A 144,179-nucleotide genomic window follows, 5' to 3' on the forward strand; every position below is an offset into this window, starting at 1 on the left:
TTTATTAAGCGTATCCAAGATATTTATTGACTAAAACAAGTCATTTACTCTACGTGATTCAGTTGTAGAAGAAAAAAGACTTTTTTTTTTTTTTTTTTTTTTTTTTTTTTTTTTAATCTCATCAATAAATATGCAAACACCCGCTTTTGATTTGAATCAATCGTACCAAAGTAATGAGGATGAATACCAATTGAATGAGGATAAAGAAAAAAAATTCAAAATCAAATTTTGACAAATGGGAGAACGCAGAAGACTATTTGGATTGCGGGTGAAGACCGGGTGATGGGTCAAAGGTTTTTTATACACTCCTGCCAATGAGCCAAACATTTGCCATGCCACACCTGAAAATAATGAAACCTCTGAAGCTAGTTTAACGTTAAGATTTAACGGAGCATATGAATTTCGACTTGGCATACTATCTGATTTTTAGTAAAAGATTAAGTGAAGTATATGAATGAAGTACACTTTAGTACCATCTAGTTACGCGACTTCTTCAAGGATTCAAGTGATCATGCACAACTATTGTTTACTATTCCCAGATGGAGAATCACAGTCTTTAATTGCTGCATTATATTTTTATAATGGAGTTCTTGTAGCTCTGCTTGTTCTGATGAATCTTCTGTTGGAGTTATGCAGATTAGAGCTATTCAACATCTCTAGGATTATGTTCTTGCTGATTTCAATTCGTCTTCAGCATTGTAGAAGAAAGCAACAATGTGATACAGTGTTTGCCTGCTTTGATAGGCAACCGAAAGTGTGCTCTTATGAGTTTTAGACTAGTTGTGCTAACATGCAACTTTTCCAAGTGTTTAAGTTTTGTGCCAGCATTCCAGTAGGCACCAAAGTTCATCATGTTTTTGATGGGGGAAAGTTTGGTCAATAATTTCATGTCTCTTGGAGCTGATGAACCTGAAGAGATAAATGGAAATCATAAGGAAAGTGCAATCGCATCATCATGTTCCCAGCAGTCCAATATAAGTAGCTTATTAGCAGACATTAGGGATGATAATGTCAACACGACAAAAAGGCTAAATCAAGGATTCATGCAGTATGGATGTTCACATTACCGACGAAGGTGCCAAATTAGAGCATCGTGCTGCAATGAGATTTTTGACTGTCGTCATTGTCATAATGAGGCAAAGAACAATATAAATGTTGAAGGGAAGCTTAGACATGACCTTCCACGCCATGAAATTCAACTGGTCATTTGTTCACTTTGTGGCACTAAACAAGAGCAGGTCGGGCAAGTTTGCGTCAACGGCGGTGTTTGTATGGGTAAATACTTCTGCAAAACTTGCAAATTCTATGATGACGATACATCAAGAAGTCAGTACCACTGTAACGGTTGTAGGATTTGCAAAATTGGAGGGCGTGAGAATTTTTCCATTGTTACAAGTGTGGTTGTTGTTACTCGGTGCATCTAAAGAATAACCATCCTTGTGTGGAAGGGGCAATGCATCATGATTGCCCAGTTTGTTTTGAGTATCTATTCGAGTCGAGAAATGATATAACTGTCATGCCATATGGACATACCATTCACATGAATTGCTTGAAGGAGATGCGGCAACACTTGCAGTATGCCTACCCCCTTTGCTCCAAATCTGTCTGTGATATGTCCAAGGTGTGGGAGAAGCTTGACATGGAAATTGCCGCGACACCAATGCCTGAATCATATCACGATAAAAAGGTTTGGATTTTGTGCAACGACTGTGGAGCAACCTCAGAAGTTCAGTTTCATGTGGTGGCTCAGAAATGCCTGAGTTGCAATTCCTATAATACTCGTCAAACTAGAGGCTTTTAATTCAAGATGACTGATTTCTCAATTGCTTTCTTTATCTTTCATTTTGTTCCCTTCTGGAGTTTGCCCTCCTTTTGAAGTAGGAGAGGAGACGACAGCTATTTGACAAAAAAAAAAAAAAACTGAGACAACAGTTTTGAATCCTTGTTTACCTTATATTATAAAACATGTTGTCGGTGGAGGGTTACAATATAAAACATGTGTCGTAATTTTCTTTTTCTTTTTTTAAAATTTTTTTTTGCTCTTATGGAAAATACCCCAAAAATATATGGGAGATATTATTGGATTTAGGCAATTATTATGGCAAATATTTATGTTAGTTATGGGGTATGGGAGTGTTTTGTTGGGTATGTCCAAGATCACCCAAGAAAAATACTTGGATGAATTTAAGAGACCAGGTTATAGAGGCTTGAGTCTGGCATAAACAAGGCTTGAATAGTTGGATCATGTGGTTTATAAAAAAACATGGTGCGGTAGGAACTGGGTTGGGTCCTATCCTACCATAGTATGAGTGTATGACCATAGTTGCCACCTTTGCTCCCATTTTGGTCATGTTTACTACCATTGTTATTGAAATTTGAACATACCAATAGGCGTTGTAAGTTGTAACCATGGGTTGTGAATCCCATCACACATCGAAGTAGTGAACTCTCTTCTCATTTTATTTTTATTATTATTATTTTCCAATGAAAATATAAATGAGTATTGAACCACTATTACATGCGATTTATAATGCCTCAATTACATAATAAAACATTCACCTCACTGACAATCATTAATTTGCCTTCATCACATATACACAAATTACCTTAAAATATATATTAGTCGGATTATATGATGATCATTTAGCTCTTAATTTCTTCAAGGATTACAAGCTTACAACCCAAGGACAAAGCCCAACAATAGTTCAGAGAATGGGCCATATGACAATATTGCACTTTAATTTGGTTTCTAGTTTAGTTCGACAAACAATTTCGGCTCCCGAACAAAATAGTTTGCATGCAAAGAGGGTATTGCCTTTTATTATTTTTTAACCTTTAAATTTGGCCTTTAAGAAAGTCCCATCCAAAAAGATCATTGGGCGACAATATTTGAACTTATGGATATACGCTTCAAAACTGATAAACATATACGAAACTTATGGAGTCCCTCATCAATTTCAAGCACAACATGACTACCGGGATTCGAAACCTTTAAAATATCTTCAAAACAACGTAGCTGATAATATGAAAGACCATCCTCGCTATAAATATCTTTCAAAGCCAACTCCCTACCAATATAAACATAATAGTATGATATATCAAGGTGATACTCTCTATGAATCAAACACATAATTTCTCTCGACTTCAAAGAAGAATTATCACGAATCATCTTGATGAAGCGAAGTGGAATGACAGAAAGTAAACACACTAGAGTTTGCATATGAAAATTGGGTTTACTCTGGAAATTTTCTAATTCTATTATGTATAGGAGAAGAAGGTTATTATTGGAATTAAATAAAATAAAAATATAAAAATTTGTCCTGGAACCATAATTGTTTACACTGACCCAGTTGATTATTTGTCCTAGAACCGTGACTATATCCGGTACTGTAGCCATAATTAATTTCCAATTTAAGTTATTGGGCCTAAATTTATGACAATAGTTTCGCAATAAGTTCACGACTGAACTGAATTTCGGCTCAAGGACAAAACCAGAAGCAATAATCTTCATTAATAATTTCGGTTTTATGACAAATCGAGCTGACGTCATCATATGTAAATTTGTATTTACATATGACAATGTAAATTTACACAATTTTCTTAACCTATGTAAATTTAAATTTTCATATGAAAATGTAATGTAAATATTATTTTACATATGTACATTTGTATTCCACATATGACAATATACATTTATATGTGGAAATTTAAATTTACACAATATTTTTCGCAATTGAAGAAGTCTATAAAATTATATTTACATAGTTGTTTTGTATAAATTTATACTTCCATATGTAAATTTAAATTTACATTACTGATGTCACCCTGTGTTTTTGTCCTAAATCCATAATTAAAATTCAAGGTGAAATTTTTTTGGAAAATTGGGCTCACAAGTCTCAATCCAATTACTTGTAATTTATTTCCAGTCATGGATTGGGTGAGTCCAGTTAAGTATGTCCAACTTTCGGACCTCCCCTGGAAAAAGAAGAAAAAAGTTTCATTAGGCCGGGCTGGAAAGGGGAAACTATATTTCTGGGCTTTCGGCCCAGTCCATTTGATCCGAAAACTATATAAGCCGAACACTTTTGAATTCCGTGAAGTTTGAGTTGTTTTTAATCACCAAAAAAAACCCTAACCCTAGAAGTGCAAATATAATGAGTATGGAACCAAAGCCTTCTTCTTCTTCCAATGGTAATAAAAGTTGATAAATAGGACTGTCTTATAATTCTCTCACTTTTATTTTCTAATGGTTTGTTGTTGTTATAGGTTCACTGGATGACAACAAGTTTAGGGGACGTGAAATATCTTCCCGTCAAAAACTTATATATTTGGCAACTTGCTTTATTGGACTTACTGTGGAAGTCCAAATAAAAAGTGGATCTATATTCTCTGGAATATTTCATGCATTAAATGCCGATGATGCCGGTATGCGTTTACTTTCATAATAATGTTTTTCGTTATAGAATATGGTTTTATATCTGATTATTATTATTATTATTTTATATCTGAATTAGGTGTTGTCCTGAAAATGGTACGGTTTATAAAGTGTGGTACAGTCGAAGTAAAGAACCTTGCATCTGATTCTGTAAAGAGGCGTTTTATAAAGACTATGATTATTCCTTCTGAAGATATTGTACAAGTTATAGCAAAGGTTCTACTTCTTTTACTTCTTTATCTTTTGTCTGGATTTGCATTTGTACTACTAGGGCATCCATAACACTTACTCAATATACTTTTACTTGATGGGGGATTTGGTATCTCTGTATATCATTCATTCTGTTTTTAATTGTCCCAGGATGTTGCTACTAGTGGACATGTGCTGTTAAATGATGTCCAACATGAGGAATGTCAGGATATTACGAGTGACTCTGAAGTATCACAATCTAGCATGGTTGATGTGGAGAAGGAGCTGGATTCTGAGTGGACCATAATATGACACAATGAGGTAATGAGTCGATGCTTTGGAATTCTATCAACAGAAAAATACTAACTGAAAACCAATTGGGAAACTAGGCCTAAAGAAAACTGGGCCTAATATATACTGACATCTGGGCTGTCGTGGTCTGAAACATTAAGCACAAGTTTACTTGGATTTAATGTACAAACACTATGGTTTGTTAGGAGTGTGTTGGAGAAAGTGGAGCCTAATAATTTGGAATTGTAGGCCAATTCTTGTCAAATTAAACAGTTTGAATTGTGACCAATTTTATTTTTATTATTATTTTTATGAAAGCTTTGAATTGTGGGAATATTTTGCTTGGAAAACTCTCATCACCTGCCTTCCTCTTGGGCGTATAGAACATTGGTTAATTGCTTCGTATTCCTAGTTATATTAAGAAGCTTGTTTATGTTGGTTTGAGAAGCTCATCCTCATCTATAAATAGGTCTTGTAACGTCTATTAGAGGGGGGGCATTTAGATAGAAGAGCCTAGGGTTAGGGTATTGAAAACGGAAAAGAGGATTGAGGGTTGTAAACTGTAGAAGGAGAGAAGATGTCCATCCTAGGAGGGAGTATGAAGAGATTGCATCCTGTAGAGGTGATCACCATTGTCTTCTATGGAGCAAGGACTGAGATCTTCTGCCATTAAGTTTCAACAGATCGTATCTCTGTTTTCCTTGGTTATTCTACTGGAATAGAAGGAATCCCATCTTGATATTTGTTTTGGTTGGATTTATGTTGCATATTTTGATCTTTTATATTCTACTGGGATTTGGGGACTTTGGGACTTCAGCTGCTGGCTGAGGGCTCACTGAATTGCTATAATTGGTTCCGATTATATCATTGAATATCTCTTACCTATATTAGAAACAAAATGAAATAAAATTGATACGACTGCTGCAACTGTGTTTTGGATCAGCTATGCTTAAGACTTTGCTCAAAAGCTTGATCGCTCAATGATATTTTGTAAGAGATTATTTCTTAAGTATTCCGCAGATTCACAGTCCATTAAGAAAAATCAGTTTCGTTTTTCACATGTCCACACACAATAATATAGTAGTAGAAGAGAAAATATCCTGTCAAGGTATTGTCTATGCTTGTTATAGGCTCCTACGCTACCATCTTTCTTACTGTAGCTGAATTCTTGGCCTTCGCTTCAACTTAGTGTCAAGAATACTACGGTGCTACACCAAAGCTCCAAGTTACAAAAGCCAGTTTTCTACTTGCTTAACGTTTTTTTTTTTGGATTTTGGAGTTCAGCAACTTAGCAGTAGGGATACCGAGGTGCTACTAGAAAGTCCCAAGTCACATAAGCGAGGTTCTTTTTTGCTTTTACGTGATACAGTGATAGGCTGGATTATAGAGTGCTCTTAGTTCCTTCAATGTCATTTAGAGTATCTTACTTGTCAATGTAGTATTACTAGCTAGCTAGCTAGTAGCACATACTTTCTATCAAAGAGAGGCAACAAAGAAAAATAGATAACAAAACAATATATAAATGAAATGTAGTAGTGCTCCAGTTTTGCGCTACTAAACAATATGGCTCAAGAATGTTTTCGAATATCTACCTAAGTTCTCTAGGAAGTTGGTTGTTCTATAAAGTACCTCTTCAGCACACAAAATGGTCCTGCCTGCATTTACATGCGTGTGATCCACGAGCTTCACGTGATCGTGTGATGTTCAAGCACTTATGGTGTTAGATGCCAATTTCCCCTTGTCTGACCTACTAGGGGTCGAAACTGACTCTACAGCAGCTGCAAAAGCATTTCAAGGGGACAAGGTCCATTGGAAGGCAAGAGCAGCATGGAGCTCACTCAAGTCTAAGGCAGAGTGGATAAATGTAACTGCAGCTTGGAGAGAGACAAATATTGGGGCAGATAAATGCGCCAGACATGGGGCTAATATGATTAGGGGTGATAGTGTGTGGTGGGAAACAAGACCACGATTCATGGTGAACTTGGAAAATCAACACACCACCTATTTTCGATTCATTAACTGATGTAATTGGCTTGAAAGCGCACTAGCTGCGGTCAGGCATAGGCACGTTTGTTTGTAACATTTTCACTTTATATTTTTAATAGAATCAATTACCTTTAAGCAAAAAAAAAGACCTACTAGGGGCTACATTCTGCCAGAAGGCTTTTGACTACATTGTTTGGGTTTTCCCTGTAATACCATTTACAAGATTTAAAATGTGAATATAATTTTCCCTGCTGCTCTATGATTGGGCTCATATTCACTTACGAGTTATGACCATAGTTGCACATGCTCATGCATATATGTGCTCATCAATGATATGTGCTGCTCTGGTTATTCAATCTGAAATACGCAAAATGGTCTGCCACATGGTGAATAGGATATGCAAAAATATGGAACTGATAGTACTCATAGTAGGACCTTAGTTTATATCTCAAACTCGGGTACTGTGTTATCTCATTCATTTGAAATATTGCTCATCACTTGTGCAAACACATGTTTTTGGGTTGATTTTTTATGCATGCATTGACAATATTTTCCTGGGGGAGTATGTAGTCTTGACTCTTGAGTTATGACTTATGACAAGTAAGCTGTCTGACCGAGCAAATCCTAAACTCAATTATCATTTTTATTGTATTTGCAGGGTAATCTCACACTCTGTCAGCGAGCCGGCTGAGAAACAAGTGTATCATGATGCGCTAATTGGTAATAATAGGCTACTAGTATTTTGAAAGAAGAGTGATAAGTTATTGGCCTCGATCTTCTAAATCTCAACTTTAACTTATACTATGTTTTTCTTTATACATCATTCTTTGTTTACAAGAAGAACATACATGTTTGAGTTTCTTTGCGTAAATGTGTTTCTGAGCTGAATCTAGTTAGTTTATGTACTTTTGTTTCAGACAAATAGGAAGAACTATCCACCAGTTGTAAACATATCTAAGCATTATATCAAAGGAATCTGCTTTTGTAAAACGAAGTGTCCACGTGTTCATGCAACATGTATTTGGAATTTTTTTTCTAAATTAGGGGAACAAAAAAAATCACCATTTGAGCAATTCTTGTTGATTTATCTATGCAAAATATAGGAGGCTAGGTTCTATTGGCGGGCTCAGTGTTGCCTCTCTTTCTTTTCCAGACCCTTAACTTGTTTTAATTGTCAAGCCATCATCTTCAGACGTGTTCTGTCTGTATTGTGTGCAATATGGCACCATGCTACCAAAGGGTGTGGAAGATTGTATAATCTGTTATGAACTTGCTCATTTGTTCTGGATTTCCCCATGTCAGGATAGGATTTAGATCGGTTATTTCCTATGGCATTCGGTTCTTGTGTTGACATTGTTGTGTAATTGTTTAGCTATGATGATGATCAAATGTGTCATTAGTCTTTTGTTAATACTCACATGATGTGTTATATAAGAGCGTTCAGCAAAATTCTGTTAGTATCTCAACAATAACATACTACATTGCGTGTCATGGTCAATACATTCATTCTATGCGATGCTTGTGCGATACTGCAGTGTGGCCGTGTAGGAATCATAGTAATATGTGAGAAAGAATTAGAAAATAAATTTTCAGTTCTGGTATAGTGAATCAACTGTTATTGTAAAGCAGCTTTTAGGCGAATTGTTTGATGTTTCTTTGACGACTTTCTGAAACTACTTTGTCCACTTCAACAACCAGGAAAAAGAAAAAATGAACAGAGATAAATGATACCATTGTAGTAGGCAAAAATATTAACATGTAAAATTATGTTCCCTATCTGGATTGGACTTTACAAGTGTCAGACGAACAAACATTGTATCCGAACACTTCCCTCTTTCAGGTTCTAGTCTGCACTCATTCACATGACTGAGCAGAAAGATTAAAAAGTGAATCCTCTTTCCCCGTACTGTATTGGCAAACTGCGTTTGGGACTTTGGGCTAATTTCAAGCCCACATTAAAAGCAATTTTTATTATTCTTCTCAGTAGCCTATAAAGTCCATTTCTTCCAACCTAAGCAGAGGGCCGGGATTATAGTCTATAGGTTTTGTCTTGTTTTTTTGACTCCATAGTGAACAAAAAAGCATTCGGAAACTTTTGAATGATCTAGACTTCATAACTGACCATAGAAGGGAGAAACGTTGGCATTCCCATTAATATAAAATATGGAACAGCGAATCCAAAGATGAACAAGAAGGCAAGTGGGCTTCATGTGCAGGTTTAGAGGTATTAAAACATAACACTCAGTGAAGGAAAAGCAAAGGACATTTTGAAATCAGTAAAGAATAAGGAAAGCCACAAGCAGATAGAGACACGTATTGCTTTCAACATACTCTACTCTAATATCTAGAATGTATCTTTGGTCTAGAATCTATTGTTTGTTAACTCTCTTCAAATCGAACTTAGCTGTTTCATTGATCTCTTAAACTACTATTAAAATCCATTAGCATAAGTATATTTTTTTATGGCGGAGTAAATTAAGGCGTAATTCAAGGGTTTTGTGGAAAGTTTATATTACAATATGAAGTTATAAACCCTGTGAACCAAGGGAATTGAACCAATGCCTGTGTTAGTAATAGTGTACAAGGAGGGAAACAAGGAGCAACACTGTGTGGCTTATACAAGACAAACATAACAGCACCATCCCCTTCTAATGAGTAATGATAAATGAGTTTGACTGGCATTACTGCCCATGTCACCAAAACATCACTGCTCTCGATCTTTTCCCTGAAAATCCAATGAAACCATGCCATGGCCCTCCTCTTTTAGACCACTTAGGCACTAGCACAAAGTTAAAATCCATCTCGTCGCCCTCTAGGAGTCTAGGTCCTAGATAACAGAAGTCATCGAGTATGTGAAGAATGAAGATATGTAATGTAGCAATTGGATGTGCAAGAAACTTTTTATTGCCAAGGAGCTGTATGAAATGCATGGTTATTTGTTTTGAAAATAAAAATCAAGTGAAATTTGAGCGCTGTATTAGAGAAAGTGTTGGATGTGAATAAAGAAAACAATAAAGAGACAAGGACACAATTAATAGGTAATAACCAAGGCGTGGATTAGGAAAGATTTTGCCCCTTCCAATGTGTGAAAAGCAAAGAATGATGCGTCTTCCTCTCTAGGATTCAATGGTTAACAAAGAAAGCCCGACTTTGCACTAGAACAGACTACCCTCTAGAACAGCAATATAACTCTCTCTGACGGCTAAAGGAAGAAGAGAAGAAGAATAAGATAAGCAATTGTTTCTATTTCTCTGAGATGTGTTTCTTATGAAACTATATCTGCTAACGACGCACAACCCCTGTATTTATAGAGGTAGGTCGGTCACAGCAGTCCACAATCCAACTCGCACAAGGACATGGTCAGTCAAGAGACCAACTCATACTAGGACACTAAAACCGATCTCACAGCAAAATAAAAACAAGTTTAGGCTATTGGTTAGCCACTACCCACTAGAGCCCAACCCGACTTGGCTCGGTGCGGGCGCGCGCGCGCGTGTGTGTGTGGCTTTGGATGAGTCCTCCCTCCTAACACAGAAGCATTTGTACCCTAAGGGCATGCCCTTATGGTAGAGGAATTTCTCATATACCTCACTTGCTAGTGGTGGTTAACCAATGTGGAACTATCCACAATGCACTAAAGTGGAGAGAACACACTTTGTTCATCTCCTCCACTTTGCACACACATACTAGTATTTTGAAATATTTATAGAGATTCCAACAATCCCCCACTATTTCAAAATACTAATAGTCCCCCACTATTTTGGAATAGAATATTACAAAAGAAATGGGTTAACGAAATGCCAGAGAGAATCGAAAAAACAATAATGCATAAGATATTGGTGTTTTACGGGCTTGAACCAGTCATAGGGTAACATGTCTTATAATACGTGAAAGTGGTGGATTAAAAAATCTTTGAACCAACATTCCCTTGTAGTAAAATAGATCACATGCACCCACACTGCTCTTTCATTATATGCCTGTTCTGCGGTGTTGCGCTTTTTGGCCCCTGCGCTGCTTGTGTTCCATGAATGCTCTAGAGTACTTGCCTGAATACTCATAAGAACCGACCTAGTTCTGCATTCACATAGGTGGATATCCATCAAGTGTACATTGCAGTTAAAATACACTATCTCATAAAAATAATGGACTATGGATTCCAATAAGAGTAAAAGAACTCATCCTTTCTCATTGCAATTCAAGTTATACAAAGTATACAAAAAATGTTATCTAGTCATAGGGTGGGATGTCTCAAAGAAAGACAATAGCATACCAGAGCGACGAGGCGACTTGTTTTTCCCTTTGAACCTATTTCATGGGATCTCCAATCACATAGGTGGGGTTGTCGTCAGTGTCGCCCTCTATCTAAAGCAAAAGTCCCATCCCCTTCGACGTTTCAACCACTTGTCTTATGTTAAGCGGTTTTGTTAGAGGATCGGCCAAATTTAACTCTGACTCACATAATCTAGAGCCACAACTCCAGATTCCAGCAGCTGCTTTATAGACTGTAGTCTCAAACAAATATGTCTGCTTTTCCCATTGTACAATTTGCTCTTTGCCTTTGCTATTGCGGCCTGACAATCACAATGCATAGGTACAGCTGGAGGCGGTTTGGTACCAATAGGAAGATCTGCCAAGAGGTTTCTAAGCCACTCAGCCTCAACACTTGCTTTATCTAAAGCAATAAGCTCGGACTCTATGGTTGAACGAGCTATCAAGGTCTGCTTAGAAGATTTCCAAGCGACTGCACCTCCACCAAGGGTGAAAATCTAACCACTAGTGGACTTGATATCATGAGAATCAGATATCCAGTTTGCATCACAATAACCCTCTATCACAGGTGGAGCTTGTCTAAACCGTATGCCGTAATTCATTGTTCCTCTCAAGTACTTGGCTAGTCTCTCTAACGCACTCTAATGTTCCTGGCTAGGACAATGAGTGTATCTGCTTAACCTGCTAACTGCATAAGCAATGTCAGGTCTAGTGCAATTCATCAAGTACATGAGACTACCAATAATTTTGACATATCTAGACTGAAGGACACCATGTTGAGCATTTTTCTGAAGTTCATTATTTGCCTCATAAGGTGTCGACACAGGCTTACTATCATAAAAGTTAAACTTCTTCAAAAACTTCTCAACATAATGCTCTTGTGAAAACGTATAGCCATCACTATTTCTGATGATTTTGATTCCAAGAATCACATCAGCTTCTCCCAAATCCTTCATTTCAAATTGGGAGGATAAGAACACCTTGGTGTTTCTCACAACATCAAGGCTAGGACTCATGATTAACATGTCATCCACATATAGACAGATAATCACATATGTATTCACATCAAAAAATTTAAAGTAAATACATTTATCAGCATCATTTATGTGATATCCATTAGACATCATGACACTGTCAAACTTTTCATGCCATTGTTTTGGCGCTTGTTTCAACCCATATAAAGACTTAACTAACTTGCATACCTTATGCTCATTCCCTGGTACTATCGTATTCCCTCGGTGATCATATATATTTCTTCATCAAGATCACCATTCAAAAATGCAGTTTTACATCTATTTGATGAATAAATAAATTATGAATAGCAACTAGAGCCATTAGAACTCTTATAGAAGAAATCCTAGATTCTGGGAGCATAAGTATCAAAATAGTCAATGCCTTTTTTCTGGGAGAATCCCTTGACTACAAGTCTAGCCTTGTATTTCTCAATGGAACCATCTAGTTTAGTTTCTTTTTAAAGATCCACTTGTAACGTATAGGTTTCGCTCCAGGAGGTAGATCAACTATCTCCCATGTGTGATTAGCTATAATCAAATCTAATTCTGAGTTTATAGCATCCTTCCAGAAAGGTGCATCTCGAGAACTGATTGCCTCATTTATCGTCCACGGGTTCATCATCAAGAAGAAACGTGTAAAAATCATCACCAAAATTGGTGGATTTTCTGTCTCTTTTACTCTTCCGAATTTCTTGTTCAGAAATTTCAGGATCTGTTGATTGATGTTCACTAGGAGCAACCAACCTCTCAATGCCAATTTGCAAAGGAAACAAATTCTCAAAGAAATCAACATTTTTACTCTCTATAATAGTGTTAGCATCGACAAGGTTATTATCGATTTTACTACTAAAAATCTATATGCAAAGACTATTATGAGCATAACCAATGAACATACAATCAACAGGTTCTAGGTCCCAATTTTTCTCTTTTTAGGTTCGTTTACTAGAACCTTTGCAAGACACCCCACATTTTGAAGTATTTCGGGTTAAGTACATGACCTTTCCATAATTCATATGGTGTCTTATTCCCTGTTTTCTTGTTGGGTATCCTATTCTCGTATATGGCAAGCGGATAGGATTGCTTCCCCCCACAAGTTCAGGGAAACTCCAGAACTTACAAGCATAGCATTCATCATCTCTTTTAATGTTCTGTTTTTCCGTTCGGCTACTCCATTTGACTCAGGAGAGTATGGTGGAGTAGTCTCATGAATAATGCTATTCTTGTCGCAAAAGTCCTGGAAGGGGTTAGACTCATATTCTCCACCCCTATCAGACCGAAGTCTTTTAATCTTACAATTAAGCTGGTTTTCAACTTCAGCTTTATACTTGAGAAACATCTCACCTGCCTCATGCTTGTTTCTAAGTAAATATATCATGGTGTACCTAGAGAAGTCATCTATGAATGTAATATAATAAAACTTTCCCTTTCTAGACATAGTACTTCTGAATTCACCCAAATCCATATGAATAAGAGTTAGCAATCCAGTTTTATCTCTAGAAATAGTTCTGCAAGGTTTCTTTGTGGCTTTAGTCTCAGCACATATCTCACATTTATCATTAGAAAAATCAGAAATATCAGACAATAAACCACATGCTTTCATTCTTTTCATATACTGAACATTCACATGTCCTAGTCTACCATGCCATATATTAAAAGAGTCAAGCAAGTAAGCAGAAGCAGATTCATTCTTATTAATAATAATGTTGTCAAGTACTATACATTCAACATGAAAAGACCACTGCTATTACAATAATCTTTCCCAAGAAAACCCTCATTCTTCGTCAGAACGAACTTGTCACTCTCAAAAGTCACCTTGACGCCAGTTTTTCCCAGTAAGGACACAGAAATCAGATTCTGACGAATCTCAGGAACATGAAGAACATTACTAAGTGAAAGGATTTTTCCTGAAGTTAACTTCAGAAGAATCTTGCATGTTCTCTCAACATGAGCAGACTTTGAGTCACCCATATAGACTTTTTCATCTTTCACTAGTATGTAGTTTGAGAAGGCTTTAACATCACCACAGACGTGGCGGGTGGCACCAGAATCTAGTACCCAGTTCTTCTTCCCAGTGGCCATGAACACTTGTGACACCACAGCAACAATAATATCATCTCCCTCAACTTTATTAGCATTGGGAGGATCATCAGTCTTTCTTGTGCCTGCACTAAAAAGCCTTATGTCTAGGTTTACCACAAGCATAACAATTTCCATTGCCAGTACTACTCCTTTTAAAAGAAGTGCATTTGACCTTAAAATTTTTATTTTTGTTGTACTTCTGCTTTTTAGAGGTTTTGTTAGATTTGTTGGGATTACCTTCAATGATATTGGCTTTAGAATGGAATTCCTTAGACAACACATCATCCCGAGTCTTGTTCTTTTCCTCTATGTGAATGTGAATGATCACATCCTCAAGAGTCATCTGCTTGCGCTTATGCTTCATACTATTTTTATATTGTTTCCAAGACTCGGGGAGTTTCTCAATCAAACATCCAGCAACAAAGGTTTCGGGTAAAATAATACCCTCAGTTTTCAAATCATTAATCAGCACATGATAATCATGGATTTGAGACGTTACATCTCTATCCTCTCTCATCTGGAACTTTAGAAAAGTCCTAATAGCATATTTCTGAGTACCAACATCCTCTATTATGTATTTTTTGTTCAAACTCTCTCATATATCATGTGCATTCTTATTTGAACAATAAATATCAAAAATTTCATTGGACAAGGTACTCAAAATAGCATGATGACATACCTTATTCCTATTCAGCCAAGCAATTTGATTTTTTTCGAAATCATTAGAACCCTCCACAGGTGCTGTATCAGTGAGATACTTTGCATAGTTGAGTACATCTAAGGCTGTGAACACCCTTTCTCTCCATCACTTGAAGTGTGAACCGTTGAAATATTCAATCTTTGACACATTGAGTAAGTTGCGAGCATTCAATAGAGGTGCATCATCTCTCATAGTCGAAGTAACTTCCATGACTCCAGAATTGGTTTCTTTGATCGGTGTGGTGTCTGCTGGTGTAGACATCTTGTTCTTTTCTTAAGATTGTTGGATGTGAATAAATAAAACAATAAAGAGACAAGGACAAAATTAATAGGTAATAACCAAGACGCAGATTTAGGCTGTCCTTAAGGAAAGATTTCGTCCCTTCTAATGGTGCAGAAAGGCAGCAGTGGTGTCTTCCTCACAGGATTCAATGGTTAACAGCAGTTTGACTTTGCACTAGAACAGACTACCCTCGAGAACAACAATATAACTCTCTTTGGCGGCTAAAGGAAGAAGAGAAGAAGAATAGGGTAAGTAATGGTTTCTGTTTCTCTGAGATGTGTTTCTTATGAAACTATATCTGCTAACGACACACAACCCTTGTATTTATAGAGGTAGGTCGGTCACAGCAGTCCACAATCCAACTCGCACAAGGACATGGTCGGTCAAGAGACCAACTCATATTAGGACACTGAAACCGATCTCACAGCAAAATAAAAACAAGTTTAGGCTAATGGTTAGCCACTACCCACTAGACAGTAAGCCCAAGCCTGACGCGACTCGGTGTGGGCGGGCGGGTGGCTTTGGGTGAGTCCTCCCTCCTAACACAAAAGCATTTGTACCCTAAGGGCACGCCCTTATAGTAGAGAAATTCCTCATATACCTCACTTGTTAGTGGTGGTTAACCAATGTGAGACTATCCACAATGCACTAAAGTGGAGAGAACACACTTTGTTCATCTCCTCCACTTTACACACACTAGTATTTCAAAATACTCATAGAAATTCCAGCAGAAAGTGGCACCATCTGTGCAACCAGAGAGAGTTAAATGTGTCGCACACTCGCACTCATGTTTAAGAATTAACATCAACCAAGGCTGTGGACTTCATGTACTACCAATCACAAGTTATATTCCTATCATCCTATGCGGCATGTTCATGTCTCAGGTTCTAACAAAATGGCCACAATAAGGTAGTCCTGATGTTATATTATTATATTAGCAGGAAGATTTGCTCACATAGTGTGGAGTAAAATACTTTGAATTGGCTTGGAAATGATATGATAGTCTCATACGTACTGCTTAAAGCTCTTACACCTAGTATAAAAAAGTTTGCTAGATCTGCAGATTACGTGTAAAGGGGATATGCTAATCTACATCAAATACTTAACCAAGTTGGACTTGTACAGCCTCATGGAATGGCCGAAGATAGGAAACGAGCTAGTGATTGAGATGTAGTGGTTAACCAATAACAATGTAGAACACTCTTAATTAAACCGGCCTATTGAAGTTTATGGTTAGGATAAGTAGACGTACTAATACTTTGCTAGCTTTTCTTTTTATTTTGGTAACCATTGGACTATTGGAGATTAATAATCCTAAAATGCAGATCCTGGTGAAGGCATGTGATGGGCATATATATCCATCTACGCCGGCCTCAAAGTTCTACTTTCAGCAGACTGCAGAAGATGAGACTATGAGAAGACAACAGACAGAAGATGAGACTATGAGAGGACTACATACAGTACATCATAATCAACATAATTCGATCGTACTTGCTCAGAAAGTTGTCTCACTTGATAAATTATATGCATTTGCCGAAATTAGAACTATCAATTAGAAAATAAAACACCTATCTTATAATGAATTCAAGTAGGCTTATCTATGAGTCAAGACCAACATCACATTGCCATATATGGTTGCTAGCTATTCAAAGCTATATCACATATATAGTCTGATTTTTTAAGATAAGATGGTGAAACTACCTATCAAAATATCAAGCCGTGAGACCCAATGAGGGCACCTGTGTCCACATTTCATGAACTCATTACACATTCACATTATAGGGCAGGATTTAAGATGTAAAAAAAAACATTAATTGTAACTAATCAATTTGATTTAATTTCATGGTAGGGTTATTTTTTGAAAGTATTATAAAAGCATCTTACAAGATATGGAGCTATATGATCTAATTAATATTCTGATTAGTTGTAAAGGGAATACCAAAACTAACTCAATCAAACTACAGTGCTCTTTAATTAATTAAATTTAGAATTTAGTATTCAAATCCATGTTGTTGAATATCTCATGAAAAAGGCTGGAAGATGGGAAACAAGTGATTAAGATGTTTGGGATCAACACAACTAACACCCTTATTATTATTATAACCTTAAATATATCTTCCTGATTAAGGAAAACAGAGATTAAACAAATTTTACGGCATGTGAAGGTCATACTCCAGCCACCATAAGCTAGCCATGCATGCTTCAACTCTCTTCCTTTAATAGCTCTCAGTGTACTAATTTGAACAAGATAAAAAAGACTAAGAACATATGAACAACTTTTAAGAATCTCCTTGTTTATCTCTCCTTGTCATCCTTATCCTTACTTAGCCTTCTCATTAAGGTAAGATAAATACTAGATTGCAGTTAATAAAGTAGAAGAAATCATACTTAATTGAGAAGTGTTTTGCAATAGCAAATTTACTTCCTTCGAGTGAACTTACCCTTTTAAGAATACATAGAAAGGGGTGACATGTGGAAGAACAAGGACAGTGGTCCCTCTCAAAACTTGAGGTTGTGACAAGTGTAATATGCTTTTGGCTGTATTTCCACATATCCATGTGCTTTTCTCCTGATGTGGAAGTGGAGGTTGTCCTTTTCGACTTTTCCAATCTTCTTTTCAAAGTTCTCTTCATCACTCCAATCTCTTTCAGCTGCCCCTGCTCTCAGCTCATATTGGCTCCCTCAGTCCTTTAGTCTTTGTGATGCAGTGGGTGCAAAGTGCAATTGATGCATGTTTCCATTATGTTCCCTTTTATTTTTCTTTGAAAATCAAGTACATGTTTTGGGCCTTTTGGCTCACATCTCCAAACAACGAAACAGTACACTACTCTTCTGCCAAGTACTAACTACTAAGTATTTTTTTGGTAACTAAGTACTGACTACTAAGTTGGTCGAGTGACAAGCCATTCATCCAATTTTGGTTCATACTATACTGGCGTGCAATAATACACACCTAGGCAAAACCGATTAATGCTTAGTGTACAGCTGTGGAAATCCATCACCTCATAATTTAATTTCTTAATCGATAGTTATGTACTACTGAATATTTCTCTCGTCGTTTCCTTCCCAATATTCCATGTTATGTACTTATGTGGTTCAAAACATGCATGGTTCGTGTGGGGGCATCAAGTAGAAGTTAATATGGGGATAGATACATGCCACTTTGCCAACTGCTGAACTTGTTCGTAACTAGCTGATATATAGTACAATTTTGTAGTTTTCCAACTGGTCTATCATGCATTCATGCATGTCTCACTTCGGAGTTTGGATAATAAACCATGGAGGTGATTGATGGTAACAACTGTGCTGCAAGTGATTGATGAGACATCAAAGTGCTCCTACCTTCGTACATCCTCTGTTAAGCCGCATATATAGTCTTCAAAGCCTAGTTCGGCATTTCAGCTAAGTGGCTCAGAAAAGTTTGATTAACAAAAGTTAAGCACACAAAAAGAGATGGAGTAACTTAAACACTCACTCTATTGGACAACAAAGTTTACATGTCCCAATCCAGAGAGACTCCGTACATAGATTCCTTTGGGATCTCAACCTATAAAAATGCATGGTTTTTCCCACGCCTATGGCCTAGTCTTTTTGTTTAATAATTTATTGGGAAGAGAGACTTTGAGTCATAGACTAAATTAACTCTCCTGAAATCTTGTGATTATGCATTACCAACCACCCCATCCGTCTTCTTAATTTGGTTCTTAAACAATTTTTTTTTTCTTACACTTAAACCTCGTGTATTCCTTACTTATCCTTGCTTAATACCTTAAGATATACCAAATTCTAGAGTATTTGTATCTGCGCTATCATATCTGGGCTTATCCTTGCGTAATACCTTTAGACAAACCAAATTCTAGAGTACGCAGGTTATACCTGCACTATCACATCTGGCCCTCCATCAGGCAAAGGGTGAGAGTGTATTGCATGGCAGAGACTTTAATTAAGGGTGGATTGTACCAGCGCACCACCCATCAGAGGGTGTACTCTAGAACTAGATATTTCATCAAGAGTACTCTTTCATCTATATCTGATTTAATTAGTGACCATATCACCCCCATGACACTACCTACAATAGAAGATTATTCTAGTTTGACTTCCAACAAAGGAGGGCTTCAGAATTTAGTGCATGCACAAATTTTTAGCCTCATAACACCAAATAAACACTGTTATCACTGGGTATTATTGTATTTAATTTGGGCAGCTTGGGCCTTGGGATCATGGATTCATGGAACTTAACTGAAGATTTCAGTAATTAAATATTTTATATGGCTGATATATTTGAACATACAACATTTCCGGGCTACCTGCTGAAATTGGTTTACAAATGGAAAAGTTTTGACTTCTTATTTCTAGACAACATTTTGCATGTGTTAGGAATTTTTTAAACAAGCTGAATTCTTTTTAAGGGATCTATATCTGAAGATCATATTACCATATTCACAAGGAAATAGTTGAATACATATTATACTACGAGTCAACTTTGCTGAAGAAACTTGGAGGTTAGCTGTTTTTTATAGAGTGGGATTAATTAGCTAGTTCGGTTCCCTGTTGTAGATCGTAAATGTCAAATGTGAAATAGTATCACATATCTTTGACATGTGAACCATATACAACTAATACAACGAAGTTTGGTTTTTAAATTTCTTGATTTGGCGTACTTACTTTGTTTTTCAACCCAGGGACAGCAGCCTCTAATATCAGTTTGATTGAATTTTATTACTTGTTGAGAAAGCATTGAAATTTTGTACACACAATTAATTTAAGGGAAGTCCCACAAATTAATGGCCGGGGCCGTCTGGAAGCTATATTAATCACGCAATGGATAAAAAAGAGGGTATTGAGAGGTACTACATTATCCAAACACCCAAGATTATGGGGATCATTCTCTAAATATAGGAAGTAGAAGGCCCTCTGGGTCATGACCCTTGAGCCAATTACACGAAAATCAAGGGTGATTTTGTAACTCAATCCATTATAAATACATCCATTGCTCCCCCACTCCTTCTAGTAGAGAGAGAGAGAGAGAGAGGCTTAGCTCATTCAACAAAGAAAAACATGAATAATATATTAGATGATCCTCAACTATTGTTGTGGTACCAAGAGCAACAATTGGTGCAAAAAACAGGTATGTGTTAAGCAACATTTGGCAATTAAGTTCACTAGTAAGACTCGTTTTCTGTACTGTAATGATTGTTTTCTGTACTTACGAGTACAAGTGTGTGTGTGAACTTGACATGATGATACTTGTGTTTGTGTAGGAGAGACAACAAGGACACGTCGAAGGAGAAAGAAGAGTACAGGATCAGGTGAAGCTGGTGGAGTAAAGAAGAGAAAATTGAGTGAAGAACAGGCGAACTTGTTGGAGATTCACTTCAGCAATGAGCATAAGTTGGAGTCAGAGAGGAAAGACAAGCTTGCTTTAGAGTTGGGTCTTGATCCACAACAAGTAGCAGTTTGGTTTCAGAATAGAAGGGCAAGGTGGAAGAACAAGAAGCTTGAGGAAGAATACTCCAAGCTTAAAACCGCTCATGAAGGTGCCATTGTCGAAAAATGTCGTCTTGAGACTGAGGTTAATCTTCTTGCTTCATTTTTCCTATCATACTAAATTTTCTAACTTATAACTTCAGGAAAATTAACATTTATATTTTGACTTCTTCAGTGCTTACTATTCCTAGCTACCCTGTTTGATCGTGGTGCTCGTTCTGTTCTGTTCTATTAGGGGATGAGGGGTGACATTCCATAAGACCAACCAAAACTTGCGTTTGTTTGAGTGAAACCACCTTGATTCTGATCCCCGTATCAATTTGAATTATACCACCTTTCTGGTTGGCAAGCAAAGTGTCGGCGAACTGTTTCATTTGAGAGTGTTTGACTTTTGTTTTGCAAGGTGTTCATATTTCATAGAAGTAATGAACTGGCTAAATATAATGAAAGCCTTGCAACTGATAAATAGTTGGCACAAGAGCCAAGCAGTTCTCCTGAAAGCCTAAAAGATCTAACATAACTCGCTCATTAGATAGATTTTATAGTTCCTTACAAAGAAGTCCTCCAATCATCTCTATGTTGGACGAATTAAAAATAGCATCATTGAGGATTTCAAATCAAGTATCGGGTAACCAGGTGCATGAATATTTTGGTCAGTCAACTTTTTTTTTTTCGTAACTAGTACTCTAGTACAACTTGATGTATAAAATACCAGCATTATCAAGGACTTGCGAAAAAAACATAAAAATTAGTTAAGTGGATAAACCTTTTATAATCAGGCTTTGGAGCTCACGTGATAACTGGTATTTTTCAATTTGATTTCAGGTTTTGAAGCTCAAAGAACAACTGTCTGAAGCTGAGATGAAAATACAAAATCTTTCAGAGCATGGCGACGGACTGAGTAGTCCGAATTCCTCATTTTCAATTGGTACAGATCCACATTTTAATGATGGAATCGTTGTTGAAGGCATTGGAAATTTCTGTGTGCCTGAATATAATTACATGCATGGCATGGACTGGGTAAACTTATACGGTTTGTCAATTTGATCGTATGAATGACTTATGTAAAGATCAGAAAAATGTAAATTACCACCCTGTAGTCAGTAATTAGCACTAACTAGAGTGTTTACTAACTGAATATTATGCCTCTTTCATCCATGGTTAGAATGCCATCTTTTCATATTATATGCTTATATTTCTTCCTTAAACGGTGTAATATTTTGGTGACTAGATCTCTAATAGCCTAATAGGATAACAAAGCATCCCTTGCAAATCACATTACAAATTCCACACAAAATGAATGAATTACTATATCAATGACAGCTATAAATTGGAGATAAAACGAACGAAATACTACATCAAATGACAATTGACAACAAAGGAAAGTGTATCAAGCCTTCATACAGATTGCCCAACTAACATCAGGCTAAAGTAATTTGCAAAACAACTCTAAGTAGTAAATAGTAAGTACGAAATATGATAGCTCTTCACACTTTAGAACTTTACCTGAGTAGCAGGGGACACTATCAGGATTCAGGAGCCATTGTGCGGAACAGAAAAGGACTAAAGCAAGAAAGAATCCTAATGGTTGCTGCAAGGCAGCGATTCTGCCATTAATTTTTTAAAAAATCATTAGCCAGTTTTCTCTCCTTCAACAGGTTTTTATAAGATTTGTGTCAGGCATTCAAAGCCCAATGTAACATGCGTGTCATAAGCAGGTCCTGGACCTTTCAATAAGTTTCTTTGACGGCATAAGATCACAGGGGACTCAGAAAAGATGGAGTTTCTATTCTGGAATATATACATGCCCCAAGCGCAGACCATTCACAGCCATAACATTAGTTTGGAGGCATTCAAAGTCAATAAGTTTAATGAAGTTAGTCACCTAAACTCGTGCAGGAACACATGGATATAAGCATGGTTCTACTCATGCGATCTATTAAAAGCGCTTGTGGGATGAAAAGAACTGGGCATTTTCCAGTGTTAGGATAAACAAATATTAGATCCATTGAATAACTCATTTATACTCTATGTACAGTAATATGTACATATATTATTCCCCACAATAACAAATATGATAAATACATTCCCCACAACAACATAACATACCATCTCTGTTGAGAAGGAAGTTGACCACGCATCATTCTCAAAATGAGCCAAGTGAATTGAAGTGTGTCCATGCATCCTGTTGAGAAAATTAGAACGGCTCAGTCAAGTTCTACCACATAAACACACATAATGAATGCTTCGAACCAAAAGTAATGGGCATAACCAAATTATCAACATATATATGCTCACACGAGGCATCAGGATCCAGCATCCAGGGATGTATAATTCACGTATTTTAGTTAATTAATCAATTCAACCAAATACTAGAAACCATTTTTCAATTGTCAGTATAGAGTGTACTCTCTACTTGATCATAGTTATGTGTCTTAAAGAATGTCATAGATGATGATTATGACATAATTTTAGCTCCATTTACATATATGTTTCTTTTAATCTATACACAATGAGATACTGTCTCCAGATGCGGCTTGTGAAGGTTCTGAAAGCTACTTGATCAATATTCCTTGCCATATATGGACTATCTAAGAAACTTAGGCTCGATTTTTCTCCAACTGAGGTCTAATTTTTTTTTTCAACTTTAAGATGCCAGTTTTGGTGCAACTAGACCAGCTTACATGACAAAGTAGACAAGGTGTAAGATAATTAATAACCCTGAGTACTTCGACTGCAAAAAATGTGAGTTGAATAACTAATATTATATTAAGACTAATAATAGGAGTGCACCACGTACAATACTTATTTAAGAAAGTCATCCATGAATATAGGTATCAATTGCTGGCAGTTAAAATTGGTTAATTGGAATTCATCTATTCATTGCTCAACTTTCTATTGCCTACAGCTCCATGTTTCCCAACCGGAAGCTAACAACGATGAATGAGAAAAAGGTTTCTGCTGTAATAAGCATTTAATTTCATCCTTGGTGGTTCTCATGCAATATAGTCCACCACAATCAATTATCAAGCCCAAGATCAAAGGGTCAAGACACATCCGAGTGATACATATTTTCTGTCTGGGCTCTTGTTGATTAAACAATAAATATCTAAGTTGATGGTAAACTTAGAGGAAGTTACCTATGATGGTTTCTCATAATACTTTGGGCATGTAGAACTCACGCTCAGCTTACCTGCAAAATGTCAAAAACTTTTTCTGCAATGTACTTTTGATGTGGCGCAGCACCTTTCTGCTGCAGTTTATCCGGGTGCAGACACAATAAAGCTTTTTGATATGCTCTCCTCACTGAATTTCCCTCAATTATCTCAACGAGTGGAACCGGTTTCCATCCACTTTCAGGCCAAAGAACCTGTGTATATAACAACAATGCAAAACTTCTAAGATAAAATGTGTTTTTCTACTATAAGAGATTCACTCGTGCCACTGCCTGTCTTAAAGTGCAGCACGCCACATATTAATCATAGGAATCTAAAGTGAACTTGGAATCTTGATCTAAACCTTATACTTAAGAAATACATATTTATAAGTTGTGGGTTTACTCCAAATCAGAACTAACTTGACATGTCACTTTAACTTTCAAAAATGTTAATCAAGTCTCTAGTTTAGTCCATAGTCAAAGGCCTCCTGTATTTTGCATAAATATAGTAGTTAACATTTTTTTTTGTAGTGCTTCTAGTACCTAATGGTATTATACAGTGAAACAATTACAGTTCGGATTTGGAAACCCACATATAGCAGTATAGCACTAACACATTTAATGTTTTAATTCTGTATAGCACTAACACATTTCATGTCTTAAGACTTATTTCGGATGATCTCACTTTTATAAAGACTTTCTTTTTTCATATTACATTTTGTTTTGCCTAATTTTTGAGTGAGGCATCAAACCTAACACGGTTAATTTTGATCACAAAAACAGTTGACTTAAAATATCAAAGTTTAGTATCAAACATAAATTGGTAAGTTCATTCCTAGAGCTTTACTCACATATTGTAGAGTTGATAACAATGAACGGATATTTCCTTCCTTCCCATTTGACCACTTCCTAATCTTCGCATCTGAAGCCTGCATTGAATGAATTAACAGTCTATCAAATTGGCAGGAAGTAGAAGCATCACGATGTAGAAAACATTCCACAGCCTGTAATACTTGGAGTTCTTCCTGATTTTGAGCAGCTTGTGGCACTTTGTTCTGGTCCTGAGATAATTCTTTGACCTGTTTACAAATGAATATAATTAGCCCTGTAGACTATGAACTTAATCTCAACAATTTTGAATAGAACCACCTTTGACACTCAAAATCTCAAGAACTGCCATATGACAGAAAAATGTACATTATTTAGTATTTTTTTTTATTGGTAAGCCTGTTTTAAATGAGATCAGTAACTCTTTGATGCTGGCGCGGTTCGAGCCCCAAACCTCTGGTATCATTACCCAAAGGTTTTACCGCCTTTACTAGTCAGCACCTGCTAAATACTGTATACTAAATAATACAGTATTTAGTATTGAGAATATATTAGAAACAGATGTCTCGTCTATGACAATTCCAGTACACACAGAAAAAAAATTATATGCTATACTAATTTCATTTCACATTTTAGTAACACACAAAACAATCATTTAAATCTCATATGAAGAAAAGAAAAGTTCCATACCGTGCAATTAAGATCTTCATAATGAGATTCCTTTAAGTTAACCTCAAAGTTTTCAACATCTGTGTTTGAAAAAAAAAGAAAACAATATGAATAAATTATAAGAAGTAAATCTCTGAAAATCACTACTATCATAAGAATGCGTTTAGATAGAAGAGTGTGTGTGTGTGTGTGTGTGTGTCACCACCACTACCCAAAAACTTAAATCTATCTACAATCATACCCAAGGAGGGGTATGATGGAAAGGCACCTAACCCTGTGATGGGTGACGGTTGTGTCATGGTGTGGTCCCACTTCGTTTAGGTGGCTGTCCAAAGATCCTGGTTATGAGTAATTAACTAATTATCTTTCAAATTCTAGTGTCGAGGCCTTTTCAAGCACAATTGGATGTGGGGTTTGTATGAATCTAGTATTGAAAAACAGTAATAATAAAGCAGGTAAAACTTATCACTGAGGATTGTGCTCGGCACAATTTCCTTAAGACGAAAAACGCCGCCGGTATGGTTGCTGCCAGCCTCAAGCGTCCGTCTCCCAGGATACAACAATGGACGAGCGTGTCACCAGCCAATGACCTGCTCAGTAGAAACTCTCAGGATACTCCAGACTAGGTTTTTGATTTGAAGAACTAAAACAGTAAGCTGCGTTTCGCTCTCTTGATAAACAAGAGAGTGTTTTGTTTTATAGATCTGCCACTTTCGCCCTGGCGAGAGTCACGCCCGATTTTTAATGTGAGAGCAAAAAGCGTGTTGATTTCGAATCGAAGGAAAGATTTTGAAACGGTTACGCTTTTATTTTTGGAAAGAAAGAAGACCAAAAGATTCTGCAAAAACAAGCCCGATCGCACTCCACGCTGAAGCCCATTGGGTGGATTTGCACCCCCCTCTTGGCGGCGTGTGTGGGGCCGCGCAGACTAAGGTTTTTTCTGGAGCTCCCACCTCCCCGAGCCCCCAAACCAAGGGGCGCGCTTTGTGTGCGCGAGCAGCACCTCCTTATATATCTACACTATCCCTCCATAAGGACACAACCAATATAAACTTAAGAGTCTTAAGTTTAGTAACCAATGTGGGACTAAAGCCCCCACATTAGAGTGTAGTAGATACAAAAAGGTCATGGGTTCAAACCCATGAGGACACAAATTCATTCACATTTCCAACAATCCCCACATGAATGGAATTATTAAGAAACGAAGAAAAAAAAAAACAAAACAAGAATGTCGGAGTATGAAGAAGTTATGAATGGGTGAAGGTGTCATAACGACTTGAACCTTCGCGGTGGTGTTTGTCTGTCGGGATTACTAGTTGACCCGGTGACCTTAGTCTTGAACTGCTCAACATATATGTAAGCCTAGTCAACGGGTAACACACATAACTTCAAAAAATCATCATAGAGTTCCCTCCAGGCTCATTATAGCCATGAGCTTCCTGGTTTCATGAGTGCTCTAGAGAACAAGCCTATAAGTTCTCATAGGAAGCGGCTTTTTACTTCCTCACTCATATAGGTGCCTCTATCGGAGTGCATGTATCATTACACCCCAATCGAAAAACCGGCTATAGAAAGCATTAAGAGTATTCACTCATCCTTTAAAAGATACAAATGGGGTACTACTACATCATAGGGATGGGTACGAGTTTTCACTCTAGGTGTAGTACCCCACAAATCACGCCAGATAACTTGTTTCCCCATTGAACCTTGATCCCGGGATCTCCATTCACGAAGGTTGGGTGTGGAGTTATCGGTGATTTAATTAAATAGGCAATTAGTCTTTAATAGACTTTAGCCCCATCCCCTCGATGTACTAAAACAAAGCTCTCTAGCCGTGCCTTTAGTTAAAGGATCGCCTAAATTTTCTTTTGACCTCACAAAGTCAATAGCTATGATCCCATCTCTTAACAACTGTCGCACAGTGTTATGTCTTCGACGAATATGTCGAGATTTCCCATTATAGGAAGTATTTTTGGCCCTCAAGATAGCAACTTGGCTATCACAGTGAATAGAGACAGGTGGAGCAGGTTTTAGGCCAAAGCGGGATATCCATCAAAAATTCCCGATCCACTCTGCTTCCTCACTAGCTTTGTCTAAAGCTATAAACTCAGATTCCATAGTGGAGCGGCAATGCAAGTTTGCTTAGATGATTTCCAAGACACCTGCACCCCCGCCATAGTGAACACATAACCACTAGTGGATTTAGATTCCGAGAATCGACAATCCAATTGGCATCACTGTATTCCCCTCAAGCAATTTGGATATCCGCCATAATGAACACCATAATTTGAAGTGTATTTCAAATATCTCAATACTCGATAAGAGCATCCCAATGCTCATTCTTTGGGATTTATGGTGTATCTACTAAGTTTGCTTACCGCGTAAGCTATGTCGGGTCTAGTGCAGTTCATAAGATACATGAGACTACCTATAACCCTAGAAAACTCTAAAAGGAGATACACCTAATCCAAAGTATTTTTTGTCAAATGTATACTAGGATCATATGGTGTTCGGCGGTACACAAATCAAATTGATTAAATCTTTTAAGCATTTTTCTCTACATAATGAGATTGAGACAAAGTAATTCCATCGTAATTATACACAATCTTAATGCCAAGAATGACATCAAAGAATACCCAAATCTTTCATGTCAAAATGCTTACTCAAAAAGATTTAGTCTTATTGGACGGTCTCTAAACTGGTTCCAATGATCAACATGTCATCCACATATAAAAGCAGGATAATTACACCAGATTGTTCCTCAAATTTGCAATAAATGCATTTATCCGCCTCATTAATATTAAAACCATTAGAGAGATTAGCACACTATCAAATTTCTCATGCCATTTGTTTAGGAGCTTGTTTGAGACCATAAAGAGATTTCTTTAGCCTACAAACTTTTCTCTCAAGGCCTTCTAATACAAACCCTTCCGGGTGATCCATATATATCTCCTCTTGTAATTCCCCATTTAGAAATGCCGTTTTTAACGTCCATTTGGTGAATTATTTAGATTACGAAGTAGAAGCAAAGGCTATTAACATTTCGATAGATGTAATCCTCGTCCACAGAGAGTAGGTATCAAAGAAATCAAACCCTTCTCTCTGTTTTATAGCCTTTTGCTACTAATCTCGCTTTATATTTATCAATGGATCCATCCGCCTTTAAGTTTCTTTCTAAATAACCATTTATTTCCAATAGTTTTACTACCGGGGGGGCAACTCAACCAGCTCCCAAGTGTTATTGGTTATAATGGACTCATATTCACTTAGAATGGCCTCTCTCCAAAAATCGCGCGATCGAGGAAGATGACATGGCCTCTCGAATAGGGTCGAGGATCCTCCTCTACTAAGAAAGTAAGGAAATCAGTCCAAAAGAGGTGTTAGTCCTAGGTCTCTCTTGCTCCTCCTCCGAAGTTCAATTTCATCTTCGCCAGAAGAATCTTCTCGAACTCTAGGAGCAAGTCTAGAAGAACTTCGAGTCCCTCCGGATCTCTCAATAAATGGGAATTTATCCTCAAAAAGACAAAGATCCCTAGACTCAATAATGGTATTATCATCAACAAATTTATTTTTAGATTTGAAAACTAAAACCTATAGGCACCGCTATTCGTGCATACCCAATAAAAAGACACAATCTACGTTTTAGGGCCAAGTTTAGTCCTCTTGGGTGTTGGTATAGATACCTTCGCCAAACACCCCCACACTTTAAAGAATCTATAAGTCGGTGTCCTATTTTTCCACATCTCATATGGAGTTTTATCGTGTCTTTAAAAGGTATCTTATTGAGAATATAATGGGCCGTTAGCAAAGCCTCCCCATAGGTTCATAGAAGCCCAGAGCTATTGATCGATTGAATTGATCATATCTTTGAGAGTCCTATTTTTTCTCTCTCTGCTATCCCATTGATCGGGGAGCATAAGTGGGCGATGGTCTCATGTACAATACCATTATTTTCACAATATTTATTGAAAGGACGAGAATATTCACCTCCTCTATCAGACCTAACTATTTTTATTTTCTTGTCTAACTGGTTCTCAACTTCAGTTTTAAAGGAAATAAATTTAGCTAAGCTATCATCCTTACTCTTAAGAAGATAAACATGACAGAAACGTGAAGCATCATCAATGAAAGTAACAAAATATTTATTACCTCCTCTAGTCATGTAACCTTTAAGATCACATAAGTCAGTGTGAATCAATGCCAACAACTCAGTGTTTCTTTCTACCTTTTTGAAAGGTTTCCTAGCATATTTAGATTCTACACATACTTCACATTTCTTGTTTTCAGAAATAGTATTCTTGGATATGTTCCCTAGATGCATCAGTTTTTTAATTGAACCATTATTAACGTGTCCAAGTCTACTATGCCACAGATCAAATGACTCAACCATATAAGAAGAAGTAGATGCTTTATTAAATTCAAAATCAGTTACATTGAGCTTAAACAAGCCTTCATCTAAATAACCTTTACCCACAAAGGCTCCCCTTAGTCGAACAAATTTGTCCGACTCAAAGACAAGTTTGAACCCTTCTTACTTAAAAGGGAACCGAACCAGATTTTTCCTAATATCGGGAACATAAAGAACATCCTTCAAATTAAGAACATTTCGAAGTGAACTTCAAATTAATGTCCCTTTTCCTTCAACTCTGAAGCGGATGAGTTACCCATGAACGGACTTTCTCCTTCTCCCGGAGGAGTGAAGGACGAAATGCACTTTTAGTGCCACAGATGTGTTTGTTTGGTAGTTGTCTGTCTACCCACCAAATCATGTTACTCACCAAGTTAACCTCAAGAACCACGCAGAGAAAAGTTACCATCCCGAACTACATTTGCTTGTGCCTTGTCTTTCTTCCCATCATTCGGACCTTTTTGAATTTACTGGTCGGGGCTATATGACCTCGAGATCCGCACACATAGCAATGAATTTCGATTGTAAGGTTTCTTTTTAAAGTGAGGTTGGGACTGCATTTTATTCTTGTTCGCGATATGGTTTTTTTTACGGGAATTTAGTTGATTTAGACTTAGAAGAACTAGCGGCGTTACCTTCAACCGGGTTAGCTTTAGCCTTCATTTCAAGTCTCCACATTGATTTCAGCCTTCCTGTTATCCTCCTCGATCCGAAGGTTGACGATCGATCTTCTAGGGTCATCTCTTTCTTCTTATGTTTGAGACTGTTTTTGTACTCCTTCCACGAGGAAGGGAGTTTCTCAATGATGGACGAATGACACGAAACCTTTGCAGATTTTATAACCTTCCTGCAAAAATCTCATGAATAATTATTTGCGGCTCCTCCACTCGAGAAACAATGATTTCCCATCTTCCATCTTGAATTCGAACTTTTCCTACAAGAAACTTCTTAGAACCCGTGATCTTGTTAGCATACTTCTTATCAAGTAAACTCCACAATTCAAGAAGCGTGATTACACAAAGATAAACATCATACAAATCAAGGGAAAGACAATCAAGTATATAATTTCTACATAAATAGTCTTTCTTTTCCCATCCATCCACACCACCGTAATCGACCGGGTTCATCTTCATTTTCATTGTAAATGGGTTTCTCAATCGAAATCCATTCAACCAATTTCGAGTAGTCGATAAAATCTCATTTTTTCATCGCGGCTTTTAAAATTTCTGCCATCAAAATTTCGGGCTTGACGGACTTACCACTAGGTTTTTCCATCTTAGCAAGATTATTAACAACAACGAGCACAATACTAGATAATAACGGATCGTTATTAGACAATCGAATTTTTCGCCTTAAGATTGTATGAATCTAGTATTGAAAAAACAATAATAATAAAGCGGTAAAACTTATCATCGAGGATTGTGGTTTCGGCACAATTTCCTTAAAGATTTAAAAACGCCCGGTATGGTTGCCGCCGACCTCAGCGTCCGTCTCCCGGGATACAACAATGGACGAAGCGTGTCACCCGACCAATGACCGCCAAGAGAAACTCTCGGTGATACTCGGACTAGGTTTTGATTTGAAGAACTAAAACATAAAAGGCTGCGTTCGCTTCTCTCTTGATAAACAAGAGAGTGTTTTGTTTTATAGATCCGCTTCGCCCCTCAGGCGAGAGTCACGCCCGATTTTAATGTGAGAGCAAAAACGTGTTATTTCGAATCGAAGGAAAGATTTTGAAACGGTTCACGGTTTTATTTTTGGAAAGAAAGAAGACCAAAAGATTCTCGCAAAAACAAGCCCAAGATTCGCACTCCACGCGAAGCCCATTGGGTGGATTTGCACCCGCGCGGCGTGTGTGGGCACACGCCAAGACTAAGGTTTTCGGAGCTCCCACCTCCCGAGAGCCCCCAAACCAAGGGCGCCTTTGTGTGCAGCGAAAGCACCTCCTTATATCTCTACACTATCCCTCCATAAGGACACAACCAATATAAACTTAAGAGTCTTAAGTTTAGTAACCAATGTGGGACTAAAGCCCCCCACATTAGAGTGTAGTAGATACAAAAGGTCATGGGTTCAAACCCATGAGGACACAAATTCATTCACATTTCCAACAGGGTTTGTGAGAACTCCACAGTTAAGCGTGCTCAGCGTGCTCAGGCGAGAGTAGTTTTCAGGATGGGTGACCTCCTGGGAAGTCCTGTCTAGACAAAACCCCACATTGAAGGGAGTAGTTTTCAGGATAGGTGACCTCCTGGGAAGTCCCGTCTGGACAAAACCCCACATTGAAGGAGGTTTGTAATGGAAGAATAGGGACAATATCAATGGGGTAGGATGGGGGGATCGTTGCATAATTAAGCCGCACTCTCTTTTTCCTCTCATTTCTTTCTAAACTTTCTTCTTTAGCAATAAAATAATTTTACTTAACTTAATTGTAGGTTCAACAATTTTATTTCTATTTTATTTTAGGAAGTTTGAATATGCAGGATTTTATAAGTACCTAGTGTGTATAAGTACATTGGGTCCGTCACAGATTGGAACCTATTAGATTCAGAAACAATCCGTTAACATTTGGATAATCGGTTATGATTTACAGGAACTAGACCCTACCTGAAAATTGGAAAATATGACACAACACCACTTTTTCTAGATCGGAATGGATTGGTATCTAGGTTATATTTTTTACTCTCGAGAAGATAAAAGAAAAGATACTCAAGAATGAAAAAAAAAAACTCAATTCTCTTTGGTTCTTGTTTTGTCAAGATTTATTTTTATTTTTATTTTTATTTTTTTGAAATGGTTATGGGGTTAAGGCAGACCCTCACCTGTACGTGTTTATTGAACGTTGAACCTTACAAAGCCTCCCTAAGAGTTAGATCATTAGGGAAGCACACAAAGCCTTACAAAATCAACAAGCAACAAGCTTGACATAGATGAGATTACTCACTAGCTACACATATCACAATGGGTCCTCGATCAAGAATGAAGTGATAGCAATGCTATCTCATTCTCTTACTTTTTGGCCATTAATCGCTTCACTATCTTTAGATGATCCTTTCTAAGATGAGTCTGCGCTTTCTCATAGTCACAGAAGAAACCCTCGCAAGCACAACACACATAAGTGAGTCCTAGAGTGTCATCCCAAAACTCTTTGGTGTAGACCTCAAGATTCCTCATCCTTCTGTTTTTAACTATTGACTTTACCTTTTTCATCATTGCAAGAGTGGGCTCTACTTCTCCCGAAGAACACTCTTGTATTCTTTTGCTTCTTTTTGGATTCACAACACTCTATTCGCTTTGATCCTTAGACTGGGTTGTATACCCTGATGTACTCTTAGGAACATGATCTACAAATAATTCGCGTTCGGGTTCAAGGAGGTCATCTTCTAATTCTCCTTCACTCGCATTAGCTAACTCCAAAATGTTCATCTCTTGAGTCCCAACTGCCAAGACATTTATAAGGTCTTTCTCATATGATACTGCCCTACCAGTTGAGCCTCCTCTGTTAGAAGCACCCATACTAACAGTTAGGCCACCTCTAGATGATGTTCCACCTTTAGTAGCAGAGCCACCTCTAAAACTTCCTCTTGTAGAAGTGCCACCTCTTACATTACTGTGATGTTGATGTTGACAGTTGATTTGTGTAGGTGTGCTTAATTCCTCCTACACATCCGGACATTGGCTGTTGTGGTTAGTTTTGTTAGTCACTATTACATGTACCTCGCTGATCACTTTGGGAGCTTATTTGCTGATTTCTTTGATACTGAAAGGGTGCCTATGGCAAAGGAATGTCATATTGACTGCCTCAGTTTCATTTGATACTGATTAGGCAGGTGGTCCCAGTGATTGACACGAGTAATATATATACTTTTGTTGTAGACAATCTCGTGACGTGGCTAGTAAGAAACGAAGTCTTTTAGCTCGCTTGACTGCAGAGGCAGAATACTGGGATCTGGAGCACACCACATTCCAAATGTTATAGGTACAAGCTCTACTTCATTAGAGGTATCGTGTCTTCTTCTCCCTTGCAGATGTTGTGACAATCAAGGCAGATTATTATAGCTAGTAATCGTGTGTTTCATGAGGTATGAAACAAAATGAGTTTGAATGTCACCTGATCAAGGATCTTATGATGCATGAGAAGATTGTCACTCCCTTTGTCAAGTCTATAGACCAGCTTGAAGACATCTTCACAAAGCTATTGTCGTGAGCTTTTATACTACCTTAAGGAAAAGTGTGTCAGTTCGTACTTTTAGTGATTGGGTGCTTGGTATCTATTACTTATGCGGGTGGTGGTTGGTCGACTATTGGTGTACATTGTGTATTCAAGTCGTCCAAACCTATTTCCGCACACAAATATATAACATATGAGAGAGAGAAGGGTGGGAACCACTACTCATTCTCGTCTTCTCTGTTTTCTCTCTTCGCTTTATCTTCTTAATTCGTAATTTGAAGTTCCATTGATAAAGCAATGCACTTAGAGAAAGAGTCATAAAAGCAAAGTTTTTCAAAGAATACCAATAATATCAAGATAAATGGAAGTGAACATGAGGGATGGCATGCAGGAAAAATTCGTACTTAAAAGTCCTTAAGATTGAGTGGACATATTTTTTGACTTGAAAAGAATTATTAAAGACTAACCAGAACATGATGGTGGGTTGCCATTTCTTCCAAGGGAAAAGTTTATAACATCATCTACTGTTTTGATTACAGGTTGACGCTTGGCAGATCTTTTCAAACTTTGATCAACCTGAAACATAGCTTTTCATATTTTGGTATGGCAGACTAAGTTGCTTGAATCAGAACACACGAGTAGAAATGCTCAAAATGATTTTAAGTAACTTACCCTGAAAGGAGCATCTGTAACTGTTCTGTTCTTCTGATCGTCCTTGGCTGCACAAACGCTTGCTTGATCCTCTACTCTAGCGGCACCAATATCTGTGATGCTACAGTCCTGGTCATGAGTTTCTACCTTGTCCAAGGGTTTCGAAGGAGCTTCCTGGTTGATAATTTTCTCAAATTCTTTGACCTTTCCTTTGAATTCTTTGCTTCCAAGTTTTTCTACCGAGTTGACTGGCGAGTGTTGCGAGATAGAGGTAGTTGCTTTGGCAAGATTGGAAATGTTTTGCTTTCCAGTCTCTTTCTCTACCTTCTTCCCAACTTCATCGCCAGCTGATGTTTGAGTGCTATTGACAATGCCTTTTCTCGTTCTTGCCTTATCAGCAGCCTTTCCATTTGCTACATGCAAGAGAAATCATGAAAGCTTAAGAATTACCTTGCTCTATGGTGATACAAACAAAACTGACCTTGTTGTACAAGACTTACCATGTCTTTTGGAATCGTCTTTTAACAGGCAGTATAAAGGTTCTTCTGGTTTTGCTGAAATTTTCTCAGCAGAAGACATCCTTGTTTCAGTGCCAGAATCATGATTAGTTTCCTTTAACAGACAATAAAGAGGTTCTCCGCATTCCGATACTTGACTTCTAGAATTGGGCACCACTTTCTCTGTACCCCCAACTGAACCGTGGTCTGCACCAGATGTACCGGAAACAGGTTTGATGTCCTTTATCAGGCAATATAGAGGTTCTTCGTCTTTGGTGGCCTCTTTTTTTAAAACAGGTATCTTTTCCTCTGATCCCCCAAATGAACCTATGTCAGCACCAGATACACAAGAAGCATGTTTAATATCCTTTAGTAAGCTATATAGAGGTTCTTCGGGTTCGGGTTCTTCTTTCTTTGAAATGGGCATTCTTTTCTCCGAGTCCCCCCAACCAGGTCTAGTATCATTTAATAGGCAATACAGAGGTTCTTCCAGTTTGGATTCCTCTTTCTTCGAAGCAGGCATCCTTTTTTTTGCGCCCCCAAGTGAACCTTTCTCAACACCAGATGCACCAGAACCAGATTTGATTTCTTTCCCTGAAATTTGTGGCAAGAGATTTCCTTGAACCTTTTTAAAAATATTTTGAAGATTAGTACGAGATCTCGTCTCTGGTTTTACAGGTATTACTTCTTCACCAATTTCAGATGAATCTCTCAAATCAGTCTTGGCATTAAGAACTAAATTATCATCGTGATTTTCTTGGATCCCTTGTAAAGACTCATTCTCTGCCAACATATTATCATTGCCTGAGAGAAGCTCCACGCTAACAGAAACCGATGCGGCATATTCAAAAACTCTGTTGCCGGTTTTACTATTCTCTGTTGGGCTCAACTTATTTACTTCTCGAAGAGGCTGTAATACATTTGCAGGTACTCCTTTACTTGCCCACTTGTAAATAGAAAAGTGGAACTGGTTGCTATTGTAGGTGACTTGTGGACTATTTGAATCCACTTTACACTGGTCCTCACTTTGAGATTTAGAGGCTTGTGCAGACTCCTCACTGCTGAGAGAAAATCCTTTGGATAACGAACTTTGTCTATAAGAAGACAGTGAATCATTTTTCAATGACTCTTGTCCTTGAAAGACCTGTGCTGAAAACCTAGACGTAGGTGAGCCTGGGGGAGCAGTCTCCTTGCTCTTGCGTAAACTACGACTCTGAGCAAGAAAAGCTGGAGAATCCATCTCTCTGGGCATTTTGACTGGAAGACTGAAAAAAGTGAAAGCAGGCGCAATTCACGTAAAATGTCAACGATTAGCATAACTGAAGTTTGACAAATACAGAAGAATGCTGCCATAATCACAGAGGATAACAAAATATCAAAAGAAAGACATTGGAAATTCAAATGGTTTATATTCTAGAAGGCAACCAATGCAATTGAGATGTCAGCCTGAGAAATACCATAAACAAAGTTGCAGTAATGACAAAAAACAATCACTTGTGTATAACTGTGTTGAAAAATAACAAGTAAGTTTGATTGCTAATATATGCAGCATTTCCTCTATTCAATAAAAACAAACTGCAAAATAATTTTCCCATCAATCAAAGACACCAATTGAATTTGCATTTGAAAATGTTTCATATATGCTACTACATTCCTAAGCAAAACTTAAATGTCCAGCAAACCTTCAATCGAAAAACAAGTACAACTGGCACCATGGTCAGTTTGACATTTTGACATACAATCAAATTACACTAAACAGGAAACAGGGAAGAGTTTTAAAACACCTGAGCATAGGAGGTAATAAAGAAGCACGAAACGATTCAGAATGCAACGAGCGTGATCTAGAAGGGCTAGAAATTCTAGAACCCGGTGTGGAAGAAAAAGGATCCTTGCTACTCGAAGACTCATCACCTCTAAAAATATCATCAAAGAAATCATCACTAGGATATTTCCTTCTACTCAAATTCTCCTCACCAAAAACTGGCTTCTCATTCAAACCAGACCAAGGATCACGAAACGAATACATGGCAGTTTCTTCTTCATTTGAATCAGTATATTCTCCAGGACTACTACTGCTACGACGACGACGACGCAAATCTTGTATCGAAGAACGCCTCGGCGGTCCACCAAAGACGTCGTGGAAGTCAACTTCTTCTGAGTTTGAGTTTCTTGATGATGAAGTTTTAAGTGAGTTTAATGATGTTCTTCTTCTTGGTATGTATCCTAGTAATACATTCTCTCTACTCGAAAAACTCTCCATGTGTTGTTCAAGTTATTACTTTTCTACGTATGTATATGGAAAAAAATGTATTAGGTAATATAATAAGGGAGATTATTGTGGAGAGGAAAGTTTTGAGGGGGAAGAAAACAAGAATGGTATGGTTGAGTGGAGTTGGAGCCACAAGTTTAGGAGAAGAATGTTTTGGATTTGTTTGGATAAGGCGGGCTAGTTTGGAGGAGACATTCCTCGTTTGAGACTCAATCAATTATCTATCTATTGGCGCCTAATTTATTCAAGTTTTAATTATTGAGAAATCCAGCTCACTTCACAGTTCACACTCCACACACAAAACTACCAAAAGTCACGACTACATTTGGGAAATCTAATACACTTGAATGACCACCACAAATTTTTCTTTTTGGTCTTTTTTATTATTTAGCTAGATGTCTAGATGGAGAATTTGAGGATTGTGACTGGTCGAGAAAAAAGTACTGAATTTCAGTGGAGTTTAGAATGACAAATAAAATACAAATTGTACACCAAAATTTGTATATTTGGATGCAACACACCAGTGGGATATGCGGTCATTTTTCTTACAGTACGCGTATCTTATCATTTACCCAAAATATATATATATATATATATATATATATATATATATATATATATGTACTGCCGACTTCCATCATCCAATACCAAATTGTGCATTTATGAAGTAAAATTTGGATCGGGATTGTGACAGATGGACGACTTTCTTGCTAGCTAGGCGTAGGCGTAGGGGTGGAACTCATGCCGAGTTGCTTAGGCTCGGCTGGGGCTTGTTTTTATTTAGTGAAGCTCGAGTGCTCGACTCGATAAAGATCAGCTTAAATACAATTCACAGTGGAAAATAGCTAAACTGCTCACTTATCGCTCAGCCCAGGTTTGTTCACTTGTTCACGGTAGGGCTGTCAACGAGCCGGACCTAGGTGTGTCCAGGTCTGGTTCGATAACAATTTTGTTAAGTCTAAGCCCAGCGCTGCCTAAGTCCTTTCGGACTCAAAACTGATTGTGCTTGGCCCAAGTCCGAAATATAACAATTGATTTCTCAAAAATTATTTGTTAGTAATGGGAATTGAACCTAAAGCATCTCTAGGTGGTAGTATAATTTGTCAAATTATTCAAATTTGAAGAAAAACTTTAAATTTTTTGGGAATTTCATCTCTAGGTGGCTTCAAATTCGGTCGCATTACCTGCTTTATTCGCATTCTTGTTCGCAAATTTGGCAATTTGGATACGGAGCGACATTGGTAATGTCACATGCCATTGCAAATGTCGCCCAATTTTTTTTTTACTTTGACTAACACCACGCGCTAGTGGTATTGTCGCGCGGCACTACTAATGTCACGCGTCATTGCCAATGTCGCGTGCTCCAATGAGAAAAAAACGCTCGGAATTCTACATCTATATATTTACACTCATCTCCTTTTTCATTTTACATATACTCAACTCAAACATTCTTATTAAACAACTCAACCATTTCACACACAACACTCTCAATGTCACAACCAAAATAATACACGGACCCAAGTTGGACAAATGAATAAAATATTACTATTACTAGAGTGTGGATTGAGATTAGAGAAGATCCTATAGTAGGGAATGATCAATTGTGACAAGTTTATTGGGAACGAATTATGACTATGATGAATGAAATTCAAGATTTTGACCGCAACCATAAGTGGAAGGGAGTCTCACAACGTTGGGCGATTCTTTTACTGTTCTTCAACAAATATCATGATATATTAAGAAAGCTTGAAGAACAACCTCCAAGTGGGTAGGGATGTGAAGACATTGTAAGATTCGTTTATACTTTGTTTAATTTATACTTTATTTATATACTACTTGATATTATTATTATTATATTTTTTTTTAATAAACGTAGCTTATAGAGTACAGACGCAGCAGCAACTTATGTGGCTATTACTGGAAAATCATGGATATGACAATATTGTTATAATCTAGTAAAAAATACGCCAAAGTGGCAGAGAACTCAGTTACGCAACGAAACGCTTACTCCAAGACCAAAAAAGAAAGCAAGATCCGGAGATCTTGAAGGCTTCGATTATTCACCCTCAACCCCCAACCCCTTCAATGCCTCACTCTAACCCTTCACCTTCATTGTACTCAAAATACGATCCTAATAGTACCGAAGATTTTTTGGAGAGGTCGGTTAGTAGGAAGCAGAACAAAGAAATTGTGAAGAACAAGAAAATTGTTTCTACTGTCAAGGGTAATGTTGCATCCACTGCTAAAAATATAGATAAATTTCTTAAATCTTTTAAGGAAAGTCGAAGAAATAGATAAGAGATTCTAAATGGGCAATTTCAAACTATGATAAAATTGAAGCAAGATAAGACACAAAAAAAATTATTTTTAAAGCAAGAAAAACTCCGTGTTAGAGAGGAGGAAAATGAGACTAGGTTGTTGGCAATGTTAATCGACAAAGTCAATTCTCGTTTGCGAAGGGCTTTAGAGTTAAAACAAAAAACAATTGTAGCTAAATATGAAAAAATTCTGGATCAAGTACTACAAATGAAGCTTCCGATGATGAAGGAGTCAATGATGAAAAAAATGATGACTGACTTGATAACTAGAGTAACTCTAGTAGCATGTAATAAGGGTGATATATAATAGTTGTATTTTATTTATTTATTTTTATTTTATGTTTTTGCAATCATGTATTAGTTGTCGTTCTATTAATAAAAATTACAATTTATTTGCTAAATCAAATTGATAAAAATAAGTAAATTATAACTTATCAAAATGATCAAACGAACAATTCTAAATCACACAACATAATAATAGTCATCATACAGCAAACTTAATATTATAAATCATAAAGTTCTCACTTCCTACATACGCCTCCTCTGCCGTGAACTCCTCCTCGACTGTCCTTCTGCTAAACTCTCCGTCTGTCCATGTGATGAACTTACCCTTGTGCGATGAATCTAAGCCTATAACTCATCAATCTGGCGTTGTAAATCGTCGTAATCCACATGAGTCTGGGAAAGAAGTCTTTCTCTCTCAACACTGTAGGCGAATACCGAGGAGCGCAAACCATCATTTACACGAAGACATGTTTTATATCTTATGCATAGCTCATCCTGAAATAATTATTCATTAATAATTTATGACATTTTCACAATAAACGTAAATAATCAACTGTTAGGCTTTAACTGTACGACGCGAGTGTCATCAATAAAAGAAATGGGATGATAAATCGTCTGGCCACTCGGATCATTCAAACTGAAAATCCAAAGCGATTCTGACTAAGGGGGATCTGACATTGGAACAAATGTGTGTACAGGTCCATGCTGAAAACATCGGCTGTGATAGCTGGCCAATCTGAAATTCACGTCCGACACCCATTCTGTGGCGTTGGATATCTAGATCACCCATGGGATTGCGCTAAACCAGTGCACTATTACCACTATTTTCATATTCGTCACCGTCACCACTCCATCTTGTTTGGTTATTATAGATGTATTCGTTGTCGGAATCCATTTTGTTTGTTAAAACTAGAGAAACTAGGTTGAAAAAAAATGTGTGAAATGACAAAAGTTCGAATGTCGTGCGGCATTTAAACAGACATAGCACGCGACATTAGTATTGGCGCACGCCAATACAAATGACACACGATAGTGGTACTGGAGCGCGACATTACTAATGACGTGCGTGGTGGGGTTTGCGGTCGATATTTGCGATCACTTAGAGTTGGTTGAAATTTGCGATCAAATTTTCCAAAATTTTTATTTAAATTTGAAGAGTATACTACCACCACCTAGAGATGCTCCAAGTGTCTCATCAATGGCAACCACAACCTTATCCAACAAAACACAAATTTTTTTTGTTCTAACTATGTTAAACTTAAACTAATATTGATTAGGTTTAAAAACAAATAAAAACTACAACTATAAGTATCCAAATGTCGGGCTGGACTACTAACGGAGTGGACATAAGCATGTCCAGAACTGGTCCATTAAGACTACTAGTCCTGGGCACATGGTTCCCACGTCGCCTCTTTCTCTCTCATCTTTTAGAACCACGTGTCTCTCTCTTTCATACAAAGAAACACCTCTCTCTCTCTCTCATACTTTTTTTTTATGGTGGGCCAACATAACATAAGCAAAAAAAAAAAAAACTCGGCTAAAAAAAATAAAACATGTGCCACGAAATTAAAAAGAGGCAGAATTGCAGAACCAATTGCCAGTTTATTTGGCTAAGTTGCCCACGCTGTTTATAAGTAGTAGAGATATTGGGCCTAATTTGAAGTCTAAATCCCTATGTTATCAGTTTGGATCCAATTGGGCTTCGGGCCTAGCCCGGCCCATTGACAACTCTAGTTCAAGATCAAGGCTTTATTGCATAGACAGCAATTCAAGAAACTTGAGCATCTCCAATTTGGTAATTCCACCCCAGACTAATTAACAAAAGGGTCTTGGTGCGGACCAGTTGTGGGCTGTTTGTACAATTGTACCACAAGACGGGACGTGTCAAGTAAACACTCTCTAGGGCACGGCGCGAAAGGCACAAGTTTGGTTTATTATTATTATTTTTGAACTGCCTTCCTGCAAACTCATCGTCTCAACTCTCTTCACTGTATAAGGTTACTACTTGTTTTCAATGTCCATTTTTTATTTTTTTATTTTTTAATAATTAATTCTAGCCGTAGAGGGTTTTTTCAAGAATGAATGTGGGACGCCTAATTGATGTGACCGTTGTAAAATTTCAGGTTAATCTTTGCTAAAGGATCAAGAAGATTCACTAGACCATAATATCATGGTACGTTTTATTTATTTTTATTTCTTTCTCTAGAAATAATTTTCGGTTAATTAGCATGTTTTATTTTCAGTCAGGCCGGAAGGAAACAGTTCTCGATTTGGCCAAATTTGTTGACAAGGGTGTACAAGTCAAGCTTACTGGTGGAAGACAAGGTCAGTTGTGGCCTCTTCTTGCACGTCCTCAATTTCTTGGTTTCATATTTCTTCAATTTTAACTGAATACCTTTCAGAAGAAACTTCAAATGTGTGACTTAAGGGGCCTTCACTTAATGTCTCATTGCTTATGTTGCTTAGTTTTTAACTTATAGGAAACTAGGAAGGTCATTTTTGTGGACAAGCCTTTAGACACACGGATTGTTTCTACTCTCTAGTATGGGTTGTTTGTTCTTTGTTTACTAGAGGGTTTGGTGGATAGTGCTTATGTGGGCTGTTCTGACGTTGTGTACTTGTACCCTGTATATTTGTTGATCTCCCAAATCCATCCTGGGTGAGTTTACCTCTCAGTGGATGATGGATCACTTAAGAGATTTCTTCATGGTAGTGCGCTTGGCAGTTTGTCCTACATCGGCAGCAGACATTGAGTCTGCATAGTTTTGCTTTGGTCTCCAGAGTGTAGCGTGGAACACACCAGGGGCTCAGAAGAGTTTTAAATTTGTAGGTTTGGGAGGAGGGGCTGGCTAGTTTTGAGTCTAAAGGAAGTTTGTCTAACAAATTTCTGGGTTGTCCTAGTTGTTCAACGTGTGTGTGTGTGTTTGTTGGGGGAGGGAGGGAGGGGGAGTTCGTTGACACCAGTTGTTTTTCTCTGTTGGAGTAGGCTGAGTGAGTCCTGGTTGAGAATTTGGTTAGGAGTGTGGGGACAGTCCATCAACTTTTTATCTAATTTTTATCTGCATTTTTTAACGAATTAACGTGGATATGGAAGTAGCTTTTTATCATTGTCTTACCTCCCGCTTTGGTAATTTGTCTCTTGCATTTATTCTGGATATACAATTAGTGCCATTATTTCAGCGTCCTGGTTGGTGATGAGCTATAGGATTTTAATACGGTTGATATAGAATTTTTGAATCCAAAACTAGGTGCATAATTGTTGACTTGAGTAATCTTCTGCTAATAGTCACAGGGACGCTGAAAGGATATGATCAGTTACTGAACCTTGTGCTCGATGAAGCAATAGAATTTCTCAGAGGTATTAAATAATTCCCTTGAAACGAGCATAACTGTGATTATTCTCTCTTATTTCCTTTTCATCCTTTTAGTCCGTTGCTGGTTTGGTGGTTGTTGCAATTGAGATGTAGTCTATCAGGTGAATATGTATCTGCTGAGCCACAATCCATGGTCCCAATGTCAATGAAATAGATACTGTCTTGTGTAGGAAATTAAGTTTCTTTTAGCAAATCACGTGTGCTTAGTACTGCTTACATCCTACAGTAATGGTTGGACGGAAGTGACCTTTTAGCTTTTTGCGATGTGTCGTCTGTGACATTCTCTGTCTGGAAATATACCTAAAATTCATATATCATTCTCTATTTGGAATTACAGGTTAGACAATCACTTTCTTATCTGAACTACAGCCGAGAGTTTATCCTAGGTGTTGTTCTCTTGTGCTAAATTAGATTGATGTTCCAATTGTACTAGCCTAATTAAGGAGTATTGCGTCACTTTTGCATCTGGTGGAAAACTTTGCCATCTCTTACCAATAATCCCACGGATTGCTGGTGGCACAAGAATTGTTTAATCGAGTGGGATAAGGTGTTGTTTAAAAGACCCGAACTTGTTAGACATGTACTATGCAACTTAATAAGAAGATATTTTATATTTTATTTTTCTTTCCCAATAACAATTAAGAGTTGAAGCCTATTTGCTGATACGACCTACTTTTTACGAATCCTTGTGGTAGATAACAAATAATAGTCCATTTGTTAGCTATATCATTGAATAGTAACAAATAATTATTTTTGGAATCTTCTTTGCCTATATCGTTTGTTCATCTCCAGAACAAAATTTGAGATTTTCAACAATGGTGGGGCCTAAAGTGAAAGAATCAAAGAACCACTCTCAAACACTTTAAGAATTTCTATTTACAATGTAAATATCAAGTGTAGTGAATCTATATGCTGATGTTCATCTGAACTTTTCCATTTAGTCATTGTGTGGTATGGAACTTTCAGATCATACTAGATGTACTAATTTTGTTAGTTGTCATTATATCATACTTGATTGTGATAGCTTCAGGTCATCGTAATTAATCTTGTTGTTTGCTTTTGTGCTGCAGATCCAGATGATCCACTAAAGAATACTGACCAGACCCGGCGTCTTGGCCTAATAGTATGTCTCTCTATACATGTTTATTGGATTTTGAAACATTGAACAAATGAAATTTGTTATTATTTTATTTTAAAGTTATGTAATGTTGCATGGACATGCTATATTGTATTATATAATCTGTGTCGGATACGTATCTACATGTCCGTGTCGGACACACCACAGACACATTATTGTATGTGAGATACCTCAATTTTTTATATTTCGCCGTGTCAGACACTTCGTATCCGTGTCGGATATGGGGGATACGGACACGTATCCGTGTCAATGTAACTTAATTGTAAAGTGATTTGTTGAAAAATTTCGACGACAACCTTAAGTGATTATATGGTTATGAGCTATGGCTGGTCACATCCAAATTTGCATTGCTAGTTATTTTATGTTTATAGTCCACCTTAATTTTGGTATGTTCATTATGTCAACATTCCAAACCCCATAAGCAGTCATTTATGTCAAATTGTAGGTTTTAGTTGCCATTGATGAGACACTCTTGTTGTTTCTCACAATGTTGAGATGCCCCTATTGTCCATATCCATATAGACAATCAACTTGCATGACCTGTAATTAGGGCTGGTCATCAGGCTCGATGCTCGTTAGCAACTCGGTGCTCGACTCGTTTTGGGCTCGGCTCGAGCTCGCTCATTTTAAAATATGAGTCAAATATGAGCACGTTTTACAGCTCGAGCTCGAAATCAAGTAGCTCGCGAGCTACTCGAAACTACTCGTATTTTAGATTATTTTGTTAAAACACAGGATAATTGTTATAATAGTGTGTTGAATTTTAATAGCTTATCACATATTGATTGCAACAATAATGTGTTCACCTTATAATACTTGTTAGATAGAGGTTCATTGTTATTTTAGTGAATTGTAATCACACTCTCGTATATCGTGAGATTGTCTCTGTATATTATTTTGATATTTAGTAAGTATTATATATCTATTTTTGCTCACTTATATCTAGAATATGTTCGAATTTCAAACTTATGAACAAAACAAATCAAATAAATATTGAAAACTTGTGATGGAGTTCGAACATATAGCTCTAAACTGTCAAGATCCAGACTCGAGAGCTACTCGGATACTTGATGAGCCAACTCGAGCTCGGCTCGAAAGAATTTGAGCTCGACTCGAACTCGCTAAAGCTCGACTCGACTCGCTCGATGACCAGCCCTACCTGTAATCGTGTGCTTAGCTTTTTAAGTTTTAACCCGATCACAGAAAGATCGACAAATGTGACTAATAGTTATGTTTATGCACCTAGTGGTTAGAGTCCAGAGGTGGGGTTTTCTAGTGAGTTCCCTCACCCGCCGAGTGTTTGAGTTCACCTTGAAGTCCCCCAATTAAATGGCATATGTAGTAGATGATTTGGGCATCCGTTTGGACAGTTTCTTCTTTTCTCTTATAAAGGTCGAAAAACAATAAATGCTTCTCTCTCCACTGTTTCTACAAAGGCGTAAAGAGTCCTGCTATGTGAACTCTTTTACTGTTTCCAAAATGGTTACAAAGGTATCTACTGATGCACATTAGTAATATCCGTTTCCCCGACTTCTTCCTGTACTTACTCTTTAGGTATGCCCATTTTAACTTGTACACTTGTACTCTGCAAACGGTTGAAGGCTCCCTTAATCTATGGGAGTTGAGGGAAGCATTTTTTTTTCCTTTTAATTTTTAGCAGTCTCATTGGTAGTATTGAATTTGTGTAAAGATCAAGCTAGAAAATCCCGATTGTGGAACCAAAGTAATGATCTGGGTCGAAAATCCAAACACATGATTAGGGCTGCAATTGAATATCCGGTAATGACTTTGATACATTTACACATTACTAAATTTGAAGTCCGAATCCAATAGTGTATAATCAATACCCAAAAGAGATAAGTGTATCCCCCTACACTGCAAATAGTTTCTTAACGTGGGAAATTGTTGTAAATAAAAGATGCAAGTAATATGAAGCTCCCAGCATTGTGAACATTTGGCCAGAAATATGAGATTCTAGAGTGAACGATTTGAATTCATCTGCTTCTTCAAGTGATTTATTTGGTATAGTTCATAGTTTAAAACAATTGAGTTCTTGCAGTTAATTGTATGACTTTGTAAGAATGGGAGTACATGTATAATTTTATGCTGATATAGATACCGGGTATCTCTACTGATAATTATAAAACAATTTTTTTTTTATTGATATCAGCTACATGGGGTTACTTCTGTAATTTTGACGTTATACTTATTTGCAGGTTTGTAGGGGGACTGCGGTGATGCTTGTATCCCCAACTGATGGTACTGATGAGATTGCCAACCCCTTTATCCAGCCAGATGGGGCTTAATCTTTTGCCTCTGTAGCTACTTGAATTTAACTGTTTTAAGGTGTATCCTTGGTGTGTTCTTACGCCCTTATCTACTAGTCAATCGACTGTCTTTTAAAGTTTGCCTGATAAAACTTTCAAAATTGGTTCATTACGAGTTTAAACTAACTCTTTTGGAAACTAAGTGATATTTGTGTTACTATGAAATAGTATTATGGTTGTAATAAGCCACCATAAGGTTTTTTCGTGGGGAAAGCAGATTCTACTAGACCCCAATGGAAGGTGGACATGATGATCCAAAGTGCCCATATGCATGGAGAGAGAGAGAGGAGACTGTGTAAACTGTAAAGCATTGCTTGCTTTGCCCCAGATGCATGGCTACGCTGTAGTAAAACCAATAATTTGTTTCAACTTTCAACATAACGCTCATCTACATTAAACACACTGAATGATTGATGACTGATCCATTCAGAAAGTAAAGCGTCTCAGTAGTGCGTTCATTTCACATCTCAGTAGCAGAAGTATATTCAAAAGTATGAAAACCAGCTTTTGGAAGAATTATATTCTTAGATAGTTAGATGGCAATACGGTATGTACAGTGCACGAAAAGTTCTTCAGAGTTCAGACGAAAAAGAAAAACATGCCTGTTTCCTCATATAATTTATGGATTAGATTATTAAACTATCCAACAATGGTCGTCAAAGGTCCCACTGTTTTCCTACTCACCCAATAATAGTGACACAGTTGGTGAGTAACTACTAGTTGAAAATAATGAAACGTGGAATGCCTAATCAGAAGGCACTCACACATATCTAAACCGTCGACTAGTAGATAACCGAAAAACAAATCAGGACCGTCAAAAAAAAAAGAAAAGATCTGGGGTTATCAAAATTTGGTTTTTAGTCCGACATGGACATCCACATCACTACTCTTTTCAGCCTCTCTGTAACTCCATGAAAACAGGTCAGTCAGTCAGTCTCTAAATTATTTTTTCCAAATTTAAATTGATGAGTAACGGTCTTTTATTTTTCTCTTTCCTTTTCTTTGTTGGTTGGAAAAAATAAAAAATTGGACTAATTTTCTTGTTTCGAGTGAAATTGGATTGATCTTTGTACTAATTCTTGCCAAATGTTGAAACTTGATGTCCATGGCATTTATTTCCGTTGCTAAGCATAATTGGAATCACCTGAAACACCTGAAATTTGTAAACTTTAACAAAATTAGTTGTACAAAATGAAGAAAGTGGGACCATATTTTAGTAAAATGAATTGAATCACCTATGTTATGCTTACTATACAGGAAAGATTATGCATTTGGAATCAATATAAGTAAATTTTGTGAGTTTTTTCTGCTCATCTCAATGGGGTCTGGTGAAGAGACTACACCTGCTGCAAAGCCTTCTGGACCAACTGCTTCATCTCAGGTCCGCCACTGTGCCTCAAAAATGTAAATAATAAATAAAAATGGTGTCTAATACCGTGATCGTTTTTATTCCCAGGAAACACCAACGACGTCTGCGTATCCTGATTGGCCAGGCCCGATGCAGGTTGAAATATTAATGCTTTGTAGTTTATTAGTTTAGAGTCATATGGTTATGTTTCTGTGCATTCTTTTTAGTGTCTAGCTGAATGTAATAGTGTCTCATCTGTTAGCTCCTTGAATAGGCATACTATGGTGCTGGAGCTACTCAACCTCCTTTCTTTGCTCCAACTGTCGCTAGTCCAACTCCGTATCCGTATATGTGGGGTGGCCAGGTAATTTTATCAATGTTAATGTGTTAGGCGAATGAAAATTCTATAACAACATGTTTTTCAATTTTAGAAAATGTTCTTAATTGTTTTACCTTTGTTTTTCGTTTCTTTTCTTCTCTTCCAGCATTTGGTATCACCGTATGGAACCCCGATCCCGTATCCTGCTCTATATCCTCATGCAGGTCTTTATCCTCATCCTAACATGGCTACGGTAATTTCTACATCTTTTCTTATGGTCTGATGTTGTGCTTGTGGAGTGTATTTTATGGAACATATTTAGATAGATTACTGGATGCTCTGTACTACTTCGAGTAGTGGAGAGAAGACCTCTCTGTGCCCATTGGTATTCTTTCATATGACAGCTAGGTGCCTGGTGGTTGCACCCATTATAGGAAGTGTCATCTATTACCACTGTGCAATCACCATTTTGACTTGTGGAATATTCTGTCAAAAGGCGTTAAGAAATCATGACCGTATCTGCATACATTGATACTTTCCTTGACCATTTTCTTTACAGGCTCAGGGTGCGCCAGTAACTACTGGAAAGACGGAGGGAAAAGAGACTCCAGCGAAGAAAGTCAAGAGCTCGGAGAACATTGGTTTGGTTGGCAAGTCAAAAGAAAGTGGAAAGGCAGCTTCAGGTTCTGGAAATGATGGTGGCTCACAGAGGTGGTTATACAATTTGTCTGATATACTCTTCTGGTTCTCTTATTATATATTCAGTTATCATTATTAATTTGTTGCTATATTTTTATTCTAATGTCCTGCAAACAGTGGTGAAAGTGGAAGTGAAGGCTCATCAGATGCCAGTGATGAGAATATTAGTCGTAAAGTATGTACTTCCATGCTTTTTTCCTTCCCATCTTTCTGTTCCTTATTCCCTGTGTTAAACAACTCAATGAATGACTGTAGAAATTGGCCTTGTTAACTGATTATGCCACTTTCTAGGTTGTGTCGTTTATACTAGGCAGCTTTTAGCCTTTTACCAATTAATACAAGTTTGGCGTGTGGCCTTTTTCTAAGTGGAATATTTTTCACTTGTTCGGCTTATCAAGTTTTGAACTTGATCATTCAAAGACCTCTATTGCTATTATCCCTCTCTTGGGTGAGAATCTAAAAATAGTAGTCGTGCTTTTTCTCAGGATATATTGGCGAATAAGAACAGAAGCTTTGACAAGATGCTTGAAGATGGTACTGTTGTCATTTATGAAGCACATAATTTCAAAAAATTATTAAATAATAATTAGTAACTTTAATACTAACCACTCTCTTCAGGAGCAAATGCACATAACCCCGCTCACCACAGTTCTTTAAATGGAAAGGGAGAACCTTCTGCAAATCTTCCAATTCCTCTGCCAGGGAATCCAGCTGGAGATATGGCTGCGACCAATTTGAATATAGGGATGGACCTCTGGAGTGCATCTCATGTTGGCGCCATGCCTTCAAGGGTGAGACCAAATGCATCTGGTGTCTTGCCAGCAGCTGGACATGAGGGCATGGTGCCTGATCACCTATTCGGTCAAGTATGCATTCATATTTTAATATATTTCTTTCTGAATCATGTTGTCACTTTCTTCTACAGCTATAAAATTTTAGAATTACAGACCTTAACTCCTTTAGGATATATTGGAATATCACGTGACTACGTAGCATACTGATAAACTTTAATTGGGAGCAACAAACACTTCCACTTTGTGGATCAAGTCATTATCCATCCTCACCGTTACCAGATGTCATACTCTTTCGTTGTTCCTTTACCCTTCAAACTATTTACTTGGATTACCCCCCACAGTTAAGCCGGAGCTTAAAATTGATGTGGGGCGTACATTTTAACTTACTAAAATGTTCACCTGATATATGTGCATCTTCTGTTACTTCTTGGAAAACATGATGCATGCCTGCAGAGATAAATGAACAGCAGAAGTAGTTATTTTGAATATGTAAATACATACATGGAAATAAAATATAGTATTAAAGACCCGAAAAATTTGCTGCATCAAAACTCGCATTGCACGTTATAGAAGATCTGAGTGGTACATACATACACTGATACTCATTATCTATATTATGAAGGCAAACATTCTAATGGAAGTTCTGTAAATGGTGTGCTCCTACAATTGTATTTCCACTTACCTGAGTTTATATGTTAAACAGGATGAACGTGAAATGAAAAGACAAAGGAGGAAACTTTCTAATAGGGAGTCAGCTCGAAGATCAAGATTACGCAAGCAGGTAGACATATGTTCTAAGCAATCTTGCACTGTACAATATCTTGCCTGGTCTTTGCTTCTTTTCATCGATTGTGCTTGCCTCCATAACATTCGTTTGAAAACTGACACAGTGACACCAACTTAGTAATAACGCTGGTCTCTGTTTGTACCTTGACGTCTGTTATATGAGATCCAATTGAATATGTAGGTTTCTAGTGTAGGGCTTGAGTTATAGAAACTTTATGAGTTAACCAAAAAATAACAACTAAATGAGTATTTAAGTTGTAAAAAAAGCGTCATAAAAAGTAAAAATAAATTGTAGTTACACATGTCCGCTGAAAATTATGTAATGTCTTGCTCTTTATTTTGCTTTCCCTTTGTTGTATTTGAGAGGCATATCTCATCCTATTCGACTTTATGATTATATATATACACATCACATTTTACTGATAATAACAAAAAAAAAAAAAAAAGTGAAATTTGGGTTGAAAGGCTATAGGCTCTATACCAGATATTTAAGTACTAGGTCCTGAATTATTGACTTGAATTTTACTAAACTGCACCATCTCCAATTTAGCATCCCTTCCCCTTCTTCAGCATTACTCACAGCTTGACGATGATCTTCACATCTAGCCAGTTGTAACTTTGGGGATTTTGTTATGAGCTATATGCTTAAACATAGGCATAGTGAAAGTTACATTGTTCTGGAATTGTAGAATACGTATATGAATTTGTATAGTAAACTTTAGTTGTGCCCATTATGAGCATTTTTGTGGTTCTTAGAATTCATTCTACCATGGGCAGCAACAAATTTCTGAAAGTTCTTTCTTCTCTAGAACTCGTATTTTGTTTTATTAATTTATTTTCCCCATTTCTTATTTGGTGTTAGAATAGAATTCACGGTGTAAAATTGGATAACAATTTTTCCCCCTTTTCACCAAAAAAGATCTTAAGGATCATTCCACAGTCTGCTGTCGTGTGGGGTATATGGTTGGAGACTTGGAGAGAAATAGAAGACACTTCGAGTATCATTCATTAACCATGGAGTAGGTCATCATTAGTCTGTCGTGTGGGGCATATGGTTGGAGACTTGGAGAGAAATAGAAGACACTTCGAGTATTGTTCATTAACCATGGAGTAGGTCATCATTAGTAGGGGTGTGCATGGGTCGGTTTTGGGTTGAAACCGTCATCCAACTGACCCTATCGGTTTAAGTGTTAGAGACTTAGAGGAACTGAACCGAACCACCTATCTATACTTGACTGATCCAAGAACCGAACCGACCTATTTCTATCAAACCATAGACCAATCCAAACCAATAATTGTGCGGTTAACCGACCTTAACTGAATCAAACCGTCAAAATCACTTCAGAAATGGGAACCCAACTATGTTGTTACTTTGTCTATGAATTTCAAAAATCCTACCAAGGAAGAGTTGTGTAGACAAACCTGACAAAACACTACCAAGGACAATAAGTCAATTCAAATGAAAATTAAGAAGTGGAGAATGGAAGAAAAAGACATAAAATGGAAGGGTAGAGGTTGAGAATAGCATAGATATAGATACCTTTGTAAATGGTGGAGGACTAGTGGGTGCGAAATGGAGGATTGGGGGGCGGCGGCTGTGTTGCCCTAGAAATTATAATTTAAGTGAAAACTGTTGAAAGAGATAAAAAGGAATAAGCTAGGTTAGGTCAATTAGTCAAACATGAAAAGTCAATTTTATATTATATATAACACATAATTGCGGTTCTGGTAAGTTATTTGTGGTTTACAACTTTACAAACTGACAACCAAACCAACCTAGTCGGTTCTTCAAATTTTCCAACCGATCCAAACCATCACATAACGGTTAACCGACCCATATCACTTGGTTCGGTTTGGGTCTGGTGGTTTTTTGCACAACCCTAATCATTACGATCAAAGAGTTGGTGTTCGCCTGGTGAAGATTACGAAGAGTGAATCCTCCTTTTGGGGGTTTTTTGTTTTAGAGGGAATCTTCATTGGGGAGTGATTTTGATGGCGCTTGAGATGTTAGTCACTCCTATTTTATTGGTCTCTTTCTGTTTTGACTTCCCTTGTACTGGAGGATATGTCATCCTAAAACTTCTATTTGATTGGATTAATGAAGTCATTTCTAAATATATGGGTCGAACAAATAAAAAAATGTGGAAGAAGATATTCATGTATTGTCGTGGTCCTCTTTCTATAAAAGTTCATATCTCATGCTCCTCTGTTTGTAAATTAAATTCATTTACCATGTTCCATGTTTTGTTTCCAGGCCGAGTGTGAAGAGCTGCAAGTGAAGGTGGAGAATTTGAGCAATGAGAATCAAAATCTCCGAAAAGAACTTGAGAAGCTTGCTGAGGAACGCCAGAAGCTCACTAACGACAATGCTTCCTTATTGGTATATTGTGACATCCTTTTCTATTTCCATTATTCGTCTCTGAATATTCACAAGTCTAAACTTCTTTTATCATGTTTACTACCACTTACCTTCCACGTTGTAAGTAGCCTTGTCAAGACCATTAATCCAATAACTTTCCTTGTCCAAATAGTTTTGGTATTGAACAAATTACCATCCAAGGTCTGGGGTTTTGCTGGTGCCAACTAGCAAAATTGGTAAAATTTTTGGGTGATGATACCAGAGGTCTGGGGTTCGAACCTTGCCAGCATCAAAGAGTTACTGATCTCATTTAAAACAGGCTTACCAATAATAAAAAAAAAAAATTACCATCCAAGATGTTTCGTTGACATATTTGTCCATCGATTCAGCAGATACTAGGTATAGGATTCAAAATTTTATGAGTACGACTTAGAAACATATATATTCACAGAAGTTGTCACAGTTGCACCACCTTGTGCTCAGTCGCTCTATTGCCCATCTCCAAAGTTGCATTTTGTGATAATAGCACTTAGATGATCCAAACATGTCCAATTTTTGGAGTTGTGCAAAACTGTAAATGATTTGTGTCTGATCGAATGTGCCATGAGCCACTAAAGATGTGCCTAATAGAAAACACTTTTCCAACAGCCTTTATCTCAGTAGACATCCATGTATTGTCGCAAAATAAATGATTTTGGTAATTCGAAACCAGGCCAGTTGGTCAAATTTCAGTGAAGAGATTTGATAAGATTTGAGAGATTTGAGAGAATATTTACCTCTTTCATATCTTATTAGGGTTTACACAATTGTTTATATAGAATTTACAGTCCTTACTATACACGTGAACATAAAATATAAACCAATAAGAAAGGATCTGTACAGGCGATGAATATGGTGACTCGAGTAAGAAGGGGTGTGCCCCCCTTATTTGTGCTGGATGAGAGGGCATGCGCTCTCTTACATCTAATACTCCCTCTTAAGTTGGAAAGTGAATGTCAAGAACTCCCAACTTGCGAATTAATCTCAGAAAGTTGTCTTTGCCGAGAGGTTTAGTGAAGGTGTTAGCAGAGGATGGAACGAACTTCGGAGATAATAACTTGGCTTGTATTTTTTGGCGTAAGAAATGACAGTCCAATTCAATGTGCTTCGTTCGTTCATGAAAAATTGGATTCTGAGAGATATGGTGGGCGGTTTGATTGTCACAGAACATGGTTATCGGAGAGGAGTGAGAGAAGCTTAAGTCATGCATAAGATACTTTAACCGTTGAAGTTCACATGCAAGGGTGGCCATGGAGCGATATTCTGCTTCAGCGGAAGAACGTGACACTGTGCTTTGTTTTTTTGTTTTCCAGGAGATAGGACTAGAACCAAGAAAAGTACAATAACCAATAGTAGAATGGCGAGTGATAGGACAACCAACCCAATTAGTCACAGAAGCCAGGGATGTGCAAAAAACTAGTAGCAGATAATAGAATCCCTTTGTTGATCGAACCTTTAAGGTAGTGGAGGATACGATGAGCAACATCTAGATGTGGAGTCCGTGGGGACTGCAGGAAACGACGGAGATAATGAACAGAGTAGGTTATATCTGGTTGTGTAACCGTGAGATATAGAAGACGCCCAATCAGGCGACGGTAGATTGTAGGATCTTGGAGTAATGTGCCATCGTCGGTATTGAGATTGATGTTCTATTCCATAGGGAACTCAGAAATGCGACCACCAGTAGTACCACAATCAGACGGAATGTCTAAGATACACTTGTGCTGTGTAAGGAGTAATCCTTCTTTGGAGCGAGTCACTTCAATACCCAAGAAATATTTAAGACGTCCCAAGTCCTTGATATAAAAATTTGTTTCTAAAAATTGCTTCAAGTTCTGAATGACAGATGGATTGTTGCCTGTGATTATTAGAATGTTATCCACATAAACAAGAACAAATGTAGAATAAAAACCACGAATATTAGTGATCAGAAAATAATCAGACTTAGACTGAATGAATCCGGCGTCGATGAGAGCGGTAGATAGTTTGACAAACCATTGCCGAGTAGCCTGCTTGAGTCCATATATAAGGACTTATTGAGGCGATGTACCTTGTGCTCCTCCTGTTTGGCAAAGCCAGGAGGTAAAGTCATGTAGACGGTTTCATCCAAATCACCTTGGAGAAAAGCATTGTGGACATCCAATTGATGAAGGGACCAGTTCCGGATAGCAGCAATGGAAAGAAGTAATCGGAGAGTGACTAATTTTGCAACAGGAGCAAAAGTGTCATGATAATCTGGGCTTGCAATCTGATGGTAACCCTTAGTAACAAGACGAGTTTTGTAACGCTCAATAGAGCCATCTGAATGATATTTGATATTGAAAACCCATTTACAACCAATATGCTTATGATGAGATGATAAAGGAACAAGAGTTCATGTGTTATTTTTTTCCAAAGCTGAAATTTCAGCAGCCATAGCAGCTCGTCATTCTAGAATTTTGACAGCTTGAGAAAAAGATGTAGGAACAACTGAAGAAGACACTTTAGATAAAAAAAATTTATGACAAGGAGAAAAATTAGTGTCATAATCATATAAAGCTATAGGATATGGGGTGGAAGACCTTGTTACCTTAGAGTCCGATTGGATGAGATTAACCGAACAAGGGACTATGGGTGCCTTGGTGAGAGTAGAACAGTAATAATCTTTGATGAGAAGTGATGGAGGGTTTCACACTATGAGATCGAGGTGAGGTAGGGGGATCCAAAGTTGCATGTGGTGTTGGAGGAGGGTCTGTGGTTGGTGGAGTTGATTATGCAAGAAGATCGTCTGGAGGGAAGGGGTGTGCGCTCTCTATTTGCTCTGGAGTAGGGGGTGTGTGCCCTCTGACTGCAGGAGCTACAGGCGGAGAAGATTGAATTTCAAAAGTTTTATTGTCTTGGATGGGTAAGGGATAAACAAGTAGGTTGGATGGTGTGGAAGATAAGTGTTGATAAGGGAAAACATGTTCATGAAAAAACATGTCACAAGATCTAATTTTTTTTTTGAAGAAAGATTGCAATAGCCTTTTTGAGCATAGGGATAGCCAATAAAGATGCCAGGTTTACCTCTTTGATCAAATTTATTTTTAATGGAAATGTTGTGAGCAAAATATAAACAACCAAAAACACAAAGATGTGCAATAGTGGGAGGTGTTGTAAACAAAATCTCATGAGGTGATTTGCCATGTAATAATAAAGGGCTAGGAAGTTTGTTAATGAGATAGCCTGTGGTGAGAATGCATTCACCCCAGAAAGATAATGGGAAATGAGCTTGAAAACGTAATACTCGGGCAACATTGAGTAAGTGGTGGTGTTTAATGTTTTGTTGTGGGGTGGCAACGCAACTACGTTGGTGGATAACCCCATGGTTGGAAAAAAATTGTTGCATGGTGTGGGATATAAATTCGGATCTATTGTTGGATCAAAAGACTTGGATTTCATTAAATTGGTCATCAATGTTGTCATGGTTAGATATGAGCGAATGTATTTTAGAATGAAATTGAGTATGGACCATGGCAAAAAAAGATTGTATATACATAGCAGTTTCAGATTTGACAGTCATAAGGTAAATCTATGTAGCACGACTAAAATCATCAACAATAGTTAATAAAAAACGTGCATTGGAATATGATGGTAAATGAAAAGGATTCCAAATATCACAATGAATTATTTGAAAAGGTCTAATAATTTTTATTGAATTTTGGGAAAAAGATAAACGTGTTTGCTTAGCTTGCGGACATACGTGACAAGTAGCATTAGTGGAACTAGAAATAAAAGGAAATTGCTTAGCTAAAATCTGCAAAGTAGAAGAGAGATGGCCTAAGCGATAGTGTCATCAATTATTTGTGGTGGAGTGGTAGGATGAGCAAATTGAAGCTAGTTGAAGATGGTAGAGTCCCCCATTAAGCCGTCCCAATCCAATCGTCTTCTTCGATAATTGGTCCTGAAAAATGTAAGAATCATTAGTGAAGGTGATAGAGATAGGGTGAGACTTGACTAGCACTAATAGAAAGCAAGTTAAAATGAAAGGTGGGAACAAATAAAACATTGTCGAGACGCAATAGAGGAGAAAGAATAACACTACTAACATGAATGATTAAGTGATCTGTCCCATCCGGAAGTTTAAGAGTGGAATGTGTGAAACAAGCTTTATAATGAGAAAAAAGATATAACGATGAACATATATGGTTTGTAGCACCAGAGTCGATGATCCATATAGATTTAGAGAAACACGAGAGAGAAATACCTGTCAGGTTTGCTTGCGAAGTGATACTACCTAAATCAAGCATACTGAGAAGTTGGTTGTATTGTTTTGTGGAGAAAATAGGAGGATTGGAGTCTGTGGCTACTGAATGGGCTTGAGCAGGCTTTGAGGGATACCCGTGCAATTTATAACACATACCAATATGATGTCCAACCCTGTTACAGTGATTACAGAAAGGACGTGAGGAGAAGGGGCATGCGCCCTCAATTTACATTGAATCTGAGGGCGCGCGCCCCCTAGGCTGTTGCAAGCTACTGTTGCTTGGCTGAGATTTGGATTGGCCTGGTTTCGAAGAAAGAGCCCAGATGGGCCTTTTAAATTGGGTATTCAGGGCAGCAACATCAGGAGCAGAAGGAAGAGAGAGGGCATGAATTTCTTGTTGCTTCTCTTCCTGCCGGATTAAAGAATAAATCATGGACAGACGAGGAAATGAATCCATTAAGAGAATCTGACTGCGAATGGATTGAAAACGATTATCGAGGCCTTGCATGAATTTCATAGAACGACTGTCTTCAATTTCGTTGGCAAAAATAGATGCATGACCACAAGTACAAGTAGGAATAGTAGACAGAAACTTAATTCATCCCATAAAGATTTAAGCAAAGTGAAGTAAATAGATATTGGACGGTTATTTTGTTTGAGAAGAGTGACAGAGTCTTTTAGTTGAAAAACCTTGGGTGCGTTAGTCTGTGAAAAATGGTCACTTAGATCTTTTCAGATTTCTGATGCAGATTCGGCATAGAGAATGCTTCCATGGATATATGGAGTAACAGAATTGAGAATCCATGAAGCAACTAGATCATCACATCGTTGTGCAACGAAAGCGATAACAACTACAAATGGCGATAACAACAACAACAACAACAACAACTTGAGAGGAGTGGTAAATCACAACCAACCAAAGCAAACAAAGTATCAAGTATGCAAGAAATAACCAACCAAGTAGTAGAGACAAAGATTTAAGTGGTTTGGCTTACGCCTAATCTACAGCCAAATGAGAAGTTTCAAATTGAGAGAATCAAATAGTGTTACACACTCACTTTGTTCAATAGAACACCCAAAGTCCCCTTTTAGAAAAACTCACAAATCTCTCGTCACCTTTTGGTTAAAACCCTAATCTTGTTTTTATAGTGTAGCTGAAATTTCGGAGGAATACAAAATTTTGGCTCATTTCGGCATATAGCTACCAAAAGCCCATCATCCCATCAATCGTGACCAGTTAGCTTTTTCTTTAGGAGTAGTGAGTGGTGGTGGGATGGAGCCATCAACAAAACTGAATTTATTTTTTGCTCAAAGTGCTGTAGAGATAGACCGCAACCATGTTGGATAATCGTCACCGGATAACATAGGAGATACGAGAACAGCCGTGGGGCTATTAGAATGGTGCATAAAGAAAGGATCATCAGATCCTAGAGGAGAGTCATTATGGGTGTTGTTGGGTTCGGCCATTGAGAATTGAGAGGGTGGAAGCTTTGAGCGGCTAGGGTTATGATCGAAATTAGGCTTATACCATAATAAGATGAAGAGAGATTTGAGAGAATTTTCATATCTTATTAGGGTTTACACAATGGTTTATATAGAGTTGGCAAGTTCCTAAATCTAAGGGATTGATGTCAATCCTTACTACACATGAACATAAAATAGAAAACCAATAAGAAAGGATATGTACAAGCGATGAATATGGTGACTCGAGTAAGAAGGGGCGTGTGCCCCTTATTTGTGCTAGATGAGAGGGTGTGCGCTCTTATACTTCTAATAAGATTATCCATTTTTAATGAAGGCAAGTTACTGAAACAAATCTTTTCAGTCTGACTTAATGAGTTTCTTGTGATAGGGTGAGCTGACTCAGTTGTATGGAGAAGATGCGGTATCTAGGCTCAAAGTTATGAATGGCAACACATCACTTTCACCGTCTGTCAATGGTGATGGAATTCCCGAGGGAAAATGACCTGGTATCCAGATAGCTATACATCGTTGACTCAGTATTAGTAACAGCTTCGACCCTGTTCTGCAACACATCTTTGTTTGATGTTGATACTAAATCAGAGCCTTAACCATTTCTGTATTTTGTTTAACAGCATTCTTATATATGAATCTGTAACTTTCCTGTGAGAAAAAGAATGCAGGTAACACAAGGGAAAATATGTAATTTACCATGTCAGAGTTGTTAAATTAATTGTGAAGGATGTGTGGTAAGTTTTATGTCGTTACCTGTTTAAAATCTCTCTCGGTCTCTCTTATTTTTAACTATTTAAGGATGCAACCTGGGCGTTGGAATTTAGAAACCTATGGCGTGAAAAAATTATGCCTAATTCAAAATTGGGTTAGGCCTGGGCTGGGGTCCTGGTAGCTCGGTCAACTCATTACTGTGTAATAGAAATGAAAAAGAGCGTAGGCTGATAGGCTCTAAGAAAATGAATCGTAAGGCCTTAGCCAGTTGTTCAATGGTTTTTAACCAATCTCTTTGTTCATTCATGGGTCCTATTACTGCCGGACCCCAATTTGTTTTGGGCAAACCCCAAACTTAAATGACCCAGCTAGGTTGTTTGGATTAAATCCCAAACAATTTGGCCACACCGGTCAAGAGCCCAAAAAATAGAATTTTATATTTTTTGAAGTCAAAATCCCAAACGATATGGCCACACCGTTTGGACTGAGTCCAAAATGATGTGGCCGTATGTTCAATGGATTTTTAAGTTCAAATCCCAAACGACATGGCCGCCGTTTTCGTTTGGACTCGATCTTGGACTCGGTCTAGCGGTGTGGCCGTATCGTTGGATTGGACACAAAAAATATAAAGTTTATTTTTTAGGCTATTGACCGGTGTGGTACATCGTTTGGACTAAGTCCCCAAGCGGTGTAAATTTAAATCGTTGGGACTTAGTCAAAACAACAACCCAAATTCGTTTAAGTTTGGGGTTTTCGAATCTAATTTTTTGTGACCAATAGCATATTTATAATAATTGTTTTTTTTTAAGATTTTTTGAGATTAATGGCACACTTGTAATAATCGTTTTTTTTTTGAGATTCTGCCCAACAACACAAATTGGGTCCGTCAGTAACAAATACTTTGTTCATTTTGTATGGGAGGTCTTATGGTCAGTTTCTTCCTGATACTGGAGACTGAAAATTGGTATTTGAATTAACTTTTGGAACACAGATTAGCTCTCATTTGTAAGATTAACAACCTACAAATCTATTAACGTCTAATCTTCTTTGTTAGTGTTTGATTGTTCTAGGTAAACAAAATTGACCTTCTAATCCTTTAATTTCTAAGAAGGGGATAATTGAATTTGATGTTATATTTTCATCACCCCTGTAACCACTTAGGTTTGCCTACATGTATCAAGGATCCATCCCCAATATAAGCTACTCCCTAGATCGTAGGATCGTAGTCCTACTAGATATAATATAATCTATCATGAATCTCTTGTTACCCAAGAGTCGTGGGAGTTAGCTATTTGTTTGGTTTTATAACAATACTCTTAAGGTTATCATTTTTAATATTCGGGTAGGTATGTTCATAACTCGAATAGCATGTTAATGTATAATTTACAACCCCTAAGTTCTGTTTTACATATTTCATAGCTGAAATTGTTAACCCAAAAAAATTGTTCAGTTCAATTAACGGGATTGCAAGTTTGCATTTAAATTGTCTTCGCCAGCAGCAGACAGCTGATTTTTGTTTTTTTAACGTTTGGTCTGAACCACAGTTTCTGATATTGTGCAATACAGAACTGTACAGAGGTGAGATTGTTCTACTCTACCATGTACAAGCAATGCTTACCTTCAATATCTGCTGCGCTAGTACACAGGTTTTAATAAATGAAAGCCCGTATTTGGCTAACGATTTTCATATATTGGAAGGCGTTATCAAATGAAAAACTCGGAAGGCAGTCTACTCAATGTGGATAAGATAAACTTCGAAGGTATTGTACAAAACGATGCACAACTGAAGCAAAATTTGCTTTTGCATCATGTGCAAAGACCAATACATGTTCTAACTTCAGAGTGCGTCAGAAAATTTAAATTGTACGGAAATGATAAAAAAGGAAAACCACAGTGCTCCATGTTAGACCACTATACAAGTTCTGAGCACAAGTGCTACCAAACCCAAGACTTGAATCCGAGGATACTAAAGCAACAGAAACTTTAATGTGGTTCAAAGTAGCTCATGCAAACGCCACTAGAAAAACACAAATTATTCACCAGGAGAAATATTTCTGCAAGGGAAGAAACTTTGTTTAATGCCATTAACGTCTCACTGATACCCGCTTGCCTCGTTAAATCTTTCCGCATTTCGTATGCATAAAAGATGTCCATTTTCTCCATAATAGGTGCATTCTCAAGCAAATATAGTGTGATGTAAAATTCACTCTCACTTCCACTAAAAGAATCAAATCGAACTGTTTTAAGGTGCCTCAAAATGTCTTGTGTAGACAGCTCCTCTGTCTGGAAATATTCTTCCTTGGTAAGCACATTTGTAAATGCAGGTTCTCCCTGATGAGCGTTAGATTTTTGTCAGTGAAAAATCATTTATAGATTACATAATCTTAAAAAAAGAGCTTACTGATGGTTCTATCAGTACCAGGTTATCTATCTCAAGAGATTGCAAGCTAGGATAACTCCTCAATAATATGGGCTAGGATAACTCCTCAATAATATGGTTATCGCTTGGACCTGGCGTTTGCAAGGTTTAATATGAATCCTCAAATGTTTAAGACTAGCACATGAAGCAGGCAGACACGCAAATAAATCCTGAACCCTGGTTAAAAACTGAAAAACACACCTTAATTAGTTTAAATTTAAACATAACAAATTTTTGTCAAATGAAATTACATGAATAAGTTATCATACCTCCATAAAGTGAAAGCCTAAACATAGTCGACCCACATTACTCAACCCCATCAGAATCATAGTTGTCCGTAGAACAAGAACATCTAAGACTGTGTCATCTGAACCAGGAGGAATTCTAAAACAAAAGCCTGCGTCAAACACAGATGATAGGTTCTCTAAACTAATATCAGTTGGATACATAAAAAATCTTATACAGATTGGGAGCAACAATTATGATTTTATGCGCATCAAAAGTATCATGGATGCTCAGGTCCTTAAGGTTAGGAGCATAAATCGTAAGAACAATGGAATGATCCCATGAACAACGACTCATGTGCAAATATTCCAGCATAGGACAGCTGAAAATAAGTTGGTTAGGGACTTAGGGGCAGATATATTGTCAGTCAACTCTGCCGACCAGAGCGATAAATGTTTAAGCAATGGAATCCCAGCAATTGAGGATAGTTTGACATTAACATGGTGCAATGTCAAAACTTCTAAAGCTTTGCAACTAAGTAGGCAACAAGGAAGCTTTTCTAGTTTTCCAGACGCCATGAAAAGGTAAAAGTCCCTGAAATAGCAAAACCGATCCAAGTGATAATATGACTAACATATTCATCCTTGACATACAGACGAAACTTGTCTACATCTGAGCCATCTCTACACTATATGATAGCCGGGTATTTAGGAACTCCTCTAAACTATCGAGTAGGCAATTTGTAATCTCCATAGTTGCACAATTTCAAAACACCTCCCTCACAAAAATTAGAACAAACCCCCTATTTATTAATAATTTAGAAAAACCTCTCTAATATCACTTAAATTATATAATTATCCCTAATTTCTCTAGCTAATATTAGAACAAGTTCTTTTTTATTAATAATTTAGAAAAATCTTTCTAATGTCACTTAAGGAAAATTTCTCAACTGAACTGTGTATTTGTAATCTATTTATTTTATGATTTTAGAACCACCTCCCTTAATTATTCTAATCAGCTCCTTCCTTTTTAAATAATTTACCAAAAACTCTATCACTTTATTGAAATTAGAATTAGCTTCATATTATTTAAAATAATTTAGAAAACCTCATTCACGTCACTCAAATTATATTCAACCCCTCCTAATGTTTTTATATTATTTTTTAAATTATAACTAGAATTCAAAAAATCATATTATCAGAGAGATGTTAGAGCCACAGGTTTAAAAATTTGAAAAAACACCGATGCGTAGCACGGTTCGCATACTCGTCATGAAGAATAAGCGTCTGATAAACGTAATCCTTAAAATCTATCCCGCTCTTTGTCTCTCTTTCATAACACGGTTGATGGAAATTCAAGTTTGAGAGCGAACAACACACGGTATTCCATCGTTTCGAAAGAACTCTGGTTTTACTTGCATCTTCCAATTCAAGAAAGGATACAATGTGGCTACGAATCGGTCCGGAATATAGCTGATTCTATCCTTATTGTTAAAGCATAAGGTGCGTGCGCCCTTTGTGTATGGGCTTAGTGAGGGTGTGCGCTCCCTTTTGTCAATACGACAGATACAGAATGTGTTTTCTACTTTCATGTTTCTATTGTATCAGACTAAACCCTATAAATTTTGGGTAGAGTAAGTAATGAACTCTAACCCTAGTTTTCCATCCTCCATCTTTTTTCATCTTCATCCAATCTACTAACACCTTCTCCAACCCATCCACTAACAACACTTATTTTTCTTCATATTGCTTTTTCTTGGTCTGCTAATCTAAATTAAAAGCAAATCAATAACATTTTTAGTTTCTCATACAATAATTTTTTTACCTAGTACATTCGATTACGCAAGCAACAAACCTTGAAGTTGGATTTCAATTACAGATATCTACCCCTATGAAATTGTCAAAACTCTCATATAACCTTTATTGAATGTAAACATCCAACTTAAAACCAATTGCTGATAAGTGGAGAGGCCTTAGGATTTGTATATTTGATTTTGAGACTTTACACACCTGATGTGTTATTATAATCTCAACACGCTCGCTCACATATAGCCTAACGTGTTGACAATTTTTAAACGGGTGACGTTGGGTAATATGGACTAGAGAAATTTCCCGCTCTGATATCATACTGAATATAGGCATTCAACTTAAAACCAATTAGTAATAAGTAAATCCGTTAGGATTTATATATTTGATTGTAAAAATTTATACACCCCATATAGTATTATAATCTCAACAACCTTAGTTATGAAGTTATTTAAAGCGGTAGGGATCATAAATTTTAATGTCTGTCCGTCATCATCAAAAAGTGAGTGTCATACTTTCTTCTTCTTTTTCTTCCTTTCCAAAATCCCCCAATCTTTCTCTCAATTTTACCCACAGGAGAATTCTCTCCTACTCTCTACTCCTATCACCACCATGACCTTCTTCTTCTTCTTAACTTTTCCCACACCATCAACATTATCTTCTTCTCCTCATTTGCTAACTCGAATCTAACACCTAACACCTGTCTACAACGTGTGAGGTTTTCTAGTATTTTTAAATCCAAATTTGCCCATCTTTACAAACTGGTGTTCTTTGTTACTTTAAAATCCAATACAAGCCGCTAACAGCTGAGAACTTATTTTAACAACAAAAAATATATCTCCGATTCTCACAGCTCAAATATTTCGATCTTCATAATTTTGTTTGAAGCAATGTGTTTTACTGAGAAACCCCAAACCCCAAAGCCTAAACTCATGAATCTAAATAAAACACAAGGAATAAAAAAAAAATCTAGTGGTTGTTCGTAAATCGTAATAGCCCAAGGGTTTCCTACTTTCCTAGGAAGGTGGGATATGTCGCATTCCACCACAAATTAACATGAACACAAACATGATAACATCTCGTTGGTGTAATAAGAATATTATATACTAAGGTTTAAATGTCCAAGATTTTCAACAAATTCAGTAACGAAAAAGTTTATGGTAGTGATGGGTCTTCCAAGTGTTCTAAGAGAGCATCTTTTTTTTTTTGGATAATGGAGTATCTTTAAACATTGCAATGCATGAATTTCACTATTTATAGTAAAAAAAATTAATGCAAATTATACCCTAGGAACAAGTACAATTCAAGAATGTGGTAACTATGGCAATGGTGAGAAGAAAAATAAAGTGAAATAAATAGTTACTTGAAAGGACTGACTGATATTGACTACGTGTAGAAACCCTACGGGCAGGCTTTGCTTTGAGCAAGATTGCTTGCCCGCCCACCAAATGTTGTAATTAAAAGGGTGTCTCGGGCCGATCAAAACTATGTCATTTTCACGATTATAAATTCAGACCAAAATATATAAATTGACCAATAATTTTGATATTAGGCATAGTTTGACCAATAATTACGATTTTAAGACAAAAAAAGGACTGACCCATCAACATCTATTATTAATAATTTCGCTATAAGAATATTTTTGGGCTGACGTAAGCAAATTATTTTTTTTATTAATACTAATTATGACTTTCTCTATATATATGCAAACACCACTATGCATTTATGATATGCATTGTATGTGTATAACACACATGCAAACACTACTACTACACAATACACATGCACACACCAATATTATGTATGTGTACAACAAACATGCAAACACTACTACTACACAATACACATGCACACACCAATATACATGCATGTGTCAATGCCAACAAATATGCAAACACCACTATGTATGTGTATAATATGAAACAAATTAAAATTTTCATGTTAATCATAACATAAAATGTGAGTGTGCTGAGGTGGTCAAAAATAAAATTGAAAAGTCACGTGGGAGTTTTTCCCACTAGCCACAACATTTTTATTTTGATTTAACTGATAAAAACTTCAATGAGGGTACTATTAACTTTTAGCCGTGGTAAACCGTATATAATTTAATAAGGGTCCTGTTATTGACAGACCCCAAATTGTGTTGGGCAGACCCCGACCCAATTTGGGGTCTACAATTATGTTGGGCATAACATAGAGTTCAATACACACCTATGCCCAAAAACCCAATCGAAATACAGAATAAATTTGTGGACAAGCAACTGTTTGCTATCCACAAGACCTCAGCTTCTTACTGGTGGAGTGGCTGCCCAAAAAAACTGTATCTATTGCCTGAAAAAACTGTTAAACTGACCGAAAAAACTGTTAACCAATAAAATTGTGCTGTTTGTGGACAAGTCTGTCCACAAATTCGGACTCAATCGAAATATGACCGAGAAAATTGGTTAGAACCAGTTTCATCTTCATCATTCTTCTCCTTCTTTTCTTTTTTGAGTTTGTATAGTTCCTACAAGTCCAGCTAATCAACTCCTCACCCTTAATTCCTAGAGCTAAAATACGAGGGTGGGTGGGAGGTAACTCAATTGGATAGAAAGGCGATTGCTTGGTAATGGTAAGTAACTCAACCATGGTAAGTAACTCAACCAAAGTAAGAAGAAGCTCAAACAAAGTAAAATGGAGTAATGCCGTTCGACAATATAACACGATATCAAAATAAACCGATCAACTTCAAACGAAATATAGAGCTTTCATTTACAGTACACATTATCAGGACGTTCCACCATAATATCTTTTGTGGATGTGAATTAAGGAAGCTGCCATGTTTGGAATCCCATGTAATAATAATAGATATTATTCAAACATGTCCATGACGTATCTGTGTTGCGTGTCTATCACACCCCAAATTTCCAGACAATATTTAAAACAATTATATTCAATTATCTGGAAACCCAGGGTGAAACAAAACCCTAAACCCTGTTATCAAACCAAATATATACAAAACTGAAATCAAAAGAAACCTAAAAGGAACAATCTTTAAATCACATTATTAAACTACAAAGAAACTAACCAACTCTATTACATCTGTCTCAAAACAAAACCGTACCCTTAAGAAAATCTTAAACCAGAAGACTCCAAGAGCAACTCCAAATCACGTGTCCTTATCCATTGCACTCCACCATCTAGGTTCCCAAGAACACACACCCACGTTGCAAAACAAAGTAAACATGGGTCAGCAAATTTAATTTGCTGGTATGAGTAGACTAACAACAAAATATATATAACAATCTTTCAAATTAATAAATATAACATTACCAACCATTTCAACTTGGAAGACAATATAGTTTCGTTTTCCAAAATGGCGTGTAGTTTCTTCTCAAGTAAAATTTCATCCCCAATATACAAATTCCATGAATCTCATATAACAGTACTCGTCATTCCCACTTTCCAAAATAACTCACAACATAAATACCACTTACATTCCATTTATTAAATGCACATCTGATAACCTAATTAGATATGAGTTTGGTATACCTTACCTTTAAGCCAACACGTCGTCTTAGGGTAGGATATTTACGTCCCTGCAGAAAAGATTAATAGATCCTACCCTCCTGCAAAACAGAGTTAGACATCACAATAAAATGATTTATCTCAGCCAGTCAAATTTCCATTCATAACCAAACCTCATTCAAGACATTTAAGTCTAATTGATATAACTTGGTTCGTCCCGCATATTCGGGGAATACCATTTATCATAATACCTATATCAAGGGTAGTCATTCATATGACATCATTACGTCATAAAGTTTCTGTGTGTATAACCATAGATCCCAGACTATCACAAGTCATTAATATTTTCGTAATAACATATCAAGTTATAGTCATTTCGCAGTCACATAGAAATCACAATCGTTTACTAATACTATTCACAGTCACACTTCACATCCATAACTTCACACAATTCATATACTTTTACTTAAAAACCACTCGTCTACTTATGAGAACGGAAAAATATCATAACCAAGGAGTACTTCATCCCTTGTGAGTATCAACTCACTCAAATCACATAAATATTTCTCATAAGAAATCATATACATCATATGCAATAACTCCATCACACGTAAAATCAATATTTTTACTTTGCTTATTAATTATCTTGTTGACTCATTTATTCAAAGACACAGCCCAACCTTTAGATCCTATTCCATGATTTACACTACACACATTTGCCAAATCACACATATCCGTGTGCCTCACTCACACCGAGTACCACTACAAGACATATGTCCCAAGCGGGATACCGCCTCTAGGAAACATACTTTCATCTTGTAAACTCGTAACTTGTGAGTCACAGCCATCTCTGGGATTTCCATACACATAATCACAAAGCCTCTTTGGGCATAACAAAAATATCAGGTCATTCATGGCACATTCAATGAATACCTTGGGTCATTCCCGCCACATTCAAGGAATACCCATCATAACACTAACGGGCCATTCATGGCACATTCAATAAATGCCCTGAGTCATTCCCGCCACATTCAAGGAATACCCAAACCTACATTCCCGTACATTCAAGGAATACGACCAACCCGCAAGGCGAATACCTTAGTTCCTCTCTAGGGCAGTCCAAACTATTGGGTCATTCATGGCACATTCAATGAATACCCGGGTCATTCATGACACATTCAATAAATACCCATCTATCACATGACATCACAAGTCATAATATCTCATTACCAAATCCTGAGGCATGGAGAGTTCTAAAGATGTGGGCGACACATTAAAACATTATTATCACTTATAATTATACTAGCATTACTCATGTCAAAACAGACCACACCTGCAGAGAGTCATTTTCGCGTGTCAAGGCAAATCAAGCACTTAAGCATCATTAAATGTAAACAGACTTATAATCAAACAAATACAATTTACATAACCACACTCATATATACAATATTGTAAACAAATAGTTCATTAGCCCAAATTCAAGTCCACACACACTAATGTCCAAAACAGATCTACATATACTAAAGTCTATATTCATATACAACTTCTATCTCACACATATATATTTATGTAGTCTCAAAACAACAGTACTTTCTAACACAATCACCTAGTTATCACACAAATACTAAATCTCACTCTAACTATATGAAAACTGGACTCGAACACACTGCGCAGAAACTGAATTCTGCCACACTGTTTTCTGTCAACCAAACTTCCAAACATCCTAGCTGTCTCCACAGGACTCGGAATTGGACAAGGCCAATTGAGTTAGAAAGAAGACTCATAAAACTCACTTTTTCATGTTTTACAAAAACTCTAACTCTACCCCTAGCTTTATGCAATTTGTGATCAAACCTTATGCAGAAAACTATTTTCTGACGAATAGAATTTCTGACGCATAGAATTGTCACCAATACGTTTCGTTGTGCTGAGCATATGGCAAATTGATATACGGACTACATAGCATAGTCAACCTAAAGCGAAGGCAACATTCAGTAGTAATATATACTTTTAACAGATTGCAATAATCACTATCTTGCACTTAGAAAAGTAACCAACTAAATATAATAACATTAAAACGTACCTGAACATCCTGGGCATTAACATCAAGCTGATCAGAAATAAGAAACCGAAACCTCGAAGAATCAAGATTTGTACCCGACCCAATCACACGGTTAGTAGGAAACCCATAAAGTTTCCAAGCAACATAAGACCACGGTATATAGGAACATTTTTAACTAGCTCTCTGAGGTTGACTCGTCTACACAGTGTTGCTGCAAAATTTATCATTCCCATTTACGAACTGAGAGAAGCCAGCAGATGTGGTGGCAGTTATGTTGGCCATACAACAGAAGATGACATGAATCACTTATTCTAGTGATGCTCCTTCTTAAACAGCTGTGCATAGTCGGGTCTCCCATGCATACAAAAGACTAAAAGCCACAAGTCGAACTGTCAAAAAGAAAGGGGAGGCGATGAATTCTAAATAACATGGAGGTCATGGTGCAGTACTGTTGCCCCACATCAATGAAAAAAATAGTGCTAAACACGGTTGGTAGTTTTGGATTTAGTGGTCTAAAAGATTCCAACATTAAGGATATCATGAAATTTAATATTATCTAGTCCCATGAAGAAAACTATCCCGCATTCAAAAATGTCGCCACGAAGATATATATATATATATATTTTTCCTTTTATTTTTTAAATCCCTGAAAAATAGGGAATTGGGTTTATCCTCTTTACCCTATCTCTTTCTAATCATTATCCTTTTTATTTTATTTTATTTATTTTATTTATTAATATTAATTATATATTATAAAAATAATAAATAGAAATAGCCGGGTGTTATAGTGTCGGTGTCCGTGCTTGATTAGTGTTGATTGCTTTCACCGGAATAGATCTGATTAATGTAGACTGACCATGTTCTACTTTTATGTCATACACATTTTTTTAAATGCATGTCTTACATTTTGATTAATTAGTTATATTTGTCTACCTACAGATTCTAGGTTATATATTTGTCTAAGATCAAAATGGTTAGGACACCAGATATTGGTTGGTCACATGGTACACCATTGGATAGCACCAAGATGAAGTTTAGATGTAATTATTGTCAACTTGAGTTTCAAAGTGGTGGGGTTAGTCGACTTAAACAACACTTATCTGGGGTTGGTAACAACATAGCAAAGTGTCTTCAAGTCCCTGGAGAAGTAAGAGTTGCAATGCGAGATCTAGTTAAGGAAGGAATAGACAGAAGAGTTAAAAGACGGCAGCTGGAGACTCAAGTCCAAGACAGAATGTGTGCAAATTTTGACGATGATTCCAATGATTCTATCGAGGAAGAAGAAGAAGCAAGAGCATACTCAAGTAGGGGTCATGAGTTTCAGGGCATGCAACGTGCACGAAAAAACTCTGTAGCTGACCAATGGGAAGAGGGTCAGCTAGGAAGGGAAGGTAGTGAAGCTAGAAATTTTCGGCATCAACCTACTTTTGTCTCAGGAGGTGGTTCTGGCAATGGTTCTGGATCACGCAATAAAGGAAAGAGTTTCATGGGCTTTCGGAGGTCCAAATCCATGAGACAACAAACAATTGATCCATACACTGTTAGACAGTCGGGACATGATCAGCTTAGTGTCAAGAACATGGGTAAAATGAAGACATGGAGGGAGAAGTTGGGTACATTTTCATTATGTACTGTTAAGGGGTAGACAATGGGACCCTATGTACAATACTCTTTTTTGTATTTGAATATGTAGACTATTAACTGATTGGAATACAAACAGGAAGGGTAGCAGGGGCTGAACAAGGATTTTACACTTGGGAGGTTGGCTAGCTATAACCTCTTAGCCATGTCTGCCCCCTGTTTTAGGTAGGGTGGTGGTGATTGGAAGCAGGATGGTATCGATCTGAGTTGAGTGAGTGCAAGGTGATAAGTGTCTCAAATTGTATATTTTATATATAGTTTTATAAGCACTTTATAATATTATTTATACTTAATTGCATATTTTTAGCATAAAACCATACATTTGTTTTATTCCATGGTATTATGCACATTTTTTGGTTATAAATGTTTATTTGCATATATGTGCATGTTTTTGGAAAAGTCTTATGCAAAATATGTTTTATTAATTTGGTTATTTAATATATTTTTTGTATGAAATAAAGATGTTGGTCAAAGCCCGATCCCATGAGCCAAAAATGATCATTTAAAGAATCAATAAGTGAGAGCTCATGGAATAAATTGTATTATCAGTCATTGAAGAAAATATTATAGAATTGATAATTATGGAAGGAAATCAAGAAAGGATAATTACAACTATCACCAGATATTCTTACTATTGTCACCACATTAAATATCCTCATTTCCATTAATTATTTATTCCATTGATTTTATTATATCAAATCATTCCTTAATACCTTATATTTTTTCCACCATATATATTCCCCCATATCCTCTATATTTTTGCCAATCACTCCATTCCTAATTCAAAACCATATCATTTCATTTTATCTTTTATTTGATTACCAATTTGTATTTCATTCCTTCCTCATCATGCTTTGATAATATCTAGCTCTTTCATATTCCATTTCCTAAATTCTTTTATCTTATATTTTCTTCCCATATCCTAAAGATTATTTCCATTTTGTGTGAAGATATTATATGCAACAAGATCTTATTTGTGGAAGCTATAAATAGATAAGAGAATTGGCATTGAAGAGACACCTATTATATCTCCATTCTAGTATTCAATTACTAAAAATTTTGTTTTGTAGTTTTAGTTCATTTAATTAGTGAGGAAGAGTTTGGAGTGTGTACAATTTGCTCTTGACGTACAATTCAATAAAGGAATTGGTTCAAGCTTCAATGGTTACTTTATTTTATTCCTTTATGCATATTTTAAGCATGTCGGGCTAAAATATCCACCCTAATTGTGGAAGATGAATACCCCAACATGAAGATTTAGATTAATTTTTATATTTTTATATGTTTCAATTCTCCAATATTTCTTTTGTGCTTAACGCGTTCCAATGATGTTATTCTTATTTAATATATTGAGACATAAGTTTTCATGAGTTCTATCACTACTTTGGGGTATTTCTCATAGTTCATTTATTTCTTATATATATATATATATATATATATATATATATATATATATATATATATATATATATATATATTATTTATTTATTTATTTATTTTATTGGCAAGCCTGCCTGTTTTTTAAATGAGACCGGTAACTCTTTTTATCTTTGGCGGGGTTCGAGCCCCAGACCTCTAGTATCATCACCCAAAGGTTTTGCCGACTTTGCTAGTCGGCACCTGCATTTATTTCTTTATATTAATTAAAGCATGATTCATTATTGTTTAATTCACTATCCTTATTGGTTAATGCGTTCTTTTATGAAGTGATTTTCCATGCTTAGATAGCGAAAATATCAATGCTAGAAGGATTGAAGGACATATATATTTTAGAAATTAAAATGAGACTAGCATCTATAAATGTTGTTTTAATTGAAAATCATTATTAATTGAAAATTATTGGGGAATTTTGACTTAACCTGCAAAAACTATGTAGCGTTTTGACTAAACCCTTCATTTTAAAAATCATTTGAGTTTACCCCCCACTCCGTCAAATTTGTGTGTAACAGACGTTGATATTTTACATATTGACCATTTTGCCCTTTCTGAAAAAAGAACAAAACAAATTAAGATTTAGTTTTTTTTTCGTTAAAACAAATCAAGTTTGAGGTTTACTATTAGTTAGTGTAAACCCCCCAAACGTCAATATGCTATTTGCATAAACCCCCCAATTTTTTTTTCTCCCCGACCCTTGCAACACCACTTGTGCTGCACCAACACCCACCGTCTACCACTCTCTCCCCGACCCTTGCAGCACTTGCACCACCACCCATCGCCACCACCATCATCCTAGCAGAAACCCGACTGTTGGAGCAGCACCGTCGCCACCCAGATCTACTATAGACCTTGCAACACCACTCGTGCTGCACCCCCACCATCCACCACCCACCGCCACCACCATCATCATCATACAAAAAAAACCTGACCTATCGCCCTCGTAGCAGCACTGCCACCACCACCATTGCTTCCCTTAAAATAGATCTACATACCACCTACCTCTCCTCGCCGAGACAGTAATCTGGAACATATCGCCCACGTCCTCCGCACCACCATGATCCCCACGACCAGTACCCGGCCTTTTCGATCACCATTGTCTCACAACCCACCATTTCTGATCATTGCTTCACCAGCAACTTTCCGTTTTAGCTAGTTTGTATCAATTGACGACCACTGTTGCTACCATCTTCCAGCCACCTTCTCCATAATTTTCCCCACCTTTCTCAGACCAGTCAACTCCTTCACCAATCTCTAACCCGCACCTTTCTTATTCGTTTAATGTTCACTAAAAAATTGGAGGGTTTATGCAAATAACATATTGACGTTTAGGGGGTTTACACTAAGGGGCTATTTGTTTTATTGGGTTAAGTTATAAGAGGGTCTTAAAAGATGGTCTTATAAAATGGTTTGTTTTTCATTTTAAGTTCCTTTTATAAGCACTTGTAAAAATAGAAAAAACAAATGCATGACATCTTATAGATGATTATTTGACAAATATAACCCTATTTTACATCACATTTAACTTTAATAGATTAATTTGAAACAAGCGTATAATTTGATTTTCGGTTTCAAATCAATTTTGATAATTAGAATATCGATTTTAGGAAACTACTTTAATTGGCGGCGATTGTGGTAGTGGAGGTGATGATATTGGTCTTAATAGCATGGTGGTGGTGGTGGTAGTAGAAGTGGTAGATGTTTAATAGCACGGTGGTGGTGGTGGTGGTAGTGATAGTCTTAATAGTACGGTGGTGGTGGTGGTGGTAGTGGAGGTGATGATATTGGTCTTAATAGCACGGTGGTGGTAGTGGTGGTAGTAGTGGAAGTGGAAGTGAAAGTGGTGGTGGTTTTAATAGCACGGTGGTGGTGGTGGTGGTGGTGATAGTCTTAATAATACGGTGGTAGTGGTGGTGGTGGTGGTGGTAGTGGTGGTGGTGATGATGGTGGTGGTAGTGGCGGCAGTGGTGGTGGTGGTGGTAGCCGGTGGTGGCTAGGGAAATGAAGTTATTTGGAGAAGAAAATAATGAAAAGATAAGAAGAGAGAAATGAGACTAGGGGTATATGGACGGGGGTGTTTGAGTCATTTTTCAAGTTATAAGACTTACAGAATTGAAGTAGATCCAATTTTGGTACTTATAGAATTGGAGCATCTTATAAGACATTTATAGTAGAATGCCTCTTATAAGAGGCAAAAAACAAACAAAAAAAATGTCCAAAATCACTGGGCCACATCTTATAAGAGGTTATAAGACCTCAAGGTCTTATAAGAGGCAAAAACAAATGCCCCTAACTAATAGTAAACCTCAAACTTGATTTGTTTTAACGGGGAAAAAAAAATATACTTATCCGCTTGTTGTTCCTTCTTCTCTTAATGAGAAATTACTACCCTAATCCGCTTGTTGTTTTTTCTTCTCTTAATGAGAAATTACTGGATAATTCATTTCGTATACCTTTCCGAACCGTGAAAAGTATACCACGTGCTTGTCGATTGGTATTTTCTGGTGCACTAAAATCGGCTATCTAGGATATTACAACTGATCCTAGTTCAGTTATGCCTTGGGTTCATCTCCTCCTTTTGCTGCGTTGCACTCTGCAAGTTTTCCGACCACATAATCGTCAGGAACGTCATTCTGGCACTAGGAAAAACTTTCAGCAAAAATAGATTCTCCATGCTTTGACGACATGGAATGAGCCTGGCGGTATGTTTCGTCTCTTAGTGTCTGTAATAGAGCATCTTTCAATCCAGCCAACTAGGAAATTTGCCTCCACTCAGAATGTGCGTCGATGCGTACAGAAAGTTGATGATGGATATTTTACTGTAGTGGCTAAAGTGTTATCATCATCAGAAGTTGCCTCCAATACTACAGAGACTATATGTGCATTAGAGGAGAATCCCCGATGCGACAACCACCTATGAGATCGACTGTTCCTTTTACTTATCCCGCTTTAGTGGTAGAGAGATGCCATATTGTCATGTATTAGGTCATTTTCGAAAGGCACTTCTTGTGGTCGTGATGGTATTCGAGCTCAGCATTTGTTGGATGCCATGAGTGGTACTACAGCAGCTATATCGTCTGATTTGCTAGATGCATTGACCCCTGTGGTGAATCTTTGGTCATAGGGACGATGTCCACAGTCGTTAGCGAAATTCATTGCGAGTGCTCTGCTTACTCCACTTCTCAAGCCGGATAATAGTATTCGTCCTATAGCTGTGGGGATGGTTTGGCGTTGTCTGGTCTCCAAGATTGCAATGAAAGGAGTTTCCCAAGATGTGGTAGGATACTTATAGGATTTTCAGTATGGGGTTGGTGTTTCTGGTGGAGCAGAAGCGATTTTGCACACTGTCAACCGCATAGTATATGCTAACAGTGACATTACCTCTCTTTCGATGCTACTTGTAGATTTTCAGAATGTTTTTAACATGGTTGATCGGACTACCATGTTGAGAGAGGTTTGTATCCATTGCCCAGCTATTGCCCATTGGGTTGAGTACTTGCATTGTCAACCTACAAGGTTATATATAGGGGATGGCTACATATGGTATGTTACTGGGGTCCAGCAAGGCGACCCTTTGGGTCCCCTCCTATTTGCACTGGTGTTGCATCCCCTGATTTTGCGGATCCAGTCCAGTTGTCAGTTGTTACTACATGCTTGGTATCTAGATAATGGGACTCTGATCGGAGATATAGAACAGGTGGCGACAACTTTGGGTATGATTCAGGAAGAAGGACCTTCTTACGGGCTGGTTCTTAATGTGGCTAAAACTGAGATATTTTGGCCATCACTGGATCCATGTCGCTCCACTCCTAGTCTATTTCCTTCAGATGTGTTCCGTCCTCAGCAGGGAGTTAGGTTGCTTGGAGGTGCTGTCAGCACTGATTCATCCTTTGTCATGGGTCTTGCTTGCAAGCGTGTTGAAAAGGTTGTGACTTTGATGGACCGTTTAGCTATATTGGAAGATCCACAGTGTGAGTTAGCTCTCTGACAGTGTAAGGCCCGTATTTAAAATACGTATTTATCTATTTATTAATTTATTAATTTATTTATTTAAAATTTGATTGGATTGGATTTGGGATATGTGGGCCTGGTTTCTGGGCCCGAGTCTGTGTTGGGCTTGGGTTTCAAACCCAAGTATATATTCGTATTGTTCTGGAGAATAGGGTTCTTAGATAATAAAATAATAAAAATGGAGGCAGAGATAAAAGCTCGTTGGCTAGAGCGTTGGAGCGCAAGGATTCGGACGATGAGAGATTCGTCGAGTTTTAATACAAGTGAGTAGTTATATTTTAAATCTATTTTACCGAATCTACGGAAAAAGATTTACTGTCGAATTTTTCTTCCGCTCAGTTTTTCTTTTAGTATGTCGTTATTTTTTTTCTCTCATCCTGTTGAATGGATACCTCGTTCGTTAAATGCTAGTTTTGCTTAATTACTAAAACTTTGGAAGTGGAGTTGTTAAACTGTTGGAACTGAGGTCGGTAATGGTAATGGCGGCGTCTCAAGTCCAACAGATTGTCACAAGTCCAACAGCAAGAAATCGCCCAGTATTTTTATTTGATCATCTATTATTATATTTACTGTGTTGTGGTGTTGGATTATGATTGAATGCTGGATTGGGTGGGCTGTTGAACCTCTGTCGAAGCTTTGAAGAAGTCGTTAATGGAGGCGCGAGCTCGAGTCTGTATAGTTTGAATTTTGTTGGTTGTTTTGGGTGGGTTATGCTGTTGGGAGCTTTTGAAGGGGGTTAATGGGTGTTGTTGGAAGCTTGAAGCTTGGACAAACGTTAATGGCGGACGGTCCAGATTTAGTTTGGAGGAAAGGGATGGTTTTAACTAATCGAGTTTTTGTTTTTGTTAAAGTCGTTGGGGTTTTTCCCCTGACAATTTCGGATAGATTAGGAGTGCCGATGGGTGGAACCTGTGGTGGTCGATCCGGTGGTGGAGGGATCTGCTGGAGGAAGAAGAAATAGAGTGCGATCTGGTGCTCCCGGATGTATTTTAATTTCATTAAATCTGTTTAGTTCGTGGGCCTTGGGCCGGAATCTAATTTTCTATTTTGGGCCAATATTAATCTTTTGAGTTGGGCCAGTTCTATTTTTGGTTTGGGCCTGTTCTAATTTTTGTGTACATGGACCGGCTCTCTTTTATTTTTGTGGGCTGGGCCATTATTGTTTTAAGTGGATCTGTTCCCTCTAGATATTTCTAGTTGGGCTAAATCTATTGTTGGGCCGGTTTCTAGTTTGGTTTTTATGTTGGATCCGGCTAACATTATTTGAACCTTTGGTTGAGTCATAGGCTTGGCTAGTTGGGTCCGAACCTTTACCTTAGCCATGAACCATGGCTATGACCCTGAACCTGTTAAACATGAAAATGACAGTTTGACTTTGACAATGACGTGTTGACTTTGATTTTGACCGTTGACTGTGGAATGTTGACTTTTTCCAGATTTTCACATATTTAGGAATATGGACAAATGTAGTAATAAAATATTGTCAGAAATTGTATAACCTTGTTTGTCATTATCTAATTAAGATTTGGCGTGAGTAGTGTGTAAAGCATATAAATATTGGCACGTAATTAGAAGGGAATTCTTATAAGACTTAGATTCATGGACTTTAGTATTGGGCTTTGAGGGTGACTTGAGTTCACATAAATATATTGAACGAATAGATTTCATGATTGATTATTGATAAGAGCCCAAAACTGTAGTTTTAACCCCTTAACAATCGTACTTTTAGACCAATTATGTGAATAATAAGTAATAGTTAATACCGACGCGTGTTTTATGCATTTCGAGCTTCAAAGTCCATTATAATGCGTAAATGTGCCACTTTAGCGAGATAAAGGAGCAAAGGTCGGTTGCTAAGGAGTTCTGTGATTAAAGGCCAAGATTCAAGAAGACAAAGCCTCTGTAAAGCCCGGTCAAAAGATGAAAAGTCAAAGTCCACGCGGGCAGAAACAATGCACAAAGTCAACAGAACTTCCAAAGATCATATTTTTGGACTCAGACCTCGGAATTGGGCCTACATTACGTCAAAACGACTGGCTCGGAAAGAGCTTTCCAATGGTCCAAGCCTTGGCCCAATCAGAGGAGCAGAAGTGGATGAAAAGTCTGTCGAAGTCAACTGCAGCTGAAGAGGCCTTTTTGGACTGAAAGTATTGGGTTTTGGGCCTGATTCTCTGGCCCGAAACATGGATCCAAGCCCATGCACGATTTTTGGATCTGAACATATAAAAACCAAAGCTTAGCTCTTTGTTAATGGTAGATAGTTAGGTTAGAAAATAAATAGGTTAGGATAAGAAAAGTAGCCATTAAACCTTAGTTTTTAGATCTAGATCTAGTTTTTTACATTCATTCAATTAGTTAGTTTAGAATCATATGTAGTTTTTAGAATAAAGTATTAGTTCTTCATTTCAATTTAGATTATTGCTTAAATTCTTATTTGGATTTAGTTGTCTTAAATTCATAATTAGTTATTCACAATCTTAGTTCTAAATTAGTTTTAATTTCAGTTTAATTTAATTATGTCTTGTTCTTATTATTGTTCTTGTGTTGGGAATGGTAGTATAGAAATTTCACATCAAATCATTACTCTCACCATTGTTCCTTTTGGGTTTGATTAGTTGAATTTGTTTAAGTCTTGTGGTTTAAGAGTGGAACGAATCCTGACTATCTTATATTACTTCGTTATTGAGAGTAGGAATATTGATATAAACACGTATTTACGTAAATTGATTATTTGTGTTTACGCATAGATAGTTATATTACGTAAAATCATTTTTATCAAATGGTGCCGCTGCCATCTTAATCTTGTTCAAGACAAGAATTCAATTGCTTGAATCCAAGGGGCAATCCCCCATTCTCTACCCACCCACCCTTTTAATTTTTCATTCTTATTTCTTGAATTTTCGAACAAGCATTTCGCTTTTTAGGCATAGGGGCTGCGGATTCATAGAGAAAAACACTGGGGTGAAGGTATTTCTAAATTTTCGAAAATTCTGAAAATTTTCAGACATAATATTTAATGTGTTGTTGATTTACTGGAATATTTTCAGATTTTTCAAAGTTGGTTTACCTTGTGAAAAAATACGATCCTTACAGTGCTGTATTTCAGTTTTCACACCGTATGTTCTTGAAAAACAGACGAGTAAGGTTACTTAGGGAGTTTTAAAAATTCTATAATTTTTACAGGAGTATCTATTCTAAGTCAGGAGTTTGTAGTTAAAATTTGACGAGTTTTTTATTTGTTTTGACCTCCTAAATAGTAGAGTGTTTCCAGTGTGTTTCTGCAGTGTTGCAAACACTTAATATCTGGAACACCAGCCGATAAGGAGAGGTTGTAGAATTCCAATTGCTCTAAATTTTTGACAGGAACAAGTAGGATCTGTCAGGAGTCTCCAGTAAAAATTTGGAAATTTTTGGTTTTGTTTTGATGGGTTAACCATTCGGTTGTTTGTATTATGTCCGAAAACTATTTTGCAAACTTTGCAGGGAAGTAGAGGGACTTTCATAGCTCCGATTGATCTGAAATTTTACAAGCTACTTGATAGACGTCTTACCAAATTACTGTAAAAATTTCAAAATTTTTGGAGTACGATAAAAGGCCTAAAATTCAAAAACCCTGAGGTGCGACCCGCGCCCAAAACACTGGACATTCGAAAACCCTGAGCGCACCTCCAAACAGAGGGCACCCGCGCCCTCGAAGGAAAATTCAGCGTGAACAGCCCAATTTTCACAGATTAGTTCAAATTTCTATTTCTTCAAGTTACTCAGTGTTTCTAACTTGTTAAATACACTGAGATTGCGATACAAGACGCTTATTCAAACGCTGCAGAAGCAAGGAGACATTGTGTACTCCTTCTTCCACTCCTCGCCTCTTACGGAGGAGGTTTTAATTCTAGTATAATCAGACTTGTTTTTCGTAGAAATAAATACAACACGCCTATCTAGAATTTCACACACTACACTTGCATCAATGGCTAAAGAACAAGAGACTCCTATTTCTGATTTTTTATAAAAGCCCTAAACGATGGCCCTAAGTCGCATCGTTGCAGACCTAGTGGGGATTTTGAATCCCCCCTAATATATTTAACTTGTTACCGGTTTTAATGGTTTAGACCACGAGAAGCCTTACCAGCACACGCGTAGGATAGACCAAGTTCTCACTACATTCCATCATCCTAGCGTAAGTCCGGATCAAGTTAAACTTAGGGTGTTTCCTTTCACCCTAGTGGACAAAAGCGACGGCGTCTTGGTTAATTGCCCAAACGCCAAACTCGTGGACTCATGGGCTCAACTTGTTCAATTGTTCATGGAACAGTTTTACCCACCAATCTGAAGACAGATGAAATGCTTCACAGGTGATTCATTTCTTCCACTATAATCCTCATGAATCCTTTTCAGAGGCCGGAATCGTTTCAATCGATCTTCTCATTGAATGTCCAAGATCATAATCTTGCGAAAAGACACGCTTTGTTCGTGCTTTCTTCAAGGGGCTTCCACATTATCATAAGGAGGTTCTAGATATCATGACTGGGGGTAGTTTTCTTAGTAAAGGAGCCTTGGAGGCTTATAAATTCTTAGAAGATCAATCTAAGAAGAACAACAATTGGGGAGGAAACGATTCCTCCCGCTCCTCTCCTTCTTCTCTTGAGGTTAAACATGATCCCGAGCTTAAAACTCTTATCGATGCCCTCACTAAAAAGGTAGATGCCATCTTTGTTCAACAACAACCCACTCCAGTCATGAACATTAACTCTACTTGTTGTAATGTCTGTTGTAGTCTTGAGCATTCCGACTTCTATTGTCCTCTTGTCTATGCACAAACACCACCACAACCATCACACTTCAACCAGTTAACTCAACATCAAGGACAAGGGAACTTAGGTGACCAGAATAGAGGTTTAGTACCCATAACCCATAACTATCAACATCAAGACATGAACGCTCAACAAGCTTTAATTCCAATACAACCATCTACAGACAAAGTAGTAGTGACCTTGTTGGAGAAACAAAATCAAATTATGCAACAAAACTCCAACTTGATGAAAGATCAAAGATGATCAAAACTCTAATATGATGAAACAAACGATGCAAATGATGCAGTCTTTGTGCCAAAAGGTTATTGACATGTCTTCTAACCAAAATAATAACCAAACCGGCGTGTTTCCAAGTCAAGCAAAGGCCTAATCCTAAGTTAACAAACGCCGCCGAAATAAAAAGTATTCAGTGTAATAGTAATATAAACCAAGGGGACCTACAGCAGCCACTACCCTTCGCTCAGGGAGAGTAGTTGATAACCAAGTGACTATGCCTAAAGATCACCCAAGAAACTATAAATGACACCATACCAAATCTTTGTCATAGAAATTGAAGACCCTACACTGTAGAGGTTCCAATATGGAAACCTAGTTGGAAAGTGATAAACGATAAAAGCAACGGTTAACAAATATGTTCCCCTCATATTAGGTATAGGGATAAAACACTGCATGAACAACTAGATTTTCCCGTAGAAGGTGAAGTTAAGTCTATTGAGAGTTTTGTATATCACATTAGTGCTTCCGACGATGTCGCCCCTACACTAGTACATATCCCTCTTATGGAAGAAGACAAAGATCACAATTTTGACTCTTTTGAACATAACCTAACTAGAGAAAGAATTTTCAACCCCGCGCCTCGACCATAGAAGAGATGGACTAAACCTCATAATAGACGAGATAGATGAATTCCTCAAAGATGGAGATGAATACCATAATTATATGGAGGCGAACAACCTAGATGAGGAATTCGACGAGTTTCTAAGAGCTTGTGATGATCCACCTCCTCAAGCACTACCTAGAGCACCACCCTACCACCATCCACCTGAGTTAATCCCTCATAAAATCCAATCATTCTTTCCACCCTTTTCTTCTAACACTTATCCACATTCCAAGTATTTTCCAAAACCATTCATTTACTCACGATCATTCACTTGGACACCTTCTTATTCAAATAAGTTCAAGGTCAGAAAGTTTTGGAGCTTGATTCTGTTTGGTGGTGCATTCCATGTTAACTATTTATGGAAAGATCCACAATTGTTTAGATTATTGATATATGGGAAACTACATGTAAATACATATATATCACTTTAAGTCTAGGGAATCTGACTTTAAAAGACCCACGTTTTAAAACAAATTTTTACAAACCTGTTTTCAAAAATTTGTTTGGGGGTAGGGTGTTTGGTTTTTCCATGCTTGATCACTAAACTTTCTATTCTTATCCCCACCTCGCTCCCTTTAAGAGTAGCTAGATTTCTCCTTATTTGTTGTTTTGATGTTGTTTTTTATTATTTTTTGTAGATATGATGTTAAGTTGTTAAATTACGTAGTTAACTTTGAATTTGGTAGTTAAATGTTGTTTGAATTTCAATTTTAATATAATGTTGTTCTTTTCAAATTGTGCATGGATTTTATTGTTAATCCCACCTTCCCGAATTATTTGGGGGTGGTATTATTTATTCTATCATGATTTGTAGAAGATCCTCCATTTTAGAGTTTGTTTTGGAGTGAAGGTTGAGAATATTGTCGTAATTGGCATACCTATGATTAGATGTGGTGGTAGGATGAAATCTAAGAGAGTTTAGAAGTTACTAGTCTAAATCCAAAGATAAAAGATATTAGGGTTGTTATAGAATCAAGAATATGAGTTGTTTCCGTTTTGGGTTCGAAATTTTATTGTTTCCGAAATTGCCTTAAAGCTTTTTGGCAACCTTCCGATTCGTTTTAACAATTCAAAACCTATAAAAACTTCATTCATTCTACACTCACAACCCACACTACACCTAACTTCCATCTCTCACCTTTCACTCCTACGTTTTCCGTTGTTCTTCACCATTTTCACTACTACTTGGTTTCTTTTAATGCACAAAAAATGAAAGCCTTAAGTTACGTAAACATGCAACTAAGACAAGGTAAAAATTGACTAAGACAAAAGTGGGGAGTTAATTTTCCTCATGTGAAGATAACCTCTATTGTGTGATTTTAAGTTCTTGCATCTTACTCTTCCTAGAACTCATAGACAAGTCCTAATAAAGATTAATTTGATCCCTAACACTATGACTTATCTCTAAGATCATACATGCTAGCATGTAGAACCAAAGCAATGACTTATCTCTAAGCTCATCACTTTGATTCCTAACTAGACTCTACACCAACTACCATTTTGGGATAGGATGTAGGTCTAGTTGTTCTTCCTAAACAAACTTACTAAAATCAAATAACAAAGGCTATCCTTCACATGAGCATCATTAACCACCCACAAAGGGAAGGTTTAGCTCATGATCCTTGGGATAAAAGAAGAAAAGTGCATAATATAAATATCAAAATGAGAGAGAGAGAGAACAAAAAGAAGAAGAAACTATATTTATGAACACACTTGCATTTAGATTTATTTTTAACTAGAAGAACACAAAGTTTCTTCCATTAAAACTATTACAAGTTTTTTTTAAAAACTAAAAACTAAATAAAAACTAAGACTAAAGAACTAAAATAATACATGGTAAAGGAAAAGAAGTCAAGGGAGTAAATGGAGTGTCTCCCCCCTTGTTTTGTTTTCTTCTTCATTTGAGAGAAATCTCATTTCCTCCCACGTGAAATACCAAACCACATTTACTTCCTTCTTAACCACACAATCCACAACAAAGTGACACCTATCTTTTTTCACTATTAACACCTAATCTCATCTAACTTTATTAATTACATGCAAGGTGTCACTTTTGCACCAATTATTTGCACCTTTGTCTTGACTTGTATGATAACTCATCAAATCTTGCGGGCCCGCATAGTGGGCCCACATGTAGTCCAGTGGCAGTCCGGTCTTTTGGGCAATTTTAAAACTTCCCGCTTATGCGTAGAGTTCATTGCCCTGATTGTCTGAGCAGCTCACTTGTTGCATTCGGAGTCCTGGTTCAAGAGGTAGGAGCTTCAGAAGTTTGATGCTTCTGTGCGGATTTGTTGGGCTTCACATGGCTGATTTGGAAGAATTCATATATACATCGTTCCCCATGCTTTTAACTTGAGGTTTAACCAATATTTTCATGTTTATCGCGAATACACCAAAAGAAACGAAAATATACTAATTTCATGATTATTAAACACATAATTAACCAAATTTATATGTCCTAAATGGGGTTTCATATTACGTTTTGGGTGCTTATCGAGCTTTGCTCGTCTGTGTTATTAGACTCACCAGACGGGATGTTACATTCCGTCTCGTTAGACCAGATGGGATGTTACATTCCGTCTCTTTATAAAATACCAGACGAGATGTTATATTCCGTCTCAATCAAAAAGCCTCTAGACAAAATCTAACATCCCGTCCGAGATTTTTTTTTCACCTTTACATTGCACAGCTTCACCTTGCTTTTCACCGCTTTGGTGAAATGAGGGGAATAAGGGGAGGGGGATTATTTTGACTTGCATTGCAAATGCTCTAAACCGTATGGAGTGCCGTTTGAAATACGTTAATTTTATAGTGTTTTTTTTTTGGCTTAATAGCTACACTACAACGGCGTGGGAGTGGTATCCATTCGCCCAATGGGTATCGTTCGAAATATACTTATGTCGTGTCGTGGGAGAGATGTCCATTCGGTGGTTGGGTGCCGAAATTAAACAATCTAAATGGCTCAGTTGGGTCGAAATCAAAGGTACCTAACGATATCGTGGTGTCTTTTGGACACCCATTACAAATTCTATGAAAATTACGACCACTATACACACAATTTGACATTAAAACACAAAAATTGTGAACCGTACACTTAATTTGACAATGTAGTAGTAGTGTGTGGGTTATCAATTTTAAGGGTTTGATTAAGATATGGAGAAAAAATTGAGTTTGTTATTAAAGACTTGGCAGTTTTAAAAGTGGTGTATGAGAAGACAAAAAAACGAGGTCTTTGAGGGTAAGGGCAATAGGAAGTTGCAATAGGTTACCATTGATGTAGATGGGGGTGCCCAACACAAAACATGATTTTTAGAAGGTATTTGTTATTGACAGACCCTATATTGTGTTGGGCAGACAAAAAAAAAAACAATTATTATAAGTGTGTCATTGGTCCCAAAAAGTAAAAAAAAAAACAATTATTACAAGTGTGCCATTGGTCCCAAAAAATTGAATTCGAAAACCCCCAAGCTTAAACGACCCGGCTAGGTCGTTCATTGTGCAAACCCAACGAGATGGCCACACCGTTTGGACTAAGTTCTAAACGACTTGGACACACCGGTCAAGAGGCCAAGAAACAAAACTTTATATTTTTTCAAAGTTCAAATCCCAAACGGTGTGGCCACACCGTTTGGACTAACTCTCTAACGATATAGCCACACCATTTGGACTAAGTCCCTAACGATATGGCCATACCGTTTGGGATTTGAACTTTGAAAAAATATAAAGTTATATATGTTTCTTGGCTTCTTAACCGGTGTGGCCAAGTCGTTTGGGACTTAGTCCAAACGGTGTGGCCATATCGTTGGGTTTGCACAATGAACGACCTAGCCGGGTCATTTAAGCTTGTGGTTTTCGAATTCAATTTTTTGGGACTAATGACACACTTGTAATAATTGTTTTTTTTTACTTTTTGGGACCAATGGCACACTTGTAATAATTGTTTTTTTGGAGTTTGCCCAATATAATATAGGATCTGTAAATAATAAGATTCTTTTTAGAACAATGACAAACTTGTAATATATATATATATATATATATTTTTTTTAGGGTCTGCCCAACACAAAATGGGAGATGCCCATAGCGATTACCTTTAATAATATTAGGGGGGGGGGGGGGGGATTATTTTGACTTGCATTGCAAATGCTCTAAACTGTGCGGGAGTGCCGTTTGAAATACGTTAATTTTATAGTGTTTTTTTTTTGGCTTAATAGCTACACTACAACGGCGTGGGAGTGGTATCCATTCGCCCAATGGGTATCGTTCGAAATATACTTATGTCGTGTCGTGGGAGAGATGTCCATTCGGTGGTTGGGTGCCGAAATTAAACATTCTAAATGGCTTAGTTGGGTCGAAATCAAAGGTACCTAACGATATCGTGGTGTCTTTTGGACACCCATTACAAATTCTATGAACATTACGACCACTATACACACAATTTGACATTAAAACACAAAAATTGTGAACCGTACACTAATTTGACAATGTAGTAGTAGTGTGTGGGTTATCAATTTTAAGGGTTTGATTAAGATATGGAGAAAAAATTGAGTTTGTTATTAAAGACTTGGCAGTTTTAAAAGTGGTGTGGGGGTGCCCAACACAAAACATGATTTTTAGAAGGTATTTGTTATTGACAGACCCTATATTGTGTTGGGCAGACCAAAATAAAAACAATCCTACCTATATTAATATTCGTTTCTCCCAAGATGCTCATAGTGAGCCACATCAGCAAAGTTTTTAAAATAGTCCCTATTTGAAAAATAATTACTTGCCTTCTTACCAAACTAACCCTGAATTTGGCTTGCTCTCTAATTTAATATAAATTAAAATTGTCCTTTCATGTGTTACGCTAAAACAAAAAACAAAGCTACGCATTATTTCATTATTTCAAATGTACGCATGGGATAAAAAAAAAACAAATTCTAAAAAACAAACAATGGATTAGTTAATTGATATGTATTAGTTATTGGATATGGATATGGATATGTATTAGTTAATATATATGGATATGGATTACTTATTGGATATGGATATGTTAAACTTCCAAGTGCTTCCTTTAAATATAGGGCCAGACATGATGGGTTTAAGAATAACAGGCCCGGCCATAGGTCGGGCTGCATGACTAGTTATTATAAGTGTGCCATTGGTCCTAAAAAGTAAAAAAAAAAAAAACAATTATTACAAGTGTGTCATTGGTCCCAAAAAAATTGAATTCGAAAACCCCCAAGCTTAAACAACCCGGCTAGGTCGTTCATTGTGCAAACCCAACGATATGGCCATACTGTTTGGACTAAGTCTCCAACGATGTGGCCACACCGTTTGGACTAAGTCCTAAATGACTTGGACAAACCGGTCAAGAGGCCAAGAAACAAAACTTTATATTTTTTCAAAGTTCAAATCCCAAACGGTGTGGCCACACCGTTTGGACTAAGTCTCTAACGATATGGCCACACCGTTTGGGATTTGAACTTTGAAAAAATATAAAGTTCTGTTTTTTGGCTTCTTAACCGGTGTGGGCACATCGTTTGGACTAAGTCCCAAACGGTGTGGCCAAGTCGTTTGGGACTTAGTCCAAACGGTGTGGCCATATCGTTGGTTTTCAGACAACGAATCCACTCCAGCCGGTCGCTTAAGTTTGTGGTTTTCGAATTCAATTTTTTGGGACTAATGACACACTTGTAATAATTGTTTTTTTTTATTTTTGGGACTAATGGCACACTTGTAATAATTGTTTTTTTTTGGAGTTTACCCAATACAATGTAGAATCTGTAAATAATAAGATTTTTTTTTATAACAACGGCAAACTTGTAATATATATATATATATATATATATATATATATATATATATATATCTTTTTTTAGGGTCTGCCCAACACAAAATGGGAGATGCCCATAGCGATTACCTTTAATAATATTGTCCTTAAGCCATAATTAAACTGAAGCTAAATTAATCCAAACTATTGGCCTGTTCTCTGTTTCACGATTCGAGATTATCTCTAACAATAAGTTAGACATCTAAGCTGAAGGTGCCACGCATATAATTTAATACAACAACGTGTCCACAAAAGCGACACGTAGCATTAATTCTCGTCACAGTGTCATATAAATCTTACTACCACCAACTTCGTAGTGTCAAAACTCACTCTTTGCAATTTGCATGAAATGATGAAACAAAACATTTCAGCTCTACCCTTCTTTGTTCTTCTTCTCGTGATCTCTGTATGTGTCATTGTATTTGGGAATGTCGAGGATGTGGGTAATGTAGGTTCTTTGGTGAGAAAAGATAAGAGAGAAACTATTGCTGAGACTGAAGATGGACGGATTTCAGCTGTTGATATTCATGATGGGACTAAAGGACGTTACCACCTTCAGTTTCTTACTCTGGAACCAAACTCTTTGTTTCTTCCTGTACTCTTACATGCAGACATGGTGTTTTTTGTCCAAACAGGTACATACATTTCTATCATCTTCTCCCACATATGTTACATAACAAATTAATAATGCACGTTTTGTTTTAGTTTTCTTGAAGAATATGTGCCTGATCTATGGCTTGAGATGATAACTTTACTCCTAAAAGACTGAAAGTTAAATTCACGTGCAGATCGAATAGAGCATACTCCAAACTACAAAGTATCTATATCGACCAAAAATTACAAAAAAAATGTCTCTCTACGACACCATACAAACAATATTGTAATGATTCCTCATATTTCGGTAAATTTGTCAAGAAATTTGAACACTAGTGGTGCGTATGTGCAGGAAGTGGGAGGTTGAGTTGGGCTGATGAAGAAGCTAATAAGAATCACATTGATGTAAAACGAGGTGATATCTATAGACTCCAATCAGGTTCTGTTTTCTTTGTTAAAAGCAGCTTGGAATCTGCCAGAGAGAAGCTAAGAGTTTGTGCCATCTTCACTGATGAATTGAACACTGAGAATCCACATGTAAATATAAGCTTTTTAATAACTACTCTTGTATATCTTGCTCTGAAATGTATATCTATACCCCTTTATCTATTGAAAATTTACTAAATGAAAGTGATTCTGCTGCAGCAGCTGTATTCCGAGCCGTATTCAACACTTACAGACCTCATAACAGGGTTTGATAGGAAAGTTCTCCAAGCAGCTTTTCAGGCAAGGAGTTCGTAAACACTAAACTTGTTCTTATATAATTATAGGATCGGTTTATGATTATCTCAGTGCTGTACTATATTAAGTGATTTGAATATATGGTGTCTTAGTAATTTATGAACTTATGTGCTTCAAATGGTTATTCAGGTCCCTGAGGATGTTATAGATAGTATGATAAGAAAAAGCAAGCCTCCACCAATTGTGCACTCGCCATCAACAAACAAAACTGGTCATTCTGAGTGGACAGACCGGATTTTTGAGGTACTTACAGGTGGTGGAACACAAACCTTTAACAGCAAGAAACCGAAGACCAAGACTTTTAATATCATGGAATCAAAACCCGACTTTGAGAATTGCAATGGTTGGAGTAAAACAGTGAGCAGAAAAGATCTCCTTGCACTGAAAGGATCCAATATAGGTGTATTTATGGTCAATTTGACTCGGGTTAGTTCTCTCCACTATCATTTCCTTGAGATTGAATGTCACTTAATTCAGTGTAGAAGTTGTTAATGCAGTTTACTTTTGTTTTTGAAGGGATCGATGATGGGACCTCACTGGAATCCAAGGGCGAGCGAGATAGCAATAGTAATGCATGGACAAGGAATGGTGCATGTGGTCTGTTCAAGCTTGGCAAATGCGTCAGAGTGCAAGAACAGGAGGTTCAGAGTGAAGGAAGGAGATGTTTTTGCCGTTCCGAGGTTTCACCCCATGGCTCAGATGGCATATAACAATGATACATTCGTTTTTATGGGTTTTAGTACAATGGCAAGCAGAAACCACCCTCAATTCTTAGCTGGCAAAAGCTCAGTTCTCCAAACCTTGGATAAGGATACCTTAGCCATGTCCTTTAACGTTCCTAATACAACTATAGATCAATTATTATCTTCTCAAGCTGATTCAATTATACTGAGTTGTGTGTCATGTGCGGAGGAGGAAGAACAGAGAATGAAAGAAGAAATTGAAAGACAGAGACAAGAAGAAGCTAGGAGAGAAGAAGAAGAGGCCAGGAAGAGAGAGGAGGAAGAGGCCAGGAGGAGAGAAAAAGAAGATGCTAGGAAGAGAGAGGAGGAAGAAGCCAGAGAGAGGGAAGAAGAAGAGGCCAGAAAACGGGAGGAAGAAGAAGAGAGGGAGAGGAAAAAAGAGGAGGCCAAAAAACAAGAGGAAGAAAAAGAAAGGGAGAGGGAAGAAGAGGAGACCAGAAAACAGGAGGAAGAAAAAGAAAGGGAGAGAGAAGAAGAAGAAGCCAGGGAGAGAGAAGCAGCAGAAGAAAGGAAGAGAGAGGAGGAAGCTAGGAGGGAACAAGAAGCAACACAAAGAAGGGAAGAAGAGAGAAGATCCGAAGAAGAAGAGGAGGCGAGGAGGCAGGAGGGGGAAGAGAGCAGGAGGGAGGAAGAAGCAGCAAGAAGGCAGGAAGAGGAGAGGGAAGAAAGGAGGAGGCAGGAAGAAGAATCAAGAAGGCAGGAAGAGGAGGAAGAAGAGGAAAGACGTGGGAGAGAGGAGGAATGGAGAGGAGAAGGTGGTCGTGGTTCCAGGAAGATCTTCATCTTTTAAGGCAATTTTGGTGTAGATATTTGAATAAGCTAGAAACCCTTGTTTTCTACTTGTCTTAAAAGTTTGTCTTTGGTTTCACTTGTACGTCTTCTGGATTCAGTTCTAAACTTGTTTCCATAGGAGTTACTATATTCTATGGGAATTACTTATCTCTGCGTATTGAAAGTAGTCTTGTAGAGATCACATTGTAGTTTTTTTCTAACACGTACAACTTCGTTCCCTATATCTAAGCAAGGTCTATAGAAATTCCATATACACTAATTTGTACTGTCCGAACATGTGTGCAAGGTGTTCTGATGAGGCGCTTTACAGTCATAGTGCTACTTCGTAAATGTAAACCACCAGCACGGCTTCGGAAAAGAAACGTGTTCAACACCTGATCGAAATGCACATAGTGCATATGATTCTAGACTGGGACTACTCTTTACATAGATTCTAACAAAATTGATGTGCTGACGGGGGAAATTTGTCATAACTCATCATAATCGCTAATAAAGAGATAAATTAGAAGAATCATACAATTCTGTATTTATTTCGAAAAAAATACCAACAATAACATTTAATAACAGTATTATCTATTTCGCTTGATCAGTGAATTTCATATTAGGCATTATAACAAATTTCCACTAGTTCAATTGTACAAGGGTTAGAAGTGAAGAAAAGATAGATTAAGATAATAGAACAACTGCGAAGCTTCAAAATTAATTAAAGAAACAAAATTAAAGCTGCTCTTGGCATTTTTCTTTCAATTCTTCTATGCGTAGAAAGTACAATTATCCCTCGGCACTTTCTAACTTCTGGGAGAGCAGTGCAGTAGGGCAGTGTTATTTCTGGTGAACAAATAAATCAGAGCAGTGCAGTAGGGCAGTGTTATTTCTGGTGAAAAAAAAAATCAGGCAGGTGTTAAGTAAAGAGGGAACAAGTACCATGTTATGTCTTACGCACTACTGGAGTTTGTCACGTAAGAGACCACGACTGTAATATCATCAAGCTTCCCACCATAATACCGTATGCCAGCATCTTGTGCAGCAGTAGAGAATGGTGTCTGTCGATTTTTGTCAAGTGCTCGTTGGCGAGCAAGGGCTGCAATCTTTTGGGCTGTCACCTGTGGCTCCAAATTGGCCCTTACAGCATGAACTATAACAGCTGTGATCTCATTGTTGTACAAATTGTCGAAGAGTCCATCTGTGCCAGCAACAATAACATCTCCAGGTGCGACAGGAATATTGAATACCTAGTTCGTCATCAATGCAAGATAAACACAATAAGAAGATGCTAAAGCTCACATAATGATTAATTCAGAAACACTAATCTACACTCCACAATACACATCTTAGATCCACAGCTCTTAGTAGTAAATTTACTCTACTAGCCTCTCATAGACACTGAAATGTATCATTTTGTAGTCAGTGCTTAAAAATTATAACATCACGACAAGAATTAGTCAGTGTCACAAGGAACTTCATATTATCTGACATAAGTTGTTTCCGACCCACAAGATAATCTAAATATCGCCTACAAGTTAATGCTTTGTATCATCAGGAATGCCTTGCTAGGAGATGGATTCTCAGAAGATGCAATCAAGAGAGAAAATGGATTGTGAAATGAAGATGATAGTACTTGGATTTGTAGTGTGAAACCATTTATCACACTACTTTTTAATGGTGAAAAAAAAACCTGAAACTCTTTCGATAACTGAATTAAAACATGATGCTATGAAGGGAAATCTATAATGTTGCTTTTAGCAGTTTGTCTGATGAATGAGAGTCTGTATAAGTACAATTCTTTAAGCTATCTATTCCTAATTGAGGAGGATGGAAAAGAAATCAGTGCAATACCATGCTACAAAACCAAGCAACCCACTATGCTTAATGCCTCAAAAGGAAGGAGTGAAGGACGTTATCCCATAAACTCAAGTTCACCGTGCTTCTATCTAATATAAATGGGGAAAGCAAACAAGTGCGCACCACTAAAACCCTCGACGCCACGATAAAATTAGACATTTATGCAGTATCCATGCAGTAAAAAACGGAGGAAGGAAAAGCTAAGAATTTACGCCTAGGCAGCCTAGCACATGCTTACTAGTATGCCTACTTTTAAACTAGTATACACACATCTTATGAAGTAAAGACAACCACAAGAAGGGGACCTCACTGGTACCCTAAGATGGAACGAAGGAAAACAATAGAATCTAAAGGCCCATTACAAAGTCACAATACTAAAGTATTCCAAATAATCATCAAGTCTTGGAATTTGAGCTCCTTGAAAGTCAGCATAGCCAAAGGCCAGTCGAAAAGAAGCTCCTTGACATCTCTCTCATGAACAAATATGCACTGTTTATTCATTTCCACATTCTCACCTTATTATTGTCTCGCTAAGCTCCTCACAATGGAGGAGAAATGAATATTTCCAAAAGCTTCAGTGATGCTATGAGGGGGGGTGGCACGATCTTGCATAAGGTATTCTTGTGAAGGGAAATTTGTAAACTGTAATAGGTTTCATTAGATTGAAGAAAACTTTCCTACCAAGTAGCTTGGCAACTCAGCATAGACTTAACCGAAAAGATCCCACTTCTATCCCAGCTGCAACGCCTATTATTTCGGTCACAAGGTAGATAGTACTCACAAGCGCACACAGGTTAGTAGCCATTAGCCAATCATTGAAACCTCTCCTCCAAATGACATTCCACTCCATCCCATTATTTACCCATATTAAAGTGGTTCCCTATGTCTGCATTGTTGTTAGCAGTCATACTGTACAAAACCTTGTTTTTCTTTTGAAAGAGAATTGCCAACCACACCACCAAAATAAAATGGTTCCAGGAATCAGGAATGAAAGTAATGCCCTTGGCTAAGTTATGCAAACAATCAGTGGTCACTTTCCAACGGGTGAATTTTGCTCCTGCTCGGTATCAGCCCCACAGACTAGGACTACTTATCACACAGAGCTTCAATGTTAAGTGGCATGTATCTAAACCCAACAATTTTAACTGGTAGCAAAGACTATCCACTTTGACCTAGATGCCAAACTATAAAAATTTATTTCCTAACCAATAAGTTGACACCAATGCCACCCGCAGTGGGGAAGAATAGCTAGAAAATTCCTTCAAGTGCCAATCCATGTCCCAATTACCTTTTCTTTACCCTATTACAATCCACACATTTATGCTCATCTATGGCATACTTGACACTTAAAATGAAGTAAATAGTTGACAGAAGCTTCAACAACTGATTACATCAATAATTATTTATGAACCAACACCTAATGGCTGACGCTAAAGTTTATTTTTCAAACTAGAAGAACAATTCTCAAAGAATAATATTCAATAAACAACGAAAGAAAAATGAAGGCTAACATGCCTTTAAATAAAATAAAAAAAACTCCTAATTCTAATAGGAACCCAAAATAGTAACTACTACTGAACCTAGTTCTAAAACAAATAGGAAACTACTAATTTAATGAATACTACTAATATTCATGCTCTAAATCATAAAAATTTCACTCACATTAGAATATTATTAGTACACAAGTAGCAAAGACTAGTTAATATATTCAAATCTCAAGTCAATAACTTCAATAATTATCAAAGAACACTAGTAAAGCATACCGAATAATGAGTAATCATGAAAGAGTAAAGAAAGACAATACATTTTTTTTAATCAGTATCCAAAAAATTATTCAAAGCAAGTATGAGAGGTTAGATGGTTTTGTGAAAGTTTTTGAAATTTAAACTTGATTTTTGAGTCTCACATAGTCTTTGTGAAAAGTTAATTGAAGTGCAAGATAATAATAGAGAATGGCTTCAGAGGGTCTTAAGAAGCGTTATGAATGACAAGGAATGAATAAAGAACTCACAAGGACACAATCAAGTCATAATCAGAAGGCAGATCAGCAATTCTCCAGGTCACATGCCAGAAGAATATTCAAGAAAAAGAAAAAACCACATGAAGCATAAAAGAAAGACGCAAAGCATCAATTACCTGACCAGAGCTCGGTAAGTCACCACTATATCCGCTCTCTAGCTGATATGTAAAGTTGAAACCATGCTGCTGTACCGGGGATTGGAAGACAGTGTGTCCATCTCTCACCACAACAAATCCACTATCACCTAAATTAATGGCATGGATACCCTGAAATAATAAACATTCGAGAACATGAGTCATCCTATTCAATTTTAAGCCAATAGGAATTTCTTTCCTCAACTCCATGGCCTAGAAAAAGGAACAGATTATGGGAGAAAAAAGCATAAAGAATTTGGAATACTGTTTAAAACTTTAAAAAAAAAAGTTAAAATTAATATAGTTTCACAACTTAAATAAGAAACAAACAAAATCCCGGAACAGAAAATACTAAGTCTAATTTTGAACCCTTATCTAAACCTTTTTGTGTATATTGTCTTTCTGGAATTTTGGCTACTTGCCTGTTTTTTTTTTTTTTTTTGGATAAGTAAGACTTTATTTCCTAACTTCGTAAATCCCAGTTTCCCCCGGGGAAGGTGAGACTTGAGAGTTAAGCCCATGACCTTGGGCACAACCTCCCAAGGCTTGACCCCGATGCAAACGGAAATGTCTTGGGTCACTATTTCACATTCTAATTAAATACACACAAAAAAAAAAAAATCAAACTGGACATAGCATTGCATTCTACTGGAGTCTAGAGAAATACAGAGGGTGAACAGTAGAAGGGGCTGGGGAGAGAGCTTGAGTGTGTGTGCAATTAAAATAAGAAAATGATTCATCCAAAGATATGGAAAGTTGTAAACTCATATATGACCATTGGAAACAAAATTTCAAAAGTTGAAGTGTAGTAGACAACCAAATATCACTTCAATACATGAGGATTGACTGATCGGGTTTATTTATATTTTCCTTTATTTAATTATAAGCAATTAGGGGTTCAGGTAGAACCCACATGAGGATTACATTGAATAAAGGGTATGTGCTGATGTGCACTAACGGCAGTTACCCCGATAACCTTAGGTCAAGTTCATTATCTTAACACATCACTGCAATAGATTGGTCGCAACGGCCTCACTTTAAAAGACCAAAAGAACTTTAGTACAATGATTTAATGTGAAAAAACTGGATGGAAATTTGTACAAGAATGGTTTACAACTTACAGATAAAGTCAACACATGTTACTTCTAATCAAGTCCAGAAATGAAATCTAGAAAGAACAAACCTGAGACGTCAGCGCTATGATGCACGCAGTTGAGGATCCTTTAGCTCTTGTGCACGAGTGAGCTTTCTCTAAAACCCTTGCTGGGTCAATGGAACCTTTAGGCTCGTCCTGGATAGCAGATACTGAATGAGAAATAAGTTCCCTAGCAAATAGTCCTGCATTGACACCCACATCTGCCCAGCCACCAACACCATCTGCCACACCAATGGCTTGCTCATCTACGCATATGAAGTGAGCATCCTCACCACCTGTTTCTTCCTTGGCAGGGTGTGGTAAATAACATGATCCGGAAAGCAGCTTCAGAGTTCTGTCGCCTGAAGTTTTCCTGAAGCAGTAAACAGAAAAGTAACATAATCTCATAGTCTAGTTCAACTCATGGCTCTAGATACAGAAAGACATTGGTATCCATAGTTTATTTACTCCTTTTCCTTATTTGCATTTATCAAATGTCTCCTGCAATAATGTGATTTGATGATCAGTAGTTTGCGGAAAACATCATAAGTAATGGATGTCTTTCTCGTTTGAGGGAAGTTGACGGTGATTCTTGCAAGAAAATGAAGGGTCTGTAGAGAAGATTAAGGTGTGGAACAAAGAAGTGCTTCGAAGGGCGGATAGGTAGGAGACATTTCTATGCTAGAGCAACTTGATTTGGACGAAGATGTAGATTCTTTATCTGAAGAAGAAAGGTGGCCAAGGAAAGAGCTTAAAGCATGTTTTCACTATCTTTTCTGCTTGTGCCCGCGTTGAATCTTATCTACTTTAAAATTCTGAAAATTCTTGACAGACTGCACCCACTACAAATCTAGGAGAATCTAATTGCTTTACAGAGAAAGTCCTAAACATCATTGTCATACTTTGCAACAACAGAGCCTAGCTAAGTATAAGTTAAGGTTTATCTTTAAACAACTCCCATTTAGCCATGATCATAGTAAAGCCTTGGTAATCTAAAACATCAATAAACCTTTACTTCAATGAACAAGTATATATGACATCATGATTGAAAAGTACTAATCACAAATGCAATTTAACTAGCCATGAAAAAACATACAAAATAAAAAAAATGTAAAACCAAACATGATGGTAAGAGCACATACTGGTCTGAGGAAACAGAACTATCAAGCTGTCCTCCTTCATGTGCAGACCCACGAGTCGGCACATCCCGAGCAGCCCCAGAAACATAAGAACTAGTAGACGAAGTATGAAAATCTTTGGAACTCGGCCCTAAAAAAGGATTATAATTGCACCCTCTCCTTATTGCATCAAAAAAGAAATACCCAAAAACCATATTACTACTATTAAATGGCTCTCTACTTCTCAAACTCATTCTCACTTTCCTACAACTCTCAATACTTGTGTCCTTACACAACACACTACTACTTAAATTCCCATTACTACTGAAATTCAAATTCAAACTAGTTAAATTTTGACTGCCCAATACAACATTAGTACTACTAGTAGCAGCCATGACTCTTTTTACACTTGAACTTTTCGTAAAGATTGAATTTTTATTGCAAAATGGTATCGAAATTGCGATTCCAATACGGTGGAAAAGGTTTAATGTTGGGAAATATGATGGCATTTCAATTACTACTGTTCATAAATATAAGTTTCATAACTTAACCTGCCAAAAAGAAAAAAGAAAAAACAATAAAAAAGACTAGTCATATAGTTGCAGTAAGAAAGAATGTGAAAATGAAACTATTGTTGAGTTAAAATATAAAGGGTGGGAAGAAAAGTGGACTTACTCAGCTGGGGGGGGGGTTCTGCTGAGAAATAAGGGGAGGCCTGAAAATGGGAAATAAGGTGGGTTCTACTGCTACAGAGAGGGAGGGATATATATGTTGAAATATCGTTGACTGGGACGATATATTTCAGATATGTCGATACCAAATTCCCGAGTTATGTAAAATATCGGTATTTCGAAAAATATTGTTTTATCTTGGGAGGAAATAGTGGACTCCCAAATTGGTTTCAGGCAATCACTAGGAACATTTCCCATATGGTGGGCGTGACTGCGTGAGGCATACTTGCTAGCTTGGTGCAATACGAATCGCCACTTCGTCCCAATGGCGAATTGGCTATCCAGTAGTTTTCCGAATTTGGCGTCTCTTGTTGAGAACTCTTTGTATTGTTTTACTGTTAGAAGAATGTTCTCTACTACTTGTCTTATTGAAGCAACTCACTTGGCTATATATAGCCGTACAAAAGAAACTACTTGCTGCCCACGTTTTACACTTCTACTAATGTGGTAACAGCAAACTAACTAGCCCTGAACAATAAGGTTATTCAAACCACTAAACCAACTAAGCCCCGATCAAACAAAAGACTAAATCAACTAACTACTTCAACATCCTCCCTTAATCTAAATGCCACCTGCATTTTAGGTTATACCGAGATCGCATGCGGACCCAACGGACTTCTCGATTTTTACTTAATACATCAAGCTTCGATTGGCTTGGTCATTATGTCCATAATCTGTTCTTGAGTGTAACAAAAGACCGACTTGAGAACTCCATCTTTGGTAAGCTCGCGAAGAAAATGAAACCCGACATCTATATGCTTGCTTCGACCATGTAATACTGATTCCTCGAAAGCTTAATGCTTTGAATCTGTTATTACAAAAGATTGTTGTCCCATCATTTTGAACAAGATTAAACCCCTTTAGAATCCTTCTCATCCAAATTGCTTGACAAGCACATGAAGCCAAAGAAAGAACGAATTCAACCCGAAGAGTGGACAAAGTGACTATTGGTCGCGTTTCTTCGACCGCCAAGAAACCACTCGAACATAGCATGAATACATAACTCAAGTACTCTTTCTATCGTCTAAGTCTCCAGCGTAATCACTATCTGTATAAGCAATAAGTTCCTCATCTCCTCCCTTTTTATAAAGTATCCCAAAATCAAAGGTCCCTTTCAAATACCTCAACACCCTTTTAGTTGCCTGAAGATGAATCTCTGTGGGATGTTCCATATACCTGGTAAGAAGACTCACCACAAACATGATGTCTGGTCGAGTAGCAGTTAAATACATTAGACTGCCCACTACTTGCTTGTAACGATTGCTATCCACCCTGACTCCATTTTCATCTCTCATGAGTTTGAAACCTAAAACAATCAGATTATGAACTGAATTGCATTTATCCATATCAAACCTTTCCAACACCGCCTGTGTATACTTCTTTTGACACATAAATATACCCTCTGATCGTTGCATCACTTCTATACCAAGGAAATACCTTATCTTTCCAAGGTCTGTCATGTCGAACTCATACATCATAGATCTTTTAAATTCAAAGAACATATGCTCATCATTTCCCGTAGTAAAGATCAAATCATCAACGTAGAGACAGACAATTAGCATTTTACCTCCTTCCTTCGCTTTTATAAACAAAGTATGTCCATAAGGGCACCGCTCGAAACCTTCCTTAGCAAAATATGACTCTATACGACTATACCAAGCACGTGGAGCTTGTTTTAGTCCGTATAAAGCTTTCTTCAACCTGTATACTTTTTGCTCATCACCTTTCTTCTCATAACCAGGAGGTTGCTCGACAAAAACCTCTTCACTAAGTTCTCCATGGAGGAAAGCTAATTTCACGTCTAATTGATAAATCGTCCACCTTTTCTAAGCTGCAAGAGAAACCACCAATCGAACAGTATCCAAATGAGCTATAGGTGCAAAAACTTCAGTGTAATCCACCCCATGTACTTGGGCGTATCCCTTTGCAACCAAATGGGCCTTGTACTTCTCCACCTCACCATTTTCATTAAGCTTCATCTTATACACCCATTTCACACCAACCTTCTTTGCCCCAGCAGGCAAATCTGTCAAATCCCATGTATCATTTCTCTCAATAGCCTTTATCTCCTCATCCATTGATGTCCTCCACTTCAAACTCTTCACAGCATCCCCAAAAAGAACTGGATCATTATTGGAAGCAAACATGGCTAAGTATGCCAAGTCTTCTTCTTCGGAGAGACCCTCTCCACTCACATAGTCCTTTATCCAGACAGGTTGCCTTCTCTCGCTTTCTTCACAAGATGAATGACTCTCACTCGAGATTGATGAACTCCCTTCAGTTCCACTCATATCTGAACCACCACTTTCTTCCCCTGTACCATCATGTTGATAAGCTTCAGTAACGTCACCTCCATGAGGCACAACTGATTCGGTCTCATTGTCTCCCCATTCCAAATCAGCAACAATAGCCTTCTCGTGACCCATGTCCCAATCCCAGCTTTTGTTTTCTTCAAAGACAACATCTCTACTCACCATTATCTTTTGAGAAGTAGGATCGTATAATCGATAAGCTTTTGATTCTTCACTGATTCCAAGCAAGACGCAACTTATACTCTTATCATCAAGCTTGGTTCGTTTGCAATCAGGGACATGAACATGTGATATACATCCAAATACTCAGAAGTGATCGACTGAGGGTTTAACGCCACTCCAAGCTTCTTCTGGAGTTTTGTTTTTCACCGCAAGCGTTGGGCTTCTATTCAGAACATGAATCGTCCAGTTAACAGCTTCTGGCCAAAATGTTTTTGGGATATGCTTCTCTGATAGCATGCTTCGAACCATATTCATAATAGTCCGATTTTTCCGCTTCGCAACCCCGTTTTGTTGCGATGTGTAAGCCACAGTCAGTTGTCGTCGTATACCATTCTCGTTACAGAATTCAGTGAACTCTCGTGAAGTAAACTCACCTCCACGATCAGTACGAAAAACTTTGATGCATGAACCAGCCTCCTTTTCGACACGACTCTTATAATGTTTGAAAGTAATGAATGCTTCAAACTTCTCCACAAGAAAGTAAACCCATGTTTTCCTGCTGAAATCATCAATGAACGTGATTATGTACCTCTTTTTGCTATTAGAAATAGGATTAATAGGTCCACATATGTCAAAGATGCACGAAGTTGAAGAAGAACATGAGTAGCTCTCCATGTAGTCGCCTTAGGGAATGGATCTCTTTGCTGCTTCCCAACCAAGCAATCTTCACACACCTTCAACTAAGCTTCAAAGCTAGGCAATCCTCTCACCATCATTTTCTGTTGAAGAACTTTTAGACCCTTGTAGCTTAGGTGTCCATATCTGCAATGCCAAAGCCTAGCTGTATCTTCTGTGGGAGTATGAAAGCACACCTGCTTCTTCGAATGGATTTGAGCAAATAGCTTAAACATTCGATTTGAAGACATTGTAGTCTCCATAATTAAGCCTCTTTCAGGATGGTATATCTTGCACGTTCCCTGTTGTATAAGAGTTGCAAGACCCTTCTCAGCTAATTGTCCAATGCTCAACAAATTGTTCTTCAATCCTGGAATATAGAATACTCCGGTGATAATTTGCATGAACCCATTCACCAGCATCCTAATATTTCCCCTGCCCATCACGTCCATGCTTGAGTCATCTCCCAACTTTACCTTCTCTCTGAAGCAGTCGTCAAAGTCTGAAAATAGCTCCTGCTTACCACACATGTGGTTGCTACATCCAGAGTCGAGAAACCACAATTCCTCTTTGATCGACACCTTGTTATCGACATATGCCATTAATAGCATATCTCCTCCTGCCTCTGCATAATTTGCTTGTCTTTCACCATTTGGACACTCATACTGAAAGTGCCCAAGTTTGTGACAATTGTAACATTCAATGATGGATTTATCAAAACTGCGTCTGCCACTTCCTCTTCCTCGTCCACGAGTATTGACACGACCACGTCCTTGTCTTCCTGATGACTCTCCATATGTAACCTTCAGAGCTTGCTCCTCCACAACGTGAGCATTCATACGTTGCTCATGTACCAACAGGCTACTTTGCAATTCATCTATGAAAAGCGTATCAAGATCGTTTGATTCCTCAATAGAACACACCACGTAGTCAAATTTTGGAGTCATAGATCTCAAAATCTTCTCAATGACTGATATATCAGTCATCTTTCCACCAGTTTGTTTCATCTTGTTGACCACAGTCAGAGTCCGAGCAAAGTACTCGTTCACAGACTCCCCCGCCCTCATGTTGAGAACCTCGAACTCCTTCTGGAGAGCTTGTCGCTGTGCACGTTGCACTAGTGCTGTTCCTTGATACTTTTGCTTCAAGGAATCCCACATACTTTTGGCTGAGTCCTTGTTCAAAATAGTCTTTAGAATTGATCGATCAATGGCCTGAAAAAGATAATTTTTTGCTTTCAAATCATTCAACTTTGCATCGGCAATCGTCTTCTTCTGCGCTTCAGTGGGTTGGGCTCCTTCTTCTTCGGTTGGAATCCCATGCTCAATTAGACCCCAATATTCCTTCGATCGAAGGAAATTATCCATAAGCATGCACCAATGATCATAGTACCCATCGAACTTAGGAATGGAAGGTTGCACAAAGCTAACTGCTATTGCCATCTCCTTGCTCCTCTTATGCTTTAGAAAGCTGCTGCTTCTAATGGCTCTGATACCAAATGTTGAGAACTCTTTGTATTGTTTTACTGTTAGAAGAATGTTCTCTACTACTTGTCTTATTGAAGCAACTCACTTGGCTATATATAGCCTTACAAAAGAAACTACTTGCTGCCCACGTTTTACACTTCTACTAATGTGGTAACAGCAAACTAACTAACCCTGAACAATAGGGTTATTCAAACCACTAAACCAACTAAGCCCCAATCAAACAAAGACTAAATCAACTAACTACTTCAACATCTCTAGCCTCTTGGGGTTGCCACTAGCGTAGCATGTGATGGAGGATCGAGGCTTATTCCACCTTGTATACGAGACCTCGTCGCATTTACTCTTGTTATTGACCATATTGTGTTGGCAGACTCCCAAAAGTTTTTTCTCCTTCTTTCGTGCTTCTTCCTTCAAACCGACCGACCGCACGCCACCGTGAACCTAAACTTCAAGGCACCTCCATGCCTAATAATTGAATATATTTTTGTACGACTTTGATTTTAAAGCAGTAGAAAGAAAGAGTAAAAGTGCTTGTTGTTTAATTTTTTAGAAAGAACATCATGAGGTGGTTGAGTTGCAATCCTTAATAACTTGATATTAGCCATGGTTGTCGCAGGTATGGAGAACTGTGGTGGTTTTCTAGCAATCCTCAAGGCTTGTGTGCTCATCAGAGGCAGGGCCGCAACTGCGCTTTCATTGGCTCTCCCTGTCAATTTTGGTTTTGCTGCTCTTGAAGCCTTGTACAAGTTCCGACTGGTAACAGCATACCGTCTTTCTAATAACCAAACCAACCGTTCTCCCCCTTCTAAAAAAACCTTCTTCACCTCTTTAGAATAAATGGCTACATTCATCTCCTTCACTTAATTTTTATGTAACTCCTCCATTAAAGAAATACATTGAAAGTAGTGGGCCTCTTCACCTCCTCCCTGGTTTTGTGTTTTCTCTACCTCTATAAATTGTTACTATTTTTTTGTTTGTTCTACTCCTCAAATGAAAGCAAAGTTGTGTCATCACATCAATCTGGTTTTTAACGTCGTCCCTGATCAATTTACTTTTATTTGCTATATCTTTCTCATTATTTCTACTTCACTTTGTTTGGGTTCCCTTCAAGGTATTAATTATAATCCTTTGTCTATTGTTTTTAGTCGCAAGTGCAAATTTTTGTGTATTTTCTTAATTGCCTCGATAACAAATTTAGTTTGTGTGCTTTACTGACGTCTGTTTTTGGTGTTTGTTCAAAGTTTTTGAGAAAATGCTCTTCAATCGTCGGTGATAGCAATCATGCATCTATTCTCCCCTCTCAAATATAGCAACGTCTCAGGTAATCTAGCATCACCATTTTGTCCATGTTTTTTTATGTCCGTTTAGTGCTACCAATGAACTTTCTAATACCATAATAACCTCTTATTATATTATTAAAGCCTTGGTGGAAAAATAAAAATAAAAACGAGGCCAACTAAAAATATTTTCTCTTCCAAGTAGACATAGAAACAACTTCAAACACTCCCATATTCCTTCCTTCTTTGTCTCTCTCTTTCAAAGACTTTAAAACATTACTGTTGCACTACAAAATTACCCCAAGTAGCGTTTTTTTTTAATGAAAACAAAGCAATGGGTCGTTTATATATTATGATTTGGTTGTGAATTGGTGGAAATGGATTCTTTGAAGATGCGGATACGGACGGGCCAAGTATCGGCGCCCAGTTAGAAAGAGGTTTTCTAATTGGATCTGGGGTCTATTTATATTGTTTTCAATTGTTGATTTACTTCTCTTTGTTATTCATCATAATCATCAAGAGAAGATTGAACATCCCATTACAGTAAGTTTTTTTTTAAAATCCATTTTGTTGTTTGTTTTTATCTTAGTTAAAATTTATATTACTTATCACTATATATTGGAATTTGGTCAACTGGATTATTTAATTTGAGCTCATGGAAGTTTGAGTCTATTTTCTATGATGATTCAGAAATTTGAGTTTCTATTTGGGTTTGTTAAAGTTCAATAGCGATGACATGAGATGAATCGTGGGGGACTAAAACTCTTATTATATTCAATACGGTCTGCCTAACGAGTAACGAATGACAAATTTACAAATTTATTCTATCGCTATACATTCTCTAAGAGTCAGAGGGACAAAGGGTGAGAGATAATTAGTTTATAAGGGAATCCAGTTAGACCGTTATGGTGGGCTTCTTGGTTCCATTACTGCTTAAGCAAGGAGTGTGTTCATTTTGAGTTGTTCTATATGAACAAACAACTTTGAACAAACTATTGTGAACAAACTGACACGGCAATGCAATATTCATGTTGCAGTGTCAATTTATCTCTGCAACATGGATGTTGCACTATCAAATATCACTGCAACATGAATGTTGCACTATCAAATCGCACTATTTACCTCTGCAACATGGATGTTGTACTATCAAATCTCACTGCAACATGTCGAATCCCACTGTTTACCTCTGCAACATGGGTATTTCACTATCAAATCTAACTCTGCAACATAGATGTTGCACTATCAAATACCACTATTTACCTTTGCAACATGGGTGTTGCACTATCATGTTGCCCTATCATATCCATATTCACATACATGCATACATACTTAATTGCAGGTCCAATACCATTGTCCAAGTCTTCCTATCTTTGTCAATATCTTGGAATTTTTTACAGTCATTGTTTATTGGGTGAATCTTGATTCCAATTTTAGTATTTAATTAAATTTGGTACTTGCAATAGTCTTTCATTTTTTAATTTTAATTTTAATTTTTATTAACGATACAATTATACAATTCCAATTCACTTGGCAGGTTTTCTAATTTCTAATTTCTACAATTGACAAGTACAGTTCAACGAATTCAATCACGTTTGGTAAGTTTAATTTTCATTTTCATTTCACATTTTAATTTCGAATTCAGCTATTTCAGTTTGAATGAAATGGTGCAAGCCTTATTTCAGGCTGCGGAATGGTTTTAGATTGCATCGTTTAACTTGGATAACTAATAAACTAATGCAGATTGTTGTGTGTTTTTGGCTTACGTACATTTCGTAAAGACCATTATAGGAATCAAAGTATTTCGTAGTTTTTTTTTTTTTTTTTTTTTTTTTTTTTTTTTTTTTTTTGTTAGTACTACAATATTATTGAGAACTGATGATGTAGTCTGTGTGCTCAATCTTACTTTTATAAATCACAAGTTACCAAGGTGTTAAATATACTAGGTGTGCGAGTATATTGGAAGAAATGACAACTAAGTCTAGCTTTTTTGTTGCTTCAAATTCAATGGAGGTTGTACTAACACTAACTAACATAGATAGCTTTTTGAGTTTATATGTGATGCTGGATGCTTCATTGAAAAACAAGAAAGGTTGGTGTTCTAGAGACCTAACCCACCCCCTATCTCGAGTTGATATGCATTCAATTGATTTTTCTTTATTCTGACATAGTTGTATGTCGTTTTGTATATTTCCAGACTCCAATTGCAAGTGACGCTTACAGAAACTGTTGTGAAGGACTGTGTGGACTTGGTGTGTCAAGACCTCATTAGACTTCCTAATTGACTTTTGTAATTAACAACTAGAAATTAAAAGGTAAGTATGTTGGAAAGTGTTCCCAGGTCACTTTCACATATTATCTATTACTGATGCTTAATTTTTAACTTTTCTTGGGTGAAAATGTTCCATTTATCAAAGAGAGGGTGTAACAGCTAAGACCTGTGTTCCAGTTGTATGTGAGCCAATGGACATCATCCCAAATTTGCAGTGGCGCTGAAGAAATATACCAACTTCACATAATATTTTAGTCATGCCTTTATGTAAAAGAAGAGTTATTTTAGTGGGGATAATTAACCCGTTAATAATGGTGGAATGACTTTGAATTGTAATGTTATTAATTTTGGGGTTGAATTTTCAGGGTTTCAGGTCAAAGTTTAAGTAGTCTGTTTTGCATGATAACTAACTTGAGAAGTAAACTCATGTGCTTGATGTCATAGTCTGTTTTTGTTGAAGCACTTGCTTGGCGAAGAGGCTTTGTTATCTCAGTTACCAAAGAAAGTTAAGACACGATGAATCTTTATAATTATTTTTATCCATAGTCAATTTAGGAATGTTTTGTATTTTGTATGTTTGCAACATTATTATGGCATGTAGTATTTTACTTTGAGTAATTAAACACATTTGAAAACATGCAAAGAAAAGAACTGGTTCCGCTAATTCAATATTTCAATGAGGTTCAGGCTACTAAGAGAAAATTGTAATTACTATATTTTATCTCATGAAAAGTAAATCTATGGGTGTGTTTGGCAACTAGGATTAGAATATATTTTCGAAAATTAAGAATTGCCCTATTTGGCAACTTTTTCTGCACTAGAATGGAAATCTCAAATCCCCAAAATCAAGGAATTGTAAGTTTATATAAGGGGGTAGAAACTTAAGATTTACATATATTTAGAGCATCTCTAGGTGGTGGTGGTATCACCTGCAAGTTTGAGGGAAAAATTTGAAGAAAATATCCTCAAATTTTTACCAACTCTAGGTGGTCACAAATATCAGATGCAAATCTGTATGTAGGGTCTACCAAGCGCTATTGGTAATGTCGCACGCCATTACTACTATCGCCCTAAGTTAAAAAAAAAATTAAAAATAAAAACCCACGCGACATTCCCACTGTCGTGCTAAATTGAAAAAGTAAAAAAAAAAATAACCCACACGATATTGGCAATAGCGCACGACATTAGTAATGGTGCGGTGTGTTGGTCAAAGTAAAAAAAAAAGTTTGGGTGACATTAGGAGTGGCGCACGACATTACCAATATCGCGCTGCATCTGCATCCGAAATCCCAAATTTGCTTCCACGGATGTGGCTAGATAGGTGATACGACCGGATTTGCTTCCACCTAGAGTTGGTTTTCCGCAAAATTCTGAGATTTGGAAGCAAATTTGAAGAAATTTGGAGGTGATACTACCACCTAGAGATGCTCTTGGGAATTTTAACTACTTGAAATTGTAAGTATTGGAATTATATTTTCAAATCCAATTCCATAGGAAATGATAGCCTTGAAAAACAACTAAACAAACTTCCTTTTATAGTCCTAATAAGGTTTTGCCTTAATCAAGTAGTTTATTAATATCTATCGTTTGGTTATGTGAGTGTGTCATTTTACTTGACAATATGGCTCACAATGTGCTCAGACTACTCAATGTAATTTTATTTTGAAGATTAGAAGATTGTCTTGAAAATCAATATTTATTATGTGCCCATCACTCAAGAAAGCGGTAATTGTTTAACATTTTTCCACAATTGATGTACTAGACAATGTTTCATATGGTTGTATATCAAGTTATGAACAAGTTCATCAAAAAGTGTTGAAGGCATGGTAGAGGCATAGTTTGTGATTTCAGCGGAATTCTCAGAATGTACTCGGAAATTCGGAATTCCGGTTCAAAGGGAAAAATATGGAATTTCGGAATGTACTCAGAATATGGTGGAATCAGGGGCGGAATTCTGGTTTTTGGATTTGTCGGACTTCCGAATATTCCGAAATCTTGAACTATGGGTAGAGGACAACGTTCATGTCAATTTTTTTTTTCCTTAATAGACTTTCAATTGTTTTTGTTAATTTCTTTCCCAAAAATTTATGTATAGACTCTATAATAATGATTAGGTACAATTTACATACCCCAACTATCATTCATGTCAAACTAATCAAATTATTTTGCACATATCAAATGTTCAGTTCATTACAATTTAGCTTTCAGCTTTGTAACCAGAAATGAAATATTATATGCATTTAGAAAAAATTGAAATTGCATAACCGTACCAAATCAACGTTTTATTGTAAGATAGATGATGAAGGCTCTAACTATCAAAAGGCACAATTTTTTTTGGTATAAGGCACCACCACATATGGACATCCACAAAATAAACAACCACTAGCTTCAAAATAAAATGTCTACAAATTTCCACATAGGCCACACATTTGAAAATACTTGGTTGTCGTAGGCACAAACACCATAATAAATATCTCATAACAAATCGTGTCGTAGGCACGGGTGATACCTAGTATTATGATAAAACAAAATGGGTAGACAAAGGGTGGTCGGGATCGCGTGGGGATCTGAGTTAGATGGAAATAGGTGTACGCTCTAAATCGTTTTGAAACATCAGTAGTCTTTTTTAAAGCACATTAATATCTAAAAATGCCAATTAAAGTTGGAATAAAGGCATAAAATAATTCTTATTTATTGAGTTTAACTTTTAAATTACTCCTAATGGGCTTCAGACGTGGGGTTCCATAAAATAAATGACAAATGGACCATTTTAAAAATAATGCCTCTTTAAAGATTTGGCATAACCATCGGTTCTTCTAATTGAAGAGCATTAACGCCTACCCCTTTCTTCCTCTCCCTTAACACTTTTTCCTACCGTTACTCCAATAACATAAACTCCATTAACTAAAAAATTCTAAAAAAAAAAACCTCTATTATATCTCCTAATTCCTCCTATTATTATATCGCTCGCACATATAACTCTTCGGTGCAATACTTTTACACATATATCAGGTTCTATCTGCACCCTTTTTGTTAATTTATGTTTAGTTTTTTAATTTTGTTTTACTCTCCCCAAATCATCCCAAACCTTCTAACTTCATCTTAAACTCCACTCTTTCTCATTATTGGTACCATAAAGTACCAACTATAATCCCCTGTTTGTTTGTTTTTTGTTTTTTCCCCCCTTAAGTCACATGTGCAAATTTTTGAGTATTTTCTTTATTGCCTTTATAACAAATTTAGTTTTCCTGGAATTCCTGTTTTACTAACATCTGTTATTGGTATTTGTTCAAAGGTTTTGACAGAATGCTCTTCAATCGTCGTTGGTGAATGACAACAATTAATCATGCAACTATTCACCCTATTAAATCTAGCAACTTCTAAGAAAATGTTTTTAGATTTTTTTTCGTTCATGTTGTTAGTCTATTTTTATGTTAAGTGAACAATAGCATTTACGAAGATGTTCGTTCAGTGCTACCAGGTGTTTGTAAAGTCGACTAATTTAGAGTTGACGCATCTACTACTATACTCCACTGAAGTTCAAAATTTTATCAAACTATTTTGCACTAATTTAGTTGACCACTAGAATTGCCCACTTGAAATGCCTTCTTTTCGTAATTGATTGACCAAGAAAAGAGACCAGTGAAATTTTTTCAATAGTCTTGATTTCCTATTAAGAAGGGTTGCTCACAATTATTTTTATATAGGAAAAGGGCATTCAACTTATTACATATCTAGAGTAAGCAATATTTTTTAATAATTATTTGTTGCGGATTTCTTATTGTTTTCCTCTTGCCTTTGAGGCCATTGTGCAAATTTAACTTATGCATTCTGCCATGCGCACATCCGATACAAAAACATTTGCTTGTGTTAATATGTGTTTGGCACAAAGTTCGCACTTATAAGCAATTTGCTAACAGTGTCCCTTAATGGTAACACTGAAATAATAGAATTGTAGACCTTAGTGCTTAAGAAATAAATTTGAAACTTCTACGACAAGCTTATGGATTGATTATTTCCCTCGCTTTTGTCTCTAGGAGTTACCGCCTGTACCTTTTAGGGTGATTTAGTAGTTTGAATGACAGTTAAACTAAATAAGAGGAACTTTAATTGAGTTAGAGACATCACATACTTAAACTTCGCAGCTATAGAAGTTTAACAGTAGAAATTGGAATTCAACATTGCGTAATAATTTTTGGCTGCGTGTGTTCTAATAATTTTTTTCTATTTAAACACCACAAATATTGCCTCTGCAAGTTAAGTGTAAGGACACATTATATTGAATTGACTTTGGCAACTTTATTGGTAGTTCAAGACTCCGTCTTTTGTTCATTGTGTGTTTTTTCCCTCTTCGTTGAATTTGTGCTACTATTCTCTGGAAATAAAACCACACTCATCATTTTGGATGTATCCTGGGGGTTTACTGGAAACTCCCAACATCATTGGCTAGAGATCATGAAGTATTAATTATCTACCTTTTTCTATCATGAATTGATCGCTTTTTAGTTGTAACAATGATATCCGGTAGTTTAGGCATGTTTTTTTTTTTTTTTTTTTTTTTTTTTTGCTAAATGTATTCCCACTTTTTGTCTTTTGGTTCATATTAATTTATTTTGATATGAATCATTAAATGTACAATTGAGACTTGCCTGATTTCAAATGTTCCTCTCTTACAAGTAGCAACGACATTTAGAGACGATGGTTTTGCACTATCACATATGGGTACTCTTCTTATTGGTCATTGGAGTCATTGAAGCTAGAATAGTTAATAATGGTTCATCTTTAAGCTTCGTTTGTTTCTAAATCTACTGGATTTTCATTCGTCTTCTTTATGCTTTATGGCTAGCTTGGTTATAATAGCTTGATACAAACATTTGTGTACTCTAATAAACTCTAATATAATATGCAGTCATTAATGGTTTTCATCCATGGACAAACTTTAAGTTTCACGAGTATGGCCATTCATTAGCTTACCAAGATGCATTTCCTTAGCTTAGTAAAAGGTTCGTTGTTGATTTTATTCTTAATTGAACTAATATGTGAAACACCTGCTAGTAGCAACTTAAGTGGGGTTCATTTACTTGGTGACATTTGATTTCCTCCCTTTCTACTAAATCCAGCTTCTTTTGACATCATATTTGTACATCTACATGAGTAAGTAAGTAAATCCTTATCTGAATGTGTTTTGTTTAAACCCATTGATTTTCTTTTAACTGAAACATCGTGAATTATTGCTTGAATTTTTGGTACTTTTACAATGCTCAATGTTTTCTAATATTCTCTAACATGGATGTATAGAAGCTTATAGCTATTATAAGTTGATTTTCTTAGCTATTGACATTGATGCATACAGTTTATAGCTCTCATATGGAGAATGACAAAGGCTAGACTCATATTTTACTCAGTAAGTAAGCAGGACAAGCATTTGTTCACACTGATCAGGTAAGTACTTATCAAAAGACTATTGGACCTTCGTATATCTTTTAGCATGCATTGTGTTGCATATAACAACTTAATTATCTAAATACTATTGTGTTGTTTGGGACCAAAAGAGTATAAGTTTGTGCAACTCTCCAACTTTTTATATAGTTAATGCTTGGTACTCGATCTGAGCTCATTCTTAATTGTCAAATATTGGATATGCATAACCTAATCATGACGGACATTCGAACACACTCCAATGGAGAAATAGGTTTGTCCTTCTTTTTTCTATTCCTTTTCCTTTACCACTTTTGTTTTCCTTTTTGCAAGTAATTAAACTAAAACAGGAGACTAATATTATTATGACTTTAAAATAGGGGAATAACCTATTCTTGATGAGACTAAACAACATCGTAAAAAGGCATTGTAATAGTCAAACCAATAACACAAATACCTGACAATGCAAATTTCAGAGAGATATCATGTCTTTATAGTTATAATAGTAAAAGTCTTGAAACTCAGCTAACTCACGCAGGTGCATTTTTTCTTCGCAACAGACTTGGGGATATTGATGGTGTTTTATTTAAAATAAATAAATAAATAAATGACAGCGATGTGGCAAATGGAAAATTTGGGACAAGACTACATGAGCATATCCTTTTCCAAAATCTCCTTGGCGTTATCATCTTTGGAATTTGGTGTCATCTTTGGAATTTGATGCAACAAACCAAGGATTAAGATCCTTCTACCTCCTCCTAGAGTGCTTCTTGATGCATCTCAACAGACTTTTTGGCATAGTACCATTACCACCAATCTTGACTTTTTATTTATGTAAGTCTATGGCATCTCTTTTTAGAAATTTATCACAAATGCAGGTGTATACGTAATCGAAATGTACAGAAGGCATGGGCATGTATATGCCACTTTGTAACAAGGATGCTATTGTCATGTTTTGGATATTCACTAGATCATCAAACAATTTATCATACCCTCAATTAATCTTGTAGTTGCAATGTTTGAGATACTTGAGATATTTAATCGCCACCCACTTTGTTTCATTCGCTTATGTTGATATTATAGACGTCAAAATCAGAGACGTATTGTCAGACTATCATCTTAATTGTTCATTTTGGGTTCTCCATATGTAGTTATTACTGACATGGTTTAATCGGTATACTTGGGATTCACATGGATTGGTTGTGGAAAATTATGGATTGGTTATGGAAGTAGGCATGTAGTATAGCTAAATTACCCAACCATTCTTTACTCTAATCGGCATATATACAATGGTTTATTTGCAGAATGGGTAATCTTTCCAAATCACCAGATGGGATCATGGGACAGACAATAAAGCTCTTGCTTCCAGTGAAGACAAATTCCCGGTTTCTAAGCCGACGCGCACCCTCGGCACTTCAGGTCAACAAGCAGTCTTAACAATATACAACTACATTTACAAAACTTATTTAAAACTGACTGTCGCGATTGGAAAAAAAAGGTCTTTTTGTAGTACATCACACTATATTAGCATTGTTTTGTATTTTGTCACACTGTTTCAAGTAATTTGAATTTAGTCACTCTTCGTCAACAAGTTTGTTAGGTGAAGTTAGTCAATATTTATAAAAAGGTGAGTGCATTCTAAGCTCAAGAAAAAACGAAATGCAATTATTTGAAGGATCATATATTATCCTATCGCGGTGTACGTAGCCAGGGGATCAGATAATAGTGGCCACATTATGTTTGTGTAGAAATGGTGTATGCTTGTTTTGCAGAGAATCAAATTGTTCTCCAAGGACTCTCAACACCCAAAAAGACCATAAACTCATGTTTGAAGTCACATGTATGATATGTACAATTTTATTTTATTTTATACTTTTTATTTACTTCTTTATTTTATTTTTTTTGTGGTTGTGATTATTAGCATTGTGGAATGGTTAGATTGCATTGTAGAAGGAAATTGGGATACAACTAAAGAGCATAAAAATAGGTCATGCGAATGGAATGCTAAAGACTTTTGGAAGTAGAACTACTTTCGTTGATTGGAGGTTTAGACCTTTCACGTAACAATGTTTATGTAAGCTTGATTTTTTTTTTTGTTTATTTTTTCTTTTCTATTTTTCTTTTTACTTATTAATAATAAGTTGGTAAAGCTAGCAATCTACCAACCACAACAATTTATGCAACAATTTCAATGAAAATTTAAGGACTGATTGAACAAATGAAATGAGTGTATGTGTCAATGACCCTATTAATTGGTGTCCGTTTATGATTTTTATTATGGTGATTTGATTGTTTGGTTGATGAAAGAGTATGAGGTGGAAAAATCTTGGGCTAAAGAATGTGTTATAAATAGAGAAGCGTTTGATAGCTATTGCTTTGGACTTGGAGGTCTTGAAGTGATGCAAGCAAAAAACGGTGAGCTTATATTGCTTGGTAAGGGGCGAAATCTTGGTTATTAGGACATCAAAAAGAAGCTTTTTAGGCCCATTGAGATTAACACAGGTGAGGCAGATCCAATACGGCAAATCCTTCCAGTGGGGAGTTTAGATAAGAAAACAATCTAATTTATGTCTTTAATTATCAATTGGTATTGTGGCATAACTTAAGATATCTAATGGGGCTGAAATTATTATCATATACAGTTTTACACTTTGTTATATATTGTATTCTCTATGCTAATTAGTGCTTTTTTCATAAATACGTTTGCTACTTCTTTCACAAATTTAACTTTAGAGAAACAATTACTATTATACTACATTGAATCCTTAATAATGTTAAGGAGCCTTCCAGAGTTCTTTAGATGTTTGTTTTGTGGTTTTCTTTTCCATGTCATTTCTTATAGTCATGAACAGTGATACTCGCACTTTATGTCATCAAGACTACGTTTACAAAGTTCACCTAAGAGCATCTTTAGGTGAGATACTTTCCTAGCACCAAACAATTTGGTGTTTTTTCATCTTCAGGAGAGTTATATGTTGATGAAAACACCAAAAAAATACCAAACCAAACACCAAATCGGCCAAAATTTGGTTCCAGCTTTGGTGCTGTATCAAATCTCTCACGTGGTTTTGGAAAAACCGCATGGTTTTTCTAACATTGCATGGGCTTGGGCTTCTAAGTGGGTTCTATGGCGCGGTTTTGCCAAAACCGTATGAGAGATTTGGAAAGAAAATAAATAAAAAAGTTAATGTGCGACACATCGCGCGGTTTTCCCAAAACTGCGTGTGCTTGGGCTTTTAAGATGGGTTTCAGTGTGTAGTGTTGAGAAAACCGCGTGGGCTATATGGCGCGGTTTATCCAAAACCGCGTCATTTGATGTCGAAAATTTGATGTTTCTCCTAAAATTGGTTGGTGTTTTTTTAGTTTGGTGTTTGGTTTGGTTAAAAAATTTGGTGTTTTCTTGGTTTCTCTCCTAAAGATGCTCTAAAGCCACTATCATGATTGAAAAAAAACAAAAAGAAAATGTCTCAACGAAACCAGAATGCATGTGTGGTTTTGGCCAACCAAACTAATTTGAGTCTTCTAACAAGTTACAATGCATGGAGGGCATAGATTAAACGCTATTTGAAATTCAGAAAATTAGTAGGACAATAATAAAAAGTGTTGTCAACATTGAGGCTTGATGTTACACAATAATAATTGACATTAATCTTATTGTCTTTATATTGTTCTTAAAAAAACGGAATAATTGTGAACAACTATCCATTATTAAGAGTACAATGGATGAAATTGCGTTCATTTCATGACTTCAAATTGGGTTTTATAAATAAAGCAAGATTTACACTATTTCAAGAATTGTATTCGTTACGATATAATAGAATCCACAAAATAAACAACGGCAGAGAAGTATGTCATCCAACGTATAGTTCCAATTCAAAGTAAAATGTCTACAAATTCCCACATAGGCCATACATATGAACATACTAGGGTGTACCAATTAATGCCACAAACAACGTAATTAGCACCTCATAACCAACCATGCGGCACGGGTTAAATTCTAGGTATAACCCGTGCCTATACGACACGACTTGTTAGGTGCTTATCATGTTGTTTGTGGGATTAATCTTGGTACACCCTATTTTTTTTGTGGGGCCTATGTGATTATTTGTAGAGATGTTATTTTGAATTGGAACTACATGTTTGGATGTCACACTTTTCTTTTGTTGTTTATTTTGTAGATGTCAGTATGTTGTAACCCATGCAAAAACCCGAGAAACATCAAGCCGATGCTCTCCATGCATTGTGAATTGTTAGAAAACTCAAGTTTGCCAAAATTACGAAGGCATTGTGGTTCAGTGGTTCTGTTGAGAAATTTTCTTCAATGTTTTTTCCAATCGCATTATTATTTTCTATGCACTTGCAACAATTGGTATGCATATCATATTATCATTATGCTATGTGGAAATGAGAAGCAAACAATTTAATGAACACAACCATGAGTAAACCCTTTGAGCCCAACTTTATAAAATTTATAAAGGCAACTATTAGAGAAAATGTGAATGGCTTGTACTGTACTTGTACATGCGGGCACAAATCAAGAATTACTGGTCAAAGACAATGCTGGGTTTACTCCTGTTCAGCTTGGTTCTTATAAGGGCCACCGACATGTTGCCTTTCTCCTTGTACGTAGTTGTATTTCTATTGCTTTACATTAACATATGCATGTGTGTGCCATGTGTATGTATGTGTTTGGGTAGCCACAATCTTGTTTAACTTTCATTACTCGTAAAACCGTACGTCCTTGCTTCTAGCTATAAGGTATCACTTTCTGCTATACCTATATATATCTATTATAATAAAACACAATGGCAAGACAAAGGGTGGTCGCGATCATCTGGGGATCTGAGTTAGATGGGGAGCAGATGTGCGATGGAGATCGTTTTGAAACTCCTTTTCAATGTCATTTAAAAGTATTACTTAATAAACTAAATGTTGTGTAATACAAATTCAATGCATATATTGACATGTAATCAATATTTCAATTAATAATAATTTAATGAGCTAAACCTAAGCATTGAAACCACATAATTTGTGTTCAATTCATACACTGGTTACACATTGGATGCCTAATTTAATTTAATTAATACAAATTTAATGGGCTAATTTTAATTTTGTTCCTATTATAACAATTAACAAAAGTTATAACGGATTCTCTCCCCAATCAGTTGTGGTCTTTTGGATTGGGCTTTATTTCTATTAGACTAAACAAAACGTAAAGGAAGAAACTAAAACGTCAAACTTCTGAACTTCCAATAGATCCGCGATTTAACTCCACCATCAAGTACTTGAAAATTAATGGGTTGGATCAAATTTTCCGATAAAAGAAACGCCCAATAACATCAGGTTAAAGTGGCTGGTGGTTTACAAGGGTTTTACGTCTTAGCACTATCCAAGAAATGTAAAAGAAAAATAAAGAACGGAAATATTCTAAAATGGTTAGTTCTCTCAGTAGCTACAACATATGGTTCGTTCCTTATCTCTTTCTGAAATCTGTGAAAGGTCCCTCTCCATTTTTTTTAATTTAGTTGGGTTCATCTTTATTTTTATTTGTGATTGAATTTTCCAATTTCTTTCATAGGCGTACACTGTAGTGATTGGAATTTATGATACTGACCTTGGCACAGGAAGAAACAAGACTACTTTCAGCGATATCGACTCGAAGGCGAACTTCATATAGGACAATGTTTCATACCAACACCCTTTGTCTTATCCTCTTCGGCTCAGCTTCAAAAGTTATCGGTTTGTAATTAGAATTTGTAATACAAAAGATGACGAGCATTTGATAAAAAAATCAACTTTAGTTTCTATTGTTTTGATTTTTGGTTCATCAATACCATTGTTTTGCATATAGACATGGTTGTTTGCACTCACAGGCCACAACCTTCCATATATATAGGAAACCAAGTGAGACTCATAAATTTTTAATTTCAGGTGCATTAACATCTAAACGTTCTTGGTGGTATTGAAAATTCGTGGGTATTATGGGTTTTAAGATTTGGACTTTTCACTAGCTGGAAGTATTGGTTTGATTTATGGTTTTGTTGGGGTATTAGCTAGAATTGAAATTGATACACAGTTTGATGCTAATCAATCAGTAGTAGTTAGTGTTATTCGTCTCGAATATTTGATAAATTTTTACTGCGCTAGCTTTAGATTCTTTTTATTTTCCCCATTTTTAGCAAAACATGTTGTTTCTTTTCCCACTCCAATAGATGTAGGCCATATAGGTGTGTTGTGAAAAAAAAAAATTTTTTGCTTCTTTTACGAGTTTTTATGTTATAGGGAATGGCGATTCAGCCTTACCAAGATCTTGATAGCCTATGTAGAGGAACAGAGCGAGGGAAAGTAAGGGGACGCATTACAAGAGGGATATGATGGACTCCACTAATTTGAAAGATAAAAAATAACTCCTGGGCCTGAAATTTATGCTATTGGATTCTAAGGTAGACACTATTCAGGCTTCATACTCATTGGTATTTTAAAGTTTGTGTTGCATCACTACTTTATTTTTTCCAGTTGCGGACAATTAATATATTCGTCGAAATCTTCATCATGGATAGGAAGCAGTAGCATAGTTTTTCTCCCTGATTTAATTAGGAAGCAGTAGCTAGCAATGTAGGTGTTAATGCTCCTTGATAGAGTTTTTTAAGTGGTAGAAGATTACATGATTTGGACTTTTCACTAGCTGGAATTATTGGTTTGATTTATGGTTTTGTTGGGGTATTAGCTAGAATTGAAATTGATACACAGTTTGATACTAATCAATCAGTAGCAGTTAGTGTTATTCGTCTCGAATATTTGATAAATTTTTACTGTGCTAGCTTTAGATTCTTTTTCTTTTCCCCATTGTTAGCAAAACATGTTGCTTCTTTTCCCACTCCAATAGATGTAGGCCATATAGGTGCGTTGTGATAATATTTTTTTTTTGCTTCTTTTACGAGTTTTTCTGTTACAGGGAATGGCGATTCAGCCTTACCAAGATCTTGATAGCCTATGTAGAGGAACCGACTGAGGGAAAGTAAGGGAACGCATTACAAGAGTGATATGATGGACTCCACTAATTTGAAAGATAAAAAACAACTCCTGGGCCTGAAATTTTTGCTATTGGATTCTAAGGTAGACACTATTCAGGCTTCATACTCATTGGTATTTTAAAGTTTGTGTTGCATCACTACTTTATTTTTTCCAGTTGCAGGCAACTAATATATTCGTTGAAATCTTCATCATGGATAGGAAGCAGTAGCATAGTTTTTCTCCCTGATTTAATTAGGAAGCAGTAGCTAGCAATGTAGGTGTTAATGCTCCTTGATAGAGTTTTTAAAGTGGTAGAAGATTACATGGACTAGAGGTATATGAGAAGCTATGACAACTATTTTATTCTTACTTATTGCTTTATTGGCTTCTTTGACATAAAGAAAAATTTATTGTTCCAATCTGTACCAAAACACTTGATTTGTTGAATCTACAATGTCCAGGTGCCAGATCCAATTTCATTGTGCCAAATTTGGTTTTTACAAAACAATTTGAAGTTTGGGGATAGATATATGAATTGATTGAATTAGGTGTAAACATGGCTACTCAATGGGTTTAACTAAGGGAGGTATACGTGAATTGAAGTTTGTGGGTAATATTATATGTTAACTGCAGTGGGACAATTATCCATTTTTTTTATAAAGTATGTTGAAGGGTGCAAAACCTTTTTAGTTCCAAGTATTTATAACTTATTAGTTTCCAATAATTGACACATCTTTTGTTTTGGGCATATAGTGTATACGCTTTATTGGTTAGTTTTTAATAAAATAATGAAGTATGGGAGCAAATTGCAGACTAAACAAAAGCTTGGAAGTTCAATCCCTCTTGAGATAGTTTGCAACATTGAGTAGAAGTTTGAGAGCACTCGAGCAATTAAACAACTATTTGTGCTTACTATATATTTGACACATGTTGTTGTTGTACTTTGAAATCAGAGGAATTGTAATAGGCCATTCATAATCCGTGATGATTATTTTTTCTTTGTTTTGAAATATTGAAGCAATTGTTCTCTCTCTGTTAATGGACTTAGATTAGCCTAACCGAGGAACCGTTGTTTGTTTGTGTTTGTGTGTTTTCACTATTTTTGTTTTCGTTTTAAGTTTTGCACTTGCTGTGTTTGTTGTTTTTATTACTATTCTTTTCCATTTGTATGATACTTTATTATTCTTTCACCGACGAATGGAGTTTGTATTGCAGGCTCTATAAGCAATAAGGAGGTGCTACAAAGGAACAAAAACAGTAATTGTAATGAAGATTCTTTTGAAATTTGACATAGTTAGTACTATTGTTGATGGTTAGATGAGTTTTTGTGGTTACTTCCAAATAAAGTGGAAATTTCACTAAGCTTCGTAGACTTACCGAGCTTAAAGTTAGTGATGCTAAGTTTATCCTTTTTTTTTTCCTGATAATCCTCGATGACAAATTTAGCTTCCTAAAGTATAACATTATTATTTTCAATAGGAATACAACACCTACAACATTGGAATGTATGTGTATTCACCCAGTTGCAACAAACACACTTCTCAATCAAGAATGCCCAAGAGAAATTAGTAGAAGTTGTCAAGGCATGACAAGTATACCACCAACCTTATTGCCCATCGAATACAAGATAGATTATGGAAATTGATGAACCACCAAAAACAATTGACATGTGCGTACGAGTAAGAGTTAGCATTTTTTTGGAAAATCATCGTTGAAGCTTGACCTTATGGGTTGTTGTACCTTGGATGGTTTAACTTAATGTATAATTAGTTAATGTTGTATTGTTGTGTACTTTATTTCATCAAAGTTTTTTACTTTATCTGTACAATAGTTGGCTCATCTTTAATGAAGTTATATGTGATATTTGGTGGAAGTCATTGTTGTACAAGTTGTTTGCAGATTGTAAATAGCTTAACCATATATTTTGCCTTTGTCTGCAGTATACTTCAATAAAGAGTTTTTTATTATTATTATTTTTTTTTTGCAAAATACATATATTAAGTGAATTTGATGACTTATATTAACTTTCTTTTAATTTTTAAGCACAATGTGCATCAATCAATAAATGTAAATACAACTGTGCCGAAGGCACCGGTTATACCTAGTATTATAACAAACCAAAATGGATAGACAAAAGGTGGTCGGGATTTCATGGGGATCTGAGTTAGATGTGCGTGGAGATTTGTGTAGATCTCTTTTGGGCTTTAAAACGAATCTAATACACATTTAATCCAGAATTTCAAGCTTGAAATTAATTTTTCTTAAAAGAATTAAATGATTGACCCGTTTTGAAACCAAAAAGGATTTATTTTGGAACATTTACATTTACTCCCAAGGGAGTAAATTTAATAGTTGGGCTTAATAGTTGGCTTCGGACGTGGAATTAAATATCCCTTAAATTGACAGTTTGGTGGGAAGCCTTTCCCTCATGAGTAACCTCCTCTTCACTACTATCAGTAATGTTACAAACCATCCTCATCTATTATAATAAAACACAATGGCAAGACAAAGAGTGGTTGGGATCGTCTAGGGATCTAAGTTAGATTGGGGCAGGTGTACGATCTAGAGCATTTTGAAACTCCTTTTCAATACCATTTAAAAATATTAATTAATGAACTAAATGTTTTATAAATAAATTAAATGGTTTGTAAATGAATTATTACGCTTGGGCTTCTAAATAACGCATAATACAAATTGGGTTTTTTGGAGAGAAGAGTCTACGGTTAAAAACGGTTTAAAGCAATATCCTAAATTGGGTTTGGCACCTTCCTAAAATTGTGTTTAATTTCCCCTTGATAGCTCATTAATGGCCCATCTTAACTCACTTTAGCTTCAGTTACCAAAATTAATTAATAGAAACCCTTTAGTATTATGATAGGTGCTCATAAAAGAAAAACGCAAATTTGAATTGAATACTCCTCTCTGGCTCTCTCCCCATTTCACCATTAAGCTATCTTCCTCCCTCTCTCTCAAGCAAAATGATTCTTTAATTTTCTCTTTGACTCTTCAGTCTCAAAACATGTAGTTCTTGTTGGTAAGAGTACTTAGCGAACTTCAAGAAGAACAAATATCTTTCGAAAAATTTCTATTTACCTCTTTGTAGCTTTATAATTTTGTTTGTTTGTTCTTATATTAATTAATCCTTGATTCTTCTGATTTAATAGGAATTGTCGCAGCAATTGGCATTCTTTCCTAGTGGGGAGAAACTAAACCCTTGAAAAAGGTTATTGAATCCCAAACTTTTTTCCAGTTTTGCAATCATCTATATATTATCTAATTACGTCGAAAATGGTAGTTATTGTTTTCATTATATATTTGTGAATTAGTAAGAATCATTGTCGCTAGTTTTTTATGCTTACTGGAATTGTGTTAAATTGTATGTCACAATTCCGACTAATATATCGGCGGATCTCTATAATATATAGGTTTCTTTGTGACAAATTTTTTAATGCATTTTAATATATTGCAATTTAAAATATAAAATTTTCAATAGAGATTGGAGATTTCTAATATGCGTTCCTATTTAATTTGCAGTTTTGCGCTTCTTCTATTTGGGGATTTCCACATTAATAAGTGAAAGTTGGATATCTGTAGCAACATAAACTCAATGGTAAACAAGTATGGGTTATATTGTTTTTATTTTTGTGTACTTTACACATCTCTTGGTAATTTCCTTTTTGTGTTAGATTTTGAGGTTGTTACCTTATCGATTTGGGGTTCTATGCATCAATTTAACTTATTGAAGGGTGTCATTTCTATATTCGTATTAGACAGTGGAAACTTAATAATGAAATTTCAATATGTAATTTGATCTTTGTTGTGCTTTCAGTTTTGATGTTACCAAAAATAAATAAAAAAATTGATGTTGATCTTTTTTTTTCAGGAATTCAAAGAAAATATAATCTATTTGCTAAGAGCCTCTGGGTGCATTTTAGGGTGATGCAACCTTTAATATAGGTGCCTTTAGAGCTATTGCAATGCAGCAAGGAAGCTTGACTGGTATGTGGTTCTTCTTAATGTTTTAGGTTCACATCTTATCTCCTTTTTTCTTTCTGATTTTTTCCTCTTTCTTCATTATTATATTTTTCAATTGTAAAGCCCTCCGCTCTTAGGTAATTTCCCTATCTCATCTCTCATGCTCTCTAATTTTCTTTCTACTTTAATTGGTTTATTGGCGAACGAATTAAGAATGGCAAAAAACTGGAAAAGTCGATGATTACTCTAATTGAGTCATTTTGTCAATTGGCGGTACTCTTTTGTAATCTATTTAAGTAATGGGAATGGGGTAACAGTAGATGATTTGGTGGAACATAATTTTTAGCATTGTTGCTGAATAACTTTTAATATGGTGTTTTGTTTTTATTTATTGCTTTGTGTTTAGAAAGGAAGGAAGAAAATAAAGAAAGACTTATTGAACCTCTTCTGGCTAATCTCGGCGAGTCAGGTATGTGTTACAGTCATATATATTGATCTTTGTTTCCCATTTTAAGACAACAACAATTGAAAATTCCACCAATAGGAAATGGTTAGACAATCTGACCTTCGCTTCTGTATTTTCTCCAATTGAAATAGTTATATTCGAATACTCTTACATGTTTTTGAATACTCGATCTATAAGTTACTGAAGCTTGCAAGCAAGGCTAGGATAGCATCAAACAAAGTCCTACAAAAGTCCTACAAGGCTAGAACAAATTCGAACTAAGGTGACACTGGGTTTACCACGACGAAGTCCTACAAAAGTGAAGTAGCAAAATGATAGTTGGTCAATAATAGGCCTCATTCAGTGTGTTCAATGTATATTTCGATACCTTTTGAATAATGTTAATTAAATTAGGAGAATTACATTGCTTCTCTCTAGCCACTCAAAATTTGGCTTGACTACAACTTCTCTGTTGCTTTAAGTGGTGTAGTCGTGTAGCCTTTTTACTTGATTTTCTATATGAATTCCGAACCTACTGTTATGAAGTTAACGATTTCGGTATTTTCATTTTGCGCTCAACTTATTCTTTCAATTTTATATGCTTAACATGATAATCTTAATATCTTATGTTAACTACTCATTTTTTATGCTTATTTAATTTTGAACTTTGCTGATAGCAAAATTTTCATATTGAGGAATCGAGATCCGAGGATAACTGATTTGGGTAATGGTCGTCATTTTATTTCTTGCAATCATTAGTACTCCATTCGGGGGCATTTCCAGGGAGGGTGACATGTGAAACTTTTATCATATTTTTTAGGTTGCTTAATCTTGTGTTTAAATGGTTGTTGCGTAGTCGCGCTTCTTAACCAGGTATATGTTTGTATACCTTTTTTAGTTAGTGTCCAGTAACCCACTACTGACACCCACTAAATACTAATTTACTATTCAATATACATTTTCATACATTTATGTAGAGAAAAAGGGCGTTTTTTTCTCTTTCATGTCAAGAAGCGACTGCGCTTCGATGGGCGACCCTCCAGTGTTTCGGTGTTTTACCACGCTCACGATGGGCATGACCCGCGCTCCAACCAATTTCAGCCCGAAATTCACTGTTTCGGAAGCTTTTCTGAAATAGTATAAAAATAGGTTTTTTCTGTAGAAACCTAACTTTTCCAAAACCAAGAAAGAGAGAGACTATAAGAGAGCAATTCTTTGTGATTTGAGTATTCATTCTTTGTGAGTGAATTGAGAGACTTGTAATCTGTTACTCCGGATATCTAGTAAAGCTTGGAACTCACAGTGTGGACGTAGGCAAATTGCCGAACCACGATATATCTCGTCTTGTGGTTTGTTCTTCTTTTACATTAAATTGTTTTACTTTATATGCTTGTTATTTGATATTGAGAAGTGTTGGGATATTGCTTGGAGGGTGTTGAAGTCTTGTCTATTGAGAAGGATCAATCCTTGTGTTGGATTGATCTGTTTGTTGTGGGTAACGTTGTTTCTGCAGTCATATATTCACAACAATTGGTATCAGAGCGTAGGTATACGACCTAGGATTTTGAGTTTAGTGCTCGAAATTTGTGTAGACAAGGTGTTCGATTAAATTCCGAGGTGAATTTTTTTTTTTGGGTTATTTTGTGTAACTTGAAAGATGGCTCCCAAGATGTCAAACGCAAGGTTTGAAGTAGAGAAGTTTAATGGGAAGAATAACTTTGGGATTTGGCAAGTCCAACTAAAGGACATCCTCATCCAACAAGGTTTGCACAAGGCTTTAAAGGGGATTAAATCTAAGGCGGCGAGTATGAGTAATGATGATTGGGAAGAGTTCGATCTTCAAGCTTGTTCATCAATCTAGTTATGTCTTGCTAATGAGGTTATGTATAGTGTGATAGGAGAAAATACCGCTGCCGGTATTTGGCTCAAACTAGAGTCTATGTATATGACCAAGAGCATGACGAACAAGATGTACCTTAAGAAGAGTCTTTATCGGTACATGATGGTCGATGGTTCAACGATGCAAGAGCACGTTAGTGAGTTCCATCGACGTCTAGTGGATTATTTGAATGTTGGTATGAAGATGGATGATGAGGATCAACCGGCATGTTTAATATTCTCCTTGCCAGAAAGCTATGAGCATCTAATGACTACATTCATGAACAGAGAAGTCGTCGATCTTGACGAAGTTCAGAGTGCACTTCTTTCTTATGAGTTGATGAATAAGACACGTGTAGAGAATAACATTGATGCAGGTCAGGGGCTAGTGGCAAGAGGAAATTTGTATGAACAGAATTATTCAAGTAATGAGAATTCTAGGTCCAAGTCAAAGAAGCCTTTAACACATGTACAGTGCTACAATTGCAATGAAAAGGGACATTACGCAAGTAATTGTCCTCACCCGAAGAAAGAGAACAAGAGAGATGGTCAGAAGAAAGGTAAGGCAAAAATTGAGGCAAATTATGCTTCAGGCTCTGAAGAGGATGAGTTCAGTCTCTGTGTGTCCACACAAGACTATATGACTGAAAGGTGGATTCTTGATTCCGGATGTTCCTATCATATGTGCCCGAATAGAAAGTGGTTTACTTCTTATGAGAGCATTGATAGTGGTTCCGTTTTAATGGGTAATGACGTTGCTTGTAAGACGGTAGAAATTGGAACTATACGGGTCAAGATGTATGATGGTGTAGTGAGGACTTTAACCGATGTGAGACATGTTCCTGAGCTAAAGAAAAGTCTTATTTCTCTTGGTACCTTGGACTCCAAAGGCCACAAGTTTGTGGGCGAAGGTGGAGTCCTAAATATTGTTAATGGCTCTTTAGTTGTTATGAAGGGTCAAAAATATGGAACCTTGTATACTCTGATAGGTAGTACAGTGATAGGCGATGTAGCAGTGGGTGCATGTAGTAATGATTCTGAGTGCACTAAGATATGACATATGCGTTTAGGGCATATGAGTGAAAAGGGTTTGTCTGAGTTGTGCAAGCGAGGGTTCTTGAAGAACTTGAAGAAGCCAAGTATGGGGTTCTCGCGGTGAGCAAGGCCTATAGGAAGGAAGCAGAGTCAAGTTCAAGTCAAGCAAGCATACGACAACAGGCATCCTTGACTATGTGCATACGGATGTTTGGGGACCCTCCAGGGTGGCTTCCAAGGGAGGTAACCGCTATTATGTCTCATTCATTGATGATCATACTCCCTATGTGTGGGTGTATATGATGAAATCGAAAGATTAAGTGTTTGAGACATTTAAGAAGTGGAAGGCAAGGGTTGAGAATCGCACGAGATAGGAAGGTAAAGACATTACGGTCGACGACAATAGTAATCGAGTATACCTATGGACCTTTCCAAGAGTTACAGGCTCAACAGGAATTGCCCATTAATCGGACACCCGGTCACGCGCACGCAATGAGAATGGAATGGCAGAGAGGATGAATAGAACTTTGCTTGAAAGAGCAAGATGTTTATTGTCTAATGCCAGTCTAGGCAAAGAGTATTGGGCGATCATCGTGTCCATGGCGTGTTACCTGCATAATAGGTCACCGATTACCAGCTATAGATTGCGGGGACACCTTATGAGGTGTGGTCAGGTAACCCAGCTGATTATAGTATTTTGCGAGTGTTTGGATCGACAGCTTACTACCATGTGAGGGACAACAAGCTAGATCCTAGAGCTAAGAAGGCCATATTCTTAGGCTTCGCAAATGGGGTAAAGGGATATAGATTGTGGTGTCTAGAAGACCACAAGTTCCTGGTCAGCAGAGATGTTACCTTTGATGAGACTTTCGTGTTATCTTTCAGTAAGCCGGAAGTAGCTGGGCAGAATGGTGAGTCTATAGAAGTTCAAGCTACTGAACTTGAGTTGTCTGATGCAGCAGATGACTGGTTAGATTATGATGAGGTACCAAATCATGGAACCACCAAAGAAGGGAAGAAGAGCAAGAGCATCCGCAACTTGTAGTGGCTGACCCTAGGCCACAGAGACAAGTTAAAGAAGTGCACAAGTATGGGCACGAGAAGCCGGTGAAACACTATGGTCAGGTGGATTTAGTGGCATATGCACTGAATATCGAAGATGATGAGCCAGATAGCTTCAAGGAAGCTATTAGAGATGCTCATTACAGAGATTGGTTGGTAGCTATGCAAGCAGAGATGGAATCTCTTGATAAAAATCACACATGGGACCTAGTTTTATTGCCAAAGGGCAAAAGGACTATCGGCAGTAAATGGGTGTTCAGAAAGAAAGAGGTCCTTCCTGAGTCCGACAGTACTGGGTACAAGGCAAGAGTGGTAGCAAAGGGTTTTTCACAGAAGGAAGGAGTCGACTACAATGAGGTATTTTCCCCGGTGGTCAAACATACGTCCATTCGTGTGTTATTGAGTTTAGTTGCTCACTTCAACTTGGAGTTAAAGCAACTTGATGTGAAAACCGCTTTCTTGCATGGGGACTTGGAAGAAGAGATCTATATGAGACAACCCGAAGGGTTTGTCGTTCTTGAAAAGAAGATTATGTATGCAAATTGAATCATCCTTTGTATGGGTTAAAGCAATTGCCCGTGCAATGGTACAAGCGCTTTGACACATTCATGACGCAACATGAGTACACCGGTAAGTATGACTGGCTGCGGTCTACTTTAGAAGGCTTCGTGGTAATGACTTCATCTATCTCCGCTTTATGTGGATGACATGCTTATTGCTTCCAAAAGCATGGTGGAGATAGACAAGTTGAAATCTCAACTTAGCTCTGAGTTTGAGATGAAAGACTTAGGTGGAGCCAAGAAGATACTGGGCATGGAGATTGACAGAGATAGGAAGAAGCGACGGATAGTTGTATCTCAGAAGAAATACCTTCAGAAAGTAATTTCACGATTTGGTATGGAGAATGCAAAGTCGGTTTCTACACCTTTAGCTGGGCATTTTAGGCTTTCAGCTAAGTTCTCTCCTAGTTCGGTGGAGGAACAAAAGCATATGGCTAATGTTCCTTATGCAAGTGCCGTGGGTAGTTTGATGTATGCTATGGTGTGCACACGCCCAGACATTTCACAGGCAGTTAGTGTTGTAAGCAGGTATATGGCAAATCCCGGGAAGCCGCATTGGGAGGCCAGTGAAATGGGTACTAAGGTACTTGAAGGGTACCTTGGATGTGGGATTAGTTTATGGTGGAGGCACTTGTTATGTCAGTGGGTTTGTGGATTCGATTATGCGGGGTGATCTAGATAGACGACGATCGACTCACCGGTTATGTGTTTATGATGCATGATGCACGGTTAGTTGGAGGTCTATGCTCTATGGAGAACTCTGATTGCTCTGTCTACCACTACCGGGGAGAGTATATGGTAGTGGCAGAGGTAGTGAAAGAGGCACTATGGCTTCGAGGTCTTCTAGATGATATGGGTATTGAGCAGAACAGTGTTGCTTTGTATTGTGATAGTCAGAGTGCTATTCATTTGGCGAAGAACCAAGTTCATCATGCTTGGACCAAGCATATTGATGTCCGTTATCACTTTATACGGGATGTCGTTGAGGATGGTGATGTAGCACTTGAGAAAGTGGACACCCATGATATTCCTGCTAATATGCTGACGAAAGTTGTCACCGGAGTTAAGTTCCAACACTGTTTGGACTTGCTCCAAATCCTACATGTTTGAAAGAGCCCTGTGTGGGCATAGTCCTTCGGGGCAGTTGACTGCGAGTCTTCCTTGCTGGATGTGTTCCTACTGGATGTGTTATTACTGGATGTGTTCGGCTTGGTTTTATGTGTTAAAACCTCACCGAGGTGGAGAATGTAGAGAAAAAGGGCATTTTTTTCTCTTTCATGTCAAGAGCGCACAAGCCTCGATGGGCGACCCTCCGGTGTTTTGGGCACCACGCCACGATGAAGCGACCAGCCCAACCAATTTCAGCCCGAAATTAACTGTTTCGGAAGCTTTTCTGAAATAGTATAAAAATAGGTTTTTTCTGTAGAAACCTAACTTTTCCAAAACCAAGAAAGAGAGAGACTATAAGAGAGCAATTCTTTGTGATTTGAGTATTCATTCTTTGTGAGTGAATTGAGAGACTTGTAATCTGTTACTCCGGATATCTAGTAAAGCTTGGAACTCGCAGTGTGGACGTAGGCAAATTGCCGAACCACGATATATCTCGTCTTGTGGTTTGTTCTTCTTTTACATTAAATTGTTTTACTTTATATGCTTGTTATTTGATATTGAGAAGTGTTGGGATATTGCTTGGAGGGTGTTGAAGTCTTGTCTATTGAGAAGGATCGATCCTTGTGTTGGATTGATCTGTTTGTTGTGGGTAACGTTGCTTCCGCAGTCATATATTCACAACAATTTACATCTTATAACTATCTAAGATTGATGTATTGGCTACCATTTGGTGATACTCGCTCGGATGCTTTGTTGTGATTTTAAACTTTAGTCATTGAATGTGTAGGTTCTTTGGTTACGTAAATAATAACGAAATGATGTGTGGTACCCCTGAATGATGCAATAATATTATTGTTTGGACTTACTTTTGCTTAATTAGACTTAAATATATATCCAACCCTCAAGGTTCTTTCTATAGTTGAATTTTCTGGTGGTAGAAAACAAACAAAGGGAGATAAGTTAATCCACGATATGAAGGAGAGCAAGCAGTAGAGCCTAGATGCCTTGCTCTACTTGCTCTCATTTCATTGGATTCTCTTTACTTTACTTTACATATTTGGATGGTATATGTCCTAGATTTACTCAAACTAAGCAATCCTTATTAGAAGCAACAATATTTGCATGGTTAAACCATGTCTAAGCTAACATCATTATATGTTTTTACTGCAGGTTTGAAAAGGGAGTGTAAGTTATTGTTCGAGCTGTTGAAATCATGAAATGTAGGCATAGTCTCTCATGGACTTTATGGAATAATAATAATTTGGTTATGCAAGCTGGTGGTACTAAAGAGAAACCAGTGGTTTTCTTATAGCTAGCTCTGTAATTGAAAGTTTGAAGATTCTTTGTAATTCTTTTATCGTATTAAAGGAAGGACGTTGTACCTATAATAATTTATTGTGATAATTGGTTTTTGAGAGTTGTAAATGTCTCTTTTATCATATGCATTGTTGTCGTGATCAACTTGGTTGTGGCAGTTTAGACAACATTTTTTCTATGGGTTCTCTTACAGTAAAGGTCATTTCCCATTCCCAATGGTAAATCATTCTTTCTTTGGTATTACATTATTATTATGAGAGACTATTGTTAAAATTTGATTGGGATTAAAGGTTATTTCTTCTTTTCAATACTGAAGGTTGGGTTGGAATGCGATCTATTGGGCATGGGTAGATAAGTACCTCCCAGTTCATCATGGATGCGTAGAAAAAAACAGTGCAACCGATTACTATTAGTGCATCTGTTAATTGCAAGTTTTTTCTCAGTTTAAATTTTGAGATAATAGACCTTCTAAATTCTACTCACTAGTAGCCAACTCTTAGTTGTAAAGTACCTTGCTTAACTTCTCTGCCCATGGTAGCTAACCTATTCAAGATCAGAATGTGGTTTTGGTTTTATAGAAGAGGGACAACTTCAAACCGAACGTCTATCTAAGAGGCTCTTAGGCCTCCCAGCACTTTCAAACATCTACTTCAAATGGAAATGTTGGAGATTAGATTTTAAAAGTTTCATTTGACAATCAAACACCACATGCATGTAGTAGCTTATTTAGTCTACACAAATCCATAAAGAGTATTCGCGCCGAAGGCACGGGCAATCCCTAGTCTATTATAATAAAACACAATGCAAGACAAAGGGTGGTCGGGATTGTCTGGGGATTTGAGTTAGATTGGGGCAGATGTGCGATCTAGAGTATTTTGAAACTTCTTTTCAATGCCATTTAAAAATATTACACTTAGGTTTGAGAAGAAATATCATACGCTAAACATATTGAGAAATTTTAGGAGTGCATTAAACATAGGGGACGGGATTGCTTCATTTAATATCTAAATTAGTAAAACCATTAAATTACTAACATAAATTCATTTAAATCCTAAAAACATTCAAAAGGAGGTGGGCTGGGCTTTAGTAATAAAGTAAATGACAAATGGGTGTTTTAAATGGCGAGCCCTCTTTAAAGATTTGCTAGACCAACGCCCTTCTTCATCTTAAATGGCATTAACGCCTACCCATTTCTTACTCTCCCTTAAACCCCCTTTCCCAAACTCCACAAATTACATCTTAAAGTTCCCATCCGTTACTCCCTCATTCTCTCCCATCATGATAGATTTCCTTTTATGGTGCTTATTCTCTAACTATAAATTTTCATATTTTGGCTTCTTCCATAACAGCTACAGGTTCTATATTTCTATCTTTCACCCTTTTATGGTTTTGTTTATTTTTCGACATATAGAATAACTATTACCTTATGGATATGATAGGATTTGTTGTTCAAAGCATTACATATTTTTTGTTTGTTTGCATTATTACTATATATTGTTATTAGTATTATAATTACTCATTATAGTTTTGACAATTAACATTTTTGAAGTTTCGTTTGCTAATGGTTAACTGCCACTAATAGTTACGAATTTTCATGCCTATAGGATGAGTTGCTTTTAGTCTACGATTATCTTCTCAATGGACAATGGCAGACGACATTCTCTTTTACGTGGTATCACAGTAAGATCTTGACATCTGTGCAATCAATTTCCAATGATATTTTTGCCCATCATAAGGTGTGTTAGGTGTTTGATTTATTTTGATTTATGCGTAGGTGTTTGAAATTGCACCGTCGGGTAAGCACTTAATTAATTCATGCTGACAATGACTTCACATTTCATTTCATATATAATTAATAGAAAAGTAAATTAGTTTGCGGCATTAATTGAACTACAAACAATAACTGCCCAACATTGCACGCCTTCTTAACATTTACTCAGAGTGTCAATGCATCCCTTTGGCAAGCATGTGAGAAATATATAACCTACCAAACCTTATAACCAAAAAAGAAAAAAGAAGAAGAAGAAAGCATTCTATTCTGATTTGTGATGACGAATATCAATTAGAAAGAGAAACAATTATAAAGAGGACCCAACCACAACAAAAGAAAGAATGAATATTAGGTATGTGCGTTTACAATTGAGAAATTTGAAACCTTCATTTTTCCAATAGAATTACGTGGAAAGATCAAGGGGTGATTCATTCCCTAAGACTTGCTCTTTACATTGTATATATACTGTAATTTAATGGCATTGTTTGTATATGAACTGTATAGTATGTCGTGCTATCAGCTTTTAGTTTAAGTTAAATTTTGCTTACTCTGGTCATTGAGACACTGAATTAATTTTTTTTTAAGCTTATTTATAGAACTACATTTGTTATGTATATACTTTGTGTGATTTATGAGCATGCATAAGAAATTGCAGCATACCTTTGGTATGAACCAAAAGTTTGCATGTACATGATTTTGATGGAATTTGGTCTTAATCTACTTCATGTTATGATGTTGTAGTTGTATGGATATATACCAAGACAGCACCGTAACAACCTTAAAGGACAGAACATAATATGTACGTGTGTTAATTAAATGCTTTTTAACAGCGCATCGTATGTGTCAAAGTGGAACATGTTGGACTATCCATGGTCTCTACTTATATGTTTCGTGAACTTGACCAAGTGGACAAAAGTATTATGTGTCAAAGTTGTAACTCCTAAGGATTAGCAAAAAAAAAAGGTAACTTCTAATTAAAGAGATATGCTAGAATAATAATTCTCAAAGAATGTAGGATAGGTAACTCTTTGTGCAGTTGTAAGTCACCAATAATTTAGTCTATCATGTCACAGTCCTGGAATTGCAATGGTGGTTATCTTAAACATGTGTCGGAGAGGGATGGGGGGATTCAATGAGCAGCTGATCTGTAGGTCATACATGAAATACTAAAAGTTGTGCAGTTTCATGTTTGAGCTGTAAAAATATTGAAGGAATAGTATGCTATTTAATATAATGACCAATGTGTTACTTTAGTTTTTTTTTGCTTGAAGTACATCTTAATTAAGCAATGTTATCGCCAGCAGAATGTTTGCTTATATGTACGTACCCAAATATCATTGTTTATATTTTTATGGAGTCATTTTTCCTTCTTTCATCAAATCATCTTCACAACTTTATATAACTTTTGTAGTGCGACGAGCCTCTCGAGCATGACGCTTATGTTGGAACAACCCCTACAGAAGTAGTCAAGAAGTGTAAGTACACCATTGGAATGCTCTCTGATCCATCTGCTTCTATCTCGGTTAGTGAGAAATTTTTTGTTTTCTACTTTTTGTCACATCAAATGTTTTTGTACGGGTCACCAAGTTGCAATTTTTGGAAGATTTGTAGGTGGTTTTTGACAAAGATGGTGTGCTTGAGCAAATAGGAGAGGGAAAATGCTACATTGACATTTCAACAGTTGATGCCGATACTTCGTCAACGATCAGTGAGGTAAGACTTGCATACCAATGGCAATCCTAATTTGGTCTGATTTTTTAAAGTCTTTAATTCTCAGATCTTCTATATTACACTATTATTCAACTTGCTCTTATATATTAATTTGAGGGTTAACGAGTATTACCCCCCATTAGATGAGCCAATTAGGATCCTGGCCCCACCTAAATACACACAAAAAGAAAGTCAAATTCCAATTCCACTATCGGTTGATTAGTTCTACTGTCTTATTTATTATATTGTCTTATTTATTACATTATTAATTTATTTATTTTCATTTTAATAAAACAAAATGGCATACTCAAGCCATTTTATTATAATAGATATAATAAAATGTGCATTCAATGGCACGCACATTATTATAAGACTCCCAACAACTGATTTTTTTTACGTGATGGCTATTTAATTGAATATGACATTGTTATTTGGTTTAGTAACTAATGTGCTTTTCTAACTTTATTTGCCCTAATTTTTGTCGGTTGTTGATTTGTTTAGATAGCTAGAAATGTTTAATGTATTTGTGTTACTTCGCCCAAGCTTCTTTACAGGAACACCAAAACGTTGAATGTTTGGTGTTGGTGGATTTTCAGGTACGACTTTGAAACCCCTTATTTATCTTTCATTAATATATTTTTCTATTAAAATTTTATTTGAACTATCATTTGGATGAGAAATTAGGGAGTTATTGGAATGCAGTTGTGATCCTTTTTGGATATTGGATGGTAAATTTCAAAATTTGGTCAGTTATTTCATCTCTAATCGTTGGTTATACACACTAAATAAATTTTGGTGTTGTTAAGTGCCTTGAGTATATTTAGAATAGGGGATCGTTAATTGAGCAATGATTGCGTTACCAGGCTATAGTAAATCTTTCTCACTTCTCCTTTTTTGTTCTTTATTCTATGAAGAGTTTGCCAAGGATAGATTTGTTTACTGCTCATTTGTGTGTGTGTACCATAGTCAAGGTCAAGGAGATTAAATGGGAGCCACCTAACCAATCAGTGTAGACGGGTTAGCAAATGACAATTCTAGCGTAGTAGGTTTAGAAGTGATATATAGAGATCGTGTTTGCCATACTTCAGGTGCTATGCATGAATATTGGTATTAACACAAACTCTGTTCGTGGCTGAGTGTTTGGCGATTTTGAAGTGCATCGAGGAGCACGTCCTGAAAGGGTGCAGGAGACTATGGGTGGAATAAAACTCTGTGGCTGCTGTGATGGCATATGGATTTTCAGGCTACTGTAGTTAGTTAAGCCTAAATGGTTAAAGTGTTATAGATTGCTAGAATTCTATTTTCTGTCAAGTACTTGGCGTGAAGCCAACTTTACGGCTACCACGCTCTTCATCTTCTGTATTCTTCACCAATTTCCAGGAATTTCAATTCCTCAAACCAAATATAGCCTAAATGAATTTGAATAAATTCATCTTGACTTCTTATTGTTTAATAACGACTTGAAATTTGTTACAATATTTGCACATTTTTCCCCCTTTTATGCGCGGAGTTAATGGCGTACAAGACTTGCAAATGTATTCCATAGAAGAACTTGGTGATTTTGTTAAGTAGATTGCAGATGTGATGAAGAATGGAATTCTAACCCAGTAGGCAGTAGCATGTGCTGAAGGCAGTAGAAGCAATTTCTGCCCTGCTCTACACCAGTATATAATTCAGTTAGCCAGTCAGTTTTGTCAGACATTTGCTTCCAAGTTAAATTAATAGATCTTTTTTTGTGGCTAATGCAAGGTATTTATCTGTAATGCTACACGTACAAAAGGAACTTAAAGAGCTACATGCCACCATGCACATCATTTTGTAAATAGAAACGGCATCACAACATAAACAAAACATTTACTGCATATATATTTTTTTTTGCCTGGCAAGTTTAAATTATATTAAAAGGTCAACAACCTGCGCCCTTCTAAGGTTCAATCTAAATATGCGCTATCTAGCTACTCCCATTCATAACGGTTTTTTAGCCTTGATTAACATTTACTGCGTATTGAATGAAACACAATTGGAATAAACCATGCAACTTCAGTTCCATAATTTTATCAAACGAATTATGAAACCTACTGAAGTGGTTCCTAAAGAAGACAAGTCTATACTCATTACTTAATTCAATAATCTAAGAACAACCAGCGGAACACGCCTTGGTAGTTCATGTTCGTTCTGTCCTTGGGGATCTGAGTTAGGTGTGCGTCGGGACCTAGGCCTTGGTAAATATTGTTTTTTGGTCAAAGCTAGGTGTTTGAACCGTCAGTGATTGACTTCAGTCAGGCATCTCTTCTCCGTATCTAACCAGCAAAGTCTCAGGTAAGTTTTACATTATAGATTACTTATTATGTATCCTTCTTCGTCGGCCACGCTTGACGAAATAAAGTTTTTCTTTGTTTCTTACTGTTTTCCTTTATGTTGATCGATGTTGTTAGTCCATTTTTTCCCATGTCCAATAATGATTGTCATCGTGAAACTTTGATCCAGTATATGAATCCGGTGTTGCGAAGTATCTGTAGAAAATGACAATATGGTAGTTGATGCCACTTTTGTTTAAATTTGATTGATCCAATTTGCTTGACCTCTAGGAAGATTTTTTTTTTGAAGTAATGAGCAAGCACTGAGACAGAGAAAAGTCTCTGCAGCGTTATGTTTCTACGAAGTATCTGCTGTTATGTTTCTACCATTATTTTGGTTAAGGAAAAAGTCATTCTACCTATTGTAATGCTACACTAATCAATATTATTCTTAATAGGAAAGAACTTACATTTCCTGATGTTATGGCCGAAAAAATTGACTCAGTAAGTATTGCATAGTTGCAGTTCATTAATGTTTTTATGCAGTCTTATGCTGACGAGAGTGTTGGGCCTTGAATCCTATATGATATCACCGACGTAAAAACTTTGCCCCTACGCATATTTTTCCGTCTTCCTTTGATACCTTCACAATTTCTATTCCAATCCCTTGATCAATATCCATAGTTGCTTCAAATTGACCGAAAAAAGTGTATTTAATCATTTCTTATTTCACATTAATGAGAATATCTAATTTTATGGGTTAGACTTTACAGTATATCTCACAAACCTCAAAATCTTAGCCTGGAATGAATCTTTTCAGTGGTAATGTATCATCTATTTCTTTAGAAAATATTACGGTGTGACATAAATATTTGGTCTCAGTTTCTGAAGACTTAAGCAGTTTATGCTTGCATGCTATATTTCTTTACTTCAGTTCATAACATGCTCATTTGAGATTTCTCGCTCCACTCAGAAGCTTTATATGCATTCAGCGTTTAGTATAGTCGTTTAGTGATATTGGAATATTGGTGTTACACCTACTGCCCTGATCTTTCTGTGTGTCTCACCCATTAAGGTCTTTTTAGTATTTATTTGAATTTGCACAAGAGTTAATTAGGAAAGAGTCCTAGAGCATGGTCTTCAAACTAAATGGGTCGAAGTTGAACTAATACGTACTGAGCATGTTTTAAGACATAGCTGCTTATAAAACAAATGCCATTTTTGTTGCTAAAAAACCCCGTAAAAAGCTATCCGTTTATATTTAACCAAGTATTAAATTGGTATCTCTAATTTATGTTAAAAAAAACTATATAATTGATGACCCTCCTAATGATCATGATTCTACCACTGGCAAGTGAAGTAGCATCTTTCTTGAAAGTGGAGTAGTATATACTTCAGCAGCAACATGTTAAAATACCTAATCGAAGTAGCTTAGTTTTACATCTTTTCTAACTGTTGCTTTCCCAATTCATGTTCTCTATTTGTTTGTTCTAATTTAGATTGGTCCCTTATAGGACGAGCTTTGTTTCACGAGCTCTTACATAAAAGTTGTGAATGGGTCACAAAACATGCTTTGCTACGCCTTCCAACTATTATGTTATTAGAAGTAGCGTAACAGAGTTAGTACAAGAGCCTCCTAATCTTTATAATGATGCATGCTACTATACTTAAGACCCTTTAGAGTAACTATTTTTCCTATTCTTGATGAAACTTTTACAATACCAAGACCAAGTTTACAAACTGTCAGCCACACTAACAGATGCTTGCCAATAGTCACTCAGTTTTTCAAGCAAATGAGGAGGTGAATAAGTGCATGTACTTCCTCATCATATAATTTTTTGTTCTTATACTCTTTTACTAATATGCAGCTTTTAATTCAGAGAAAAATAATTGTAGATCAATTGAATTTCATAGAATTCATTTTTCTACTATATTTGTTTTTTTAACCATTAGTGTAAATCAAGAAATTCAATGAATGGGGGACATGTGTATGGTAGATATCGTTTTGAAACCCCTTTGAGGCTAATTCTCACTAACACCGTTGATGTTTATTTAATGAATTAAATGTTTTGTAAATGAATTAAGAGTTCCCATGAATAAAATGGTTTGTAAATTAAATGAATTATTACATTTGGAATCCCAATAGTTATCTTTAATTAATTGTAGCTTTTTAATCTTGATCTCCTAGCAAACTCCCCATTAGCCTGCATCCTCCTCTGTCTTTTCAGTTTATGTTCGTCCTATTAGAGTAAAAGTCAAGTAAAAAAACAGTACAAGTATATTCGTTGTAGTTGGTTACCTTATGCTTACTCAACTTGTCGAATTGTTGTGAGGTTTTATTACACCTTTGTTCATTACAATTTTTTGGTCCTGGATGTAGGTTAGAAACGCCGTTTTTTCTTATTTTTCCCATGAATATAGGATTGTGAATATCAAAAAAGACAATGCTTACTACCTGTTCACCGTGTAATATATATTTAAACTACATATACATTTCCTATGTTTTCAAATGATATTGAGTTGTAAATTGCAATTTTTTTAGACATCAGGTTGTTAAGGCAAGGTCGGATTAGGTTGAGATTTTGTTAGTGGGTAGACAAGTGTATGGTGGGTATTGAAACACCATTACGGAGTCGAGCGCATTAAAACTAACATTATGGTGGTTTTCCATTTTTTTCACTTTGTTCCTCTTGGGTTTAATGTTTTAAATTTACGTTGTGACTCTTATAAGTGCACGCCATGTTTAGTTAGTTTCTTTGTAATGTTTATGGTGTATGTATTTGATTTATGCTTGATCAGTTTGCCGAATAGTTATGAGTTTTTATTGCGCCTTATGCTAATCGTTTATGAAACCAAGACGGATCTTTTTCCTGTTGAATTTTAAGGTATTTTGACACGTTTCCCATTTTCCCGGTTTAATATATTGAATTTTCCAAATAATAGCTTTCGGAGAAAATGTCGAATCAGCAATTCACCAATCTCGACAAACTTCACACTCGAACGGACCGGTGAAAGATTAGGGTTCGAGTCGCATGGATGTGGAAACCAATTTGAAGAAGAATTGCGCCATTAGCATTGAATTTGTAATGCTCGATTATAAGGTAATGATTATCCGTTAGACTTGGGTGAAAAAAATATGAATTTTTCGAAACTGACACAGTATGCTTTTTCATATGTTAAATGATATGTCCTTTAATAAGCATGTTGTATTTACATTTTCCTAAGTTTGCTTTTTCTATTCTCATTACAACTATTCCGATAATATAAGTGAAACATTTGGAATACAAACCACCAATATACAAATTTGAAGGGACACCATTGACAATACAAGAAGCATAAGAACATTCAGCTGCCAGAGGAGCAATTGACTTATTGCGTCATGTGTATACATTTGAAGTAAAAGATTACAACTATGAAGAACTGGTAGAAAAAAGACAAAAGCTTAGAATTGCAAAACGAAACATCAGTCTAATTAATCTATGTTTCAAAATTGTCCGAAAAAAAGTCATCAGTTTACAGAAGCAGATTGAGGATTTAAAGTCGGGCATAAAAAAATAATTTCTTACGCAGATATTCAAAGAAATATAAGTTCTATTATTCATAGTAGAATATTACACTATGTTAGGTTCAATTTGTTTTTTGTTTTTTGTTTTTTTCTTTTTGTAAGAACTTCTTTCCATTGAGAGCTTTTAGTAAGTCAATTCTGGTTGTCAGTTCTTATTCCAGTATGGCAAGTGAAAGGACACTTTTGCACATGGGATCACAAGGCGTACATGTCTTTAAAACATAATAAGCAACTCCATTCGATATAATTAGTGTCTAATAACCAATCGTGTCGTAGGCACGGATTATATCTAGTCTATTATAATAAAACAAAATGGCAAGACAAAGAGTGATAGGGATTTTATGGGGATTTGAGTTAGATGTGCGTGGGGATTTGTATAGAGAGGGTTTTTAAATACAAATTCAATGCATACATTGGATGCCTAATATAATCAATATTTCAATTAATTAAAAAGAATTTGTGTTCAATGCATACATTGGATGCCTAAGTAATTAATATTTTAATTAATAAAAATTTAGTAGGCTAAAAATTGAAAAACGTAAGTATTGGGACTACAAAAAAAAATAAAATAAAATTGTGTTCATTGCATACATACATTGGCCCTTTTTTGTGTTCTAATTAATTTGTTCATTGCAACTATAATCCCCTATTTTTTTGCGAGTTTGGGGTTTTACAAATTAGGGGGGTTTTTTTTTTCTTCTTCTTCTTTTTGGCTAATTAGGGGTTTACAAATTAGGGCTTTACTTTCTATTATTCATTTGATTATTAGGTTGTCTATTGCAATATTCATGTTCATGTTCTATTATGTTTTACAATTTGTTACTACGATACTAAATTTGATTTATAATAAATTCATTCTATTATGTTTTACATCTGTTTAATATGTTTTTGCTATTATAATTCACAAAATAGCTCATAAATAGCAGTTAATATATAAAATTAAAACAAAGTAAAATGGAAGGGGCTTTTTTTTTGTAAGTCACGTCAATCTTGCCCACTAAAGCATTTGATTTTCAACGCCTATCAGAAAAGAAGAAATCACGGCACATTACGCTTGCTTCAAAAGTTTACATTTACTTCTCGACCGTTTCAATTTGTTTGCCCTTCTAAGACTTCTCGAGCCCATTTATCTACAAACTAATCTCCTCTTCCTTCTTCCTCTTTAGGTATCTCTAGACCCTTTTGATTTCTTTTGGATTTTCTATGAAGCTTTTGTAGCTATTGTATGAAAGTCTTATTATATTTTTGTTATGGATGGTTTCATATCTGTTTTGGCCTCTCTTAGGAAATAATATATTAAGATGCTAGCTTCTTTGTTTTATAATTTTTTGAAATGTTTTTCTCCTGTGCATCTATTCATCTCAATCTAGAACTCTCATTTTTTTTCTCTCTTTTTGCAGGTGTCTCGCCTATTCTTTCCGTACTCACGTTTATAGGGTAAGTTTATTATTTTCTTTTTCCCCTTTGTGTTAGTTTCTTTATTTTTCCAATTTAATTTTATGTTTCCTATCTAATTTAATTTTGCACTCCCTTTTGTATTTGGATTGGTACAATTGCTTAGAGAGGAAGCAAAAAGATTACCTATACTTTTCTTTTTTGGTCACAATAACCAAAGAAAATAAGTAACTTTCCTGTCTAAACATTATGTGGTCTCCGTAAAGTTCAAGTTTCTAATTGTTTTCTGATATACAATCTAGAATTCTCCTTTTCCTCAACTAACATTTATGTTAGTTTTTCACTGTGCACCATAAATAAATGTTGATTAAGCGCATTGCCTATAATATCGTTTAGGTGATCGAAGTGTACCTATATCTGTAATTGGTTTAAAGTAGACAGTGATTCCAATGATGATTATACTTAGTATAAGTTGCTTCGTGTTTTCCATTCCATCTATTCTTTGAGGCGCAAGGCTTAGGGCTGATTTTAGACTAATTTCCCTCTTTATGTTATGAATTTCATTGTTATTTTGCTGTTTTTTGGTTGTTATATATAATCTGCAATGCACTATTGACACCATTTCTTGCACCCTTTTCTTATATAATTATGTAGTTCCATTTCTTTTTATCTATTTAGGTATGTGACTACAAGAAAGGATGGAAATAGAATGACTCTTTTATATTCGAAAGGCCTTTGTGATAGAGGGCTTTGGAACTCATTGCTTCCAAAGCACGACATGCATTCAAGGTATCATTTAGAAGCTTAATATGGATCACCAATTGCGAGACAAACAAAATTTGGTTACCTAAATTTGCTAGATTTTTTCGCAAATCATTTTGGAATTAAAAGCTTACTACATATGTAGTGGATCAACATGGATTTTGTCAAGAATATAGTTTGAGAATGTACTTCTATTTTAATTGATAAATTCTTTTTTATTAATTTCAAATGAGAACAATTGTTGCTCTGAAGAAATTCAATCTAAGGTTGAGCTATACAATAATTTTAGGCATGTTGTACAGTTGTTAAACGATCACAGTTCCATATTTCATCTGACCAGTTTACACCTATTTTGTAGATTCCATATGACTATGAGTGCTATTTGTTTGGGCATTTTTCAAAGCAACAAGGTAAAATCTCTTATGGGTATTTTTCAGAGCAACACTTTATGTCAATTAGGATTTACTACTACTTTGAAAAAAAAATAGAACAATTGGTTGTATACATTTATAAAATATTTTAAAACAATGAGTTCCTATAACACATCCTTAATTCATACTATATCAATACCTCGACTTATACCATATTATCTTCAATGGTATATGGAATACGTTTATTGTCTTTAGCACATTTGGATTTCTACCACTAATACAAGTCACATAACCCCATGCGGACATTAGCAAGATGATCATTTTTGAAGAACAATAATTTAAGATCAAACCCAATTATATCAAACTTGATCTTAAGGATCATTTTAGACTAATATAGACCAAACATAAACCAATATATCTTAAGGATCATTTGTGGAGATTTATGATACTATAGATCAGTATAGATATGTGATACTAAGACTCTTTTTAGACCAGCATCATAATGGCTCATTTTAGATTTTACATGTGTAGTCATCACTGACATGGTTTACATGGTATTTGAACACATGGAATGGTTGTACGAATCTATGGATTGGTAATGTCCTATACAAGAAACCTTTTGGGAATGTTTTTATTTCTCGCAACGATTATTACAAGTCAATGGTTGAATTCCAAGTTGTATTCCCTTGACCTTCCTTCAGTGTGCATTTTCTCAAGGTTTAATTTGTGTAAGTAAGCTCTTGGAGATTGCATTGTAGACGAGATTCCTATTATAGTTATTATATTTTTTTTCTTACTTATATCTAACAGACTTTGGTCTCAGGTTTAACATGCCTCACTTTAGTCACCTATGTACTGTAACCCATTTTCTTCCTTTGATATAAAAGTGTGTACTATGCATATTGTGTTTTTCCATTTTCTTTGTCGTTGTGTTTTGCTATTTATACGAGTGTTGCATTGTATAGAAACTATTGATAAGTTTAAGAGGTCATCCAATTTTTGTAAGCTTATACTATGGCAAAACCATGTGTAGAATGGATCTTAACACAGTTGAGATTGATTACAAGCTCCAAGTTGGCTAACCACTAGGTAAGCTGCTACAAACTCCACTTGTTGATTCCTCATATTACTCAATTTAAAGTTAAGGCAATGCATTGTAAGATTTAATATCCATTTACTCAAAATGGTGTATAAAAAGGAGAGAAAAAAAAATCAAATAAGACAATCTAACATCAAGGTTTTCATTTATTGTTTTTGTTTCTTTCGCCTTATTGTGTTCATAGTCTCCCCATTTAGGCATTTACCATTGTAAGTTTGTAACTATGGCATCTGCAAGGCAGAAGCAAAAAAGTTCAAGGAAAAAAACACTAACATGTGATGCTTTACCATATAATTTCACTAACGTTTAGTTTTTTAGTTTAGTTTATTTTATTTTATTTGCTCAGCATCTAATTTACAACTTTGTAAAACTAAACAAAATGAAGAGGCCTGAGCTACAAAGCATGCAATCGATTGGAGTGTGATCTGCAACATATGTAACTTGGAGGTATGAACCCCAACAATTTATTTTTATCCATTTTTAAAAAAAAATTATTTTTTCGTTTGATTCTTGACTACATAATAAGAACTAAGTTATCAAATATGACCTTTTGGCATGTATTTTCTTTTTATTCATCTTAGTGGTTCCATATCATGTTGAGAATTTACACTAAGGTGTCATTCAAAATATGATTTACATAGGATTGTTTTGAAACACAATCCTTTTTTTTTTATTGAGTTGAAAGGCATTCCTGTTCAGTTAATGATACTTCATATTGCCTTTGCGTATTTTTTAGATTTTCTCCTTCAGAATGTGAATTTGTACTAGAATGGTATCGTGGCTATGTTATAATAATCCATTCTTATTGTATATTTTTTTATCAACATTTCTTATACAGTAGTAGTGGAACAAATTGAATACGTAAAACTTTCATGTTTCAATTTTTTTATTATACACAAACTTGCTAATAAGAAGAAATTGAATCTGTCCATTGATCTAGCGAGTGGTGAAGAAAGCATGAACTTCATTCTAATGCCATTTTTTTAGGGTTATTTGAGATTTGAAATCCATGTTGGCATCAATTTAATTGTAGATTATTTAGTAGTGATGCACTAATGTGTGGTTTTCTTAGTTAGAATATCGGTGACAGTAATAATTTAGAGGAATAAGCAACTTCGACAATATTGTCAAGGTCATTGTATTTGTTACGGTTAGATTATCATTCTTAGTGTATAAT

The 144,179-nt window shown here is 36.5% G+C and overlaps 7 protein-coding genes, 2 long non-coding RNA genes and 1 pseudogene across 13 annotated transcripts; 7 read left to right on the forward strand and 3 right to left on the reverse strand.

Annotated features, from left to right (window-relative positions):
* Window positions 1-565: 565 nt before the first annotated feature.
* Window positions 566-1,847, forward strand: LOC147514587 (putative E3 ubiquitin-protein ligase RZFP34 pseudogene; annotated as a pseudogene).
* A 2,211-nt stretch (window positions 1,848-4,058) lies between these two features.
* Window positions 4,059-7,806, forward strand: LOC147514588 (polyadenylate-binding protein-interacting protein 4-like). The gene is made up of 5 exons (XM_086594385.1): window positions 4,059-4,191; window positions 4,267-4,425; window positions 4,515-4,651; window positions 4,796-4,945; window positions 7,560-7,806. The coding sequence occupies exons 1-4, from the start codon at window positions 4,155-4,157 to the stop codon at window positions 4,934-4,936; spliced, it is 474 nt and encodes a 157-aa protein (XP_086450511.1). The 5' UTR covers window positions 4,059-4,154; the 3' UTR covers window positions 4,937-4,945; window positions 7,560-7,806.
* A 12,420-nt stretch (window positions 7,807-20,226) lies between these two features.
* LOC147514589 (homeobox-leucine zipper protein ATHB-40-like) lies at window positions 20,227-21,889 on the forward strand. The gene is made up of 3 exons (XM_086584172.1): window positions 20,227-20,372; window positions 20,506-20,816; window positions 21,557-21,889. Exons 1-3 carry the CDS (start codon window positions 20,303-20,305, stop codon window positions 21,776-21,778), a joined length of 603 nt encoding a protein of 200 aa, XP_086440298.1. The 5' UTR covers window positions 20,227-20,302; the 3' UTR covers window positions 21,779-21,889.
* Window positions 21,890-22,714: 825 nt separating this feature from the next.
* On the reverse strand, window positions 22,715-37,592 carry JAC1 (J-domain protein required for chloroplast accumulation response 1). Of its 3 annotated transcripts, none has more exons than XM_086584158.1 (9): window positions 36,897-37,592; window positions 35,116-36,377; window positions 34,637-35,028; window positions 34,432-34,540; window positions 25,407-25,465; window positions 24,902-24,967; window positions 24,740-24,817; window positions 23,925-24,101; window positions 22,715-22,916 (listed from the first exon to the last, which is right to left on the reverse strand). In XM_086584158.1, the coding sequence occupies exons 1-9, from the start codon at window positions 37,370-37,372 to the stop codon at window positions 22,878-22,880; spliced, it is 2,658 nt and encodes an 885-aa protein (XP_086440284.1). In that variant the 5' UTR covers window positions 37,373-37,592; the 3' UTR covers window positions 22,715-22,877. The 3 variants fall into 3 exon arrangements, 2 of the variants coding, with proteins under 2 accessions (XP_086440284.1, XP_086440285.1); XM_086584159.1 differs by having other exon boundaries at window positions 23,872-24,101; XR_015208806.1 differs by lacking the exons at window positions 22,715-22,916; window positions 23,925-24,101; window positions 24,740-24,817; window positions 24,902-24,967 and having other exon boundaries at window positions 34,432-34,551.
* Window positions 37,593-41,749: 4,157 nt separating this feature from the next.
* On the forward strand, window positions 41,750-47,036 carry LOC147514591 (sm-like protein LSM7). Its single transcript, XM_086584185.1, has 6 exons — window positions 41,750-41,981; window positions 42,108-42,157; window positions 42,228-42,309; window positions 43,271-43,342; window positions 44,429-44,481; window positions 46,713-47,036. The coding sequence occupies exons 2-6, from the start codon at window positions 42,155-42,157 to the stop codon at window positions 46,800-46,802; spliced, it is 300 nt and encodes a 99-aa protein (XP_086440311.1). The 5' UTR covers window positions 41,750-41,981; window positions 42,108-42,154; the 3' UTR covers window positions 46,803-47,036.
* Window positions 47,037-47,542: 506 nt separating this feature from the next.
* LOC147514592 (G-box-binding factor 1-like) lies at window positions 47,543-59,633 on the forward strand. The gene is made up of 12 exons (XM_086584178.1): window positions 47,543-47,744; window positions 48,081-48,204; window positions 48,280-48,327; window positions 48,446-48,535; window positions 48,657-48,743; window positions 49,050-49,201; window positions 49,307-49,364; window positions 49,675-49,723; window positions 49,808-50,055; window positions 50,687-50,764; window positions 53,024-53,149; window positions 59,245-59,633. The coding sequence occupies exons 2-12, from the start codon at window positions 48,142-48,144 to the stop codon at window positions 59,356-59,358; spliced, it is 1,113 nt and encodes a 370-aa protein (XP_086440304.1). The 5' UTR covers window positions 47,543-47,744; window positions 48,081-48,141; the 3' UTR covers window positions 59,359-59,633.
* A 1,672-nt stretch (window positions 59,634-61,305) lies between these two features.
* LOC147514593 (uncharacterized) lies at window positions 61,306-62,422 on the reverse strand. The gene is made up of 3 exons (XR_015213239.1): window positions 62,268-62,422; window positions 61,999-62,186; window positions 61,306-61,910 (listed from the first exon to the last, which is right to left on the reverse strand). It is a non-coding gene; the product is annotated as an uncharacterized LOC147514593 (long non-coding RNA).
* A 26,051-nt stretch (window positions 62,423-88,473) lies between these two features.
* On the forward strand, window positions 88,474-91,277 carry LOC147514594 (vicilin-like seed storage protein At4g36700). Of its 2 annotated transcripts, none has more exons than XM_086584192.1 (5): window positions 88,474-88,821; window positions 89,133-89,317; window positions 89,426-89,506; window positions 89,651-89,947; window positions 90,038-91,277. In XM_086584192.1, the coding sequence occupies exons 1-5, from the start codon at window positions 88,536-88,538 to the stop codon at window positions 91,052-91,054; spliced, it is 1,866 nt and encodes a 621-aa protein (XP_086440318.1). In that variant the 5' UTR covers window positions 88,474-88,535; the 3' UTR covers window positions 91,055-91,277. The 2 variants fall into 2 exon arrangements, with proteins under 2 accessions (XP_086440318.1, XP_086440326.1); XM_086584200.1 differs by having other exon boundaries at window positions 88,500-88,821; window positions 89,429-89,506.
* A 281-nt stretch (window positions 91,278-91,558) lies between these two features.
* Window positions 91,559-98,042, reverse strand: LOC147514595 (putative protein phosphatase 2C 55). Of its 2 annotated transcripts, XM_086584213.1 has the most exons (6): window positions 97,981-98,042; window positions 97,330-97,856; window positions 96,236-96,560; window positions 95,035-95,184; window positions 91,981-92,288; window positions 91,559-91,884 (listed from the first exon to the last, which is right to left on the reverse strand). In XM_086584213.1, exons 2-5 carry the CDS (start codon window positions 97,812-97,814, stop codon window positions 91,992-91,994), a joined length of 1,257 nt encoding a protein of 418 aa, XP_086440339.1. In that variant the 5' UTR covers window positions 97,815-97,856; window positions 97,981-98,042; the 3' UTR covers window positions 91,559-91,884; window positions 91,981-91,991. The 2 variants fall into 2 exon arrangements, with proteins under 2 accessions (XP_086440339.1, XP_086440334.1); XM_086584208.1 differs by having other exon boundaries at window positions 91,559-92,288.
* Window positions 98,043-121,814: 23,772 nt separating this feature from the next.
* Window positions 121,815-122,647, forward strand: LOC147514596 (uncharacterized). The gene is made up of 3 exons (XR_015213240.1): window positions 121,815-121,873; window positions 122,185-122,260; window positions 122,534-122,647. It is a non-coding gene; the product is annotated as an uncharacterized LOC147514596 (long non-coding RNA).
* Window positions 122,648-144,179: the final 21,532 nt, after the last annotated feature.

This window comes from Coptis chinensis, chromosome 2 (assembly GCF_015680905.1).
Source record: "Coptis chinensis isolate HL-2020 chromosome 2, ASM1568090v1, whole genome shotgun sequence".
NCBI lineage: Eukaryota > Viridiplantae > Streptophyta > Magnoliopsida > Ranunculales > Ranunculaceae > Coptis > Coptis chinensis.

Excerpts from the sequence above, each read along its gene's own strand:
- LOC147514591 (XM_086584185.1), top strand. Across the intron at positions 42,310-43,270 it reads GCTTACTGGTGGAAGACAAG|TCACAGGGACGCTGAAAGGA; the intron begins GTCAGTTGTGGC and ends TTCTGCTAATAG. Across the intron at positions 44,482-46,712 it reads CCCGGCGTCTTGGCCTAATA|GTTTGTAGGGGGACTGCGGT; the intron begins GTATGTCTCTCT and ends ACTTATTTGCAG.
- LOC147514589 (XM_086584172.1), top strand. The coding sequence starts at position 20,303 with ATGAATAATATATTAGATGATCCTCAACTATTGTTGTGGTACCAAGAG. Across the intron at positions 20,373-20,505 it reads ACAATTGGTGCAAAAAACAG|GAGAGACAACAAGGACACGT; the intron begins GTATGTGTTAAG and ends GTGTTTGTGTAG. Across the intron at positions 20,817-21,556 it reads AATGTCGTCTTGAGACTGAG|GTTTTGAAGCTCAAAGAACA; the intron begins GTTAATCTTCTT and ends ATTTGATTTCAG.
- JAC1 (XM_086584158.1), bottom strand. The coding sequence starts at position 37,372 with ATGGAGAGTTTTTCGAGTAGAGAGAATGTATTACTAGGATACATACCA. Across the intron at positions 36,378-36,896 it reads TTATTACCTCCTATGCTCAG|TCTTCCAGTCAAAATGCCCA; the intron begins GTGTTTTAAAAC and ends CACTTTTTTCAG. Across the intron at positions 35,029-35,115 it reads AGACGATTCCAAAAGACATG|CAAATGGAAAGGCTGCTGAT; the intron begins GTAAGTCTTGTA and ends TCTTGCATGTAG.
- LOC147514588 (XM_086594385.1), top strand. The coding sequence starts at position 4,155 with ATGAGTATGGAACCAAAGCCTTCTTCTTCTTCCAATG. Across the intron at positions 4,426-4,514 it reads ATTAAATGCCGATGATGCCG|GTGTTGTCCTGAAAATGGTA; the intron begins GTATGCGTTTAC and ends TATCTGAATTAG. Across the intron at positions 4,652-4,795 it reads TTGTACAAGTTATAGCAAAG|GATGTTGCTACTAGTGGACA; the intron begins GTTCTACTTCTT and ends TAATTGTCCCAG.
- LOC147514592 (XM_086584178.1), top strand. The coding sequence starts at position 48,142 with ATGGGGTCTGGTGAAGAGACTACACCTGCTGCAAAGCCTTCTGGACCA. Across the intron at positions 49,202-49,306 it reads AATGATGGTGGCTCACAGAG|TGGTGAAAGTGGAAGTGAAG; the intron begins GTGGTTATACAA and ends TCCTGCAAACAG. Across the intron at positions 50,056-50,686 it reads CTGATCACCTATTCGGTCAA|GATGAACGTGAAATGAAAAG; the intron begins GTATGCATTCAT and ends TATGTTAAACAG.
- LOC147514594 (XM_086584192.1), top strand. The coding sequence starts at position 88,536 with ATGATGAAACAAAACATTTCAGCTCTACCCTTCTTTGTTCTTCTTCTC. Across the intron at positions 88,822-89,132 it reads GGTGTTTTTTGTCCAAACAG|GAAGTGGGAGGTTGAGTTGG; the intron begins GTACATACATTT and ends GCGTATGTGCAG. Across the intron at positions 89,318-89,425 it reads TGAACACTGAGAATCCACAT|CAGCTGTATTCCGAGCCGTA; the intron begins GTAAATATAAGC and ends ATTCTGCTGCAG.
- LOC147514595 (XM_086584213.1), bottom strand. The coding sequence starts at position 97,814 with ATGCCATCATATTTCCCAACATTAAACCTTTTCCACCGTATTGGAATC. Across the intron at positions 96,561-97,329 it reads AGTTCTGTTTCCTCAGACCA|GAAAACTTCAGGCGACAGAA; the intron begins GTATGTGCTCTT and ends TTACTGCTTCAG. Across the intron at positions 92,289-95,034 it reads ACTTACCGAGCTCTGGTCAG|GTATTCAATATTCCTGTCGC; the intron begins GTAATTGATGCT and ends ATGACGAACTAG.